Source organism: Ochlerotatus camptorhynchus, unplaced genomic scaffold, assembly GCF_037179485.1.
Source record: "Ochlerotatus camptorhynchus isolate MF236.1 unplaced genomic scaffold, CSIRO-AGI_Acam_v1.1 ptg000200l, whole genome shotgun sequence".
Taxonomy (NCBI): domain Eukaryota; kingdom Metazoa; phylum Arthropoda; class Insecta; order Diptera; family Culicidae; genus Ochlerotatus; species Ochlerotatus camptorhynchus.
In genome coordinates this window covers 1,552,561-1,696,739 of record NW_027040690.1, presented here as the reverse complement: position 1 = coordinate 1,696,739, position 144,179 = coordinate 1,552,561, and the positions used below count along the sequence as shown (strand labels likewise).

At 41.0% G+C, this 144,179-nt stretch overlaps 1 protein-coding gene across 2 annotated transcripts; it reads left to right on the top strand.

Moving 5' to 3' along the window:
* The first annotated feature begins 32,263 nt into the window (after positions 1 to 32,263).
* On the top strand, positions 32,264 to 87,216 carry LOC135702816 (beta-alanine transporter). 2 transcript variants are annotated; one of them, XM_065223859.1, is made up of 8 exons: positions 32,264 to 32,408; positions 55,303 to 55,618; positions 55,679 to 55,794; positions 55,881 to 56,043; positions 56,526 to 56,702; positions 57,038 to 57,187; positions 74,675 to 74,902; positions 86,555 to 87,216. In XM_065223859.1, the coding sequence occupies exons 2-8, from the start codon at positions 55,386 to 55,388 to the stop codon at positions 87,183 to 87,185; spliced, it is 1,698 nt and encodes a 565-aa protein (XP_065079931.1). In that variant the 5' UTR covers positions 32,264 to 32,408; positions 55,303 to 55,385; the 3' UTR covers positions 87,186 to 87,216. The 2 variants fall into 2 exon arrangements, with proteins under 2 accessions (XP_065079931.1, XP_065079930.1); XM_065223858.1 differs by lacking the exon at positions 86,555 to 87,216 and adding an exon at positions 85,780 to 86,464 and having other exon boundaries at positions 32,269 to 32,408.
* The last annotated feature ends 56,963 nt before the right edge of the window (positions 87,217 to 144,179 follow it).

The following is a 144,179-nucleotide window of genomic DNA, read 5'->3' as shown; positions in this document are numbered from 1 at the left end:
AAGCATCAGGAAAAGGGAAGGTGGCTGAAATTTTCAAAACCTTCGAAGTGTGGTCTAACAAGCGGCATTTTCATTACTACCGGAACCGTCAATCAAGAGATCTACGTCCTGGAGTACCTGTAAAAGTGGCTGCTACCATTTCTAAAGCAACTAATAGACCGGACTTGACGAGCTGCCACTATGGGGAAAAGGCAATCGAGTGGTATGATGCGAACAACGTGGTTGTGGTACTCAAAGACCACAGCCACAGCCCAGAACTCCGACCTACGGAACTCTATTCGATCCACTGGGATTAATCGGAGCAGTGATAGTAACGGCAAAAATCTTCATGCAGCGTCTTTGGTGCTTGATGGATGAAGAAGGAAGGAAACTGGACTGGGATCAACAGTTGGCATCCAAGGAATGTGAAGAATGGCTGAGGTTTCACCGACAAATCCCGCTATTGAACGAGATAGCGATTCAGCGATGCATTGTACTACCGAAGGTAACATCCGTTCAACTGCATTTCTTCTCCGACGCTTCCAAATTAGCATATGGAGCGTGTGCGTACGTTAGAAGCATTGACGCTTTGGGAAACTGCTTCGTGGCACTACTCACATCGAAATCTAAGGTCGCTCCATTGAAATTGCAGTCGATCCCTAGGTTAGAGCTATGCGGAGCTCTGCTAGCAGCTCAACTGAAGGAGATGGTGCTGAGTTCATTGAAGATCGAGACAGACACATTCTTCTGGGTAGATTCTACCTGTGTGCTACAATGGTAGAAGGCGATTCCCTCAACGTGGACTACTTTCGTCGCCAATCGAGTAGCCAAAATTCAACACGCAACAGAAAACTGCATGTGGAATCACGTCCAAGGAGTGGAGAATCCAGCGGATCTGATTTCAAGAGGATTGTTACCAGAGGAAATTCGAGACAATCAGTTATGGTGGGAAGGCCCGTCTTGGCTGAAACAAAAGCAGGACTGCTGGCCGAACCAATCGGCAGAAATAAATTCCGATGAAGTTGTAGAAGAGGTCCGTAAATCTACTGTGCACTTTGCTACATCGAAACCAGAGGGATTTGGAAAGACGTATGTTAGAAGGTTCTCGTCATTCACCGATATAGTCTGTCGTACGTCTTATACATGGGTCATTCCATCTCAAGTGACCGAGTCAGTTGCATCGACCCTCTCCGATTTGAACCAAACTTGGTGGAACGACTTATTTTAGGCCAACAATAAAAAATCCAACGTTTTGTACCCATCGACTCACCCCCCGGTTTTGGAGACTGCCGCCACTTTTTTTCGATCTTCAAGAAACACCATTTTTCTTTTGAACATATCTCTGGACCAAATTATGCTACAGACAGGATTGGGCACTCATTTTAAAGGATTTTTAACGTACAATCAAATGGCATATGTACTCAGAATTTTTATGCAGTGTTGTCAACTTGTCGAATTTTGCAATTTAAAACTTAATTTAATGTAATTTAATGTAATTGTTTGCACAGAAAACGTATTATTTCACTACCATTCGCAAACTTACCATATTTTTTTTTTAAATGAGTGCCCAATCTGTCGGTAGCATAATTTGGTCCAGAGATATGTTCAAAAGAAAAATAGTGTTTCTTGAAGATCGGAAAAAAGTGGGGGCAGTCTCCCGAACCGGGGGGTGAGTCGATGGGTACAAAACGTTGGATTTTTTATTGTTGGCCTAAAATAAGTCGTTCCACCAAGTTTGGTTCAAATCGGAGAGGGTCGATGCAATTCTTCAGTTTTTGGCGGTCACTTGAGATGGAATGACCCACATATATTACGTTTCATGGAAATACTGAAGAAACCAAGGGATAGTTTGACATTTCAAGAATTTCCAACAGCAGAGGAACATCGTAAGGTGGAAATAGCTGTCATACGATGTGTACAGTGTGAGGAGTTCGAGAAGGAATGGAAGGCGCTAACCAAGAAGGAACCGGTAGTAAGGAGCTCATCACTTCGTTGGTTCAACCCACAATTGTCAAGGGACAACGTGATACGAGTCGGAGGAATACTAGAGCATTCCCTAGAATCCTCTGACCAGATTGCTTTTCCAACATTACCACCACAAACTCCTGCACGCTGGACCACAGCTGCTTTTAGCAAACGTAAGACTACGGTATTGGCCGTTGGGAGGTCGAAACGTAGCACGTGAAGTTGTACATGATTGCTTACGATGCTTCCGAACTAAACCTAACGCAATTGAGCAGTTTATGGGGGAACTGCCAGCCGCTCGTGTGACGGTAGCTCGACCATTCTCCAGGACAGGAGTCGATTACTTCGGACCCGTCTATCTCTGGCCGGGCCCTCGCAGGACAGCGGTTAAGGCATACGTGGCACTATTTGTTTGTATGTGTACTAAGGCAGTTCATTTGGAGTTAGTAACTGACCTATCGACGGACCGATTTCTGCAGGCATTTAGGAGGTTAATTGCCAGGCGAGGGCGCTGTACGGATGTATATTCCGATAATGGAACCAACTTTGTAGGGGCCCGTAACCAAGTCAAACAACTGTTTGAGCTATTAACAGCACGAATCATCAGAAGGATACGGTGGACGAATGCACGAAGGAAGGCACAAATTGGCACTTCAATCCGCCCAGTGCACCACATTTTGGTGGCCTCTGGGAAGCGGCAGTGCGATCCGCAAAGATTCATCTGCTGAAGGTTCTAGGCGAGATAGTTGTTTCTTCCGAAGACCTTTCTACGCTCTTAACCCAGGTGGAATCATGTCTGAATTCTAGACCTTTGACACCTATGTCAGATGATCCAACCGATGTAGAATCTCTAACACCCGGTCATTTCCTTGTGGGCGAACCTTTGCAACAGTTTCCAGATCCAGATTATACTGATGTACGAATGAACAGGCTGCATAGTTGGCAACTAATTCAACAAAAACTCCAGTTATTTTGGAAACGTTGGAAAGGCGAATATTTGTCGCAATTACAAGGAAGGGTCAAACGATGGAAACCTGCCATTCCAATGTCTATTGGAAAGCTCTTGGTGATAAAGAAGGAAAATAGCGAGTGGGCTTTCTCTGATTATCAACAATTTCCTGTTTAATTTGTTGTCCGAGAAACGAATGAGCTTCTCTCATGGCAACTCGGAAATTGCACGAATCAGCTACATGGCTCTTCCACAAGGCTCATGTTTAAGTCCCCCCCTGTACAATTTCTATGTCAAAGACATTGATGAATGTCTGGCCGAAAATTGCACGCTAAGGCAGCTTGCAGATGACGGCGTGGTTTCCATGGTTGGACCAACAGCACCGGACCTGCAAGGACCATTGCAAGATACCTTGGATAATTTGTCTACTTGGGCAATGAATCTGGGTATCGAATTCTCTCCGGAGAAAACAGAGATGGTTGTTTTTTTCTAGGAAGCTTTATCCAGCACAGTTTCAACTTCAACTTATGGGTAGAACAATCACTCATAGCATGTCGTTTAAGTATTTAGGTGTCTGGTTCGATTCCAAGTGCACTTGGGGAAAACACATAGCGTATCTGAGGCAGAGATGCCAACAGTGAATCAATTTCCTTCGTTCCATTACCGGCACTTCATGGGGAACCCATCCGGAAGATCTGATAAGACTCTACAGGACCACCATTCTCTCGATTTTGGAGTACGGGGGCGCACATATTGAAGCTCCAAAGGATTCAATATCGTTGCATTTGAATCGCGCTAGGTTGTATGCAATCGACGCATACCATGAGTCTTGAAGTTCTTGCGGGCGTCCTCCCCTTAACAAATCGTTTTGCGGATTTATCGTTCCAGTTCCTCATCCGTTGTGAAGTCATGAACTCGCTGGTGATTGAAAACTTTGAGAAGCTGCTAGAGCGGAATCCTCAAACACGATTCATGAGCTTGTACTACGATTACATGACTCTGGACATCGGCCCCTCCTCGATCAACCTCAACCGCGCTGTCACCCATCAGTTCAGTTGTTCTTCCGAGAGATTCGATCTCACAATGAGGCGGGAGATTCAAGGAATTCCAGAGCCTCACCGTTCCCTGATTGTCCCAACTATTTTTGCGAACAAATACCGCCACGTCCCCACCGAGAAGAGGTTTTTCACAGATGGGTCGGTGATAAATGCGTCCACTGGTTTTGGAGTATTCCACGATCTTCATAGCGCCTCAAACAAGCTTCAAAAGCAGCTATATCGTACACGTCTACCATCTCGTCAACTGGATCCTCTCCTTCAGTCGGGTTGCCGTGAGCTTCCATTGTACTGGAGAGAACTGGCAATCCCGGTGATGACGGAATAATACGAGGCTGACTGGGACCTGGTTCAGGACATGGTGGAAGTTACAGTTACAGGCAGACCAAATCTAAAACCATGAAATGAATGTATTGTACATATCCAAACTGATGATTAATACAGAAAGATTAACCCTCCGTTACTCGTGCTGTTGTACTTTGTACAACACACATGAGTTTTCCATTGCCATTTTGTTGCTGAGTTACCAATCGATCTGAAACCAACGAGTATTCCTCAAAATACTTGTTTTGATCGAAACAAGCAAAACTTTGATTACAGTAAACACCTAAAAATGTGGATAATAGGGAAAATGTAAATGGAATCCGTGTAAACTGTGACCATACTACGTAGGATTTGACTTCATTGATTACAACATGGAATAAATCGAGATCCTGACCAGATAGAAAGTTACTGTCTCTGACAAAGTTGTTCAGGAGCTCATAGTCTTGTCGCTGGCAGACAGTAGTTCAGAATTTTCTCACTAAGTAGCGCTAGTATACATGTGAAATGCGCTAAGCCTGGGGGTGTGTAAGTAGTAGTATCCGATGCATCCTTCGACAAACCCAACTAATGAAATGATTCAAATGAGCAAAATATATTGGGCAGTATGGAAGAGCGCTACTTCGTCGTAATCGCCCATTTCCGTTCTATCGAGCAGAAATCAGCAATAATATCAATGATTTCACCATGCACAAAACACTAATACGTTTGATCCGATGCGTTAGCTCATAAGTCAAAAATATATCCATTAGAATTTAAAAATCATTTCTCTGCGTGTAAGCTTCGTGTTTTGGAACCTTTGGAAGACCTTTTATTTGGTTGTTGTTGCGTAAAATTCGGTTCAGCTGTTGCCGAGATACATGATTTAACCCTCTGGCAACCGACGGATGTGCTTCCATCCGATCAACCAGGATGATGATGGTCCCACCTCTTACCCCTACAAAGATTTGAGATGGACGAGTTATCTTTAAGATAATTAAATATAAACATTTGAACCAGGTTTGCAAACAAAATCGAGCTGGTTACAATTACAGATATAAATGTCCTGTTAAATATGCTATAGGCATCAACCAAAAACATTCAAAGGTGTAACCAGGGTTACTTCCACTCACTTTCTATAAAAAATGTTTTTCAGAATTATGAAATTATGAGATGGTAAATTGATAATAAGTACTTGTAAGTTACAAAATGAGAACGTGACGTATGTGTTTGACACATAAAATCCGTCAATATTGCTTTCAGTGCGTCACAATCAGCGATTTTACGACTCATGAGTGCTCACTCTGAGTGAACGCTCACGAATCATAAGATTGCTTATTGTGACGCTCTGAAAGCGAAATTGACAAGTTTTATGAGTCAAACACATACTTTACACCATCTTCTCGTTACTTACAAGTGGAACATATCATTATATCATCTAATTATTGCATAATTCAGAAAAATATGTTTTTATAGCAAGTGAGTGGAAGCAACCCTGGGTGTAACTTGTTATCAAAAGTCCAAGTATAGTCCTCGACAATACTTCCATTTACACGTAACCTGGGATTTACACGTTTAAGCTTCCGCAGTGCCAGGACTATATCCAAGGAAACGACTTCCAGCCAACCCTTTACTAATTCAAGGCTTTTGCCACAATGTCCACGTATTAGTTATTTATACCTGTATTCCACCAGCGTGGCTCAAACCATTGTAGACAACTCAAAGCTATTTTTACTATTACTACTACAAAATCAAAAAACTAAAAATCCATCATCACCATCGAGGCAAACAATGTAGTTTTTTGTATATGCTACACAAATTACTAAAATGTCTTTATGACAGTCTCCAAATAAAATAAACCGTTAGAGATAACTTTGTCAAGATACATGATTTATCCATTCATAAAAATTTAACAGCTCAATAAACAGCGTTTACATGTGAAATGCGGTAAATTCTGTAAATGTAGTTGCACGCTTGTTGTGTCTAGGCATCGAATTGAAAACATTTATACGTTTGAAAAATAATGAATTTTGTGAAGAATTATTCAAAAGATTTGGTGTTCTTACTTCATTCGCGTTTCTAGTGTTATATCTATGAAAATCACTCCCTCTTTCAATCCGATCACACAAATATCGAGGCAAAAAACCGTTAACTACTTTAAAAATGAACACCATAGTCAAAAACACAATTCTTTGCTTCACTGACAGCCATTGCAAAGCGTCCAGCATAAAAGTTGAGGAAGTGAATCTTTTACATCTTAAAATCAAACGCATTACTTTATTCTGCAAACGCTGTAATTTCGATATTTGTGTTGCATTGGCCAAAAATAAAATGGAAGGGCATAAGGGGAGATGATTGATTTGTATAACTGTATTTTACTACCAATAGTTAAATCGTTTTTCAAGCGACATAGAATTCCATACTTCTTGGCAATTTTCTTGATGACATTGTCAATATGAGAATTGAACTTGAGTTTGTCATCAATAATCACGCCAAGATATTCAATTTCCTGAACGCGATCAATTGTTTCATCATCAATAACAACAGATACATCATCATCTACACGATTCCGCGAAATTATCATGAATTTAGTTTTACTTATATTCAATTTCAATTGTTTATACTTCAACCATCTACTTAGAGAACGCAAATTTTCATTCAAGCGTGAAACGGCTTCTTCTAAATCTTTAGCTGCAATGAACTATCGTCAGCAAAAAGATTAATATTACAAAACCGTAAAACTCGTCGCATGTCATTAATATACATAATAAATAAAAGGGGCCCTAATACACTTCCCTGAGGCACTCCAAGGTCATTGTCAACGGGACAAGATACAAAATCATTAAAAACAGTCCTTTGTGTTCTGTCAGATAAATAGCTTTCAAACCATTTGTATGCAGAACCCGAAATTCCGAAGCGCTTGATTGTTCTTAACAATAAGGGCCTAGAAATTGTCTCAAAAGCGCGTTTTAGATCCAAAAACACAGCAACAATCGTATCTTTATGCTCCAAATTTTCTTTCCATTTAGCTAACACTAAGTTTAACGCGGTTTCACAAGAATGGCCTTCCCGGTATCCCGATTGTTCCGGTATCAACAAACAGTTACTATTTAAATATTCTAACAGCTGGCCTTTTACAACAAGTTCTAAAATTTTCTCTAATGTGTGCAACATGTTGATGGGACGAAACTCTTCGGCTTTAATCGTCCCAGCAACTTTTTGTATAGGAACAACTAAAGATTCTTTCCAAATATGCGGCACGTGCCCAGATTGCAATGATTGATTAATAAGGTCCCGCAGAGTGTGTCGAATGACATGAAAGCAATCTTGAATAACTCTAGCATTAACATTATCTACTCCAGCCGGTTTTCCTAATGAAAAGCAAATATTTTTAAGTTCATCTAATGTAATTGGGTGAAAACCATTAAATCTTCTTCTTCTTCTTCTTCGCATTTCAAGCTTATTGCATATCGCATATTAGCTTATTGCGTGCTCTCAACTTAGTGTTCTAGATGCACTTCCACAGTTATTAATTGAGAGCTCTCGATGCCTGTACCATTTTTGCATTGGTATAATTGTGTGGCAAGTCCAATCATACTTCTATGCCCAGGGAAGTTGAGAAATTTTCCAACCCGAAAAATTCCTAGACCGGACCGGGAATCGAACCCAGCCACCTCCAGCATGGTCTTGCTTTGTAGCTGCGCCTTTACCGACTGAGCTAAGGGAGGCCCCACCATTAAATCTACAATTACTATTAATCGGCTGTTTTATTTCGTCCGGTTCATTGATCAGTTCAATAGATTGATTGATCAGTGAAACGCTCTCGACGAAATAGTCATTAAACTTAGAAGCAATTACTGGTTCTGACTGTTTTAATATGCCATTAAAAGTTATGGTCCGCGATTTACAATTACTAGGCTTCATCAAAGATTTCAAAATTTTCCATTACTCTTTGCTGTTGTTTTGATGCTGATCAATTTTCCTCTGAATATATTTACATCGAGTTTTCTTTTGTTCAACTAATTTATTGGTCAAAAAGTTTTCAAAACGTTAGTAAGAACAGCTGCACCTTCATCTAAAGTTCCGGTAAATAATGGAAAATCCAAAATCCACTTTCTCTCAACAAGATTCCAAACAGCTTGCTTCGAATATTTCCTCAATTTCCTCGGAGAGCAAACTGCTTTTAGTTCGTCACACGGACTCTACAATAATATAATTTTATTACCAAAATATTTTCTAAGGCACCGTTTCACTTCCATTTTCACGCTTTTCAAACGTTCTCGATTGCTTCTGACGTATCGACAACACTCGCATGAAAACGTTATTCCGATCCGAGTTTTGTCGATATACATCGACTATGGGAATACACCGAAAGTTCATGGGAGTTCATTCGTATCGACAATTGTCACTCTATTCGAGTACGGGAATTGGGTGACATAAACGACTCGACTCGGTACGCGTCACGCGAGAAGCGGAATAAACACAATTGTCTCACTTCCACCTGACCATTATTTCATTTTTACGGATAGCTTAAGCTCCCTGGAGGCTATGCGTTCAATGAGGCCGATGAAGCACTCGGTGTATTTCCTCCAGGAAATACGATCGTCATTGAGTGCTTTATCAAACAGCTCGCACATCATCACCTTGGTATGGGTCCCTTCTCATTGCTCTATCCCGGGCAATGAGAAAGCGGACTCGCTGGCCAAGGTGGGCGCTATGGAAGGCGATATTTACGAGCGACAAATCGCCTACCACGAATTTTTCACGATTTCTCGTCAGCAAATCCTCGCCAACTGGCAACAAAAGTGGAATGATGGTGATCTGGGAAGATGGCTGCATTCTATTGTCCCACAGGTGTCGATCAAACCCTGGCTCAAAGGGTTGGATATGAGTCGTGATTTTATTCGTGTAATGTCCAGGCTCATGTCCAATCACTGTTCATTAAACGCCCTCCTCTTCCGTATTACGCTTGTCGACAGCAACTTGTGTACCTGTGGAAACGGTTATCACGACATCGAGCATGTTGTTTGGTCTTGCTCCTTGCATCATGAGGCGAGATCTGTTCTGTGTGATTCCCTTAGGGTCCAAGGAAAACAACCTGTTGATGTATGTGTTTAATGTTTTGTGTTTTAGTCGTCCTTTACGTTTAAGTTTTAAATTAGTTCAAAATGCTTTCCCTTGTCCTCCCTCCAAATGATCAATAAATGTAATCCCTAATCTCGAGTAAGCCGCGAATAATCGGCCCCCGTTCTACTAACATTAGTTGTAAGAAATGATATTAATGTACAAAATGTTCGACTCCGCAAAGCTAACGCATTTGAGCCTTGACAAATAAATGGATTATATATAAAAAGGAGGAAAATACACCGCCGCTTCGTTGGAGAATGGGTCGCATACAGAATATTCTCCCAGGAGCAGACGATGTAGTTAGAGTCGTCACATTAAAAACCGCAACTGGATTGCTGAAGAGACCCGTAGAGAAGATGTGTCTGTTACCAACTTCGCGAAAACCACCTGTAGATATTTCTTAATATGTCAAACGATCAGCAGCCACCCATCCTGTGTTCGAAGAGGTTTATTTATTTCTTTTCAAAAATTCCGGAATTTCAGGGTGGGGAGTATTTCTAGGAGTGTACTACGATCGGAAATTATCTGTATCGATCAAGGGGACAGCTGATCCTAGCTATCCTAGTGATAGTTGTGACCTATCACAATCACGATCATCAAACATGACTCTCCATGACCATCCATCAAGTTGACGAATAAAGTAAAAAGGCAACTGGTGAATGTCGTCTTCGGTGGTGATCCATCATAGATCTGGTCATTCCCGACAATCACGACACTCATCTGTGCTTTAAAGCAGTTGCTGCTTTGCTTGCTTATGTGAGATTGTTGGTGAGTGGGCCCAACAGCTTCCGTTTAATATTGCCAGCTTTGTTTGTAACTCACACAGTCACGCGTGCCAAGACAAACTTGGAATGCATAGGCATTGTTTTCATTTTCTCCTGTCGTTTCGCTTTTTCTCATCATCGTACTTCACTGTTTTCGTTTCTGCAGCGAGTGTTACGTTTTGCCTGTGAGTAGCGACCATTACTGGTGATTGTTGTTTGCCATGGCTCTACCTCTCGCTGCGTGACAAAACGTTCTGTCAGCGATAGTCGATTGATGCGTTGACGAGTGTTGAGTGAGTGTCATGATATTTGGCATCACTGATCATAGCTCAATTCAAACGTATTGCTATATACAAAATTTATACAGAATCCTGATTGCCACATCCTTTACACTGACTTATGTAAATTATGGATCGTGGTCTGGTTATAGACTTTAGATATCCACCACCTACTTGTAACTCTACTGTCTGTATCCCGGTACACTCAGTAGCAAGAAACCTCTCGAGCTGTGTCTCAAGGTCGGCTTACTACTGGGTAATCTGGAGGGGCTTCGCGAACCTCATGTGCAGTAATGTCACCTAACTAAAACATATGAAAAGTTTAAGTGACACAGTAATCAAACGGTGTATAATAATTATTTATTAATAAAAGCTATAGCAGGTGTGGATTGGATTTCTAATAGTAGTTCTTTTGAATTTTATGGGTGTACAGTGGGTTTTTACTATGGGGGTTTGACGTACCGATACTGTACTGCCGTTGATTCTGCTCCGTCGAAGACTACTCTGCCGATGTGCGAGCGCTCGCCGATGATCCTACGTCCGACGAGCTTGACGTCGCGTGTCTACCCTCGTTGACAAGAATCACCAGAGTCCAGGCAAGTCCGGAGTGACTCTGCTGAGAGGGGTCCTCTTTTGCGTTTAGAACCGTCTTGGCCCGAGGAATGCGGCGATTTTGACCTTGCAATGTCAAAGCGAAATGATGTCCTTTACTTTTAGGATTAATAGCCACTAAGGACCAATAATCCGACTCGTGTGCTTCCTGACCGACTTAGTCGGTTGGTTCACAAAATGGCGCTGTACCGAATGGTACCACAAAAAGGTCCTGTGAGGGCAACGGGGTTTATTTTTATTAATTGTCGTACTGGTCTATGGTCATTCGATTAATGTTAGCTATCGGTAGTTAATTAGCCAAGCCGTATAACCTGATTGAACAGATAGATATTCCCGCGATTCACCACTCACTTTGTATTACTTTAAGGACACTTGGTTTTAACGATCCGAAGCACACGAACGCCAGATACTGATTGAGGAATGCCGGTTTTCCTTCGCGCTTTTCCCATCCCATTGCTCTTCTCGTGAGACGTAATTTTCCACCCATTTTGAAATCACAATTTCGCCCGAATGTTGTCGTACCCACTGATAGAATACTCATTCCCACTGTACTGTTGTACGGTTTTAAACAATTTTCAAATTTAAAACAATTTATCCTACTAACAAATTAACAATTTTATGCAACGACTACTAACCCTAAAAATCCAACACCAAATAACCTTAAGAGACGTGACGGTACATTTAACAACTATGCACAAATTAAAAATCTAATGTCTTTTGTTACAAACGGTAACATACTCCTGCTGAAGTTGATTAAAATTTAGGTGGACTATATTTTTATAATAAATACAAGTAGTGCAGTAGTAAACAAATAGCAGCATTTCCCATGTATAACACAAGCTGTAAATACAGAAAGGAATTCGAATTCGCACACTCATAATAAAAGCATTCAAATCTTAATAAATCATCCCAAGCAAAACGTATGTTCTATAACAGTTTCTATAACTTTTATATTACTGGTTTCGGTTGTAAAGTAGTTTACTCAACATAATTCTGTGAATTCGTGTTACTTGGAATGCTCATAATGCATGTATTTTGATGAACAGTGTCAAGAATTTGCAAAGCATTTTAAAATAAAATAAGTGTCATTCGTGTAGTTAGATACACTCTCTATCATATTCTCTATATTCAGTTCGATCCCTCGGCCTAGAAGTGCGTGGATTGTGTTTTTTATTTTTTTTTTTTATTTTCTGATTTCTTAACTCGTGAAATGTTCAAACCAAATCGCTGACGATCGATGCTGTAATAATAAAATCGTCATGTCAATATCCCATACTTCATATCTGAAAAAATACCCCCCCACACAGAAAAGCAAACGATTGGCACGGATTTTGTTTATTGAAAAAGCCCATCCTTTCTGCAAATATGCACCGAGGAAAATTCTCCAACCACAACAAACAAACGCACCGATATTCCTTCTTTCCAGTATGGTGTGAGCTACATGGCCAATGAGAGTAGCTCAAAATTGAGTAAAATTTTACTCACAATTGCAAATTAGTGAATGAGTAAAATTTTCCTCGATTTTCCAGAAAAAAAACTTCTTGAATATGATGAATATCGAGAGATAGTTCACTCAGGCTATTAGTATATATTCCTAGACTGAGATAAATGTGGGTCGATTTTCAGGCAATGTGGAAAAATGAAGAAAATTGTACCGCTCACCAAGTAACTGATTTTGCCATTTAGAGTTGATTTCGACTCAGTTACTGAGCTACTCTCATCGGCCGTATATGCATGTATGCCAGCCACCTTCCGAAAATTTCCATACTCACCGGACAGCGCTGTCCACAGTTTCGGGTATGACGACGGGGAGATTCAGTACGTTTATCGGAGGAGCATTTTTTTGTCTACCTTGTTTTGATTTTCCTCGCCATTCCTACTTTACTTTCAAACGGTTTCTGTCAGGCGATCCTGTTTGATCCGAACCGCACGGAAAAGCTGATGAAAAATCGTTCGAGGTTTGTTTGTTGAAAAATATGTTTGTCTAAATTAAAAACACAAATATCGCCTTCAACGGCGCACAGTGGTCCATAACTGTGAAATGACGGTCAAATGACATTATGTCGTCAATCTTGTATATTCTGCGGAAAAGTTTCTAGAAATGAAAAGCCTGTTCTTTTGACCTTGACAGATCAATGAAGTGAGATCCAAAAAATTTTTTTCCCTAAATTTTCATATTCAGGATCGGTGTTTTCGGAAGCAATTGCTATAAAATGGCAAAAATTTACATTTCTCAAATAAAATCAAAAATAACTTGCCTATTTCAGAATCTAGTGAGGTGGAAAATTCAGAAGATTTGTATATACTGATGTTTTGAACAATTTGGGTACTACTTTGAAACAGTAGAGGTTCACAAATTTTAATGTAGGAAAAATCACTTTTAAGGGGTTTTCCATAAAAAAAAATCCCATATATTTCACATCTAATGTATGTTTCTGCGTGATTCTGCAAGAAATATTAAATGTTTTAAGAAAACACGCTTCAAACGTTCTATTCTTATTGGCATTGTCGTGGGATGTGGTGAAAAATGGTGATAAATCGTAATTAAGTGGTAAAACATTATATTTTTTTTTCCGAAGAATCAATAATAACTTACCTACTTTTGCGATCTAGTGTGCTATAATATTCATCACATTTAAGTGTTTTGATGTTTTGAATAACTTTGGACAACATTTAAAACCAATAGAAATTAATAGAAAATAAATATAATGTTTAAACTTGTATTAAGCGGTTTTCCACGAAAAACGATCCATATTTCAATAAGATGAGGGAATAGATACCTAGCATGGGGAAATGGATGTAATGTCAGCCTTAATGCCCCTAATTTGGGCCCATATATAAATTGAGCAATCGGCTAAATTTTCAATAGCGACCAAAATATCCATTAGTACCGTCCCTATGACGCGTTCATCCAGATAAAATTGATAAATAGCAGATTTTTAGCGATGGGCCCAATCTTAGATCCATAGGCCAACATTAGAGTCATTTCCCCTATCTTCAGCAAAGTTTTTTGTTTTGATATTTTCTTAACTTCCTGAATATAAAATTTCAGAAAAATAAATTTTGGATCTCACTTCTAGGGGGATCAATCATTGATCTGTCAATGTCAAAGGAAGGGGCTATTCATATCCAGAAACTTCCCCCAAGACATCACTTATCCAAACTATAAGATCCTCGAGATAATGACCGTTTTTTCACAGCTCTGGTCCACTGTGCGGCGCAGGACTCACATGTACAGCTACCAGGAGGCGGATCCGATGCGTATGTTTATAAATCTACTGCCATGCTAGCCGGTAGAGAGGTAGGATTCATTCCGAATAACGCACCTGGAACGCCAGAAAATCTGTTATTTTTTCTGCCACGATATTCCGGTGGAATTTGCCAGCGATCGACGAGCGAAGCGGAAATTTCACGCATGTTAAAAACAACCCAAGCGGCTTTTCCTCGAAAACGGTTATGAAATATGTGTGTGTGTGTGTGTGTGTGCACGAGGGGAATCTGATGCAGCAGAGCGTTATTCGAATGATATTCGGCGGCCAAGATTCGATTATATCATTCAAGTTTTTAGTTCACTAAGAAGTAACATTCATGATGAGATTGAAAGTGAATTTTTCAATAATATTTATATGAAATTGTTGGTCATATGAAATCAGGTTTCGCAAAAACAAGCATATTAGAGTCCAGGGGTATTTATGTTCAGCCTTATGAAATTCTCTAAATTAAACAAAATGATGCTCCATGGACATACCAACGATGAGACTAACTCAAAATCACAAAATATGGGGTTTACATAAAGCTTCCATCCCAGGATGCCCCGAGTTGGAAAATCCCGGGATTTTAACATTTACCGGGATTCCCGAATCCCGGGTATGTGAATTTATAAATCCCGGGATCCTGTGCATCGCGGGATTTTTAATCTGAGCTGTCGAATGGACCAACAGTAACAACAACAATAATCTTAAAGTTATGAGTTCTGTAAAAGTCGGAAGTAAGGTTGGAGGTTCTTTCGGAAGTTGATTCGGAAGTCGAAAGTCAGACTTCCGAACATTAATATAGTGCTGGTGACACAATATGTATTTCATAAAAAATATACCTTCTTCACTTAATTTTCTCAATTGGAAGGGATTTTTTTTTTAAGACGAGGTCATGAACAAGCGTTTTGTATGCAAGATGGGGAAGTGGCGTCCACCATCCAATCTGTAGTCAAGGGATGGGACGTTTAGATGATGCACATCTAGTCTCGTCGATGGTCAGATGTGGAAAAGGGCTAAGTCTGCCTCGTGAATGTCCAAGTGCTTGGGAAGATTCGGGAAACCCGAAGAGGGGGAGAGAGAAAGCCGATTATCCAGCTTTCCAGTGCTGCAGGGGTGAACACAAACATTAGGGGCGGGATAATAATCACGTGTGAATTACCAGTCAACATGTAACGGGAAATAGGAGGGTGGCAAAAGGAAGGAACAAAACAGCCTCCGCTTCAGCGCCAGACAAGTCGAAACCTGCCGCGAAGAAGCGTGCTAACTCTCAAAATCCCGTACCCGGCCGAGACCTCAGGGCGAGTCCTTGTCTTTGACCTCCAACCCAAAACCGAACTTCTGAACACCGCGGTACTAAGCCACAACTTATAAAAACAAAATCGGAACAACTTCAGGGTGGATTGGTGTCCTTTGTAGGTTTGCCAATCCAGAGCCTATACTACTGCGACCCGAACTGAATGGATCTTGTTAAACTACCTCTTTGAAGACCACGCTTTCAGCTTTCTAGAAAAGAGTCTAAATCTGGTTATGCTACTTCCATTTTATTCTGTCGAGACATTAAGAAAAAAACCCAACTTCCTTTCCTAGCTCTTCTGTCTATTCATTGCTATAGCTTATCGACTTGGGTTAGTAAATTTTAACAATTTTCCATTCGCTCGGAATTACTTGCCAGTTCTCTTCGCGCGCGCGCATCCCCACGTAGTCCCATGACGCATGACGACAAGTGCACTTGCTGGGTAGATCAGCTACGCGCCACTCATTGGCCCTGCGGCGGTAGCGTACATTCGTGACGGTTCGTGTCCTCGACGGCCGTGCGACGTAACGGTAATTATGGTGGTGATCTTGTCGAGAACACCGGGGACGATGGTGGTGAGTTTACGGTGTCCGGGGAAAAAGCTTCCAAACGTTTGCTGTCACGTCAGCTAATACCGTTCCACGTGTCAGTCACGAATTTCACCACGCCGTGTGCCTTATCGGTCCAAAAGAACTGACGTACAGTGAAAGTTTCCACGGGGTGTCACTGTGCACGGTTCCGTTAGACTGGTCCTCGGGGGTACACCTTCGTTTGAAGGGAAATCTGTCACTACAAATTCATAGGGTTAACGTTCAATCGGCCAACCACGCTGCATCTTATGGGACACTCAGTCTCCTTGACCGCGGCTTCTACGACCACTTTTTTCCGTAATTATTTAGCTTTCACTAAAGTTCGTTACAGTTTTTTTCACGAGCTTACTTTCCTAAAAATTTACTCGGGTTTTAAATCTCCGCACAATTTTAATTTTCGGTCTACTTTCCGATGAGCACTATCTAACTTGTCTCTATTGTGGTCAAACTCTAAGAGGCAGCCTTACAAAAGATTGGGATTTATTATCCCCCTTATGTACGAACGTTTCCCGAAGTCGTGGTGTTAGTGAACGTGGCCTACATCCGTTCGGTCATAGTTCAAAAATCGCCCACTTAGACCCATCTGGTGTTTCATTGTGAATAGGGATCAGAGATAGAGAACGCTTTTTTGATAAGTAGCGAAGGCTAGTTTTGATAACTGTTCAAATTCAAAAACTTTTTTAAATAGAATTGGACGGGTGTCAACGGATTGAGAAACCTTTTTTTTATATATTTATATATTTTAGATGGAAGTCTGTAACCTCGTAACAAACAGGGGCGTTCATTTCTGACAGGGTGACGTATATCCCATATCCCGAACGTAATCTCCAAAGTATACTATTTATTTATTTCATCAACCGATGTAGACTAGTACAAATACATATACAATTTTGTTTTTCTTAAGAATATTAAAAAATATATTGTCAGCTATTATATTTTTACTTCCTACGAGTTATGATTCCGTATGGAGTTAAAATATTGTTTTAGTTTATGCCGAGACATTGAAAAGTCAATGGTTTCGCAGTATTGATTGTAAGACGCCATCATGCGATTTAATGGCCCAAATTTTGCATAATTTGTGCGATGATGGGTTACGGCAAATAAATTTCGATTTCTGAGTTGTCGAGTAGGTACATAAAAATTTAATTTTGATAAAAGTTCTGCTGAGTTAATGCGCTGCGAAACGATATCGTTTACAAACGAAACCATTGCATATTCACGACGCTCTTTTAATGTTTGTATGTTTATAAGCATGCAGCGTGCTTCATATGATGGAAGAGGAAATGATGTCCAACCTAATTTACGAAGGGCATATAATAGAAATTGCTTTTGTACTGATTCTGGAGCATTTCATTCTCTTACGGGATGTTGGGCTGGCATTTCTCCAGAAAGATTGGAGTCGTTGCTTACTTCGTCGTTCGTTTGCTTACTTCGAGTCGTTGCTTGGAGCCGTTAGAGTACGGCAGTGTGAAAATTGTATATAGCCAATGGTGGTTGGGGTGAATACCCCTCACTATCCCTCTCCAACGGAGGAGTTTGGTAAAGAAAGATGATCAAACCGATTTTTACCATCGCTTTCTACTCTCTATATACAATTTTCACACTGCCGTACTCTAACGGAACTATCAACTCTATACTTTCATCTCCTCATCTATCGTATAAAAATTACCACTTTAGTCTGTTTGGATCACATGTCGCTTCAGAACCTGTCCTTTATCGTTGCTAAGCACAAGGCTACCATTATTTTCCTCCATCACGGTGTACTTCTGCGAGTCGAACCTGGCTTTCCCTCTATACTCCGGACATATTCTGGGAACCCCCGGGAAAGTGGCCGGTTTCTGACTAGCGCCAAAACCCATCATGTGACACCTCAAATCACATGAGAATCCAAAAACAAGGGCAATGCTGGTTATATCAAGTGACTCTTACTCCGACTACGACTCTTGGACTCCAACACTTTGACTCCGACTCTTCGACTCGGACTCTTCGACTCGGACTCTTCGACTCGGACTCTTCGACTCGGACTCTTCGACTCGGACTCTTCGACTCGGACTCTTCGACTCGGACTCTTCGACTCGGACTCTTCGACTCGGACTCTTCGACTCGAACTCTTCGACTCGAACTCTTCGACTCGGACTCTTCGACTCGGACTCTTCGACTCGAACTCTTCGACTCGGACTATTCGACTCGGACTCTTCGACTCGGACTCTTCCGACTTTTCGAAGCCGAAAGCTCGGAAGCTATATGATAGCCTGCTGTGTGGAAAATTGGCGTGTGTTATCATGGACGATACGTGAAATCAAGCTGAACAGTGCATTAGGTCCTAAGTATCATTGATCGATTCTCTTTGTAGACTTTCTCTTTCGTTAATAACTTGAGCTCATAACCGTTTCTTGTTGTATTTGTCGTACTCTGTCTGTTGAAATGTCTTTACAAGGCCGTGGGGATACAAAGAGAAAGTCGACGAAGAGAATCTGTCAATGTTACTTAGGACATTATGCATTGTTCAGCTTGAAATACGACTACAAGACGTTTCCGGTAGACCAATACTGCACAGTCCGTGATGGTCAGGAAGTTGATGATGCCGATAAGTCAATTTTGCCGAACAATTTGGTAAGAAGGCCATGGTTTGGCAAGCAATATGTGAGTGTGGCAAGTTGTCAAAGCCATTCGTGGCGAAGGAGTCGATGAACTCTGAAATTTACCTTCAGGAGTGTTTGAATCAATGTTGCAAATTTTCGCATCAATGAAAACTCAGTACCAGTATTTGAGAGACACAACTCACAATGTTCATTTTTCAACCAGGCTCTCACTACGAATAGGACAGAGGCAATAACAAAAATATTCCGACTCAACTCAGTGGGAGATTAGACAAATGCTGAGAATGTGTTCATCTAACCAGACTTTCTCTCTCTCAGTCATTGAGCTTGGTCGTTCTGACTCACCATGCATCTAACTCGAGGTCTGAGTCAGAGTGTGTTGATAGAGACAAATTGAGTCAGAGTGAGTCTACCTGTCCGTTGAAGCAGTACGTGCATAAAGGGGCAATGGAAATAAAACAACTTATTAGTAAGCGTGCAAAGGGGCGACTGTAGAACCTGAAAATAGATACAGTGTCACGTCGGGGTCGCCACTTTTTTGAAATAAACGCACAATGCATGGATGAGAATGAGAATGTTGAAATTATTCATTTTTATTGAAATATAAAATAATCTATTGTGATTTGCATTACAAATCATGTAACGTATGTGGGGAAAGGTTGACTTTTCGTTACTTATTATTACATAGGGGCGGGGAATATAGGGTCAGATGGAACAAGAGTGCCACCGGAATGAAAACTATTTTTAAGCAAACTTTCGGAGATTGAAATTCCAAAATTATGCCGGATGCATGATTTTTTTAACTTGTTTATTAATGTAGGAGTGGCATTCTTGCTCTATGTAAGGTTGAATTTCAAGAAGTGAACTTTAAACAAACCAGTTAAATAAAGTATGCAAGTATTGTTTGATCTTGATGTTCGAATTAATGAATTATAACGGTGCCTTAGTACAAAACTTGGAGAAAAACATATTTGGGAATTTCAACATTCATATTTTATGATGTTCAATTATTATAAAAAATTCTATTTTCGGAAAACCAACACAGCAATACATAAAAAACCAGACAGTCTTTTTTTTTCGTAAGAAATGCAAAATCCAGCCGTTTTAATTGACTATTCACCGCAAAATAACCATAACGAAATAAAATATAAATAAATGATACACGAGGTCGTTGATTTCTCAATATTTTTAATACTATGTCATCCTTTTTTTCATAACTCTGATTCATAGACATTTTTTTTAACAAACAATACCGCATTAACTTAAATGGCATCAATTTCTATTGTACTAGGACTACTTGTTTGAGTGATGAAATTTGATGGTTTTTAACATCTTTTCAATAAATCTGAAATTTATGCAGAAAACATGTTTGTTTTGAAAAACTCGTCAAAGCAGTTATTGGAGTCTCACGATGAAATGCTATCAGAATTGTCTTTAGTCATATAAATTTAGTACATTTAATTTTATGCGACACTATTTTTTGGATTAAAACAGAAAGTGTCCATATTTCCCTCACTGCCCTCAAGATGCCTCGTTAGCGCAAAACCGTCCATTTGTTGCAAAATATTTCGCCTCCCCACACCAAAATTTAGGTGAGCATTGCTTAGTGGGTGAAGACAGCAAAATATGCATCAGTAAGAATAAAAACAATAAGCTTCACCCCAGGCGAGTAAGAGAGGTGCCACAGTCGGAAGAAGTGTTAGTTTGTTTACTTAAATGAACCATGCCCATTTTGTTATGGCAAGTTTGCTATAAGAAATGCTCCTCGTGTTTATTAGCGAAATTCACATCAAAGATTGATTAATTGCGTAGGAAATCAGTTTGGCACGGCATTTGTGACCAGCATACACCTACCGGTCGTATGAAACAGGTCAAAAACTGTCCAAATACGCAGATAAAAAATTTTGTTTTGAATTTCCGTATAGCAAAATAGTGAACTTTTCGTGAACATTAACGGCAAAGAACACACCAACACTGGGAGACCGTGAGTTCCTGCCCACCTGTCATCTCCCATCTCGGACTCAGTCAATCAGTGATACAAGCCACCTGAAACTCGGGCGGCACTCACTCAGTTCCCGAGTTTCCTCGGTATCAGCTTGGATTTGTGCATTTCATAGAATGAACGGATAAAGGCGTTAACGTAAAGGGCACTCTTTCGCTCTTCTCTTGAAGCGGTAGGTGACTGATGAACAGAGACCGAGATGGGAGATGACAGGTGGGCAGGAACTCACGGTCTCCCAGTGTTGGTGTGTTCTTTGCCGTTAATGTTCACGAAAAGTTCACTATTTTGCTATACGGAAATTCAAAACAAAATTTTTTATCTGCGGATTTGGACAGTTTTTGACCTGTTTCATACGACCGGTAGGTGTATGCTGGTCACAAATGCCGTGCCAAACTGATTTCCTACGCAATTAATCAATCTTTGATGTGAATTTCGCTAATAAACACGAGGAGCATTTCTTATAGCAAACTTGCCATAACAAAATGGGCATGGTTCATTTAAGTAAACAAACTAACACTTCTTCCGACTGTGGCACCTCTCTTACTCGCCTGGAACAGAGACAGTTTTGGTTTGTAGTTCTCTCCCGTGGAGATTATTGTCGGTTTCAAATCGTGGCTTGGCTCATCAATCAGCAACATTGGTTTGAATCGGCGTCTGCGGCCCATGATCTGCGGCCGTGATCCATGATGGCCCAGTACTATTTTTGTCCGATTTGGTGTCATTACTCGAAAGACATGGTAGCTTGGTACAAAGTAAATAATACGTAAATAGTAAATAATCGCCGACTACGAAGCCTCCGAAAAACGTGTAACGGTAAGTTTGCATTGGCACAACTTAGCCATTTCTTAATGAATTTCAAAAATTGTGGTAACTTTAGAATTCCTATGGTTTGTAGATAATTTTGATTGAAGAAAGATTTAAAAATAGAGTCGTCTACTTTTTTAAAAAGCGAAAAGAGTTATTACACGTTTTTTTAAAGGGGTGTTTGTAGGGTTTTGCAAATTGTGCAAGATCTGTAATTTAGATTAATGGGCACAAATGTTCACAATTAGCCAGAATACAGTCATGCATGGTTGCTATATATGGATCCTGGAGACAACGCAACGGTCATCGAAAAATCCGGAACTTCCATAAAAGTGGTCAATCCATGAACCTGATCCTAGAGCTCTGCGGTTTTTTTTTTGAAAACATTAGGAACTGTGATATAAAAAAATATTCGGGGTCGTGAAATAAACATGTACGTGGATGGCCATGGGACCGTCCTCCAGAAGATCCGGAACATCCGTAAAAGTGGACAATTCATGACATTGATCCTAGAGCTCCGCGTTTTTTTTTAACATTAGGATCTGTGATATAAGAATAAATTTGGGTCATGGACCCAGATGGCCATCGGACCGTCCTCCGGAAGATCCGAAAAATCCATAAAAATGTTCAATGTATAAAACTGATCCTAGGGCTCCACGGTTTTTTTTTTGAAAACACTTGCAACTGTCATTTATAAATTAATTTGCGGTCGTGACATAAACATGTACCTAGAAGGCAATGAGACCGTCCTCCGCAAGATCTAGAACATCTTTAAAAATGGTCAAACTGATCGAAACTGATCCTGCAGTTTTACGGTTTTTTCGAATGCATGTGGAACTGCGATATAAGGAAGAACTTGGGGTCATGACATAAACATGGATCCAAATGGCCATGGGGGCCATGTTAAGTCCAGAGCTTCCGTAAAAGAGGTCAATCAATGAAACTGATTCTAGAGCTCCGCAGTTTTTTTTTTTCAAAAAAACATTAGGAATTCTGATATAAGCATAAATTTGTGGTTGTGATATAAACATGTACCTAACCTAGATAGCCATGGGACCGTCGTCCGGATGATCAAAAACATCCGTAAAATGGTCATTCCATAAAATTGAGAGGTGGAAGCAGTACTATGACGAACATCTCAACGGTGATGCAGCAGAAAACAACAGAACTTGGAGCACGCGCTGAAGACGACAGGCTACCGGCCCCTGATCTTCAAGAAGTTGAGGAGGAGATCGGTTGGCTGAAGAACAACAAAGCAACTGGTGTAGATCAACTACCAAGTGAGCTATTAAAATACGGTGGTGAAGCACTGGCTAGAGCGCTGCACTGGGTAGTTGCCAAAATTTGGGAGGAGGAGATATTACCGGAGGAGTGGATTGAAGGTGTCGTATGTATGCCCAATCTACAAAAAGGGCGACAAGTTGGACTGCTGCAACTACCGCGCGATCACACTGCTGAGCACCGCCTACAAGGTACTCTCCCAAATTCTATGCCACCGCCTGCCACATTTGCAAGAGTGTTTGTGGGACAATACCCGGCGGGATTCATGGGTTCATATTCGCGATTCGACAGGTTCTGCAGAAATGCCACGAATATAACTTGCTTACACATCATTTATTCAACGGTTTCAAATCCGCATAAAGGGTGATACGGTCAAAATTTGGTCAAGGAAAAACGCGTGTAAATCGGTGAAATCGTTTATTTAAAAAATCAAATTAAATTTCTTTTTCAAGTTCAATTAGTATAAAATTCAGGAAAAATATTCAGTTAGGCTTCCGCTTTTCCAAATCCAAATTGCCGGGCCTTACGCTTGACCCCTGCGATCAGATTTTGTACAGCCACCTTGTCCACCTTCTTCGCCGGAGAAAGCCAGTTTGCCTTGAACTGCTGCTCGCCCTTAGCAGTTTTTTTGGTCTTCTTTAGGTTCCGCTTGACAATAGCCCAGTATTTCTCAATTGGGCGGAGCTCTGGCGTGTTGGGAGGGTTCTTGTCCTTGGGAACCACCTGCACGTTGTTGGCGGCGTACCACTCCATGGCCTTTTTACCGTAATGGCAAGATGCCAAATCCGGCCAAAACAGTACGGAACAACCGTGTTTCTTCAGGAAAGGCAGCAGACGTTTATTCAAACACTCTTTCACGTAAATTTCTTGGTTGACAGTCCCGGAAGCTATGAAAATGCTGCTTTTCAAGCCACAGGTACAGATGGCTTGCCAAACCAGATATTTCTTTGCGAACTTTGACAGTTTCATGTGCTTGAAAACATCTGCTACCTTTCCCCTTCCTTTTGCCGTATAAAACTCCTGTCCCGGAAGCTGCTTGTAGTCGGCTTTGACGTAGGTTTCGTCGTCCATTACCACGCAGTCAAACTTCGTCAGCATCGTCGTGTACAGCCTCCGGGATCGCGCTTTGGCCGTCGTATTTTGTTTATCATCGCGATTTGGAGTCACTACCTTCTTGTAAGTCGATAGTCCGGCTCGTTTTTTGGCTCGATGTACGGTTGTAGACGATACACCCAGCTTATTTGCGGCATCTCGGAGAGAGAGGTTAGGGTTTCGCTTGAAACTACCGGCAACTCTCTTTGTCGTCTCAGCGGCTTCCGGTTTTCGATTTCCCCCCGATCCAGACTTCCTGGCTGTCGACAAACGTTCCCCAAACACTTTAATTACATTTGTAACGGTTGATTTGGCAACTTTTAGCGATTTTGCCAACTTTGCGTGCGAGTAGCTCGGATTTTCGCGATGCGCGAGCAAAATTTTGATACGCTGCTCTTCTTGCTTGGACGGCATTTTGACAACTGAAGAGTGAATTCCAAAATCAAAATAGGAGCAACATTCTACACACACACACCTTCAAAATGAGGGGTGTTCAGGTTTTTTAAATGCAAAATTGAAAGAAATACGTCAAGTTGATATTGACCAAATTTTGACCGTATCACCCTTTACGACACAATCGATCGTTATCAGCTATGACAGATTATACACGAGTACGGATTTCCGGATAAACTGACGCGATTGGTCAAGGCGACGATGGATCAAGTTATGTGCGTTGTTCGAGTATCGGGGACACTCTCGAGTCCCTTTGAATCTCGCAGGAAGTTACGGCAAGGCGATGGACTTTTTTGTCGGCTATTTAACATCGCGTTAGAATGCGTGATAAGTAGAGCTGAGATAGACACGAGTGGCACAATCTTCAGGAAGTCCATCCAGCTTCTTGGCTTCGCCGATGACATTTGACATAATGGCGGCCTTGCAAAGTTGAAGTGCTGATTTTTGATCCTTAAAATTTGTCTTTGATCGGCTGTAAAAAATCGAAATTAAATGATAGACGAAATCCGAACGATCGTAGAATGCACAAAATAGTACTGAACAGAAATCAAAACGAATCGGATGAATCGAATGTATACATTTAGAGAAAATTTTGGCACCGGTTTTGAAAATATGATTCCGAGATAATCGCGTTTAAAGTTTCAAGTTGGGTTTAGTCCACTATGAGTGAATATTTTTGTACGTCGCATAACTTTCACAATTTTCATCGGATCAACTTGATCTTTTGAGGAAATATTCTTGACTTTATTTACTTTCGATTAGGACAATGAAAAAATCGATTTTTTGAAAGTTTGCAGGTAGGCGTAACCCTTTAATTTACAAAAACACTTAGCATCTATTTTAATTTTTAATCTCTGACAAACCTCGAGAAGAAACGTTTTTTAAGAGCATTTTTGTTCATTGTCAAATCAATTGTTTCATAATGTTTATTTTAACAAGACATCATTCTATTTAAAGGCGCGTTCCTGGCATAGTTTGTTCTTTGGTTGTAAATATAAAACATATTTCTGTTTGTTAAGAAACGAGTGGGAGCATAAAAATTTAAATTTTCTAATATCTCTGTGGCATTCACTCTTTGTGCTACAACATCGTTTATAAAAGCTATCATTGCAAACTGCCTTCGCTTTTCAAGGGCATCCAAATTGATTAACATTCATCGAGACTCATAAGATGGTAAGGGTAAACTCGTCCAGCCTAACTTTCTTAGAGCCAATAATAGAAACTGTTTTTGAACTGATTCAATGCGGTTTATATGAGTATCTCATATCCCTCCACTATCCCCAGACTATACTACAGTACTCAAGGAGGTGCCTAACATATGCAACATATAATGTTTTGATTGTGTATGGATCATTGAAATGAAAGCTAAACCTTTTAATAAACCCTAGTATGTTGCTTGCCTTGTAGATAATGTTATTATAATGTTCAACAAAACTTAATTTAGAATCTAGTATAACACCTAAATCTCTAACTTGATTGCACTTTTCAACTCTGTTTTGTCCTATTGTTACATGTTCTTGTCTAATAATTTTCTTTCTTGTTAATGAAATGGAATTACATTTCTTCACATTAAGCTTTAATAAACTTTTTGAGCACCAAGTGTAAAAGTTATCAATTTCTTGTTGAAATACTACAAGATCAGACGTTTGACGAATTTCCAGGAAAAGTTTCATGTTGTCTGCATATATGGATACATTCAGAATATTCAATATGTGCTCTTAACAAATAGAATAAACAGTAATGGTCCAAGATGGGAACCTTGTGGCACACCAGATGTTACATTGACTACTGACGACAAATCTCCTTCAAATCTAACTCTTTGTGTCCTACCGGGCAAGTATGACTGAATCCATTTTAATAAATGTTGACTTAAACCTAACTTAGATAATTTGAATAGCAAAAGAGGGATATCAACTCTATCAAACGCTTGACTGAAGTCAGTATATAGTGCCTCAACATAATGTCCCTTATCCATTGCGTTAATAGAAAATGTTACAAAATTTAACAGATTAGTAGTCGTTGAACGTCCTTTAACAAAACCATGCTGTTTGCCTGTAATTAAATGTTTAACTTGTGCAAAAACACTTTGATTTATTATAGATTCAAAGAGTTTAGGAATGCTGGACAATATAGCAACTCCCCGGTAATTTTTTGTGTATGATTTTTTGTCCGCTTTTGAAAATTGGAATCAAATACGATTCCTTCCAAATTGACGGTAGAAAACCGGATTCGAGAGAAGAGTTGAACAGCCAGAACAATGGCTTTACTATCTCTTGCGATACTGATTTCAAGAATACTGGTGGCAATTCATCTGGTCCTGCACCCTTTGATGTATCAAATGTATTTAGAGAATGTAAGATTTCGTTGAGGGTAACATTATTAACTACAATATCTCTCATTGGCTCAGGAAGGTATGAGAAATACTGGTAATCCCGGTCTTGGCCATCATGACTAGTGTAAATATCCTGAAAAATCGCAGCAAATAAGTTACTGATCTCGCTAGTCGTTTTTCCTGTTTTGTTGTCAAGGTAAATTTTCGAAGGATAATTATTTGACTTCTGTTTGTCTCTAACAAAGTTAAAAAATGATTTTGGGTCGGATTTAATGTTGTCTTCAACCTGAGTGTTATACCGTTCGTATGCGTTTTTTATTTCACAGTTCAAATGATCGCATATGTCCAAATAAATTGCGAGGTTACTATTATTTTGTTCTTTTTTATAGGCTCATATGTTTTCTATTTTTGAGATTATTTATTTGCCTATTGTACCATGCTGGAGTTTTAGATTCCTTTGATTTTTTCCTTAGCTTTTTCGGTACTCTCGTTTCTAATATATCGTATACAATTTCATAGAACATATCTACAGCCTGCTCTGGGCTCGAATTTCTAATAAAACTTTGCCAGTCAATAGAATTTAAATTGTTTTTGATAAGCTCATAGTTTGCATGTCTAAAGTCAATATAGGCTTCCAACAAATCGCCATCCAACATTGTGGTGTTATTGTGTATAAATACGGAGAATTCTATTGCAGTATGAGGAAAATTTTATTTTTCCATAGAGGTGCAGGAGCCTCAATCTAGCAGAAATCATCGGTCATATTCGTAAATAATAAATCTAAATAACAATTGTTATGATTTCTGACATCATTGACTTCATAAAGTCCAATCTCTGAACTTTTGTCAAATAAAGAATGGAGCGTTTCGTTGTCTCCTACAATCGGTATCAAAACAGATTTATTTTCGTCATCAACAATAAAATTTTCTGCTCGTTGATTAAAGTCACCGTAAATATGAACATTTGCTTCAGGCTCACATTTAGAAATGATAGTATTAGCAAACTAAAAAACAATTCATATGATTCTTTTTTGCCACTTTCAGGAGGAAAATACACTGTCGCAAAGATGTGAATTTGATTTCCAATAAAACGTTTGACCCAAACAAGATCAAACTGCTTACACTTGATTGATTCAATCTTTTCCGATTCATAGTCGGTACTAATTGCGATTAATCCACCATATTTTTTTGTTGGATCACGTTTTGTCACGATCATCCCTAAACACATTAAAGCGATCTCCGAAAACTTCTTTACTATTTAAGCTGGCATCCCAACTTGTTTCGGAGTCTAAAATGGTAGGATAACTAGAAGCGGCTACCTGTTTATACATTTCATTGACCTTTAACGCGCTCTTCATCCTGATAAAATTTTGGCAATAAATTATAAAATCTTTGCTACCACACTTTCTGTTGTTATTATTGACTTCAGGCATGTCTGTCGTTTTTACTGTAGAAAATCTATCGGTCGACAAATTTAAATTATGAGAAGTCGCGACGAACGCGGAGAAGTCGTCAATTCCTGGCGTTCGTCGGGATCTACGATAATGTTGTCTTCCTCCAAGTAGTGCGTCAATTCCGCAGAAAACCCGAATGCTTGCAAGAACACGCCTCGCACAATGCAGCTGAACGTCCTGGAGTCAACCTGTTGGGCGGGTGCGCTTGAGCTGGGCGCGGGAAAACATCACTCGCCGGGTAGGGGTTTAATATTTCACCTCTTTGAAATTGGATCGTTGGTTGGTAATTATTCGGTGGCCTTGTTATGTTATGATATTTGCCATCAATGCATCAAAAAGTAGTACTGTAGTTGAAAAATCATGAAGGACGTTTTAGAGTAAAAATGCAATAGTTCCCTGCTCCCCCGGGGGCATCCAGGAGGTTTCGAAAGTGGCCAATGTAGTCACTTATGCATTTAAAATTTATTGATTAAAAACCATGAAGAAAGAGCTGTCACACGGCATGATTTGTGTGATTAAAAGATCTGACCCCATTCAGAATCGATTCCAGAGAAATGGCCATATCTCGGTTAATTATAGGCCGAATTTACTTTTTCGAATATCATTCGTTTTGAGAATCGTTTTTATTTTTGTGTATTTACTAAAAATATCGGCTTGTTTTCGGAGGAATTAAAATCGAACTATATTTGACGAAGTTACATCACTTCAAAGTTGACAAAAATGGGCTATCCTGCTTATTTTGAGTATTCCCTGTACCTGCAATATGGCTTGTGAAAATGAAGATTGGAAACAATTATAACCGGACGCTAACTTAAAATGGAAAGGGGCGTGATCTAAGATATTTTCCGATTTTTGACGTAGGACTTCGTTTGTGAAAACCGAAAATGGAACATGTAACACAATTATGAAAGATTTCGAACGCATATTTATCCAAAGCATTATTGTGCAATATGTCATGAAATATGCCATTCGACGGAGGCTTCATTCAGCTGTTTTGTGGCATATAGTACAAATAATGAAAATAGTTAAACAGCTAAGAAATTTAACTAAAAATGTGTCTTTCCTAACAGAGCCATCACATAGTTGGTACCAAACGAAACTAGCCGAAACCGCATTTCCATTCGTATCGTTCAACCCGAAGTAGCTCAACATAGACGATAAGCGGATCGAAAGAAAGACACCCCGCAAGTTGCTTGCTACCAAAGCTGCTTGGAAGAGCGCTCCAGCCAGAGAAGTAGTGAAGAAGCAACACCGTCACTGTTTGGGTACAGTTCATCATGCGATACGCTACTGTTGGGCCATGTTCACCAAGAGCGTCATCATCATTCGAAGAACATCATACTCGCTCATCGTATCCGTGGAGAAAGCGCCTACAGATCTCAGAGCTCCTCAACCACCCGGTACCGTTTACCTAAGAAGAATATGAACCTGCGTGTAATCCACGCTAAGTGAGTCATCCCAAAAGGCCTGCAGCTCGTTCCTCGTATTATCAGAATAGTACACTTTAGGCATGTATAGAGATCGAAGTGTATTTCACTTCGCTTCGAACTGTAAATTCAATTTGGTGAATTCACGCATGCAGCTACTCGTGAAAAGAACCACAGCTTAGCGAAAAGTTGATGTTTAGAGATTTGATGAAATGTCAAGTGAATTGCGAAAAGAGGGAATTGAAAAATGTTCCACAACCATTTTTTCCAACCTTTTTTGCCTGTTTTTTTCCCATTTATTTATTTATTTAATTTGTTTTTTATCATCGGACTTAATGTGTCTAAATGAAACCTGATGGGGAAAAGTCTAGACAAGGCGTAAAAACCCCATATCTTTTCGAAATACATGAATCACAATAATACAATACAATTACAACGAACATTAATCAAGTCTATAGCATACAAAAAGTTATCCTCCAATAGCATAGAGTTGTCCGTGAATCAGGTAGAAGTCCTCGTCATGCAGTTGACCCGGAAACAAAAAATAAATAGGTAGCACAATCCTTCACGTGTACACTAAACGGACAGCTACTCTCCTTCTCAGGAGTCTGCGTTGAATACGGTGACGAAAGGTTTCCGCTGCACAGTTAAAGTCGAAAAACTCGTAAAACTCGTTGAATCGCCCAGACATGAACGGTCCAAGATGCAGGAAACTCCTCGACCGAAGAACTCGTTCGGGTGCGTAGATTTCGAATTCAGCCAAGATTCCTGGAGAGTCGATATCACCAATAAGTACTTTCGCTGCGAACACGGCCCGACTAATCGTCCGCCTATGTTCTAGTGTTTCAAGACCCAGGAGTTGACAACTATCTTCGTACGGCGGATAGTTCACAGGATCATTCCAAAGAAGGTGACGATAGGCATACCGAACAAATTTCCTTTGAACAGATTCAATCCTCGGGCACCATACTACCGAGCTGAATTCCAAAATCGATCGCACTAGAGAGCAGTATAGAGCTTTTAGACAGGCAGGATCGCGAACTCGTCAGCGATCTTGAAAATGAACCCGAGTTGAATGTTAGCTTTCGCAACGATGCCCGAGTTGGTGATTTATCGTAAAGTTGAATGCCACTGGTTTCAGCTTACGATGAAATGAGATAATATTACATTTTTGTACATTCAACGTGAGATAGTTTCTTGAGCACCACTCTTCGAAAGTATCGATTAGGTGCTGAAGCCGCAAGGAATCGGCGAAGCTACGCACAATCACATAGATCTTCACATCATCCGTGTAGAACGATTGGCAACCAGTTGGGAGGATCAGTCCGGCCTCATTCACAAAATAGAGAATAGCAATGGTCCCAAGTTGCTACCTTGAGGAACACCGGAGCTTTTTGTAAAATAGTCCGATATCTCTGATCCGATTCTAACACAGAACAACAGGTCAGATAGGACTGGAACCAACGAGTTAAACCCGAGGATACACCGAGTTTTTCAAGTTTAGTTAGCAGTATGGAGTGGCCAACCCGGTCAAATGCAGCCTTAAAATCTGTATATACAACGTCCACCTGCGCTCCAGCTTCCATACTCCGAAGATATAAAGAAATGAACGGAGCTAGATTTGTTGAAACTGATACCTTGGGATAAAAACTGTGTTGGTCAGGAGGATTGTAATTTCTGCAGCTAGAGAATAATGCGTCGTTGATGATGATTTCAAAAACTTTAGAGCAGGCACTGTGATGTGATCCCTCGGTAATTTTCGACGTTTCTCTTGTCTCCTTTCTTGTAGATCGGGAACATGAATGACGATTTCCAACGCGTAGGGAACTCCCCCTGCTGTAATGAAATATTGAACAGCTTCGAAAGCGTGGAACTCGTTTAATGGTGTGCTTTGTTTTTAGCGTTCTGAATGAAGCCTTACCTTAACAAACCTTGAAATTACAGGCCTTACTGTAGATATCCATTCCATTTTGCAAACTAATGCACCGACCAATGCGCTGTCCTACGTCAAGTTTCCGTTCGTGCCCCTAGGCACAGACTCTTATACTTTTTATTTTTTTTTTAAACTAGTGGCAATGAATGAGGGTAAAAGTTCAGGGCCACAGCTTGAACTTTTACCCTCTATCAAATACCACTTTCCTATTACTTTCAAATTTGGAAGAACGACTTCATTACCATCTACGATAGCCGTATTCGCAAATCGGCTAAATTGAATAACAACCGTTCATGACCGACAGTTTCTGCGGATTGAGAGTGTGCCGAGCTATCATTTATTTGTGTGCGGCGAAAAGACAGCGAACAGCTGGAATGCATTCTTATCACGCGTAAGAGTTAAAGGGTAACATGCTTGAAAATACATACCAGTTCACGAGGAAACGCAAATTTATCTCCCCCAAGTACACCGAACCCATTCCCTCATAGCCGGGAGAGATTAACATTCAGCCACCTAAGACGCATATCAGCTGTGTGGAGATGCTGGCCTCTAATGGACACTGACTGAGCGTGAACTTATTTGCCTCGCGTCCACTGTTGGACACTTTTCGTGCTAGTTATGTTTACTGCCGCTACTTAAAATCATATTTCACATTTATAAGATAATGGCGCCGGGCTTAGCTAGTTCAGGCGGCTTATTTGAGTCGTCTACAGAGCGGAGGAGTACAGCAGATCATTGTCTCGGTAGATTCCGCGTAATATCGGTCGTGAACGGTTATCGTTCCCGGGTGGATCGCGCTCGTTGCCACGTGGGTTGTTCGCGAATTGAGTTCTTTACCGGTGAAAGTATTTTAAAGTGCGAAAGGTAATGTGCACTGTGTACTGGAATTCATCAATAGTCAATGTGTTTTGATATTGGTGGAATCGGGAAGTGAGATTACTTGGAAGCGTGAGAGTGTTGTGTTTGAAATTAGGTTGATAGTTTGTTATCAATTTAGTTTGTTATTGCTATTGATGAGCGGATGTTGACACACTTAGTGTTGAGTGATCGATTGTATTTGCTAAACAGCTAGAAAATAGGTTTGAAGAACGTGTCGTGAAAATTGTGGCCTTTTGGGCAAGTTTTCCTTCAACAGTGACATTCCATTACAACACAAGTGAGAAGCAAAATCTTCAAGAATCTTCATGTATGATCACGAGTAGCTCAATCTTGTAGTTGATGGGTTATAATTCATAAAATAGGAGTTGAACGGAGTACTTCTTTTTCACTGGACTAGGCCGGAGTTAACCGCTTCAAATTGCCATGGACGTTAAGTTGTCTAATGTGTTCCTCAACTGTAAAACTGTTCGGAATCGATGACGTCAGCAGGATTCTCTGCCGACCATTTGGCCATGCGCCCAGCCAATAATTTGTGATGCTTAATCCATTGTCATGTGATGCCGTCAGATGCCATTTCTAGTTTAGCGTTGTAAAATGTTATGCTTTGGAAACTCTGAAGTGTGCTTCTTTTAACGTTTACGATTCGTTGCCGTAGAGGACTGAGTGTTTTATGCAAGATAGGAAATGGTTGTAGATTCTGCTAATTTGCAGATGCATAACGAAGCGTTGAAGTGAGGTTTGCTCCTTGGTAAACTATGAAACTTAACCAGGATCTTCATACAGTTTTGTAGAACCGAATCTTTAAGGAAACCCTACAAGAACAGATTCAACCGTGAATTTGCAAATAGCCGTATCAGTGTTCGGAAATTCTTTCTCAAATGTCATTCATTGAGCCTCCCTGAGAAAATCAACTTGCGTGCGAAGGCAATATGCACGTTATGAACTCACAAAAAGTTAAATAGCTCGTCTTTATTATATTTAAGAGATCGAGCATTCCAATTTAAAATATTCAATAATTTAAAATCCATTACTGAATTTCAATGTCATGACGATATTGTTCGCAAATTTTACTCTAGTTTGAGTAGCATCAAACATGGAGTTGGTTTTTAACATATCAGTAATCATGTCAATTTATGATTTCTGTAAAAATTCCATTTTAGGAGCAGAAATGCTTCCTAAGTCAAAATTTTCAAAATTTCCGTTTGAATTACGTTGGCTAGTATTTTGATTTCTACCCGCTGCAGTAGCAGCATAGGTAGCTCCATTTACTCGCTGAACATTGTTAGCAGTGACGGGAGCAGGTATAGATGAAGAATTTGAGGCAGGGTGATATTTGTAGTCCATGCTTGGCATACACAGTTTTGGTCACGAACTGCTCATTCAGTGTTGGGAAAATATCAAAAAATAAAATCTCATCAACGACGAAGATCACGCTTGATTTTCGTAGACAAAAATCAAAAAGCAAACAACTGTGGTTGATTTTGCAAGCTGTGACATCGCAAATTAGTAAAAATCAGTTTAATGATTTTTGCTTTACACCCGAATGCAACAGAAACTTCCATAACGGCTTGCAGCAGTCCCTTGGCGTCTGCCATCGGTGAAGATTAAAGCTGTATTCAGATCTGGGCGATATTTCACGCGCGGAGAGATTTTACGAAGGTACGAGAGGGAGAAAAGTACTAGTTGTCTCTCTCATTCCAACGCAAGTTTTGCTCCGCTCCGCTAATGTACGCTCAGATCTGAATACACCTTAAAAAGAGAAGAGAAAACGATGTGCAATGGAATCATTTTTGTGTCGAGTCAGCTCTCAGCTTGATTTTTGCACGTTGTGAATAGTCTCGCAATATCAAAGGAGCTTGTAAAATCAATATCAAGCATGATATTTTGTTCCAATGTCACACGTGATATTGCGAGCGCACGAGAGCGGAAAAATATCAATTGATTTCTGATTTTGCCAACACTGTGCTCATTTACTAATAACTTTACACAGAGTAGACGAAACATAGTTCTTTTTGAAGCAGTAGATAGAATAGAGTTTAAGCGAGAAATGCTCGCTGCACATCTCGGACTTTGAGAGTAAAAATTCATTGGTGTTGATTCAAATGTTAAGAATTGTCTACTTTTTACATATCTTTAGTAAGCTTTCATCTTTATCTATAAATTACCTTAAAGAAAAACAAATTTCACTAACTAATTGAAAAGTTATTAACACTCCGAATACGGTGGGTAAAATACTTTACGCCGACAACGAAGCCTCCGAAAAACGTGTAACAGCAAGTTTACAATGACATAACTTAGCCATTTCTTGATGAATTTCAAAAAGTGTGGTACCTCTAGAATTCCTAGGCTCGGTAGATTATTTTAACTGCAGTGAGATTGAAAATAGGGTCGTTTACTTTTTTCAAAAGCGAAAAGAGTCGTTACACGTTTTTTTTTTAAATGGCGTCTATGGGTTTTGCAAGTGACTTAAGATCCATAATTTAGATTAATGGGCACAAATGTTCTTAATTAACCAGAATACAGTCATGGTTCCTATATATGGAACCTGGAGATAACGGAACCGTCCTCGAAAGATCTGGAACATCCGTAAAAGTGGTCTATCCATAAACCTGATCCTAGAACTCCGCGGTTTTTTCTAAAACATTAGGAACTGTGATATAAGAAAGAATTTAGGTTCATAACATAAACATGGAAGATCCGGAACATCCGGAAAAGTGTTCAATCACGGTTTTTTTTCGAAAACACTTGGAACTGTCATATATAAATTAATTAGGGGTCATGATATAAATATGTACCTAGAAGGCCATGGGACTGTCCTCCGGAAGAGCTGGAACATCCTTAAAAATGGTCAACCCATGAAACTGATCCTAGAACTCCGCGGTTTTTTCGAAAGCATTAGGAACTGTGATACACTGAAACCTCCGTTTACGAAGTCTTTTTTTACGCTGTATTCAATTTACGTCCCTCTTTTTACGAAGTAAATCCCAAATAACGAGGTTTCGTTTTACGAAGTAAATTCCAAATAACGAGTTTTTTTTTGCGATTATGGGAATCTGGGAAAAACTATGAAATATCCCACAAGATGGGTATCTTTGGAATCGGAGTGAGATGTAGGAACCGGAAACCCATGTCTGACGCCATTTTGAAATCCAAGATAGCGGCATCCGGTTCATGAAAAACTGGAAGATACTTTCAATACCCCACAATATGGGTATTTTTGGAATCAGGGTGACATGTAGGAACTGGAAATCTATGTTTGACGTCATCTTGAAATCCAAGATGGCGGCTTCCGGTTACAGAAAAACTTGGAAATTCTGCCAAATACCCCACAATATGGGTATTTTTGGGATCAGGTTTGCCATATACAAAACAAAATGGATATTTTTGGAATCGGAGTGACGTCAAGGGACCGAAAATCAATGTCTGACCCCATTTTGAAATCCAAGATGGCGACTTCCAGTTACAGAAAAACTTGGAAATTCTGCCAAATACCCCACAATATGGGTATTTTTGGGATCAGGGTGATGTGCAGGGACCATAAATCGATATCTGACGCCATTTTGAAACCCAAGATGGCGGCTTCCGGTTACAGAAAAACTTGGAAATTCTGCCAAATACCCCACAATATGGGTATTTTTGGGATCAGGTTTGCCATATACAAAACAAAATGGATATTTTTGGAATCGGAGTGACGTATAGGGAACGAAAATCAATATCTGACGCCATTTTTAAATCCAATATGGTGACTTCCGGTTACATAAAACTTGAAAATTCTGCCAAATACCCCACAATATGGGTATTTTTGAAATCGGAGTGACGTTTAGGGACCGGAAATTGATATCTGACGCCATTTTGAAATCCAAGATGGTGGCTTCCGGTTACAGAAAAACTTGGAAAATCTGTCATATACCCCACAATATGTGTATTTTTGGAATTGGAGTGACGGGTAAGAACCGGAAATTTATGTCTGACGTCATTTCGAAATCCAAGATGGCGGCTTCCGGTTATAGAAAAATTGGCAAATACTACCACGTCACCCCGATTCTTAAGATACTCGTATTTAAGCTTATTTAACATTATTTTTATGTAACCGGAAGTCACTATATTGAATTTCAAAATGGAGTCATATATGGGTTTTTAGTCTTAATAAGTCACTCCGATTCCAAAAAACCCATATTGTGGGGTATTTGACAGTATTTCCCAGTGTTTCTGTAACCGGATGTCAACATCTTGGATTTCTAAATGGCGTCAGACATGGATTCTCGGTTCGCACAGGTTACTCCGATTCCAAAAATATCCATATTGTTGTGTATTTAAGGGTATTTTTCGTTTCCCTGTAACCGGAAGCCGCTATCTTGGGTTAAAAAATCGCGTCACACATCGATTTCCGGTCCCTACACGTCACTTCGATTCCAAAAATACCCATATTGTGGGGTATTTGACAGAATTTCCAAGTTTTTTTGTAACCGGAAGTCGCCATCTTGGATTTCAAAATGGCGTCAGACATCGATATCCGGTCCCTACACGTCACTCCGATTCCAAAAATACCCATATTGTGGGGTATTTGGCAGAATTTCCAAGTTTTTCTGTAACCGGAAGCCGCCATCTTGGGTTTCAAAATGGCGTCAGATATCGATTTTTGGTCCCTTCACGTCACTCCGATTCCAAAATACCCATATTTTGGGGTATTTGACAATATTTTCAAAAACCTCTTTTTACGAAGTAAATCCCAAATAACGAGTTTTCTTTTTACGAAGTAAATCCCAAATAACGAGGTTTTTTTTTACGCACTAATTCGATTTACGAACCCCCGTTTTGGTTCGTAAATGGAGGTTCCAGTGTATAAGAAATAATTTGGGATCATGACATAAACCTGAATAGTACCATCCTCCGGAAGATCCGAAACATCCAAAAAAGTGGTCCATCCATGAAACTAATTCTAGAGCTCCGCAGTTTTTTCGAAAACACGTGGAAATGTAATATAAGAAATAATTTAGGGTCGTGACAAACATGGACTCTGATAGCCATGAGACTGTCCTCCGAAAGATCCGGAACATCCGTAAAAGTGGTCAATCCACGAAACTGATCCTAGAGTTCTGCGTTTATTTCAAACATTAGGAACTGTGATATAAGAAAGAATTTGGGTTCATGACATAGCCATGGACCCGGGTGGCCATGGGGCCGTCTTCTTGTAGGTCCAGAACATCCGTAAAAGTGGTCAATCCACGAAACTGATCCTAGAGCTCCACAGTTTTTTCAAAAAATTAGGAACTGTGATGTAAGAAAGAATTTGGGGTCATGACATAAACATGTACCTGCATGGCCATGGGATCGTCGTCAGAAGATCTGGAACATCCGTAAAATGGTCAATCCATAAAACTGATCTATGAGTCCCCGGTTTTTTCGAAAACACATGGAACTGTGGTGTAAGAAATAATTTGGGGTCGTAACAAAACATGGACCCGAATGACCATGAAACCATCTTCCGGAAGATCCGTAAAAGTGGTACATCGATGCGTCTAGAACTTCGCGGTTTTCTCAAAAACACTCGAACTGTGAAGTTTTCGAAAAAAATCACAGTTTTTTTCACAGTGTCAAGTATGAAACACTTTTACGGATGTTCCGGATCTTTCAAATGACTGTCCAATGGCCATCCAGGTTCATGTTTATGCCACGACCCCAAATGCATTTTTATAACACAGTTCCTAATATTTTTTGAAATAAACTGCAGAGCTCTAGGATCAGTTTCATGGATCGTTCGGAGGATGATCCCATGGCCGTCTGGGCTCATTTTTATGTCACGACCCAAAATTCTTTCTTATATCACGCTCCCATGGCCATACGTGTCCGTGTTTATGTCATGAACCCAAATTGTTTCTTAAATCACAGTTCCTAATGTTTTCAAAAAAAAAAACCTCGGAACTCTAGGATCATTCTCGTGGATTGATCAATTTTACGGATGTTCCGAATCTTCCGGAGGACCGTTCCGTTGTCTTCAGGATCCATATATAGGAACCATGACTATATTATGGCTAATTATGAACATTTGAGCCCTTTAATCTAATTTATGGATATTAGGCCACTTGCAAAACCCATAAACACTCCTTAAAAAAAAAACGTGTAACGATTCTTTTCGCTTTTGAATAAAGTAGACAACCCTATTTTTAAACTTTTTACAATCAAAATAATCTACAGAACCTAGGAATTTTAGAATTACCACAATTTTTGAAATTCATCAAGAAATGGCTAAGTAATGCCATTGCAAACTTGCTGTTACACGTTTTTCGGAGGCATCGTATTCGGAGTGTTAACAAATGAGCAGTTGGTGTGAACGTACCTACGGGTACGAATGTAGAATTTGTTCGTCGTTGACCGTTGTTAACATATGAGGAATTTGTAATAGTTGAGGGTCCACGTACCTGTTCGGAAACGTGGAGCGTTTCCTACCTGGCGCTTAGAACGAGATTGTAGGATCGCTTTGCGAATCTTATGTTCCCAAAAATTGGATTTGTGGTTTTCACCACAATTTGAACATTTGAATTTCATAGGATCTTCCTTCATAAGACAGTCGTCCTTTGCGTGAGAGGAATCACCACAATTCATGCATTTAGCTGGTATGTAGCAATTTTCAGTTCCGTGACCCCATCCCTGGCGCTGGCACTTACGGGACTGAGTGAGGTTTTGGAAATTTCCTCCAGTCTTCCTGAAGTGTTCCCACTTCACTCGGACATGGAGCATAAGGCTAGCTTTTTCCAAGCCCTTAAGATTGTTTAGTTCACTAGACTTGAAGTGAACTAAATAAAAATCATTAGATATCCCGTTGCGTGAATCGCCAGGACGGGATTTCATTTTCATTTTGATTACTTGGAGTGGCACAACTCCGAGTAATTTTAACAGTTCATCTTTGATCTGATCCAGGCATTCACCACTGGGCAGTCCTTTCATGACAACCTTGAACACACGTTCAATTTTGGTGTCGTAAATAAAAAAAATTGTGCTGCTTCTCAGTAAGATACTTGAGAAGACATTTAAATCCATCCAAGGTTTCAGCCAATACACGGCATTCACCCCGACGTCCAATATGCAGTGAAAACTTAACTTTCACGAAGTTCATAAGTTCCATGCGAAGAGCATGGAAATCGGAAGTAGTTATCACAATAGGGGGAATCTTTTCCTTCTTGGCATTAATCCGGGAAAGTTTACTAGAATTTTTCTTGGATGATGGATCAATCTCATCATCCGTGAGCAAATCAAATTGATTACTCAAATTAATTTCATCAGAAGGGGGATCAAGAGTTTGCCCCTTTCTTTTGCGTTTAGGCCCCATAGCGGCAGTAAATTTTTATCCAAATCGACTTCCAAGCAGATTACTATAAGAATCTGAAGGATCGAAGAGGAATTTTCCAAATCGATATCCAAGAAGGATTACCTCGGGTAGGGTCCAATCAAGGATCGAAGAGGAATAAGAGTTGAACAAGGTGGAAATTTTACAGGTTGAGCACTGAAAAGTGCTGTTTAAATTTGTTGTAGCAAAAGCAAATAGATCCACACGGCAAGAGAGCACGATGCGGACTGTTTCAATCAAAGTCATTTCGCTATAAAGAAGGGTGACGCTATTACCAACCGGTGGCAACTAACGATTTTAAACTTGACTAGCCTATTATTCCCAAGCAAATTGATTAACGTACCCCATTCTAGTCGACATTCTAGTACTACACTATGTTTGTTTTGATTCGCTACACTGAACCAAAACACCCGCCATCAATTGAATGAAATCCCTTTCAGCATCAAGCAATACTAATAATTCCTGAGATTGAATGACAATCAAGCCGGATGGTTTTATGATCAGCAATAATTTGTTTTTGTTTACATTTCAAAATAATGTTTATTTCTATGTCATCCGATAATCAGTCACATATTAACAGGCACATTAAGCGTATGTTTTCAATCACAAACCAAAATTAATATATTTCTTCATAGCCCCTTTATGAAAATCATTTTATTTCAGGTTTCTCATCATCTTTCGGTTATTCATAAGTTAGCAAATGGTGGTGAACAAACAGAATTGTGACTACATTTGTATTTACATTTTTACTAAGTAATGCTTATAACTGATTGAAATGGTTGTGTAATTATTTATTTCAATAATATTTCTGAAAAGCAAATGCCTCTATTCTGCCAACTACATAGATATGGGCATCATTTAAATACGATCTGATTTTCTTCCATTACAAGACTGATGAGCTGAAAAGTTTATGTATGCAAATCATTCACATCTAGTTCTATTTTGATATGATTGCTGTATGACTGTAAAGCTGATTTTAAATTATATTCATACATTTGACTTGATTCTGTCAAAATATGAATTGAATGATGATCTTCTTAAAATCATCTGATTATAAGCATGGGGCTTGGATGAGGCAAAAATCATTCAGTAGGCGGCGGGTGTTTTGGTTTAGTGTATGAAAGTTTGACAGATTAGAAGAGGGGTTAGTGGATTTTCCTATGTTTCGAGGGGTGCATCGATTAGCTTGGGACCGAAGAGAGTACCAGAGCTGAGCCAAAAAGTTGAGCACGTTTCTTCGGGACCTTCTGGTCTTAGAGTTACCTCTATGCTATTACCCCGTCAAAAATGGTCCGCCTTACCCCTGGTTTACATTTTCACAATATGGTATGTTTTCACATGTTTCATGCTTTTTGACATACCTTTATATTAGACTGTCCCACATTTATATGGGGGAATTTTCTTATCATTTTTTCAACGGGCCAACCCTCAGATTTGTGCCATTAGGTGAGAAAACCACTCTCTGAAAATTTCAGCTCGTTTGGATGTAACGAGCTTTTGATTTAAAATTTATATGGGGATATTGGTTGAAATGTATGGATAAATAACATTTTCTCACTCTTTCGTGCATAGAAGTGGTTCAGCAAGTTCGATTAAGCTCAGAATTTCAGCACACGTAGCTTAAACTATAAGGAACAACTTTGCTGAAGACAGCATCATGCTTCAAGTTAGTATTATGGAGATATTCATTCTTGGTTTTATATTTGCATTTTGATCGTATATTGCAATAAAATACAGGCAGCTTATGCAACGTATCAACTAGATTACAACTAAAAAAATAAAAGTTCATATTTTCCACAGGCCAACATCCTAATTCATGTCAGTAGGTGAGATAACCACCCTCTGAATGTTTCAGCTCTTTTTGACATTACACGGGCTGGCGCTTTTGGTTTAAAGTTCATATAGGATATTTTGTTAAAACTTTCATACACAAAATGCTCATTAGGATGGGTCATCATGATCATTTTTCCAGAACAACGTTTTTTTTTGGTTCCATTGGGGGTCCCAAACAACTGTGCAAAATTTGGGGACGATTGGTTGTAACCCGGCTTTCCGCATTGCGTTTGAAATTAGTATGGGAAAACCTACTTTGTTGCATCTTTATTACTAGGGACCACAATTTTGCACAAACCACGCATCTAAATACGTTAAAATATAGCCCACCAAAAATCCCTTTTTCTGGCAACACTGCCGGTGTACCAATGAAAGTCAGACTCCAAACTGAAATAATTTCGAAGTTAATTAGTTTATCGGTTTGGTTTGTTCAGATGAAATATTCAAAAACAATAGATCTATCTCATATGCGTAGTCGGAGGGGGGATGGGGGGGGGGGGACACACCATATCAATAGAAGTAAAGTTTCAAACTTCGGAGTTCCTTATCTTCTCGAACTGGTGTGTTCAAAAACAATTTTTCAATCTCATACACATATTAAGAGATGAGGGGGGCTAACTATACCCCCGCCCCCCTCACTCATATAAATGGAAGTACAGCTTCAAACTGCAGTAACTTCGGTGTTTCTGATCTTGTCAAGTTGGAATGTTCAGATGTATTCAAAAACATGTGCTCCATTTAATAAGCGTAGTTAGATATGCCCCCCCCCCCACCCCCCCGGCTTACAGTATGCTTTCCAGCCCTCACTTATATTGATGAAAGTAAAGATAAAGACTAAAATAACTTCGAAGTTTCCCATCTCTCGAGTTGTTCGGATGGGTTATTCAAAAACATTTGCTTAATCACATAAGAGCAGTTGTAAAGCGAGTACTACCATTCTCTTCCCTACTCTTATGGTGCAATATATGTACAATGTCAGATATATTCAATACAAATTTCATAGGATTGTAATGATTATATTTCATTTTAATATATTCTACGATTTCTCAGGGTACTCTTTTCGATGCTGTTCTATCCCTTGAAGCAAATATTGCTGTTGAACTAGGTATGAGGTGGATTTCTTGATAAGTCAGAAGCTAGCTTCACTCCTCATTCAGCCATGACAACAATCAAGGAAGCAACTCGTTGTATCGCATTGAAATAATCTGTATCATTACTCCACTCGTTTGCCGGTTTTTGCATGAAGCCGGTCGGGATTTCGAAAAGGAATCAGCACTGCTAGAAGTGACGTTTGGTTTGGGAGCCCAACTGAAACTTAGCCCACTTAAAGTTAGCTCAACAAGCGAAATCCGACTATACCTGTGTCTGAGACGAAACTGGCGAAGACAGTTTTCGTTTTCTTTTGTTTTTGGTTCTTGACGTTCGGCTACTTTTGTGTTTTCTATATGCGGGTAGCCCGAATGGCAGTTTAATATTTCAAATAAAAGCTTTGTAGAGAAATTTAAAATTTTCCAGCTGCTAATAATTCAAACAACACCTCCTCACTAACAAATAAACGGACAAGTGGATATTAAATATTTACACTACGATAATTTTCGTTTTAAAAAGTGCATATAGTAAGCCCCCTCCCCCGCTCTCTGACAACGCTTAGGGGCTGTTCATAAACTACGTAGACAGCTTGGGAGGAGGGGGGGGGTGGGCAATCATCCACTGCCATACAAATTTAATTTTTTTTTGTAAGGACAATTGTCGGGGTGAGGGGAGAGGTCAAGAATCCAAAAAAAAACTGTCTACGTAGTTAATGAACAGCCCCTTATGAGATTGAGCAAATGTTTTTGAATAATTCATCCTGAACATACCAAATCGATAAGATAAGAAGCTCCGAAGTTATTTCAGTTTCAAACTATTGATATGAGTAAGGGGGACCCCCTCCCCCCTCTTCAACTACGCATATGAGATAGAGCAATTGTTTTTGAATAATTCATCTGAACATACCAAATCGGCAAGATACGAAACTCCGAACATATTTCAGTGTGGAATCTGACTCCCATTAGTACGCCGTCAGTGTTGGCAGAAAAAGGGATTTTTGGTGTTTAATTCAAACCATAAATATTTGAATAGTTATAACTTTTTTTAGCTACATTCTAGCACCGTACTTCCTTTGCCAAAGGCACTTTCTGGACTAGATTTGTACATACTTAGTTGCAGTACTCATGCAAAATTGTGGTCTCTAGGGATAAAAATGCAAATAAGTAGGAAAGTCGAGTTGCAACCAACCGTCCCCAAATTTTACACAGTTATTTGGGACTCCAAATAGAACCAAAAAAGGGTTGTTCTCGAATGGTGAGGTAAAGTTTACGTTTTTTTCATATAGTGATGACCCACTCTAATGCTCATATACAATCGAAAGCTAATATTTCAATAAAACTAACTGGATTAATGATTAAATCTTTAGCATGGTTATAACTCGTTGTTTGAAATACAAGTTTTTAAAATCTGAATCAAATTGAGAATAAGCAAACTTTTTTTTATGATCGATAGAGTGTAGGAGAGTCATTTTTTTTATATATGTTAACCAAATTCCCCATACAAAATTCAAATTAAAGCGCCAGCTCATCCTAAAACCAAATCTAATCTAATCTAATCTAACACCAACACAGCCAGTTCTTGAAAGCATCCTGGAAAATAATGGATATACCTCCATAATTTTTCTTGTCTATTTGATATATGATTTACGTCGGAGATGCGTCACACATATCAAAACGGCTAGGCCTACTGTGCAGTATTTAAGGGGCAAGATGATTCAGAAAACATCGGGCCTGCTTAAATCGAAGATTTAAACACGATGCTTCAGAAACCAATAAATGGATGAAACGTGGACATCTCGTACCGTACGTTCCGATTTTGGTAATTATATGATTGGTTGGTCGATGGAAGCATCAAACCTAGAAAGGTTAAGTGATGCTCCATTTTCTTCTGACGGTTGGGACATGAGCGCTAACTCTTGTCCTAGCCTTTTATGGCGCTTATGGCTATAGCGCCAATACTCGCTTTCTGAAAAGATAAAAGGGAAAGGAAAAGGAAAAGGACAAAGGGAAAAGGGTAATGTAAACTCTATGAACATAAGCAATATTTTTGATTTGAAATATACAATACAGAAATGCATAACGGCGGTGGTTATTACCCAAGTCTTGTCACTATTATCAAGTCATAGAAAGTAACAAGCATTAAAATGTAATGCTTTGATTACTGGAAAATCCTGATTCCCTAGTTTGAATTTGTCACGACTAGGGTTCGGTGGTACAGCTTACACGAGTAACGCACCAAAAAAAGGTGATCTCCCAACGTTACTGGTTTGAAAAAATGTGTTGATGTAGAAGTCCAAATTGTAGACGAAGCTTGACGAAGATGAATATGAACAAGTCCAGTTTATGGTAGTTGCGCGGAATGCCTTCCGTCGATTTGAGATAAACAAATATTCGGATGTGTGTAGTCGATTTTTGATGTGTATTGGCAAGCCTTTTCGTGGCCAATAGTCACGTTCAACGCTGCGACTCAACGAATGATGGAACTAATGAGGGGACGAAACGAATGATGGGACGCCTTGTGGAGGTTCTACTTGTCTTGGGAACAGCTTCTCAGCGGCAAATAATAGAGACTGAGGAACTAGAAATTGTCTCCTGTGCCTAGTTTTGGCCAGAGCAACAGATTATAGATAAAAAAAAAAACTCCACCGAAAATACAAACGTCAGGTTCGATCACACGCACAGCCTACTCCCCAGCTCATCTTAAAACCAAATGTGCTGAAACTTTCAGATAATGGTTTCTCACCCAATGCACAGTGGTACAGAATGCAGATTTAGCTGGAATGATATGTTTTGAGCCTGAAATTGAAACTTTAGACTAAAAGTCTCTTCTACAAAGTTGTTCCTTATAGTTAGGCCCTCATTTTTATGACATTGAATTCTAGGGTGGTTCCTATTATCATTAAAATCAAAAATCTAACTTTTTTGTTTGAATAAATTAAGGTATACATTCTTGGGCAAAGTTATAGCTGAGCTAATTTCAAGCAACTGTGGTGCAAATAACTTTTTTGTATCTCTTAAATTGGCCGATTTAGAGCTATTTTCTTGAATTGAGTTAGGGTGACTCTTAAAAAAACAGTTTTTTTGCTCTGTTTTTCTTATTTCGAATTTTTCAGCAAAGGTGTCTTCAGATAACTTTTAGATCGCAAGAAGGCGCAAATTTTTGCTGCACAAAGCTTGTCAATATCTTTCGCCGATCAAGAGTTATTGATTTTTTATACTAAAATTATGCACTTTTCAAATGTTAATATCTCTGGTTGGGGCAAACAAAAAAAAAGTTTTTTTGCAGCATTTGAAAGGGCGTATGTTATTCTCAATAATATGAAAAAATTGGAGGTATGTTATTTTTTAAACTCGTATAAAATCAATTTGAATTTATTCATATTTTTTACTATATTTGGCTATATCTTTTTTATTAGAAGAGATACAGGCAACAAATTCAGCTATAAAACATTCGTCTTAAAGAGTTTTAAAATGCTCTCCAAGATAACTTTCATGAGAATTTTCAAATAAAAAAGTTATTGCTAAAAAACTATTTTTTCCAGGAACACCCTAAGTCAACTCCGAAAAATTACTCTAAAATGAGAACGTTAAGAGATAGAAAAAAATTTTCTCCGACAAAGTTGCTTGCAAGTAACTTAACTACAACTTTTTCAAACAACACATGTTTATATTTTGTAAAACAAAAAAGTTAGTTTTAAAAATTCCTTAATTTGAGGACCACCCTGACGTCTGCAAACACCAAAAGAAGGGAATTTTTAAGAACAAAAACTTCTTCGAAGACACTAAATGTCCAAATATTGAAACAAATGTACTAGCACATTTTATATAAATTTGTCATTAGAGTGGTCCTATGAAATCCATCTTTTGCCAATAACTTTTTTATTTGAAATTTATCATGAAAGTCATCTTCTAGAGACTTTTAAAACTCTTTAAGACGAATGTTTTATAGCTGAATTTGTTGCCTGTATCTCTTCTAATAAAAAAGATATAGTCAAATATAGTAAAAAATATGAATAAATTTAAATTGATTTTATTCGAGTTTAAAAAATAACATACCTCCAATTTTTTCATATTATTGAGAATAACATATGCCCTTTCAAATGCTGCAAAAAAACTTTTTTTTTGTTTGCCCCAACCAGAGATATTAACATTTGAAAAGTGCATAATTTTAGTATAAAAAAATCAATAACTCTTGATCGGCGAAAGATATTGACAAGCTTTGTGCAGCAAAAATTTGCGCCTTCTTGCGATCTAAAAGTTATCTGAAGACACCTTTGCTGAGAAATTCGAAATAAGAAAAATAGAGCAAAAAACCTGTTTTTTTTTAGAGCCACCCTAACTCAATTCAAGAAAATAGCTCTAAATTGGCCAATTTAAGAGATACAAAAAAGTTATTTTCACCACAGTTGCTTGAAATTAGCTCAGCTATAACTTTGCGGAAGAATGTATACCTTAATTTATTCAAACAAAAAAGTTAGATTTTTGATTTTAATGATAATAGGAACCACCCTAGAATTCAATGTCATAAAAATGAGGGCCTAACTATAAGGAACAACTTTGTAGAAGAGACTTTTAGTCTAAAGTTTCAATTTCAGGCTCAAAACATATCATTCCAGCTAAATCTGCATTCTGGACCACTGTGCAATGGCACAACTCTAAAGGTTGGCCCGTGGAAAATTTGAACTTTTATTTTTGTGGGCCAGTCTACTTAGAATATAGAAGCAGTATAGCCTTCTGAAAAAAAACAGGTACCAACATACGTCAGAAAACATCGTTTTTTCATCAAAAAGTATTTTAGGGGCATTTACCTACTTTAGACCCATACATAAAATCAGCAATCGACTAAATTGTAAATAACAACCACAAATATCCATTAGTACCGTCCCAATGACGCGTTTATCTAGATAAAATCAATAAATAGCCGATTCTTACCGATGGACCCAATCTTAGATCCATAGGCCAACATGCTTTCAAAATTAGATCGAGAAAGCCCAACCGAACGAGAAGTTATATTTATTGTTTTGAAGGTTTATAAGTTCGGGGGCAACAAAGTGATAAAAACATGATGTTAATGTACCGTATGCGTGATAATGTTTGCAGTTATTTTTTATTTATTCAAACCAAGGTTGCAAAGACTCATTTCAGCTAAAACAATGTTTTTCTAAATTATGAAATAAATAGATGCCATGATCAAATTTTGAATTGGTAGGATACAAGAAGAGGTTGCAAAGAATGTGTTTGACATACTAAACCTGTTTATTTCACTTCATGAGAGTCACAATCAGCGATTTTTCACAAACTCACTCACTCACTCACTCACTCACTCAGCGATCAGCAAATCGCTGATTGTGACTCAAAGAAAGCAAAATTTACAGGTTTTATGTTTCAAACGCATACGTTGTAACCTCTTCTTGTAAGTTACAAGTAAAACATGCCATCATACCATCTTTTGGTTTTATTATTCCGAAAAACATTATTTTAGCTGAAATGAGTCTTTGCAACCTTGATTCAAACCCTATTTGAATAAATAAAAAAAGCTCGAAACCGAAATTATTGAGAATTTTTTTAATTTTGACATTGCTCAGAGTCTTAAACTATGTTAATCATCGATCGAGTTTCCACTAGCTGCTATTCCGGCCTCTACACGCTTCCGGAATGCACGGCAGGTTCTAATAATGTAGTCTGGATTCATTTCTCAATGTTTGTCTGAGGCTTGCTGTACTCGGGTGGCGTTTAGAACAGGCCTTGGCCTTCATGACGCGCCATATTGAGTAATCCAGCGGATTAAGATCGGGGCTGGATGGTGGCCACATATCCTTCGCCCAGAACGGAAGATGTTCCTGCAACCACTTCTGAGTGCGGTTCGAGGTGTGGCACGGAGCCCCATCTTGTTGAAATACAACATTTGGCTTCGGACCGTACTGTTCTTTGATCCACGGAAGAACATACTTACTTAAAATCCCGATGTAGACCTCCGTGTTGACCTTGTCGCCATCTGGAATCAACACCGGGTCCATTTTTTGCCATCGGAAGCCACCAATCCAAACACCATAACGCTAGCAGGATGCTTGGTCAGATACACGTTTTTGTGCTCGTCGGCCACGTCTTTTACCGGAAGAGAACTAATATACCGGTCGGTTCTGGAATTTGATACAGGATCGACGGTAAACATGCTTAAGGAAGTTCAAGATTTTCTTGCATAGTTCGACTCGTAGCTCCCGGATGCGGTTGGTAATCTTGTGAGTTTTTTTCTGTGCCCTCGACTTCGCCCCGCAATCTTCCTTTACGATCTTCCGTGCCGTAAAGTCACTGATCCCGTGTTCCTTTGTCATTTTCCTTATTGAACGCACTGGATTCACCCGAATCTTCCTTTCGATAGCAGCGATAACCCTCGGAACCCGAGCTGACCTCGGACGACATGCGGCCACCTTCGCGGATAGTTGTCCTTTCTTTTCTCGGTCTAAAACCCTTTTGACGGTCCACCGGGACACTCTCACGGCGATTGAAATGTCTTTTTGCGACATTTGCGCGTGGGACAAATCACGAATACGCTGCCACTTCGTCATGGTGCAACTGTCAAACTAAGTAAATCATTTTCATTTATACACAGCCTACTACCAACAATCAATACGAAACTAACGATTTTAAATTGGCTCACCACTTGACTAGCCTATTGGTCCCAAGCAAACGATTAACGTATCCCATTCTAGTCGAAATTCTAGTACTCCGCAATGTTTGTTTTGATTCGCTATGAAAGTTTGACTGATAAAATGAGGGGTGATTGGTTTTTCCTATGTTTCGAGGGGTGAATCGATTAGCTTGGGACCGAAGATAGTACCAGAGCTGAGCCAAAAAGTTGAGCACGTTATTTCGGGAGCTTCTAGTCTTAGAGTTACCTCTATGCTACTACGGTTTGAGCTATAGGTTACGTGCATGCCAAGAAAACCAAGGTATTGCACAGGTGAAACGGGAACCTTATTTGTACGATGGTGCAAACATTATCACGCATACGGTACTATCATAGAGGTAACTCTAAGACCAGAAAGTCCCGAAGAAACGGGCTCAGCTCTAGTACTATCTTCGGTCATTAACCAATCGATGCACCCCTCGAAATATAGAAAAATCCACGAACCCCTCATTTAATCTGTCAAACTTTCATAGCGAATCAAAACAAATATAGTGTAGTACTAGAACTTTGACTAGCATGGGGCACGTTAATCGATTTGCATGGGACCAATAGGTTTGTCAAGTAGTGAGCCAATTTAAAGTGTCAGTTTCCACCGGTTTTTTTTACCCCGTCAAAAGTGGTCCGTTTTACCCCTGGTTTACATTTTTCACAATATTTGCACATGTTTCATGCATTTTTACATATCTTCACAGAAGCACTACAGCCAACCGGTGGAAACTAACGATTTTAAAATGGCTCACTACTTGACTAGGCTATTAGTCCCAAGCAGGGTTACTTCCACTCATTTCGCTATAAAAAATGTTTTTCGAAATTATCGAATAATTGGATGCTTTAACGATATTTTGTACTTGTCAGATACAAGAAGAGATTGTAAAAGCATGTATTTGACACAAAAAACCTATCAATTTAGCTTTCAGTGCGTCACAATCAGCGAATGTATGACTCGTGAGCGTTCACTCAGAGTGAGCGCTCACGAATCGCAAAATTTGCTGATTGTGGCGCAATTAAAGCAATAATTACAGGTTTTATGTGTCAAACATATAGCTTCCAACTTTTCTTGTAACTTACAAGCACATATTATCATTATAATATGTAATGATTTCATAATTCCGAAAAAAATATTTTTATAGCAAGTGAGTAGAAGCAACCCTGGTCCCAAGTAAATCGATTAACGTGCACCATTCTAGACGAAATTCTAGTACTACACTATGCTTGTTTTGATTCGCTATGAGAGTTTGACAGGGGTTCGTGGATTTTCCTATGTTTCGAGGGGTGCATCGATTAGCTTGGGACCAAATATAGTAAGAGAGCTGAGCCGAAAAGTTGAGCACGTTTCCTTCGGGACCTACCAGTCTTAGAGTTACCTATATGTTATAGTAGACTGATGCAAAATTTGAAATTTTCGCTCCACAGTACTCAAACGGTTTCAAATCAGGTCCTGATTAGCCTCCCAAAATTTAAACTCATTTGGTAAGAAACTGACTTGGCACAAACTATTCGAAGGTTATAATTACTATGGAAAAACCAAACTTTTTGTTCGTTGTCTTCTACCAATTTTCCATATCGCATTTTCGAAAATTTCAATAATTATTTTTACGGAAAATTTTCTAAGCTACAACTTTGCGGAATATCGTTTTTCAGCCAAATGTCAAATTACAATGATATTAATTGTTTAAGGGATTGATAATCTTATGGCATGATCAAACAGCTGTTTTGTGGGCAACACTGCATTCTGCAGTGTGACATAGTAGCCATGATATTTCAAGCTGAAAATTGCATTAGGTCCTAAGTAACATTGACAGATTCTCTTCGTCGACTTTCTCTTTGTATCTCCATGGCCATGTAAAGGCATTCCCATGTATTTTCAGCACACAGATCGATAAAACAAGCTTTTATCTAGCAACTAATAGCACAAAGACAACAAGAAACGGTTATCTGCTCAAATTATTAACGACTTTCTCGACGAAAAGAATCAATCGATGTTACTTAGGACCTAATGCAATGTTCAGCTTGATTTGTGCTCTATTCTTCGCACCAGAAACACCAATGTTGCCTGCTGAACAGTTGAATGAGCATAATCATAAGACATCAGTGACTTGAATCATTAATCACTTTTGTTTCTTACATTTGATTGAAAAGTGGTCTTGAACTAAGTTGAACTAAATCATAGTGATGGGGTGAATTGTTAGATAGATATGAACAAAAACATAAGTTTTCCCATAGTAATTCCCATATAAACTTGAAATGGTTTGTGCCAAGTCAGTTTCTAATTAAAGTAGTTCAAATTTTGGGAGGCTAAACAGGACCCAATTTGGAACCGTTTGAGCACTGTGGAGCGAAAATTTCAAATTTTGCATCAGGTTAATGGTACAGCCTTCTGAAGGAAACATTTTTTCATCGAAAAGCATTATATTTGTTGTTTTCAAAACTAGATCGTGAAAGCTCCACCGAACGAGAAGTTCGACAGTGAGCATGCATAAGGGCGTATACGCGATGATCGATTCTCTTCATCGATTTTCTCTTCGCATTGCTACAGCTAAGCGAAACAATTTTCTAGAATTTTTTTCAATGCAGAGTTGTGACAGGTTGTATTGGCTATCAAAAGCAACAGCAAACGCACCGAGAAACGTTAAATCTAGCGAGTTATTAACAAAAGAGAAAAACGACGAAGAGCATCGATCATCGCGTTCACGCCCTTATGTATCGTACTGTCGAGTTTGCTTTTATTTCGACAGTGAGCATTCATAAGGGCGAATACGCGATGATCGATTCTCTTCATCGATTTTCTCTTTGCATTGCTACAGCTAGGCGAAACAATTTTCTAGAATTTGTAGAATGCAGAGTAGTAACAGGTTGTATTGGCTATAAAAAGCAACAGCAAACGCATCGAGAAACGTTAAATCTAGCGAGTTATTAACAAAAGAGAAAATCGACGAAGAGAATCGATCATCGCGTATAGGCCCTTATGCATGCTCACTGTCGATTTATTGTTTTGAAGCTTCATAAGTTTGGGGGCTACAAGGTGTTTTACTTTAACTATACTTATGTTTGGATTACTTCTGCGTGAATTTGAAGATGTCAAGTTTCAAATAACAGACTTAAAGTGGACATTTATTACGATGGATGAGGGGATTAAAGTATAGAGTTGATAGTTCCGTTAGAGTATGGCAGTGTGAAAATTGTACATAGAGAGTAGAAAGCGAGCAAGCACAACTTTGAAGAAGTTACGAATCGGGATAATCATCTTTCTTTACCAAATTCCCCCGTTGGAGTGGGATAGTGAGGGGTATCCACCCCCCCCCCCCCCCCCCGGTGGATGTTGGGACATCATATTTTTTAAATTTGTTTTCAACATTCTGGGCATGCTTGGCATACACAGTTTTGGTCACGAACTGCTCATTTGCTAATAACTTTGCACACAGTTGATGAAACATACAGCTATCCCCCGAAAAACGCGTAACCCACTGAGTTGCACCCACCGCTTTTTCTCGGTCTGATTTTTTGCATGTGAGTAGGGTCAATGGAGAACTAGTCACTCGCAGAAAATCAGAGCGCTTGGTTGAACACCCACCGAGACAAAGCGGTGAGTGCAACTCAGTGGGTAACGCGTTCTTCAGGGGAAAGCTGTAGTTCTTTTTGAAGCAGTAGATAAAATAGTTATTATTATTATTATTATTATTATTAAAGTCACTTTAATGCTCTTGGGTCATTCGTGACTTGTCCGGGAGTGAGATTTTAACTCGTGACTTTGGCGTGAGAGGTATGGATGCCAACCACTACGCCGCGGTCGCCCCCAGATAGAATAGAGTTTAAGCTTGTAATTGAGCTTTCTGACGTTTATAACACGCACACTTGCGTAATCCCATTTTCAAGTGCGAAGTTTGTTATCCTCATTTTCGCTCCAGCCAATAATGTTGGTTTGTTATTGCTATCCTCACTTTCGGACCATCATTACTCGCGCACATAGAATACTATAGATACGTAAAAAAAAAGTTGATTTTAATTCTAGTAATCAGTGTTGAAAAAATATCAAAAACATCAAATCTCACCAATGCCCAAGATCACGCTTGATTTTTGTAGACAAAAATCAACAAGCAAACATCTGCGGTTGATTTTGAAAGCTGTGATATCGCAGCTCGGAATGTCAAGCTAGCAAAACTCACCAACTGCAAATCTCACCAAGCTGTGGTGAGATTGAGTTTAATGATTTTTGCTTTACACCCGAATGCAACCGAATCTTCCATAACGGCTGGCATCAGTCATGTCGTGTCTGCAGTCGGTGAAGATTAAAAAGAGATAGCAAACTATACTTTCTCTTTCTGAGAAAACGATGTGGAACGGAATCATTTTTGTGTCGAGTCAGCTCTCAGCATGATTTTTGCGCGTTGTGAATAGTCTCGCAATATTAAAGGAGCTTGTAAAATCAAGCATGATATTTTGTTGCAATATCAAGCGTGATATTGAGAGCGTACGAGAGCGGAAAAATATTATTTGATTGATGATTTTGCCAACACTGCTAGTAATAAATTGTAATGCGTTGTAAAAATGAAGTGAGAAATGCTCACTGCACATTTCGGACTTCAGGTTAAAAATTCATTGGTGTCGATTTAAATGTGAAGATTTACCTACTCTTTGCATATCTATAGTAAACTATATAGTAAAAATAATCTACCAATTACTTCAAAGAAAATTTCATTTCAACAACTAAGTGAAAAGTTATTAATAAATGAGCAGTTGGTGTGTACAACTGTGCATGCCAAGCATGATTCTGGGACTGAGATCTCAAACTTGGAAAATTTAATTAATCAATGAGTAACAAAGTATTTGCGTAATTCGTAACATTCACAATCTCCTACATTTTTCAAAGTCTGGCATTTTCGAAAAGATCCAATATTATATCCAATAAAACGAGCTTAAACAAATCAAATGTTAGAGACTTTAAAATTTTAAGGAATCTGAATCTGAAAAATTTCTGTAGTGTAAGAACCCTTAGGATTTACAGAAGTTCATGCTTGTCGTGACCGGACCGAGGTTTCCAGCCTCGATCACGGCTACACGAATCCGTGATGCTCTCGGCTACTCTCCTTGAGTGCTGTGCAGCAGTTCCTGCTGCTACTGCTGCTGTTACTGCTGCTGCTGCTGCTGCTTCTCCACCAAAATTCGTCACAAGAAGAATCTCTTCAACGAGCTTAGGTACCTCATATTTTTACCTGCTACATGTTTATATAATTATTTTTTAAATCAGAATCAGAAAAAGGACAACTCCGGTGAATGAGTGATAAGCGTGACTGCTTTCTCATCACAGTGTGTCTGGGTTCAATCCCAGCCGAGGTTGTCAGATTTTTTCAGATGTGAAGAAATCTCTGGTAACGTCTTAGTTTGAAAGGAAGTAAAGCAGTTGGTCCTGGCCCATGTGCTGATGGTTCTGATGGGTTCCAAGTCTGGGAGTTACCTCGTTGGCGTCGGTGATTGGCACTATACGTGACCGAACAGATTCCGATCGCAAATAACAGCCCAATGACATAATGTCCGCCGATGTACCGCATGAATAGGTTCGTGAGGAGCTCAGCTGACAGTCACCGGCCGGTTACAATTTTACTTATCTTTAGAAGAACATCAGATGCAAATGGAAATTTATCTCTGAAACCTCGCCAAGAATCCTTCAGAAGAAAATCACTTTGCATTTCTTTTGCCATGAATCTGCCGTTTTGCTCAGCTTAACGGAGAGCAAATCCCTTATCTCATCACCTTGCATATTTTTTTCATTTAAAGCAAAACATCCTTCCGATGCATTTCCACATCTTAAGCTCCCACCGCTTCCGAGGGATAGTTGAAAGAAAAGCTTTTAGTACTCTCTGTTTTGAAAGCAATTCAAATGGCATACGATTTTTCTTATATTTTGAAACTTCATTTCCATTCCGCTAGCTTCCAGATCCACAGTATTGGGGATAGTGTAAGCAGCATAAAGATCTCATCACGCGACAACAGCGACGACAAATAGCACCACCATGGAGGCGGATGAAGCCCTTTTCGATGGAATCCTGGAGAAGGTCGGCAACGATGGCCGATTTCAGCATCGATTCAACGTCATCTTCAACATGGGAGCAATCATCTTTGCCTCGATGTCCTACATGAGCATCATACTGGCACTGAATAAACCTCCGCACAATTGCCACGTGCCGGGTATGGAGCAGTACAACATAACGGATGCGGAAATGTGGAAGAACTTGACACTGCCAAGGTGAGGATGTTTTTCGGTGCTTCATCACTACGAGCAGCTTAATAATTTATTGAATTTCAGAGAAGAAGACAACAAGGGTATCCTGAGCTACAGCAAATGCCAGATGTACAACGTGACAGAGGCACACTTACAGCAGCATCACAGCGAGTGGAACTTTCTGGAAACGGATATTATCAGTTAGTGGAAAATAAAATTTGTTTTCCATTATCAATATTCAATGATCAATTTTTGCAATTTTGAATCGTCGCCATATTTCATTCAGATTGCGCCTACGGGTACGACTACGACCGAACGTACTACGACCGTACGCCCATCACCGAGAACGACTGGATCTGCGACAAGGGCTTCCGGGAGACAAACATTTTTGTGTACAACCGTTTCGGTGAACTGATTGGGACGTTCATTTTCGGCCAGCTGGGTGATACGTGAGTACCTACTAGTTACTACGGTTAAATTGTGTCCGATTTGTGTCACGTAGCATCAAGTTTGGAGCTGGGATGATCCGGGGGCAATTTTCGGTAAGTGTTTTGCAATTCGTGCAGTTTTACTTGGATGGAATGATGCTTGAACTGAAATAGTCTCATCTTCAGCATTCAATCAGGCGTTCATGCCGATGCCCTTAGCATCACCGAGTCGCTTGGAAATTGGATGCTCCATGTCCGTTTTGTATCTCTCTCTCTCTCTCTCTCTCTCTGGAAGAGTGCCTTTGGGATACTTTTTTTTCTAAATTAGCAAGATTTTTGTTTTTTTATGAATGAGCTGTTAAAAACTCTATCACATCCGTCTGTTATCTCCACTATCCACATATCCAGCTCGATGCTAATGGATTTCCATAGACAATCCCAATCAATTGTTAGAATTACGACTGCAGCCCTAAACTTGTTTCCTATTTTTCCATTTAAAACAGCCTCGGACGTCGACCGGTGTTCTACTTCAGCGTGATAATCATCACCGCCGGGCGACTCATCTCCATGTTCACGGCGTCGATTTACGTCGTGTTCTGCATGGCGGCCGTGCTGGGTTCCCTCACGTCGAATTCAATTTTCCAGGCACCGCTGATCATCGCAATGGAAATTTCAAAAAGGTATGTAGTTAGACCTTCCTACCTGGCATGTTATACGAAATTGATTCTTCATGCGTGTGTCTGCGAGCAGAGAAAAAAAAAAAGTTCGATAGACGACAATGTTTCAATAAATCATCATTTTTATGGCTTGTTTGTTCCGAACGACGACGGCGACAATCGGAACCGCACTGCGGTTCCAATCAGCTAAGCATGCACCACACATATGTCGTAGATAGCTCGCTGTTTTCACGTGTTGTTGAACAATAGGAAATAATATGGCGCATTGTACGAGTTCTGAAAATTTCATCTCACATTTGTTGTTTACCGGATGTGAACTTTTTTTCTTCTTGTTCCAGCGAACGGCGTGGTTACATTAGCATGATGCAATGTATCGGTTGGACGACGGGACTGTGCATCCTGCCGATGGTGTTCTGGGCCACCAGGGACTGGTTCTGGGCGCTGATGTTTACTACCATTCCGATTTCCCTGTTTCTCCTCATTCCGCAGTAAGTATGGAGGGTTTGGTTGGATTGTTCAACAACCATGGAAGGTATTTTTGCCCACAACAAACGGTTTTTAGAAAACATCTGCATAGGGTACGGCACTATATCGTCATACTTTGCGTTGGCACATCCCCCTTAAATCGGTAAATCGACATCCCCGTAGGATGTATTTAATTGGGTTAAAAGTGGGACATGGCCATTTGCAACGAAACTATTGAGTGTAGCATTTACATGCATGACTTTTAGAATGTTTCTTAAATTTTTAAGTACTTCATTTGTGTGGTGAAAATTTTTGCTTAATATGTACTCATACAGTGGGGGAAATTCGTTTAAACGCAATGTCATTTTTGCGTTTATTTTCAACACAAAAGATCGAGACAAAAAATCAAATATAGTTTGTCATAGCCCATCAGAAGTCTCGTATTTGAGAACACAATTTGATTGGAAGTTCATAATGACTTTTGAAAAAATCCCAAAAAAGGTGATTTTGGGGGGGGAAATTCGTTTAAACGCACTTTTAGTTTTATTAATCAAATCGAGTTCACACTTCAAAAATCAACAATAAACAATAGTTAATACTTCGTTTGCTTTCCGTTTTTCTGAATAGTTTCGAAAATTCTGTTCGGCATTGATTTCACCAGCTTCTGCAGAGTTGTATCAGGTATCAAGCTCCAGGCTTCTCTTACGGCTGACTCAAGTTCACGAACTGTTTTAAACTGCCTTCCGCCTTTGTAAACCTGTCGTGCCAGGATGCCCCACAAGTTCTCGATAGGATTTAGATCCGGACTACGAGCTGGCCAATCCAAAAGACTGATGTCTCGTTCAGAAAACCATTTCAAAGATTGCTTGCTGACATGAATTGCTGCATTATCCTGTTGAAATACGAAATTTTCCGGCATAACGTCTTCAGTAAACGGGATCAAAACATCTTCCAGAAGCTCCAAGTACTTTCCCGAATTCATCCTGGTTGAAATGGTGGCAATAGGGGTCTTTCCATGGATCGAAAAAGTGGCCCAACACATTAGAGTACCACCTCCAAAGTTCCTGCTCAACTTAACCTGCGGAGATTTCCTCAAATCGTGCCAATAATATGCGGTGCAGTCTGGGCCGTCCAAATTGAATTTCTTCTCGTCAGAAAAAATAACATTGTCCCATTCCGTAGTCCAAGACATGTATTTTTTAGCGAAATTCAATCTGGCACTAATGTGGGCCGGTTGAAGATTGGGTTTTTTTGCTTTTTTGGTGTACTTTAAGTGGCCACTTCCATGTAGAATCTGCCGTACACGCCTCTTAGAAATGGAAAGCCCCATTTCTTGCTTGATTTGCGCAGCAGAGAAGTTTCCAGAGTCTCCCATTTGTATGATTTGGTTTCGGACACGGTTGGTGATCTTCGAATTTCCCTTTGTTTTCTTTTTTACGCCATACGTCTTGCCTTTTTTCAGCAGGTTCCTGATTGCTGCTTCCGATCTGTGGATCACACGTGCAATTTTGCGATTGCTCTCACCGCGACTTTTGAGTTCTCGAACCAGTATTTGCTCCGACTGGCTTAAATACTTTCCTTTACCCATTTTGCCGAAAACAAGCAACAACTATTTAAACTCGTGTTAATGGCGAACGAGGGCTATACAGTGTAAATATGACAGATGCGCAAGATAACAGGAGCATAGGTACGCTCAATGCGGCTTTACGTTAGTGTGCGTTTAAACGAATTTCCCCTCTAAAATCACCTTTATTGGATTTTTTCAGAGACCACAATGAACTTCCGTTCAAATTGTGTTCTCAAATACGAGACTTCTGATGGGCTATGACAAACTATATTTGATTTTTTGTCTCGATCTTTTGTGTTGAAAATAAACGCAAAAATGACATTGCGTTTAAACGAATTTCCCCCACTGTATATAAATCGATGATCATCTATGGACATAGATTTTTTTTAACTAGTTCATTTATTTGGAAGGCTCAATCGCGTTAGCTTTACGGAGCCGATAGTTCATTGTTCTTTGTTTGTAATAAAATTCACTTAATTCTATGTCTAGTAGGAGTTGGGCCGAATACTCGCGGCTTACTCGAGGTTAGAGAGGTACATTGTCGAAGGATAGGATCAGGAGAGGAGCTTGGGGTAGGGTTTCGTTGTCTCATCAGAGTTTTGTCACCAGTATGAACGGTAGTGCGGTTCTAGTTTCGTCTGGAGTTCGACCGGCTATGGTGGGTGACCAGTGGGCGACGATGAGACTCATCGAGACGGGGGGACAAGACAAACAAAAACTATTAAAGAGAGACAAAAGACAAAGGAATTAAATTCCTATACTAGACATTTGAAGAAACACATAAACCGACTGCATATAGCAGATATCGCGAGTTCCCAACGCGTCTCTGATAGGAACATAGGGTTGTCTTCCTTGGGCCTCAAGGGTATTCAAAAGTCGCTCTCTGGCGGCGTCATTATCCGTACATTGCCAAACTGCGTGATCGATGTCATCGTAACCGTTTCCACACCGACAGATGTTGCTGTCCACGAGGTTTATTCTATTGAGATGAGCATCTAGCGAGTAGTGGTTGGACATAAGTCTACTCATCACGCGAATGAAGTCACGAGTTAAGTCCAAGCCTTTAAACCACGCTCTCGAAGAAACATTAGGAATAATTGAATGTAAGCACCGTCCAAGATTTCCATTGTCCCAATCGGTTTGCCAACTCGAAAGGGTACTCTGACGCACTAAATGGTAAAATTCATCGTGTGAAATTTGCCTGTCATAAAATTCGCTTTCCTGCGCGCCCACCTTTGCGAAAGAGTCCGCCTTCTCAGTGGGTTCCTACAAGCCGTTATATATTTTGGAGCAGCACCAAAGAAAAGAAGTGAAACTTCGGATCAGAAAGTGGCTCAACTAGTGGCAAACACTAGCGAAAGCCCGTGTGGAACACTACCACAACGCATCGCTTGTGAATCAGAAAAACATACCGTAAAACGGGGTATCTTTGATAATGCGGGTAACTTTGATAGTATCATATAAAGAATAAATTTACTCGCTGTACTTTTTCCAAATAACAAACATTGGTTCCATATTGTAGCTTAGGGTATTTTCGTTGATATGGTATATAGTTTTGAAATAGTAAAGGGTGATACGGTCAAAATTTGGTCAAGGGAAAATGCGTGTAAATCGGTGAAATCGTTTATTTAAAAAATCAAATTAAATTTCTTTTTCAAGTTCAATTAGTATAAAATTCAGGAAAAATATTCAGTTAGGCTTCCGCTTTTCCAAATCCGAATTGCCGGGCCTTACGCTTGACCCCTGCCATCAGATTTTGTACAACCACCTTGTCCACCTTCTTCGCCGCAGAAAGCCAGTTTGCCTTGAACTGCTGCTCGCCCTTAGCAGTTTTTTTGGTCTTCTTTAGGTTCCGCTTGACAATAGCCCAGTATTTCTCAATTGGGCGGAGCTCTGGCGTGTTGGGAGGGTTCTTGTCCTTGGGAACCACCTGCACGTTGTTGGCGGCGTACCACTCCATGGCCTTTTTACCGTAATGGCAAGATGCCAAATCCGGCCAAAACAGTACTGAACAACCGTGTTTCTTCAGGAAAGGCAGCAGACGTTTATTCAAACACTCTTTCACGTAAATTTCTTGGTTGACAGTCCCGAAAGCTATGAAAATGCTGCTTTTCAAGCCACAGGTACAGATGGCTTGCCAAACCAGATATTTCTTTGCGAACTTTGACAGTTTCATGTGCTTGAAAACATCTGCTACCTTTCCTCTTCCTTTTGCCGTATAAAACTCCTGTCCCGGAAGCTGCTTGTAGTCGGCTTTGACGTAGGTTTCGTCGTCCATTACCACGCAGTCAAACTTCGTCAGCATCGTCGTGTACAGCCTCCGGGATCGCGCTTTGGCCGTCGTATTTTGTTTATCATCGCGATTTGGAGTCACTACCTTCTTGTAAGTCGATAGTCCGGCTCGTTTTTTTGGCTCGATGCACGGTTGTAGACGATACACCCAGCTTATTTGCGGCATCTCGGAGAGAGAGGTTAGGGTTTCGCTTGAAACTACCGGCAACTCTCTTTCTCGTCTCAGCGGCTTCCGGTTTTCGATTTCCCCCCGATCCAGACTTCCTGGCTGTCGACAAACGTTCCCCAAACACTTTAATTACATTTGTAACGGTTGATTTGGCAACTTTTAGCGATTTTGCCAACTTTGCGTGCGAGTAGCTCGGATTTTCGCGATGCGCGAGCAAAATTGTGATACGCTGCTCTTCTTGCTTGGACGGCATTTTGACAACTGAAGAGTGAATAGACGAGTGCACGGGTGAACTTTTGTTCATCTACTGAAAAAAATTTGACACAACAGCGGGGCCCTGTTTACTAAAAATGAACACATGAATAATGCTTGCGTAACATTTGAAAAGGGTCTATCAACTTTTGTAAATAATTTACTAGGTCCTTTCCACGAGAACCAAAGTACGTCTACCCGATGGTGTTGTTAGTTTGCGTGGGCGTATTCGGTTCACGCGAAAAAGGCTTAACAAGTTTTGTGTACGAAAGTTGATAGGCCGGTTTCAAATGTTACGTGAGTATTATACATGTGTTCATTTTTAGTAAACAGGGCCCCGCTGTTGTGTCACTTTTTGGCGAGTGAGTGAACTCAAATCCATCCGTGCACTCGTCTATTCCAAAATCAAAATAGGAGCAATATTCTACACACACACACCTTCAAAATGAGGGGTGTTCAGGTTTTTTAAATGCAAAATTGAAAGAAATACGTCAAGTTGATATTGACCAAATTTTGACCGTATAACCCTTTATGTGTTACATTTTTTTTTTAAATATTAGTAAACCATTTTCGTGTTTTTTGCCTCTTTGAAAAAGCAACCACACCATTACTTATGAAATGTATTTCCGATACAGTCATCACAAATTCAATGTTGTTTTCTTATTGCTTTTGAATTTTCCTGATTATATACTCATTCAAAGTTTCATATTTAAAGAACTAAATTGTTTGACTTTCACTCATTTTTTTTTCTACATTCATCGAGCATTATCAAAGTAACCCCAAATCAAAATACTGAAGCTTTTTCACAAAACTAAAAAAAATAGTGTAAACGCTTTTATTTTCGTTCAACATATTACTAACGAACTAACTCTTGGATCCTCAGCACTTGTTTTAAAAATATAAAATTTCAAAAACAGTCATTGCTGTAAAAATATTTAGAATATACTTTAAAAAACTATCAATGTTACTCCGTTTTACGGTACTTCATTTGTGTGGTGAAATTTTTTGCTTAATATATACTCAGGGGGTATACACTCAGACAAAAAAAAACTTTTTTATGTCTTGTTAAAATCGATGATCTTCTATGGACACAGCTTAGATAAAATCCTTTTAAACTTTATTGAAGACGACTATTTTATTGCTCTCAAGTGGACGAAGTTACAGGGTGGAAATGGACTTTAAACGGTGGTATCTCAATCAAACAGTTTTGACGTAGGACTACGTCTTTGATTTCTATATGGGGGTACACTTTGTGAAAACCGAAAATGCTCAGTTGCCCCTGGTCCAATTTCAATCATTTTATCACCAATCGATCAGAATGTTGATTTTCAACAAGAAACTATTGAAAAACTGGTAAATTACCAGCATTGTCCAAAAGCGTCAAATTCCGTCGAATCCACCAATTACCTACATGCATATGCTGCTTCCCCAGCACAGTCGTCAGAGAGTAGTAAGTAGACGAAACAATTCGACGTGGCATTCGCCTCCGATCCTCGGGCGAATAGGGAGGATGGAATTGCGTAATATTTTGCACACTCATCGCCATGTTCAGAACCACACGCTCCCAACGACCGCACAAAATGCTCTCCAGAGTTGTAATCTTGTAACCAAACTTGGAAACAGGGGATTCACTCAAAAGATGTATCACATATGTAATGCATGAAATCCATGTGAATTTCACATAGCTTTCCAAAAAAAGTTTACGACAACCTAAAGAAATCGTTTATGGACTTTGTCGTTCAGTTTTTCCTGGAATTTTTTGTTAAATAAGCTAGAATTAAATAAAAAAAAATCCTATACATTTTTTAACCGCTTTACTACCAATCCCCAGAGAGCCAAAACATTCAAATTAGAAAGAAAAAATTCACTCTCACGATCTCAATTTCGTAGTAGTAGTAGTAAAATTATGTTTATTTCTGTTGATTATGGTAGTACATTGATTTATCATTTTAATTGATTAGCCTACTTGGCTCTTCATCTTTGTTTAATTTGATATTCTAATTTAATATTTGCGTTTTTCAACTAGTTTGCAGTATATCCCTTTAGGGATGTGTTTTATTTGAATTGAAAAAAGTGATAACCTACCTAACTACGAGTATAACTTAATCTAACGTGCTAGATCACGTATGATCTGATGATTTGATCTCAGACAGGTGTCTCTGAACCTTTCCAGGATGAATACTCTCCGTTCTTCTAATGTTTGAATTCCAGCCAGGAAGTGGATCTCAGAATTTCTAGTCCACGGGGGACTGTTTAGGACCAGCCTAAGGATCTTGTTCTGGATCCTTTGGAGTTTAAGGTGATGGCATTTTGCGCAACTCTCCCAGATTGGCATACCGTACTCGATTACAGGAAGGATGATTTGTTTGTAGAAAACAAGCTTATTTTCAGGAACAGGGTTGACTTCCTGTTGATAAGTGGATACAACGATCTTATCAAGATGTTACACTTGGTTTTTGTTTTGTCAACGTGCTCCCTGAAAAGAAGCTTGCTGTCTAGTGTTAGCCCGAGGTACACGAACTCTTTGAACCATTCCACCACTGTGCCGTTCAGGCAGATCTTGTTATTCTCCGACGGAACAAGTCTAGGAGATTTAGAGTGTGGAAAGATAATGACCTGGGTCTTTGCCGCGTTGATACGGATCTTCCAGCTGTTGAAATATTCAGGCAGAACGTCCAGGCATCTCTGAAGTTTGGCAGTCAGAGCTCCGATGACCCTACCCTTGTAGACGATGGATGTGACATCTGCGAACAGAGACAACGATCCACCATCAGGGAGAGCCGGCATATCGGAGGTGAACAGGTTGAATAGGATGGGGCCAAGAATGCTTCCTTGTGGAACCCCGGCACCGATGTTGAAAGCATCCGATGAGATGCCATTCAGAGAGACTCGGAACGTCCTGTCTGATAGATAGTTGTTTATGATCTTCACTAGGAAGATTGGAAGACCGTACTGCTGCAATTTGAACACCAGGCCATCATGCCAGACATTGTCGAATGATTTTTCAACGTCCAACAACGCCAACGGCAGATGTTTTCGAAACAGACTTGTTCCGTCTGAGAATGTTTGTTACTCGAGTCAGCTGGTGGACAGTCGAACGACCTTTCCGAAAACCAAACTATTCCTCGAGTAAGATGTTGTTTTGTTCGGCAGATGTTAGGAGCCGGTGGTAGACTGCTCTTTCGAACAGTTTTGATAATCCTGAGAGAAGGCTGATTGGTCGATAACTTGACGGATCCTTCCCAGGTTTCCGGATGGGTATTACTTTAGCTGACTTCCAACACGAGGGAAAGTAGGCAAGTCTGAGGCACTGATTAAAAATCAGTGCCAGATGGTTGTAGAATCTGGAACTCAAGTGTTTGAGTTCCAGATTCAGGATGTTGTCGAAACCTGGGGCCTTCATGTTTTTAGATGATTTGATATAGGCCAACAGTTCGTCAGCCGTAATCTCGGATTCCTCTGGAAAAATGTTAGGAATCTGAAGAAGATTGGTTGCATTTTCAGCAACCTCAGATTCATGAGGGCTGACGATGTTTTGTCCGAGATTATGGGAGCTGACGAGGTCAACGATAGGTCAACGCGGCAGCCTTCTCTTCAGGAGTTACCAGATGAACCAGTGGGGTCAGTGGGGGAATGGGCCTAGGCTTGTTTTTAAGAATTTTTGTATGTTTCCAGAAGGGCTTACCACAATCTGGGAGAGAGCGGATCTTACTAGCAAAATCGTTATTTCTGAGATCCACCATCCTGGCCTGAATGATCTTTATTAATCGATTACAATTGGTCTTCAAGTTAGGCAGGCCAGTACGCTGGTACTGCCTACGAATGGTGTTACGGAGTCTAATGAGATCTTTGGTAGGGCTGTCAAGGTTCAGAGTGTTACTCACCTGTCTGGATACTGGCACGTGTTGTTCCCTGGCCCGGGAAATCGCCTCCTCGATGGTTTGTAGACACCGGTCAACATCTTCGGACGTCCCCGGTTGGACATCGTAGTCGATGGTTGTGTCGACGCAGTGTTGATATTGCGCCCAGTTGACTCGATGGTAGTTGCGCCGGGAAGCTTCGAATCGGTTTACCGAGGATCCAACTTCGGCCACCACGGGGTAGTGGTCTGAGCTCAGCTCCTGGAATGCCACAGGTTGCGAGACGTTGTGTCCCATGTTGCTTACGAAGATGTCGATGGTATGGTCGCATGGACCCCAGACCGACTCAACCGGGTGGGAGAGTCCGGGGCCAAGATGGTATAGTGGCCCTCTTGCAGGTATTCATTGAGGATGATGCCGTTTCTATTGCTCCGACCGTTGCCCCAAGCTTGATGTTTTGCGTTCAGATCGCCAGCGATGACAAAGTTCCCGCTCCTCCGGGTGAGTTTGATGATGTCTTTGCGGAGGGCCACTGACAACCCGTCCCTGATGTTGGTTTGCTTGGGGCAGTAGGCCGCGATGATGGTGATTGGGCCAAGTGATGTGCTCACCTCCACTCCGATGGCTTCGATAATTTTCAGCTGGAAGCTTGGTAGTAGCCGGCAGCTGATGTTCTGTCTCGCAGTGATGGCCACTCCCACTCCCTTGAGCTGGTGCGGTCAAGCCTTACGAGTCGATAGTCGGGAAGGAATACGTTCAGTTCGGGCTTCAGATGCGTCTCGGTGATGATAGCGATGTCGACCTCCTTGGTGTTGAGAAAATCGAGTAGCTCTCTATGCTTGTTCGTCAGTGAGCAAGCGTTCCAATTTGCAATTTTTATAGCTTCACGGTCCATACTTAGTAACAAGGGACAGGGCAGCATGAAGCTGTTCAGATCGAGTCTTGCAGGTACGCATGATGATGATGACCTCGGCCACGAGCGTCACAAGTTCCTCCGAGGTAGCCGGCAGCTGATGTTCTGTCTCGCAGTGATGGCCACTCCCACTCCCCTGAGCTGGTGCGGTCAAGCCTTACGAGTCGATAGTCGGGAAGGAATACGTTCAGTTCGGGCTTCAGATGCGTCTCGGTGATGATAGCGATGTCGACCTTCTTGGTGTTGAGAAAATCGAGTAGCTCTCTATGCTTGTTCGTCAGTGAGCAAGCGTTCCAATTTGAAATTTTTATAGCTTCACGGTCCATACTTGGTGACGAGTGACAAGGCAGCATGAAGCTGTTCAGATTGAGTCTAGCAGGAACGCATGATGATGATGACCTCGACCACGAGCGTCACAAGTTCCTCCGAGGTGAACGGAGAATCATCAACAGATTCACCTGAGACAGCACCAGCGTATGATAAACCAGGGGCGGTGGATGAACCTGGAATTGGCTGGGCCGCAGCAACAGCGAGACGATGCTGAACTGTCCGACTGTTGGGAACCATTTGGATACTCGCGGGATTGGCTTGTTGGTTGTTGAGCGGAAGCGGGGCTAGGTTCGGTACATGTCGACGGGGCTGGAGAGCTGGGTACTGGACTTCCGTTAGTACAGGAGGCGAACGATGATTACGAAGGCGACCGAGTTGGTTGTTGATTGTGGCCTTCCGATGGATATTAATGAACTCCACTCGCTTGGGACATCCGCGATTGGAGGCTTGGTGGTTTCCACCGCAGTTGACACACGTTGGCTCGATGTCATCGACTTGCTCACAGGACGCAGTTGAGTGAGTTCCAGCACACTTGCCGCAGTTTGTCTTCATGTGGCAGTTTTTGGTGCCATGGCCAAATGAGAGGCAGTTCATACACTGCGTTACATCTCGATGTTGGGGTTTGTAATGCTCCCAACTAATGATGACCTGAAACAGGTCCCGGATTTTGGATCTCAGAGCCACAAGACTGGTGGATCCCTTCGTGAAATGCACCAGGAACAACTGATCACTGATGCTGGTGTTGTGGTTGGGACGCCGGTTCATCTGGAACACGGCCTCAGGTTGGAGCCCAAGCCGCTACAGCTCGGACTTCACCGCAGCAGCCTCAATCGACGGTAAAAAGCGGGGGAATCCGCTCTCTTCTTGCAATGGGAACGGCGTCACCATCACCATTTTCTTCCAAGAGTACTACATACTGGTTGGCTTGCAGTACTCGTTTACCGGCGTCATCCTGCAACGCGCTGGGCTTGATATCCACCTTCTTTGAAGGGCCCGCTGCTGGTTCATTGGCACGTTTACGTACCATTTGTTTCGTGTTTGCAAGTTCAATTAAACTTGCCAGAACGCGAGAAGGTGGCGACACTTCCACGGCGCAACGCGACAGCACAAATCGAAACAAAATTGAATCGAGAACTCGAGCGAAAATACGGACTGAACAGCTCGAGAGTCGAGCAAAGAATCAATAGTGCAAACGCACTGACTTTTTGACTTAAATGATCTATATTTCTTGAATTTGTGTGGTTTACATGTATAACTTATCAAGTGACACAGATGCGTCTTTTCAACTTTAGTTCCTGTGAAATTTCAATTATTATTAATTACAGTTCCTAGTCCTATCAGGCCTGTTTTAGAGAATGACCACCTTGGTGGGATTGGTTTGTTTGAAAATTTGAAAAAGGAGACTACTTATAACTACTATTTACAACTACAACTATCCTACAACTACTATGTACACCTAACCTACTATATACAAATTGCTTATCAAAGCATGTTCTGATAAATTACATTTTTGTGCAAATTTAGTCTTAATTTCGTTAATTAGTGCAAACGCACAGTTAGCTACCTGTTATATAGACAACCAGCTCTGCCGGTACCATATTTTCTCACTTCTCATTGGTTACTGTGTATAGCCAATAGGAAGCGAGAAAATATGGTACCGGCAGAGCTGGTTGTCTTGATCGTCAAGCAGTACAGCTTGGCTTTTGCTCGCTCTGACGAGTTGTTCGTAAGTTTCTAGTTTGTTCCAAACGTTCGCAGTTTAATCGCGTCGTCAGTAGTGTCGGTCGCTTCGTGTGATGGAAAGACAGCGCTCCCGGAGCAAGCTCCGTGAGAAAGCGGAGAAGAAGAACAGCGGTGAGGGTAGCTTGAGTGTACCTATTTCGAATAGGTACGCTACTCTTCCCACCGATGTAGGAAATCCCACCTCAGCCACGGTGAAGCGGTCTAAGAAGAGGAAGAAAAATCAGGGCCGGACTGGCCATCGGACTGATGGTGCGAGTGGACGGGACGATGCCACCGCGACGAACGTCAGCATCATTGGTGATTTTGGCGAGCCGTCGACAATGAAACTGCTGCCAGCCCAAGTGCAGCATAAATGAAGCTTCCTCCACTGGTGGTGAAGCAAGTGCCACTCAGCACGCTGATTGGCGATCTCTCATCGTTGGGCGTTGCAGCTGAGTTTAAGCTCAACAGGATCGGCACCAAGGTGATGGCCGTGAAATATCTGAAGGATTCCAAGGCGGAATTCTTCACAAACGACATCCCCGGTGAAAAGCCCTACAAGGTTGTCATCAGGGGTCTACCAAACTTCGACCCCAAGATGGTCGAAGCCGAAATCAACCGGTACAAGCTAGCCCCAATCGCTGTCTTCCACATGACAAGGAGAGTCGAAAACGTGAAGACGTACCCGGATTGTCTTTTCCTAGTGCACTTCCAGAAAGGGACGGTGACGCTCAATGCACTGCAAGCCATCCGATCGATTAACTCCATCATCGTACGGTGGGAGCCATACCGTGGCGGCCATCGTGACGTAACGCAGTGCCAGCGGTGCCTCAATTTTGGACACGGTACCCGCAACTGCAACATCAAGCCACGCTGCAGCAACTGCGCTCACGAACACGTTACTTCTGATTGCCCTGCGGATGGAGCCGTGGCGTTAAAATGCGCCAACTGTGGTGGTGCACATCAAGGTTCCGGCAGACAGTGCTCCAAACGCGAGGACTTCAAAGGCATCCGAAAGCAGGCGTCAAGCAACAATCAAGCAGGACGCAAGAAGGACAAAACCCCAGCATTCAGGACGGAAGATTTCCCGCCTCTTCGTGCTCCCCAGCAAAGACAAGCAAATGCGCGGGTGCAACCCGCTCCCCCTCAAGAAGCTTCCGGTGATTCTGCTGACCAAAGCTCTCCATCCCCCCTGGATTCTGGAGGCAGCGCAAAACAACAACCCCGATCTGTTCTCAGCAGACGAACTGATGGAAATTTTCTTCAACATGTCCGGTGCTCTTCGTAAGGGCCGCAATAAGCCCGAACAGATCCAAGATCCAGTATGGCGTCTAAACCGCTAAGTATCGTCACCTGGAATGCTTGCTCTGTAAGAGCAAAAGAGATTGAGCTTGCCGACTTCCTCCGCAAGCACAGCATCGACGTGGGCCTTCTTACCAAAACCCATCTAAAGTCTGGGGACAGCTTCTGGTTGCCTCACCACAACATTATCCGGCTTGATCGCACCAGCTCCAGGGGGGGGGGGGGGGTGTTGGTGTTGCGGTCGTCGTCAAGAAAGGAATAAAATACCACACTTTGTCCCATATCCGCACCTCTATCATCGAGGCCCTTGGTGTGCAGGAGGAGTCGTCGACTGTTCATCGCCGTCTACTGCTCTCGACACTGTGCCGCCAGCAGTGGACTAGCGGCTAAATTCAAGAAGGACCTGTCCACAATCACCCGTAACGGTTCCCGCTTCGTAGTAGGAGGAGATCTAAACGCTCGCCATGAGGCCTGGTGGAACAACCAGCAGAACCAGAACGGTCGTCTGCTGTTCGACCACTCACAGCATGGGCTGTACTCCGTTTAGTTTTCGGATAAGTCAACATTTATCTCACCGGCGGGCAGCCCATCGACGCTAGACCTGTTCCTGACAAATATCGGCTTGTCCAAGCCGGTAGCCTAGAACGAACTCAGCTCCGACCACCAACCGGTGGTGGCTGAACTGGGCTGCAACGTGGCCCCTGCTTCAAGCCTGCGCAAGGACTATCATCGCGTAAACTGGGCCCAGTTTGGATGCGTGGTAGACAGGCACATCATCGACAAGCCACCGCTTGACACCGTGGAGGACATCGACCGAGCGTTGGAGGGACTCTACCAAGCCATAACCGTGGCTGACGAGGCGTGCGTCGGACGAGTTCCTGTGAGGGGTAAATTGATTGCCATTGATTCCCACACCCAACTCTTGATTCGCCTGAGAAATGTTCGTAGACGCCAGTTTCAGAGAACTGGAGATCTAGCGAGGAAACGTGAAGTGGCCGATCTGAACAAAGAGATTGCTTCCAGAATGGTCTCACTCTGGAACGAAAGTTTTGGGCGGCTTGTCCAGAATCTGGACGACCACTCTAGACCATTCTGGAAAGTTGCCAAGGTCTTAAAGACGCACCCTAAACCCATTCCACCACTCAAATATAAAAATGATGACGATCGGCTCATTATCACCCCTCAGAAGAAAGCAAATGCGATTGGTGAGCATATTGTCAAATCGCTCCTGCTTGGCTCCAACATCCAAAGTCCGCTCGAAGTTCAGGTTGAGCAATGCGTACTCAACCTTGATTCCTCCCCTTGTGCCATCCCTCCGGAGGATAGAATCATAGTGGAACAGATTTGCTCAGCGCTGAAATGCACCAAAAGCATGAAGGCCCCCGGGCTCGACGGAATATTCAACCTAGTGTTGAAAAATCTCAGCATGAAGGTTCACTCTCTGCTGGCTGCTGTCTTCAACAGATGCTTGGAACTGCACTAATTTCCAAGTATCTGGAAGACAGCGAAAATCATACCTATCCGCAAACCCGGGAAGGACCCAACGCTAGCTTCAAGCTACAGACCAATCAGCCTCCTTTCAGCGCTGAGCAAATTGTTCGAGAAACTTATTCTAAATCGTTTGCTCAAGTTTGTCGAGGAGCAAAACATTCTCCTACCGAAACAGTTCGGGTTCAGGAAGGGGCACTTCACAAATCATCAGCTAGTACGGGTGATGAATAACATCCGAAGTAACAAGGCTGTATCCAAGTCCACAGCCATGGCATTGTTAGACGTTGAGAAAGCGTTTGACAATGTCTGGCACAATGGGCTTCTATACAAGCTTTGTAACGTCAACTTTCCTTTGCATCTTGTTAAAATCACCCGTAACTACCTCCAGCAAAGGTCGTTTAAGGTATCGTTGAATGGCTGCCTTTCAAACGCGTTCTCCATCCCAGCAGGAGTTCCGCAAGGAAGTCTGTTGGGCCCTTTGCTTTGCAGCATCTACACATTCCCCCCCCCCCCCCTCGGAGACGGGTGCGAATTCTTCCTGTTCGCAGATGATACCGCTATAACCGTCAAGGGAAGGATGTCTCGCGAAATAACGACCAAACTTCAACGATGCCTTAACGCCTTTGCTGATTATGCCACCCCGTGGAAAATCAACATCAATGCCTCCAAAACACAAACAATCATGTTCCTCCATCGGCAATCACCCAAACTAAAACCGGCTCCCTCTTGTACTGTAATTATGGATGGCACAAGGGTTGAGTGGTCCGCCGAAGTAACCTATCTCGGGATGTTGTTTGACAAAAATCTCCTATTCCGCTCGCATGTGGAGAAAACCGTAATCAAGTGTTCCGCCTTGGTTAGGTGTCTGTATCCGCTGATTTGCCGTAGATCCCGCCTCTCAAGGGTGAACAAACTGGCTGTCTACAAACAAATAATAGCACCTGCGATCCTCTACGCAGCTCCGGTGTGGGAATCATGTGCACAGACTCACCATCCCCACGTCCAGTCACGATGTAAAACTTTGGACCGGGAAGCTGCTTAAAATCGAGTTTGACGTATGTTTCGTCATCGATCAAAATGCAACCTTTATGTTTCGTCAAAACACGGTCGTACAAGAGACTTGTACGCTTTTTTTACCACGAAATTCTGCTTCATGTGCCGGTTCGGATGTTTACTGGCTTGGCAGGGACTTGTGTCCTTCCCTGGCAAAGATGTTCCGCACCGTTTGAAAGTTGGCGTTGTACCTTCTCGCCACATTTCGGATCGAAAGACTGGGGTTGGTTTTAACGCACCTCAACACCTGCTGCGCAGCTGATGATCCCTGGTTTCAGTTTTTTCGCTGGTCCGCTGATTCCTTTTCACACTCAGGGTTTCCTCGTAGGTTTTGAGTACTCGATAAACTGTTGTTTTTGGAATCTTCAGCACTTTAGCCAGCTTGGAACCGGACCACTCCGGATTTTCCAGGTGTTTGTAAACAATAATTTTTCTTCTTTCGAGTTTCATTTGACGTTATTTATGAACGCGATCGACTACTTTGATCAAACTTGCACCAGTTGTTATCTATAGAAGTGTAAACATACCACTGTGAAAGATTTTCGATCCCCAACACTAGAGGCGAGTTAGCGGCGCGCGAGGGGTATACCAATTTACTTTTAGTCAGCCTTTAGACTATACCAAACAACTTTGTCGAAGCTGCAACCCACCCTAATGTACATCCTTGGAAAATGGTCATGAAAACAGAAAAACGTAGCAAAACACTGAGATACTTTATTAGAAAATTCATTAGGCATCCCCTTGGATGAAGTGTATATGTAACAGTAGGGTATAAGTTTCTGAACAAAACTGCCCACCCCCTTAAAGATAGTGTTTGAAAAAATATAAATACGGATCCCAAGTTATAATTCAACAGCCTTTTTGGTTATTGTGGTTTTTTTTAACGGCAATAAGCAATATTTTGAGTTTAAACACCGAAACTGACATGAATGACCATAGCAAAAACAATAAAATTACTGACCAAAGCACACTACTGACAAATGGCTCCGTGTTTGCGGGAAATATTTAGGTAAGCCGTGAACCCGCATGCAAAAGTTATGAATTGGTTCGTGTCTGATCTTTTCTGGACAAATTATTTTTATCTAGATCAAAAAATCCTATGGGTTCGACAGTTCGGATCACTGCACATTTAAATCGGCCGTTTACGATTTTCGGGCTTAAGTCAAAATTAAGTGTCCTATCGGTTTGTCGGTGGTTTAAATACAGCATTTACAAGTGTAAAACATTCTTGATTAGTAGTTCAGTTTTATGCTGTTTTGAAAACCTTTTAAAGTCAGACGAGAAAATCAGAAAGTATCTAGTTTTCAAAATGAATTTAATGCAGCACTCTACCCCTTTATAAAACTGTTCAGTAAATCATTCGGCGTTTGTCTTATTGATGTCACGACAAAATACTCCATAAAGGTTATCATAAAAGTTATTATAAAACCGTTCGGTTTCAAACGGGATCAAAAAGCATATATTGATGCGTTTTGGTGTCAATGAAGTGTATCACAAAACCTCCCACTGTTAACAAATAAAACTAAAAAAATGGATTCGCCTAGAGACAGAGAAAAACATAATCGAGTGGGGCTTTCAAAACAACTTTTTAACAAATGGCTTATGGAAAATTAATGTTCATGCTATCGCCATTATATTATTATTCCATTTGCTGTTTACAATCTTAAACCACAATATGAGTTTCGATAATTTAAGTAATTTTTTCCACTTTAATGATGAGGAAATTCATGAGGATTTTTTACAGATTCATTTTTGAACAATGAATTTGGCAAGATCAGACGATATTTATGTGTCCCTTTTTATTTTGATTGATGCTATCCTTTTAGTGCGCAGAACAAGCGTCAAAGGCAAATGGCACAAGTATTGATGCCAAAAGGCTTTTATTGTACTCTTAATAAGGATTTAAAACGGTTCTCAATGCATTCGTCATATAACCTTTTTACAGTAAGTCATTCTTGAAATGTTTCGATAATACACTCTTTAGAACCTTCTTCAAGGAGGGCCAACTAGACAGATTCTAGTCTTAGTGAGGTTTTGGTGGATGTAATAAAGGCAAAGCTATCTTGACCAGGGTTTTATGAATGATGTTTTATAGAAGCCTTGTAGTACTTCATAAAACGTTAAATGTTACTTGGGATGTAAATCATTTAAACGAAGATATAGCGATTTTCTTTCTGCAGCAAAAATTCGCATTTTTAGAGGACTGTTTAACATTAAAAAAGTTGGAAAATTCAAACAAAAAATTTATGGTGAAAAAACGGTTTGTTCTCAATTTTCTCCCTTTAACTTCGTCCACTTGAGAGATAGCAAATTGTCGTGTTGCAAAAAGTTTGTTAAAATGACTTCATATTCAATGTTTCCATACATGTTCATCAATTTTAACAATACATAAGAAAGATAATTTTTTTTAACTGAGTGTATACTCCCCTTACTCAAACATTATAATAAAGGACTCAAAAAATGAAGTTATGTGTTTGGATTCGCTGGTCTCAATGCTTCTATGAGCTGTTATTCATCTCTTATCTCTAATCATTCTCCCTCTCTCATTCGTCCGTTTAGATACTTGATTGAGTCCCCCCGGTGGCTGGCCACCCGAGGACACTATAAACGATCGATGGTGGAGCTGCGGAAGATTGCCGCCGTCAATGGGATCCGCGAGCTGCCGTTCGACGAACATTCGCTCGAGAAACTTCTGTCGCACCGCAAAGTGGAAACCGTTTACGGGATGGCGTCCCTCTTCAGTGGCTGGCGGATGGCGAAAAATACCATGCTCTGCGTCGTTTGCTGGTGAGTAGAAGAACCGTCCACAGTTGGCTTTTGTGGGTATCTCGTCGTTGAGTAATTTCGTGTGCATAGTGGTGTTTATTTTGTGTCAATTTTGTTTATCAAAGTTTCCTGTTGCTGTTGTGTTTGTTCGTACAATATTGTATGTAAAATTGAAAGCCGACGAATTTTTCGCCGACTCGACCAGTCGGGATTTTCCTTTTTTGTCAATCGTAAATGCAGTAAGAATAATGTTTTTTGATACGTCATCTTTCGGTATAAAATACGCCTTGAAAGCGAATATTGGTCAGTGAATTAAAAATAGATTTATGACTTATTACTTACAATTAATTTTTGAATGCGTAATGCGGTTTTGTTTTTTATATATTATATTTCGGTAAAAAAAACTAAAACTAAATCTTATCTCAATATAAAAGGAATTAATCGTTGCAATTGAGGTTTGCAATGATTTTTTCCTGAAATTATTAACTATTTTATTGGACATTTGTTTCAAAAACTTTGGTTTCAAATAAAGAACGAATATGAACAATAATTGCAACGCTACCACCACCGGCTCCATCAAAACGGTCATTTTGATAAATGAAATAATTTGCGTCCCTTTCAACCTTACGGTCAGGTTTAAGAAACGTTTCAGTTATAACGGCAATATGCACGTTATGAACTCTCAAAAAGTTAAATAGCTCGTAAATTATCTCTAAGAAATCGAGCATTCCAATTCAAAATATTTAATGATTTAAAATCCATTACTGAATTTCAAAGTCATGACGATATTGTTCACAAATTTACTTCCAGTTTGAATAGCATCAAACATGAAGTTAGTTTTTAGCATATCAGTAATCATGTTCTACTAGGAGATTACAATCAATCTGGTTTAGTTTGGGACTCTTCAAGAAACGGTCAACCAACAGTAGATGTTTTGCAATCCAACATCTCTGTCGCTTGTGCTGCATTATCGACGGATTTAGTCTTCATGGCCTAACACAAATCAATACAATCGACAACCGTAATGGTCGCCTCTTGGATCTAGCTCGGGTGAATGATACGACACTTGAAAGATACTCGATATCAGCGCCTACAGCGGCCTTTATCTATTCTCGATGCTGATCACCCTCCGTTAACAGTCGAAGTCAACGTTTCTAGAGGTTTCGATTTTGAGGACTTTCCCGAAGATCTAGGTAATGATTTTTGCAGGGCAGATTTCGAAGGAATGGTGGATCCACTTTACCATACAGACGGGCACATTTGGACACTTCCGGAAATGTGAACGATGATGTTGATTGCTTCACTCGGATTATGCATAACATCATTGCTGATCATGTTGCTTTGCGTAGGCCTAGCCCGAAGCCAGCTTGGGGAAATGCACATCTGCGACATTTGAAGCAGCTGAGATCGAGAGCACTTCGGAAATACTGCAGATCTCGTTATCCATTCGCTAAGCAGGTATTCAATCGAGCTAGTATTAGACACGGACATACAATTGCTTCTTGTACAAACGCTACACTCTACGTATGCAAGACAATCTTAGGAGAAAACCAAAGATTTTTTTTGGAAATTCGTCAACTCCATCAAGCGGAAGGCAATCATTTCACCAGTACCTTATCTGGTAAGCGCGAGCAATTCACTAATCACTTCAAGGGTGACTTCAATGGTTCTATGTCATCTCCAGCTCAAGTCGAAACGTCTGTTCATTGGGAAATTTTCAGATTTCTCTCCAACAGGTTAAATCTGCCATCGATAAATTAAAATACTCCACATCACCTAGCCATAATGGTATTCCGTCATGTATCTTGAAGAGATGTTGTGATGCTATGATTAACCCTCTGACTCAACTGTTCAACATTTTCATGCGTGAGCGTAAATTTCACTCCAGCTGGCACTTATGGCACTGGGTGAGGTTTTGGTAATTTCCTCCAGTATTTCTGAGATGTTCCCACTTCACTCGGACATGGAGCATAAAGCTAGCTTTTCCTAAGTCCATAAGTTTGTTTAGTTCACGAGACTTGAAGTGAACTAAATAAAAATCATTAGACATCCCGTTGTGCGAGACGCCAGGACGGGATTTCATTTTCATGTTGATTACTTGGATTGGCACAACTCCAAGTAATTTCGTCAGTTCATATTTGATTTGATCCAGGGATTCACGAGTGGGCAGACCGTTCAAGACAACCTTGAACACACGTTCAGCTTTGGTATCGTTAATAAATAATGTGTGCTACTCCTCAGTAAGATACTTGAGAAGACGTTTGAATCCGTCTAAGGTTTTAGCCAATACACGGCATTCACCCCGACGGCCAATTTTAAGTGAAAACTTAAATTTAACGAAGTTCAAAAGTTCCGTGCGAAAAGCCATTGCCATTGATTCGGGAAAATTTATTAGAACTTTTCCTGGATGATGGATCATTCTCATCATCCGTGTGCATATCAAATTGATTGCTCAAATTAATTTCACCAGAAGGGAGATCCAGAGATCGTCATTTTCTTTTGCTATTAGGCACCATAGCGCCAGTAAAACGTTTATCCAAATCGTCTTCCAAGCAGATTACTATAAGAATCTGAAGGATCGAAGAGGAATTTTCCAAATCGATATCCAAGCAGGATAACCTCGAGTAGGGTTCAAAGAAGGATCGAAGAGGAATAAGATTCGAACAAGGTAAAAAATTTACAGGTTGAGCACTGAAAAGTGCTGTTTGTTGTAGTCTTAGGTAGCAGTAACACTTCCTTCAGCAAAAAACAAATAGCAAGAAAGCACGATGCTGACTGCTTATATATTTCTTTATTTATTTGTTTGTTCGTCATTGGATAAATCGTACACGGAAACAAATCCGATTCCATTTTCATGAATAAAAAATAATGAAATGATAAAAACTTGCCATCCCGTGAAATAGTAACAATGATGCATGATTTCGGGATGGAAATTCATGATTTCATAATGCAGAGGAATCCAGACCACTAAAAGCGTTACACGTACTTGGCAAACCGTGTTCATAAACCGCACTACATAGGTATCTCTTATACGCCTTTTGTCTTCCGTCTTACACGAGTACTGATAGTCCAGTGGTAGAGGTTCTTGGTTTGAATCCAGCCTGATACTTTATTTTATTCTTTTTACATTTTTGTTAAAAGTTAAACCCATGAGTTTAGCTCATGATTGCAACTCGGATGATTCATAATTTTGGGAATGTTTGCTGCATTACGCAAAAGTTGTTCATGATATCATGAATATTATTCATGGTGTATTTTCATAATAAAAAAGTAGAAGGGTCTGTACCTAGGGGCACGAACGGAAGCTTGACGTAGGACCGCTAGTGGACGGAATAAATGTGAAGAGCATTAAGTTCTTTTAATTGATCAATTATCTATTATCTCAACTCTTTCCGTTTTTGAATTGTAGGCGTACCAAATTTGTAGTAATCTTTTTCAAAGAGAAAGTTGATTATGAAAATTAATCAAAATCACTTGCACCCCTGCTTCCAAGTTTGTGTGGTCGTTGGGGGCTTGTGATTCTGAATATGGGGAAACAAGCACAGATAAATTCTATTCCAACTCTTTACTGATGTAAGCTTAATAGGCCCTGAAAAGGGCCGTTTTATTGAAGAGGACATCCATGGCCACTTACGCTTGGCGTGTTTAGTGTAGGTGACAGCATCTTGGACCTCATTTTCCAGGAACACCTTCAGCACACCTCGTAGATCAGACCGGAGATACGTTTGACACCGCCACGGCGAGCCAGACGACGGATGGAGGTTATCTCGAAGAATTTGCGATGACGATTGGCATCTACTTTGCCACGACGAGTCAAAGCCAGAAAAAGAGGAAATTGACGAAAATTTTATTTAGTCTCGGAGTAGTACCAATAGTGAATCCAATCTTTACTTTTCTCAAATTCGGGAATTTTTCCCTGGAAAATCCTGGAAAAACATGAGGCAAATTTACTCATCGCTGAGTTCCTGCACTTTATTTCTTATTTCTGAGATAACTTGGGTCGTTCTCATTCGCCGTGATAGATATCGTCGCCGGTGGTTAGCGTGATTACCTCTCACCCCAGCAGGCCTGGGTCCAATCTCAGTCGGTGCCACCGGCATGTTCTAAGGCATAACAGATCTGGGAGCTGCCTCCCTGGCGTCGGTAGCATTGGAGCTCAGTATGGAAAACAAATCTCGCGTCACTTTTCAATAGGTCCTATCTACATTGATCTCTCTTCATCGACACTCTCTTTCGTAAATAACTCGGCTTCACAAATGTTTCCTGCCGTCTTCGTCGAATTAGATGCTAGATTGTTGCTTCCATCGAAAATATCCGGCCGTGGCGATTCAAAATTGATCAAGATAATTTGTATCCCTGCTTCCAGTTTGATTACATGAGCATTTTGTGTCGTCGTTGGTTCTGAATATGGACAAACAGGCAGATGAATTCTATTCCTACTCTTTACTGTAATAAGCTTGGTGGCCCTGAAAAGAGCCGTTTTGTTGCCAAAGTTGGTGATGATTTAACCTCCGAAACCAAACAGAGTACGTCTCTGTCACTTCAAAACGTAGATGACATCCATGGCCGCTTACGCTTGGCGTGTTTAGTGTAGGTGACAGCATCACGGATCTCATTTTTCAGGAACACCTTCAGCACACCTCGTAAATCAAACCGGAGATACGTCAGACACCTCCACGGCGAGCCAGACAACGGATGGTGGTTATCTTGAAGAATTTGCGTTTGGTTCTGAATGATGAGTGTGCAAAATATTACGCAATTCCATCCTCCCTAGTCGCACGCGCCCGAGGATCGGAGGCGAATGCCACTTCGACTTGTTTCGTCTACTTACTACTCTCTGACGACTGTGCTTTGGAAGCAGCATATGCATGTAGGTAATTGGTGGATTTGTTAGTTAATTCGACGCTTTTGGACAATGCTAGACATTTACCAGTTTTTCAATAGTTTCTTGTTGAAAATCAACATTCGGAAGCATTGTTATCGGTGCTAGCCATATTTTTGATCGATTGGCGATAAAATTATTGAAATTGGACCAGGGGCAGCTGAGTTATTAACGTTCAAAATCTTTTTTAATTTGTTACATGTTCCATTTTCGGTTTTCACAAAGTGTACCCCCATATAGAAATCAAAGACGTAGTCCTACGTCAAAAATACGCTGTGTTCATGAAATCATGAGTCATTTTTCTCATTTTGGAGATCGGATTTTTTCCCGTGTACAGACTACTAGGTTCTTAATCCTATTAATCATATTATAGATACAGATGTAAACCTATTGTCATACAACTGATAAAGCTGAGAATTTTTAACAAAAGGTACAAAGGCATCCCGACTTTTCTTTAGTTTTCGATATATCGATCTTCAAAGACATTCATATGAAAAATCGATAGCGATCGTCACCATTTAATGAATAAATGTAAGGATACTAAAAGCCTGATCGTGAATCATTTATAAACATCTTTATCAAAATGTTGCCACTAATCGTTACCTATGTAAAAATATCGTGTTGCCAGATCAAAATATCGATTTCTCTTGTCAGATCAAAATAACAATACACGGTACTGATATTTTTGGGATTTTTTTTTTTATCTGCATAATTGCTAGGTTTCTGTGCCATCTAGGGTGTACTGATTTCTTTGTTGGTAGCTAATCCTCGGGTCTACAGTTGCTGTTGATGAGCTTCTTAACGACAAGGCAACACACACTCTAGTATATTACTTACTTAAGGGTCCTGTGCACCACCAGCGGTGCAAAGGGCCAACGTGAAAGACTTCCATCCTGGGCGGCTGCTCGCTTTTGCCTTGACCTGGGCCCAGGTCACATTCCTATCGACTTGCTTAATTTCCTTATTGAGGCTCCGCCGCCATGAGCCCCTGGGTCTGCCTCTGCTGCGATGTCCTGCTGGATTCCAATCCAGCGCTTGCTTGCAGATTTCGTTTCCGCCCCGTCAAAGTGTGTGGCTGACCCCCCTCCACTTTTGCTCTCGAATTTCTGTTGCTATCGGCTTCTGATGACATCGACGATGGAGCTCGGCATTCGAGATGCAGTTGTGAAATCACCAGGCACGAATTATATACCGCAGGCATCGGTTGATGAAGACCTGCAGCTTTTGAGTGTTCTCCGCTGATAACCACCACGTCTCGCTGGCGTATAACAACACAGATTTCACGTTCGAGTTGAAAATTTGGATTTTGGTGCGTTGACTTATCTGGTTGGATCTCCATACGTTTCGTAAACTCGCAAAGGCAGCCCTAGCCTTCTTGATTCGTGCACCTATGTCGCTCTTGGTCCCGCCGTCTGACGCTATTTGGCTGCCAAGATATTGGAAACTTTCGACCTTCTCCACTGCTTGCCCCGCTACCGTAAAGTTGGAAGGGTTGCCCGTGTTGATATCCAACGATTTGGTCTTGTTGACGTTCATGGTGAGACCCGCCGCAGAGGAGCGTTCGGCTAGGTCATTGAGCTTACTCTGCATATCAGAGCGCCGTTGTGCTAGTAGAGCAACATCATCAGCCAAATCGAAGTCGTTAAGATGCTCCATGGTGATAGGCTGCCAAAGCAGCCCACGGTTTGGTACACGGTCAATTTCACCTACCATGATCTCGTCGATTACGATGAGAAACAGTAGCGGTGATAGTATTCATCCTTGTCTCACACCAGCGACTACCCGGATAGTGTCGGACAAGGCTCCGTTATGCAGAACTCTGCACGTGAAAGCCTCATACTGCGCTTCGATGAGGTTGACGATTTTATGGCGCCCCACAGATTCTCGTGATTGAGACGGTCGAAAGCTTTTTCGTAGTCAATGAATACCAAATAAAGGGACTCTTGGAATTCATTGAGCTGCTCCAGGATGATGCGGAGCGTGACAATATGGTCCACACAAGATCTTCCGGCACGGAATCCTGCCTGCTGCCTTTTGGGAGTCACGTCGATCTTCTCCTGTATCCGATTCAGGATAACTTTGCACAGAACTTTGAGAACAATACACAGTAACATGATGCCTCGCCAATTGTCGCACACAGTCAGATCCCCATTCTTTGGGACCTTCACTAAGATGCCCTGCATCCAGTCGGCCGAAAATGTCGCGGTGTCCCAGATATTACAGAATAGTTGATGCAACATCTGTGCGGATAGCATGGGGTCAGCTTTGAGCATCTCCGCTGATATGCGATCGACCCCTGGAGCCTTGTTTGATTTCATGCTTCGGATAGCTGCTTCAATCTCCTGCAGTGATGGGGCCTCGGAATTGACGCGAGTGATGCGCCGCACCCTAGGCGGATCATGCCGAGAAGTTGATGGCTGTTTGGCCGTCGAAACTTGAAGAAGTTGTTCGAAGTACTCAAACCAGCGTTTCAGCTGGTCAGTGGGGTCGGTAAGCAATTGTCCAGTCGTGTCCTTCACTGGCATCCTCGGGTTCATGCTTGCTCCACTCAGGCGTCGTGAGATATCGTAGAGGAGGCGTATATCGCCAGTGTTTGCGGCTTTCTCCCCTTCGTCAGCCAGGGAGTTCACCCACGCTCGCTTGTCCCGTCTGCAAGAGCGCTTGACTTCCTTCTCTAGAGCCGAGTACCGTTGACGGGCTTCGTTCTTGGCTCCTCTGGTTCTCGCCCGCTCTATCGCGGGTTTTGCTTCTCTACGCTCCTCAATCTTCCGCCAGGTTTCATCTGTGATCCACTCTTTCCTCTGGGTGCGCAGCTCACCCAAGTTGTTCTCGCTTGTTTCTATAAAGGCATTCTTGATGGCCGTCCATTGTTCTTCTACGCTGCCACCTTCTGGAACGTCCGCAGCTCGAGTCTCAAGTTCTTGAACAAAAGACCTTTTTACGCGCTCGATCTTCAAGTCGGCGTGTGTTGAACCGCCGCCCGAGTCTCTCCTCCCGTCGCTGGATCCGCACCATGCGTAGGAGGCTTTCGCCGATTATTAGGTGATGGTCAGACGCGATGTCGGCGCTGCGTTTATTCCGGACATCAAGAAGGCTCCGTCTCCATTTTCGGCTGATGCAGATGTGGTCGATCTGATTTTAAGTATGTCCATCACGGGAAACCCACGTGACTTTGTGCACTGGCCGATGGGGGAAGAGCGAGCCCCCGATCACCATGTCGTTATTGCAACAAAATTCTGCAGCTGACCGTTCTCGCTCATTTCGCCGAGACCATGGCGTCCCATGACACGCTTATAGTCCGTGTTGTCGGAGCCGATCTTCGCATTGAAGTCGCCAGTGTAGATCTTGATGTCACCCTTTGGAACCTTATCCACGACGGCATTCAGTTGACTGTAAAAATTCTCCTTTTCCTGTAGCTCGGCAGCATCGGTTGGCGCATAACATTGGATTATGGTAAGGTTACGAACCCGTGTTATAAATCTGGCAACGATTATCCTCTCATTAACAGGCTCCCACTTGATCAGCGCAGCACTTGCCTGGACGCTAAGTAGGAGACCAACTCCACGATGGCGGGGAGCGTTTTCACCTCGAATATCACAGTATAGTAGTACCTGTCCCGACGACAGTTTGTGTTCTCCAAAGTTTGGCCAACGATCTTCACTCAGTCCCAGGATTTCTAGCTTCATGCGTCGCGCCTCGTTGGCGAGTTGTGCCAGTTTATCCTGCTGGGCTAACGTCAATACATTCCATGATCCAATTCGTGTCCGTTGTTTTCCGCTAAAAGTCGTTGCCGTTATATCAGTTCGATGTCTTTCTCTGTTGTGATGGGGCTGCCATCTTAGGTGTAGCTTCCGGGGAAGAAAATTTCTTATTCAGCCGCTGGATGCCAGTCAGACGCTGTTTGGGCCGCACCTACATGGTGAACAGACGCTCGGGTTGGCTCTAGTATATGGTGTTTTGAAATTTATGTACATCTTTTCAAGCATGAATTTAAAATTTATTTGTCATATCCATAACCAAAGTATCAAGTTCCCTCATTCGGTTCAAAATGCCGAGAATTCTACCACGCTTGCTATCGCTGATTCTTAAGAAATGGCTGACAGCGTATCGACGTAAACTTAAAGAACTATAATGGCAAACATTTGTATCATCGTGGCCATCGATCAGTCTTCCCATTAATTTTCCGGCAGATTATGCTTCTTTCGATAAAGAAACACATTTGTCGATAACTACTATAATCATTGCCATCTGTCATCTAGTGTGTATCAAACTCTCTTTACCCAGCGATGCAAATCGATAACAAGGAGATTATAAATGTGCATCGATGGTAATCTTTATTGTTCTTTGCCAAAGTTCAACGTTACGATGGTATCAGTATTCAAATATTTTTAGATGAATATTTATAAAGAAAACTATAGTCCTTGTGACACATCTAAATTAGAAGAAATTGAGTATGGTAACTTTTTAGATTACTATCATGCGACCGATAAAGAAATTATCTTAAATGTAAGTAGCGATCAATAAAGGTTTTTAAATATATTCATCGAAATCAAAGAAACTTGAAAGTAAAGAATTACCGATATTAACCTTTATTTTTGTATAAAGTACTTTGAAGAAGTTTCACGAATGGTTGGTCGGGATTAATCATTTCACGCAAATTTTTTCCCCTTTGAAGTGGTTTTCTTATACCTAATTTGCCACTTATGGCAAGTCCGTCCCATAGAAACTAGTAAGCCGAGAAAAAACGCATTTGAAATTTGCCGCATACCATTGCTACTTATGTAATGGGACAAGCCGTACCGCTGATTTTCCAAACTTTTCCAGAACAATGTTGCAAGCGTATTTTGATGTAAGAGACACAATATAATCTATTGTTACAATGCAATAAAATCTCTATTGTAGCAACTGTTCAGAGGCACATTTCCAAGTCTATTAGACTGATTCAAAATTTGACCTTTTCGCTCCACAGTGCTTAAATGGTTTCAAATCGGGTCCTGATTAGCCTCCCAAAGTCACAACTCATTTGGTTAGAAACAGATTTCGCACAAGCCATTTGAAGTTTACATGTAAATTACTATGGGAAATATCAACTTTTTGTTCATTGCCTTCTAGTCTTTTTCCATATTAAGCTGCGAAACAGTTCGATAATCATTCTTATAGAAAATTTTCTCAGCTACAACTTTTCTGAAGATCTCTATGTAAAACCAGACAGGAAAAAGTTATTAATTATTTAAGAGATTGGTAAACTTATGACATGATCAAGCAGCTGCTCTGTATTTTGCAGTGTGACATAGTAGCCATGATTTGTGTGTCCTATTCAACGCCCCAGAAACACCAATGTTGCCTGCTGAGCAGTTAATTGAGCATGATCATAAGACATCAGCGCATTGAACCATTGATAACTTTCGATCCTTGCAAAAAGTGGTCTTGAGCAAAGTTGTAGCTGGGAAAATTTCCTACAAGTACAGTTGAAAGTTTTTGAAGCAGACCGATATGGTGAATTATTAGATAGACATGAATAAAAATCTTGGTTTTACCATAGTAATTCCCATACAAACTTCAAATGGTTTGTGCCACCTCAGTTTCTCACCAAATGGGTTCAAATTTTGAGAGGTTAGTCAGGATCCGATTTGGAATCGTTTAAGTATTGTGGAGCGAAAATTTCAAATTTTGCATCACTCTAATGTTTATCCATCGATAGATTCTGTCAGCATCTTCCGGTAGTTACTTTTAACGTTCGCCGGAAACTTTTGTCTGACTTTATTGAAAGTTCTATGAAACCTTTCTGAAAAGTTCCCATAGTCATCTACTGAAATTTTTTTATTAATTTAATATCGTTACAGTTTATCAATGTCAATGTGAAGTGTTCTATGTATCGTCGAGTGTTCTCATAAATAAACATTAGTGTTCGTCTTTCAATGCAACAACATCTTCATTGTGCTTTTTCCGTGCTGTAGTGGTAATTTTATGTTGAAATAAACCACTCGTTTCAATAATAAAAACATTCACATTTTAGGATCGTAGCCAGCATCACCTACTTCACGCTGGTTTTGCTCAGCTCTCGCTTGGACGGCAATCCGTTCGTCAATTTCCTGTTCCAGAGTGCCATCGAACTTCCGGCGTACAAAGTAGGTCAAATACTTTCCGACAACCTCGGAAGACGTGCTTCCAACTCGATGGCCTTCCTCTGTGCCTCCTTCATTTGCATTCCAATCGTACTGATGATACGTAGTGCGGAGTACGAAACCACCTCCATTGCCTTGTCCATAGCCATCAAGTTTTGCGTCAGCATTAGTTTCTTCGCTGTGAATCTGCAATCGATCGAAATCTACCCGACTTGCCTGCGGCAGACGGGACTGGCGTTCGCAGCCATCATGGCTAACCTGTTCGGTATTTTCGGGCCCTACGTCGTCTATCTGGGAACGGAGTACGACGTACGGTATCCGTTTATAGTGATAGGTCTTATGTCAGTTGTTGGCGCTATCTGTGCATCGTTACTACCGGAAACTCTTCATCAATCGCTGCCAGAATCGATCGAACAAGCGCAGAAGTTCGGCAAGAATCAAGGCTTTTGGACACTACCGAAGAAACCCAGGACGAACAAGAGTGTCGAAATTGGTCAGGAAATGGAAGAAGGCATGCGGCTTAAGGATCACGATGAGCATGTCCGGTAGAAATAAATAAAGAATCAGCGTCCAGCATTTTGCGTAGTATTTACTGAAAAGATGACATTTCACTAAGATCTCTTCAAATCGACAAAATGGATTTTTAACAACGCTCTTCTTTTACAGGATGGTCGTCAGTCTGACCTACTTCACCATCATATTGCTCAGCTCCCGGATGGATGGCAATCCGTTCCTGAATTTCCTGTGGCAAAGTGCCGTTGAGCTACCTGCCTACAAGATCGGCCAATGTCTCTCCGACAGCCTAGGTCGACGGCTATCCAACTCGCTGGCATTTCTCCTTTCCACCGTAATCTGCATTCCGCTCTACATGATCGCTCGCAGCTCCGAGTACGAAGCCATCACTATCACGCTGACGATTGCCATCAAGTTATGCATCAGTATCAACTTTTTCGCCGTGAATTTGCAGTCCATCGAGATCTACCCGACCTGCCTCAGAAATACGGGACTTGCTTTCGCTGCCATCATGTCAAATTTGTTCGGCATTTTGGGGCCCTATGTGGTCTACCTGGGAACGGAGTATGACGTGCGGTATCCATTTTTGGTGATTGGGACAATGTCAGCTGTAGGAGCAGTTTGCGCTTTGCTTCTTCCCGAGACGTTACACAAAGCTCTACCGGAATCAATCGAGCAGGCTCAGAAGTTCGGTAAGAATCATAGTTTTTGGTCCTTGCCAAAGAAGGTCAAAGTATGCTCGGTAGAAGAACTGGGATGTGAACTTCGAGAACGTAAACATTAGAATTGCAATAGTGATTAGGACGTTGATCGTTAATAAACACGTTTAATTTAAAAGTCACACTGTAAGTTCAATTACCAAGAAAATAATCTGGCTATTAAACTTTTCCATTCGTGAAACAACATCAGACACTTTCTGCCCACGAAAATAATCGGTGAGTAAATATCTACCTAGGATCGTTTTTTTTTTCGTTTGCTACCTTTGTTGACGCATCGTTTATCCGACTGCTAATGTAGGTCGATGATGATACTGACAGCAGTCGGTGGTGGCCTTCGAAGAGGGGCCTCAGCTGTTGTGCTGTTATTCTCCATTTAATTTGCATAAACATTGCTACCCAGACCTTCCCCTTCCCAGAAACATCAACAACAGCAACAGCAGAAAAGGCGTCTTAGTTTTGCATCAGCCGGAAAAGCCGATGGGGAAAAAAATCGCAACCACAGCGAGATGCTTGAGAATGTGATGCGATTCTAGGGATTGGGAAAAGGATTTCAGTTTCAGTCGTTATTTTGCTTGGCATTTCTCATAGGAGAAGCCCCATCACGGAATGGATGTAAAATTAATGCCTGAGTTACATGTTAAAATCCGGGGAAAAGGAAGTGAGGGCTGCACATCTTGAGATTGTAGATAGAGCATTTCAAAGACTTTTCGCTCGATTACGGAATGTTTGCTGTGCTGTAGGTTTTTATTTTTTATTTGTGCTTTTTCCCGACAACCAACGATGGTACGTTAGTGTGATTGGGAAAAGGATAATCCCGGGGAAACTATAACATGACGACCCTTTTTTTTTGTTGCTATCATCATCCGTCGTTGTGCTGTAGTGCTTGCTTATGGCTATTGCCGTTGTTCGTTTTTACGACGATGTTTACAGCAACACTTAGGCAAATTGATTCCCCTCTGTTTGTCATGGTTTTACCGATGTTTGTGTAAGTCAAGTTGGGTATCGTACTGCTGCAGGTTTGCGTTATATTTTTTCAGATTTTTAAATGCAGAAACCCATTACCATCCGCAAGATGACACACCGCATCACCAGGACACGGTTGCACGAATACCTGTATACTTGATGTACGTTCCCAAAAGGCCGTTAAGTTTCGGTCATTGGTTGAACATTTGCCCCATTATACCCCTTTCACATTACAGCGTATATCACGTGATATACGCTGTCTTGCAATGAGCACTCATACATCTAGTCTTCACCGGAAATTCTATGTATGAGTACTCATTGCAAGACAGCCTATATAAGGCTGTAATGTGAACGGGGTATTAACAACAATCAATACGAAACTAACGATTTTAAATTGGCTCACCACTTTAGTAGCCTATTGGTCCCAAGCAAACGATTAACGTACCCTATTCTAGTCGAAATTCTAGTACTACGCAATGTTTGTTTTGATTCGCTATGAAAGTTTGACAGATAAAATGAGGGGTTATTGGTTTTTCCTATGTTTCGAGGGGTGATTCGATTAGCTTGGGACCGAAGAGAGTGCCAGAGCTGAGCCAAAAAGTTGAGCACGTTATTTCGGGACCTTCTAGTCTTAGAGTTACCTCTATGGTATTAACCTTACTAATAAAGTGACATGGCCAAAAAGACGTTCGAACAAGTGAAACTAAAACGAGAAAACTGTTTTTAACGTTTAGCGAAATAGAAAGACTGCATTTATTTATCGTCACTTACAAAGTTGTCAAGTTGGTTGTAAAAACAAAACGAAATTCACATACACATACACGCAGCAGTTTGACAGTAACACAGGGTGGTCCAAACCCGCCTGGGGTGTGATGGAAGTGCGATGATTACAGAGATTGTAATTCTCAACACGCCCGCTCAAACGCTGCAATCTTGTATTCCAATACTCGACCGCAACTTCTGGAACGCTGGAGCAGGTAGACCTTTCGTGAACTGTTCTGTTCACCTTAATGCTTCCGGCCTCGACAAGCTCTCGCACGTAGAAGTACTTAACGTCGATATGTTTTAGTCTTCCAGTATCCTTGGGATTTGAATCGATCCTCATTGTGGATTGGTTATCCTCGTGAAGTGGTACTAGACTATACAATCTCCAACCTAAATCCTTCATCACACGTATCAACCATTGGCTATGACACGCTGCTGCACAGAGAGCAATAAGTTTAGCTTCCGTAGACGAAAGTGATACTGTGGATTGCTTCGTCGCGAACCAACTAACTGTCGCACCAAAAACCTTGAATACAGCTCCCGAAACAGACCGACGATCCGTTATATCATAGACCTCCGAAGTAACATTTTAAGTTTTATGTAATACTACATTCATAAAACTCTGGTCAAGGTTATTTTGTCATTAATGCATCCACCAAAACCTCATTAAGACTAGAATATGTCTAGTTGGCACACATTTTCGCATTTAAATATTTATTGCTAAATTTACCAAAATATAGTTAAATTCAAGGAAATATTGATTGAAAAAATCGATGATTGTAAAAAACAAGCAAACTAATTGTAACATGGCCTTGGCATAAAAGTTGATTTTCATGGGTCATTTGTGAAAAAGTTGTTTTGCTTTCAAGAATTCCTTAAATAAATAAGGTTTTAAAATGGCTTTTATGAAGAAAACTTGTATTTCTCGAAAGCCATTTTGCTTGATCCTAACCCGTTCAGATTTATGGCAGCATTTATGGAGGCAAAGTTGCCTGCAAAAAGTTAAACGTCAAAGTTTGTTTATTTTTCGATATTTAGTTGCGCTGTGGGATCCAGGGTTCCTCCAGGCGGTTTTCTTCCGATGGATTGGGAGCAGTTACTCAGATAGTTTGCTATACTGTTTTGCAACATTTCGGATTTCGAACAGCTGGAAGCGCAGTCGTTCCCGAAAAAGAACCCCTTCTTCCGGATGGTTTACGAAGAGTTGATTCTTTCGCCGAATAAAATCGCTAATATGGATCGGAAACCAGCTAACCTCTGCTAACAAACAATTTCAGAGTTTTGCTGTCGTTTGTTATTTCGTTTGTTTTCTATTCGCAAGATCTGGAGAAGGCTGGTATTTTTTTCAACTTTCGACAATGTTATATGAATTCGAGGGGCCCGCTCCCTTCACTCTTCTCCGCCAGATGGTCAGTCGTTGATGGTGTGCGGGTTCTTCTAAAGAAGAAAATTTTGCTGAAATCAACATGAATTTTTCATCCTACTTCGTCCATGCTTCGAGATTACCTTGTCATAAATTTGGAAACTATGATGAACCATTTTTTTAAGCTGTAATTGGGGAGTTAATGATCCACTTAAAAAACCTAAAAAGCAACAATAAATGCTTTTTGCTCTAATGCAAAACCTAATGGTTTTATGGTTGCTTTTGCCAGAATATAAAAGGTTTTTAAAACATTAATGAGCTGAATTACTAAGCAGGAATGTTTTACACTTGGAAATGCTGTATTTAAACTAAATGGATTGTTCATTACCGTAATAAAACCATCATAAATCAGAGTGGATGCCAAATGGTTACTGAATTGTTACTTGAGCCAATCCGTATCTGAATACGCTTCCAACAAAGGTCCATCGTATCTCAGCATTCTCCGCAGGTGAGTCCAGTGTTCTTCGTTGAAGCAGGTTTGAAACTGGCTTAAATAGTTTGCCGCTGCAGCCAGATCCGGCCTCGTTGTCATGAAGACGTACATGATACAGCCCACGAGCATAATTTTCTTGAACTCATCTCCTTTTGCAAGTCGAAGCCATTGGCATGATAATAGGACGACAATTGTCCATACCGAAACGAATCTCGAAATAAATTTTCTGGCTTATGCGCATGATCTTCTTATCAGCATCACGATCAATTTTCATTCCCAGAAAATTCTTGACTGGTCCTGCAACGGTCATCTCGAACTTTTTCGATAATGCTTGCTTGACTTCCAGTACGATCTTCTCCGAAAGGCTGACCACGAGTACATCATCTACATATAGCACCAGTATCACTTCCCTGATCCACGAGCGTACAGATCACTTGCACTGCGCTTGAAATCACGTTCGGCTCACTTGCTTCAGTCCATAGAGCGATTTATTCAAGCGACACGCCATGCCATTCTTGTGACCGATATTTCCGCCGACAATGTCCCGTTAAGGAATGCCGTCTCGACATCCATCTGATGTACGGCCATTCCTTCTTGATTTGCCAGCGCTAAAACAGTACGCAAGGTATCCAAACGGGCCACCGGAGAATATGTTTCTTCGTAGTCGAATCCACGTTTTTGGCAGAATCTCCTTGCTACGAGTCGCGCCTTGTACGGTGGTGGCTGATTGTCCTCCGTTCTCTTGATATTGAAAACCCATTTGCAAGTAATCGCACACCGACCCTTCAGAAGCTTTGCCAAGGTCTTGTTCTTCACCAGTGAATCGATTTCTTCCTGCATAGCTTACTGCCACTTCGGCCAATCACTTCTTTTCTGCATTTCTGACACTGACTCAGGTAAGTCTTCAACGTACACTAAAGCGTTCAATGCGAAACTGGCATAGTCTACCTCATAGTCTTGATGCCAAGTAGGCGCACTGTGATTCCGAACCGGTCTACCCCCAGGAACGGCTTCTTCCGTCTACTCGCGACCGACCTCTTCTTCAACCTCATACTCTTCTTCGGATTAATCACTTTCTGAGTCACCGTCCACATCTCCGTTATCTTCTTCAAAATCCTTGTCAATTCGACGTATTCGGATCACAGACACTTCAGCCTTCTTCTTCTTCTTCTTCTTTTTCATCTTCGAATATTGTACGTTCTCCGGAGATTCCACAAAATCGACGTCTCGAGCAGCCACGATCGAGATGTTTTTATGACAGGTGGACAGGAACTGACGGTCTCCCAGTGTTGGTGAGTTCTTTGCCGTTAATGTTCACGAAAAGTTTACTATTTTGCCATACAGAAATTCAAAAAAAAAAATATTTTTAACAAAGGTTGGATTTGGACAGTTTTTGACCTGATTCATACGGCCGGAAGGTGTATGCTGGTCACAAATGCCGTGCCAAACTGATGTCCTACGCAATTAATCAACCTTCGATGTGAATTTTGCTAATCTACACGAGGAGCATTCATTATAGCAAAACTTGCCATAACAAAATGGGCATAAGGCTTGTACTCGAAAAAAATGCACCCTTTTTATCCGTGTGTAACTTTTTTGTCCGTGGTAATACTAGTTTGGAGTGAATTGTTTACATGTGCAAAATTTCATAACAATCGGTTCAGTGGTTATTGAGTTGTCATCGAAACAAGAAGAAAATCGCCTGAGAATTTTTGCGCGCCGTCATGGAAAATCCGACTGCGACCATGAGATGGATCGGAAGACAACTGGGAATCACCCATACAACTGTGTCTCGGGTGGTAAAATCGTTTAAGGAGTCCCAGACGACCAAGCGGCGGGCTGGAAGTAGAAGAAAATAGAAGACAGCTGACCCTGTGAAGGCCCGGAAGGTGTTGGATTATTTCAAGCGTAATCCGAACCTTTCGATTCGCGACGTGGCTCTGAAGGCAAAGTGTTCCGCCTGGTTCGTTCAGCAAACCATGAAACGAACTGGGCTTCGTATATTCAAGGTCCGGAAGACCCATGTGTGCATGTGTGTGGTTATGGATGACGAAACCTACATCAAGGCAGACGCAAAGCAGATACCGGGGCTGGAGTTCTACGTTGCCAAATCACGGTTCGATGTCCCGGAAGACATAAGGAAGAAGAAAGTGGACAAATTCGCCAAAAAAATACTTGGTCTGGCAGGCCATATGCCAATGCGGTTAACTGAGTAAACCGTACATCACAATGGGTACCATCAACAGCGAAATTTACCGCACCGAGTGCCTCCAGAAGCGTCTGTTGCCCTTCCTGCGGTCCCACGGAGGCGAGACATTATTTTGGCCATTACGCGCGATCGACGTTGGATTGGTACAGAGACAATAACGTTGTTTTTGTACCAAAAACCGCCAACCCTCCAAATTCACCAGAGATTCGTCCGGTGGAAAGATTTTGGGCCATAATGAAGGCCAAAGTTCGAAAATCGTCCAAGGTGTTTAAGAACGAGCTGGAGTTGAAGAAAGAATGGATGAAATTGACCAAAAAGGTCGGCTCCACCTTTGCACAACTTATAATGAGGGGTCCTAAGTGAAAGGTGCGGTCTTTCAGCGATGGAAAGGAAATTGAATAAAGTAATTATGCCGAAATATAATCCATATGTTTCAAGAAAATCCGACTTCAAATAAATTTTTGGCGAACACTTTTGTCTGGTGCATTTTTTCGAGTACAGGCCTTAGCTCATTTTAGTAAACAAACTAATACTTCTTCCTTGTGTGTCACCTTTCATTTAGCTCCTAGACACGCGACGACCGCTTATTTTCGCGCTCGGAAAAGGCTTTCGAGTTTGTTTACCAAACAATTTCACTTCGATTTAAGCTCTTTCCAGGCATCAACTCGTCGACCATGCCCTTACCGATCAGCTGTTCGAGCTGGTTCATGTTCAGATGCCCGAATCTACGGTGCTACAGTTCCAAACCTTTTGTAATTCGTCCGCATGCCAACATCAATCCACTCGCGTAATCACCGATCGCGTTGGGATTTCATATAGCTTTCTGCGACGCACGCCGGTTGCAACCACTTCGGAATCATTGTAAATGTTCACCTTCCCATCACCGAAAACAACCTTCATCCATTTCGTCTCCACGTTCAACACAAAAATCAAATTGAATTGCAGAGAGGGTACCAAACAAAACATTGTTAATAATTCATGGAACGGACTTACGATTTCACCATCTACGACAGGCAACAGTCGTACGGTTCCAGAATGACGTGCCACGATCGACTCGCGTTCATTGTGTTCATTCTTGGTATTCCGATTCTTGTGTGTCCGGATTTCATCGCGAACAGCCTTTAATAGAATAATAAGAATGGAAATAGTTAGAAATTTGACAGCTAATATTTAGCACTGAAGAGAATTACTTAAATTGGTTAATAATTTAGGTAGCAGTAACACTTCATTAAGCAAAACGCAAATAGATCTGCACGGCAGAGCACGATGTAGGCTTCCGAGCCGATTTCTTGTATTCAATTTCTTTCTACGATGTCGAAACCAAACTGTCGAGGTAGAATCGATTGGAAATGTTTTAAACAGGTTATGTGGCTGGCTATTGGTCACAGACGCAAACACGTGTTGTATCAAATTTTAAAACCTTTGGTAACACAACTACGAATTATGTCCAGGAAGTTTACATGCACACTAGCGCCGTGTAGTGGGAAAATTCTGAACTACCAACCAAAGTGCTTCGGTCACCTGAACAACTTTACCGAATACGTCAACTTCCTAAATGGTCAAGGTATTGATATATAGTGAATTCAGGATGTTTACAGGGAAACTGGCACCACGTAGTGTGACAATTTAAAAATTATCTGTTTAATATCCGGTGTTCGGATCCGAATACGAGGTTTTCCGCTGTGACAGAAATCCGAAAAACAGTCGGAAATCTACTGGAGGTGGTGTTCTCGTGGCAGTTCATTCCGGGTTAAAGGCGAGAGCTATTGAAAACGTCTTGTGGAACTGTGTGGAACAAGTTTGGGTGGCCGTAGAACTGAGCGATCGCACACTGTACCTATGTGCGGTGTATATTGCACCTGACCGGGTTCGTGACAACGAACTTATCGATACCCATTGCCGGTCCGTTTTCACCATAATGGAGAGTGCGACACCAACTGATGAGATAATCGTTCTGGGTGACTTCAATCTACCCGGTGTTTCCTGGAAACCATCTTACAGCGGCTTTCTCTACCCAGACCCTGTACACTCTGTATTTCATACAGGATCAGTTAGCCTTCTCGACTGCTATAGTACAGCAACACTATCTCAAATAAACCACGTAGTCAACGAAAACAACCGTAGCCTGGACCTCTGCTTCGTTAGCGTTCAGGACACCGCTCCTTTCATCTCCACGGCACCTTCTCCACTAGTAAAGCAAGTACATCATCACCCTCCCTTGGTTGTCACTGTTGCTGACAATCACGATCGGGTCTTTGACGACATTTCCACGACCGTGTCATACGATTTCCGGAAAGCCGATCACCGTAGTATCGTCAACGTGCTATCTAGTATAGATTGGGAGAGCATCCTCGATCCTGATAATGTTGAAACCGCTGCGCAAACATTTTCACATGTCTTGGCTTATGTCATTGACAGGCACGTTCCGAAAAGATTTCACCGTAAAATTTCTCATCCTCCCTGGCAGACGAGTGAACTGCGTAGGTTGAAGTCGACCAAGAGAGCCGCATTAAGAAAATTCACTAAGTATCGTACGCTTTCGCTGAAACGTCACTACGTTAGGCTCAATTATGAGTTCAAGCGAGTTAGCCGTCGATGCTATTCGCGATATCAACGAGGGATTCAGAGGAAACTCAAGTCGCACCCGAAGTCATTCTGGAATTACGTAAATGAGCAGCGCAAGGAATCTGGCCTACCTTCTTCAATGGTGTTGAATGGAGCAGTTGCTTCCACTCCTCAGCAGATCTGTCGCTTGTTTTCTGAGAAGTTCGCCAGTGTTTTCACGAATGAGAGATTAACTAACGAACACGTTACCCTAGCAGCTAGTAATGTTCCACTGTACGGTCAAACACTGGGTGCGATGGATGTCAACGTCGAGATGATTTCCACTGCCGCATCAAAACTCAAGTCGTCCTTCAATCCAGAACCCGATGGCGTTCCATCCGTATTCCTGAAAAAGCATATCGCCAGCTTGCTGATGTCCACACCTATTTCGATTGTCCATCTCGAGTGGTACATTTCCATCTTGTTGGAAATTCGCACATATGTTTCCTATCCACAAAAAGGGCAGCAAACGGGATGTGGACAATTATCGTGGAATTACGTCGTTGAGCGCAGTTTCGAAGTTATTCGAGTTAGTCATCATGGAGCCTCTACTCTCTCATTGTAAGCAGTATCTAAGTGGTGATCAACACGGCTTCACTTCCGGTCGTTCTACTTCCACAAATCTGCTGTATTTGACATCGTATCTTACGGAAAGCATGGCAGAGAGGACTCAAACAGACGTCATGTACACCGACTTGTCAGCTGCCTTCGATAAGCTAAACCATGCCATCGCGATTGCCAAGTTTCATAGACTTGGGATCAGCGGCAACCTCTTGCGATGGTTTCGTTCATATCTCACTGATCGGCACCTTTAATTTTTCTACTCTACTTCAATGACGTGAACTTGGTCATCGAAGGCCCACGACTATCGTATGCAGACGATCTTAAAATCTACCTACGAATCCGCTCGATTGATGGCTGTCACTTCCCTCAACGTCAGTTCGAAGCCTTTGCCAGCTGGTGTAATTTGAACCGAATGGTGGTTAACGCCACTAAGTGTTCAGTGATCACTTTTACTCGGAAGAAAGAACCAATCACATTTGAATACAAACTTATCGGCACTGTAATCGACCGTGTGAACCATGTGAAAGATCTGGGTGTTATTCTGGATTCTCAACTTACGTACAAGCAGCACATTTCGTACGTTGTCGACAAGGCGTCTAGGACATTGGGATTTATCTTCAGGATAGCTTCTCCGATATCTACTGTTTGAAGTCACTGTACTGTTCCTTGGTGCAATCCATTTTGGAATATTGTTCTGTGATCTGGAGTCCAAACTACAACAATGGTGCTGAGAGAGTTGAGTCCGTTCAACGCCGTTTTCTTCGATTCGCTCTGCGGAAGCTGCCTTGGAGAGACCCATTTCATCTGCCCAGCTATGAAAGTCGTTGCCAGCTGATTGATCTGGAGCCTCTCCGAACTAGAAGAGACACCTCTAGGGCCCTGTTCATTGCGGAAACTTTACAAGGTAGAATTGATTGCAGTGCAATCTTGGGGCAAGTCAACATTAACGTCCAACCCCGTGCGCTACGTAACAACGTTATGCTGAGATTGCCACTTCAGCGCACAAACTATGGCATGAACGGTGCAATAGGTGGGCTGCAACGAGTGTTCAATCGAGTCTCGGGCATCTTCGATTTCCATATGTCTCGACAGCTGCTATGAAGATACTTCTCATCGTTCTTTTCGGGCACAGTTAACCGTGAAGGATTGTGTGTTTTTTATTTATGTATTTTATTCTTAGTTTTTATTTTTTGATTTACCTATATAAGTTACTTAAATCATCATTGGGGCTATACACAGCCTGTTGATGCAGACAAATAAATAAATAAATAAATAAATCCGAAAAGCCAGAGTCTTTCTTTCCTAAAGACAGCAACTTCCTAGGTTTTAAAGGAAGTTCACTCGTATACTAGCGTCGCGCAGTGGCAGAATCCTGAACTAATATGAGTTCTAACAAATATCGCATTTGTTGGTTGAATCTTCATATTTTCAATATTCACTACCGGTGATAGTTTCCCACTTTCAGATCTTTTTCGTGTAAAACATTATTTATTTAGGCTGCTCATCTATCCGTTCGAGCATATGTACCATCCCCTATCTCACGTTTCTTCTAGTGCATCTGATATGAAATTTCACTATAAAAAAAATCCAACACCCAATAAATAATCCCATTCACAACAAAATTGAAACCGCAGTGCTATCGGAGGCACACAAATAGAATAGAAGCTTAGTAAGTGTAAACTGCCCAACGCTTTTTTTTTTTATCCGTAGGATGCTGTTCCTTTATCAGTCGAGTTCGTTTCGCAAACCCATACCCACATAGTTACTGGTTTCAGGTTAGTATTCTCGATGGAAAGTAATTTCGCAGCTGCCTGCACGGCTCAGAAAGGGGAACTTGATGTTGCAATGGTTGCTTGCTAGTCGTTTTTTGTCTCCATTTCCCTATTGGCAGCTCACCTGGAAAATAGCACAATAAGACCCCAACACTTGCATATCCAGTTTCACTCCCACCCACCATCATTGCTCGTCTCGCTTTCTCGATTATGCGACGGTTCGGTCTGGTTTGCATTTTGGTACCAACACCTAACCTCAATTTTTATTCAAGCTGTTTTTTTTTTCTTCTCCAATGCTGCTATCTACTCCGTTCGTTTAGATCAGTGGTTTCTCAGCTGAAGGCACATGGCGGGCCCCACTCAGCGCCTTAGTGAGGGGGCGGCAATATCGACCAATCCCCGGGTCATGAATTGAAGGATACCATACCGATTTCCAAGTAAAGTTCCCAAAAATATCCAAAACTTTACAAAATCAAGTGAATTCTGACAAAAGTTTCAAAGTAATACGAACAATAACTTTTAAAGGAATACTGACACAAATTAAAAAAAAATATGATTAGCATTCTGGAACAATCAACATCATCAAGAAAAGATTAAATAGCCGTAGTTTTGAGTTGAATTTCATGGAAGTTCAAATTCGCAACATTAGAGAATAGCTTCATGGTAATTCAACAGAATTTAGAAATATTTATTGTGGAATTTTGGGACAAATAACGAAGTTTTAAGCTTAGGGAATTCTGAAAATTATTCTGAGGATGGAAAAGAAAAATTTCCAGATGCGAATTACATGGAAATCCAGCCAAAAACTCCAAAGGCATCTTGAAAAGAAATCCAAAGGAATTTTGCTAAGAAATCTCAATCTGATAATAGATTCAATGGTGTTGAACTTTTGAAGCGAGACGCATTGAAATCATTAAACAAAATTCTAATGAACGTTTTAAAGAGGATTTCATCCGAATTTAGGAATCGTGAGGTGAATTCCTAGGCAATCGACAATAATATTCCTTGGACAATTCATAGTTTATTGAGAACATAGTGACATGTTGTGAAATTACAAAACACATCTTTAAAATGTTTGGTCAGATTCCACAAACTAAACGCATTCCGCGAGACGCACTATCACACTCGGCGGGCCGTTGTTTGAGCACCACTGGTTTAGGTATTTGATTGAGCTCCCTCGCTGGTACGACGGGGGTGACATCCTGAGGACAGTACAAACGATCGATGAGGTAACTGCAGAAGATTACCACCGTCAATGGGATCCGGCAGCTGCCGTTCGACGGGCGCTCGCTGGAGCAACTCCTGGCGCACCGCAAAGTGGAAACCGTTTATGGGATGACGTCCCTCTTTGGGCGAAAAATACCATCCTCTGCGTGACGTGCTGGTGAGTAGGTATATACAAGGGGCTGCCATTGGTTTCTGTGGGTATATCACGGTGTGATTTTGTGTGGAACAGAGCGTGGTGTATATTTTGTGTCATATTTGTGTTTCAAAGTTGTCAACAGCGTTTATTTTGTACAATGTTTCACTGGAAATCAATAGCTAACGAATGTTGTGTGGGTCCCAGTGAGGATTCACCAGCCACTGCACAAATTAATATCAGACTGAAGAACATAAAACCAGTGCACAATGGTCCCAAAGCCGTATTTAGGAAGACAAAAATGTTTGCGCTAAAACCGTTGATTTTAGGCATATGGTGTCTTCGGGAAAGTTTCTTCATATTTTTTGGCCAATCTTTTCATGTTAGTGAAATTAGGGTGGTCCATAAAATTGGTGAATTGAAAATTCAAACTTTTTTATTGTTTGAGATAGACCAATGTAATTTTCTACAAAGTTGCCAAACAATCAATTTGCAGCAACTTTGCAGAAGACACCAAATTTCCATCTCTTATGGTTCATGAGTTATGATTTTTTCAAACAAGCAGGTTAGGGTGGTCCCTGAAAAATAGGTTATCTGTGAATATCTTTTCATACGTTCGTTTCTCGTAAAAATAATGTTGTAGACACTTTTAGAACTTTTAATGGCAAATATTTTTGCTGAACCAACCAATTTGCTATCTTTTTTTATTGGAAAGTTAAAGGCGATTTTCTTCAAAAAATGACACTTTTCAATGGTCAATATCTCTAAAAGGAGCAAACCGATTTTCAAACTTTTAATTCCATTCGAAAGATTGTTTTTTTATTCATTTGTGGTGGGAAAACTGCGAGAGCGATTTTTGTTTAAAACATTTAATTTAATTTTTAAAAATTCATATTTTTATGCAAAAAACTACCCTGACTCTTCAAATGAAGGAGATAGTATTTTGATTACTTCGGCAAAAATGTGCGCCATCAAAAGTTCTAAAAATGTCCAGAAAAAAGTTTTTGCGAAAAATCAATGCATGAAAAGATAATTGTGAAAAAGTGATTTTTAGGTGAGGTTTTGACAGATTATTCCAAAGCATACCACAGTATATTTGAAACTTACCGTCCATATAAAGCAGTGATAATAGCAAGCTATGGAATCTTTGAAACCGTCAAGCTAAATTGATTCATTACACGTGCGCTACGCAGCGGCAAAGCCTTCTTTGATTAGCCACGTGCTCAAAACGAGTACTAGAAAGAGAACAGAATACGCAGTCACTTTAGTCCGTCCTGCTGTCTTAAAAGGAAAACATCGCACGTGTTCGTTACTTGAAAGAACGGGAACAAAAAGTTTTTTTTCCAAATTTTCTAAGTGATACTTGAAAGCACTATATGTGAATGAATCCTAGAAAGAAAATCGCGATGGCTGGCGGTAAGTTACTGGAATTCTGTTCTGTTATTAACTGTTATATTAAAAGAAAACCAAAAAACAACAGGTGTGAAAATCGCTAACCGTGATCTGGCAGAACAGCTTATAAAGAATGGTTCCTCAGCAGCTCTATTCCAGTTTGTGGTTAACAGGTTCCAAGACAGGAAAATCAATACATCAGAATTGAAAAAGAAAATTCGCATGTTCGCACTTAAATTTGCAAGATTGTGGACAAAGAGCTGTCAAAACAGAAAACGGTTCTTTGAGCATAACAAGGTTTGGTTGAGTAGGTGTGAAACTGTAAGCGAATTAGCAGAACCGAAAGCTGAAAAAGGACGACCACGCAAATCTTTCGAGACCTCAAGTACGAGATCAAAGCTTAGAAAAGTGCACGATATCAGCGTAGAAGTTCCTTATGCGTAGTTAATGTTTGCAGCGGCAACCAGTGCAACAAATTCTGGCCTTCGAGACGCAGGAAAGATCATCAAAAATCTATCGGAGTTTCCGGAAAACGCAGGTAGTGTAAAGCAGTCCATGAATGTGGTCAGTGATGTGGAAGAATATTCACCAACTGAAGCTTTGGCGTTTATTTGTAAGAACGGATTTTCTAAAAGTCAATACAAAGACATCCGTGCATCGAGCCTGCAGAAAGGATGTAATTTATATCCTTCCTACCAAAGGGTTTTGGAGGAAAAAATACTTACGTATCCTACAGGTGCTTTGAGTTTGAGTTATGTTTAGTACAATAATTAATGTATTGTGTTTGAATTACAGGTTTAACGATAAAGCCATCGGCAGCTGAAGTTTCGCTGCAAGCTTTAGTAGATCACACTAATGTGCGTCTGTTCGAAAGCCAAAAGAGCATTCTAACTGGTTTATCGTTGGATGAATACGAGATCAAGTATAAATGGGGATGTGACGGCAGCAGTAACCATTCTCGTTATAAACAGAATTTCGTTGATGAAAATGAGGACGGTGAATTAGTTGACTACAATGATTCACACATATTTTCTATTGCTCTGGTTCCTCTTCAGATTTCCGCAAAGATCTCAGAACATGAACATAAGGTTTTCTGGAACAATTATTTGCCATCGTCTGTCTCCCTATGCAGGCCAATCAAGCTTATTTTTTCTAAAGAAACTTCTCAGCTTACGCAAACAGAAGTTAAGAAAGTACGGCAGCAGATACAAAATCTGAAACCGACAGAAATGTCTCACGATGGTCGAAAAATCACCATATTTTCAACCTTGATATTAAGTATGATGGATACCAAGGTAGTAAATGACCTAACAGGGACAAATTCGCAATCTTGCTCTTTTTGTGGTAAGAGTGGAAGGAAACTTAATGACGCTGCAGACAATCATGTTCCAGATGATCCCAAAATGTTTTGCCGTGGATTTGCTCCTCTCCATTGCTCCATAAGGACGATGGAGGTGTTCTTAAAGATTTCCTATCGATCGAAGATGGACAAGCCAAAGCGGCGAGTGGCAAAATCGAATGAAAGTGTTCGTCAGCGAGAAATCACAATACGGAGTGAGTTAAAACGGAAACTTGGGCTCAGGATAAGTGAACCATTACCAAGCGGAGGGAACAGCAATGACGGGAACACTGCACGTAAATTTTTCAGAGAGTGGCGTACAGTATGTGAAATAACTGGACTGAACAAGGAGTTGCTTGAAAGAATCTACCCTATTCTTGTCGTAATCAACAGTAAGCGCGAAATAAACGGTGAAGCATTTCGTCCCTATCTAGAATCAACTAGACTACTCTACGTCAGCGAGTATGGGTGGTATCCCCTCTCTCCAACACTGCACAAAATTCTGGTCCACGGTAGTGCGATTGTCAAACACTCTATTGTTCCAGTTGGGATGTTGAGTGAAGAAGCCTTGGAGACACGCAACAAATTCATCAGGAAATTCCGTGAGTTCCATTCTCGCAAATTCAGCCGAAGTGCCAACATCGAAGATGTATTTAATCGATTGTTACTTACATCTGATCCGGTTATATCGCTGATGAACAGAAACAGGAATAACCAAACTGAGGAATCTCTACCCGAAGAAGCTCTTAAACTTTTAATTGTCAACTATTGATACTTGTCAAACTTACTGGGTATTTAAACAATAAATATTATTAAATTTATCCTTGCACTCTGTTTTAAATATTTATGAATCACGAACTTCAGGGAAAATAAACCATTGTAATATTTAATAAGGTTTGTAACATAGTCCCAGTAGGCCATGTTTGATGTTTTATAATATAAGCTAGGGTAAACCGTATAATAAAGGATATCTTTAATTATCTCTTCATACATTGATTTCTCGCAAAAATTTTGTTCTAGACGCTTTTAGAACTTTTGATGGTGCATATTTTTGCCGAAGTAATTAAAATACTATCTCCTTCATTTGAAGAGTTATGGCAGTTTTTTGCATAAAAATATGAATTTTTAAAAATTAAATTAAATGTTTTAAACAAAAATCGCTCTCGCAGTTTTCCCACCACAAATGAATAAAAAAACGATCTTTCGAATAGAATTAAAAGTTTGAAAATCGGTTTGCTCCTTTTAGAGATATTGACCATTGAAAAGTGTCATTTTTTGAAGAAAATCGCCTTTAACTTTCCAATAAAAAAAGATAGCAAATTGGTTGGTTTAGCAAAAATATTTGCCATTAAAAGTTCTAAAAGTGTCTACAACATTATTTTAACGAAAAACGAACGTATGAAAAGATATTCATAGATAACCAATTTTTCAGGGGCCACCCTAACCTGCTTGTTTGAAAAAATCATAACTCATGAACCATAAGAGATGGAAATTTGGTGTCTTGTGCAAAGTTGCTGCAAATTGATTGTTTGGCAACTTTGTAGAAAATTACATTGGTCTATCTCAAACAATTAAAAAGTTTGCATTTTCAATTCACCAATTTTATGGACCACCCTAATTTCACTAACATGAAAAGATCGATCAAAAAATATGAAGAAACTTTCCCGAAGACACCATATGCCTAAAATCAACGGTTTTAGCGCAAACATTTTTGTCTTCCTAAATACGGCTTTGGGACCATTGTGCAGTGCGACTACAGATTTCCGTGGCAAAATATAGTCTGGACCATTTAGAAATAAAAAAAAAAACAAATGCGTGTATAGTCGGGTTTTAACGACGCAAATTCCAAATAACGATTTTAATTTTGTAATTATGGGAATCTGAATAGTTGGCAAATACTCCATATCAGGGTGCATTTTGGCTGAAAAAATGTTATGTGAAATCATGGAATAATCAGATATTATGATAATGTTTTTTTTTCTTGCGTAAGCAACGAGAAAATATTGTGAAGTTTGTGTTTGAGCCATAATACCTGCCAATTTTGCTACATGAGAGCGATTTTGTTATTTATCTCACCCACTCTTTGCTCTTCACTCCTCGCGAAGAGGCGATCAGAAAATCGCTCATTGTAACTCTGTCAAAGCTAAATTTGCAGGTTTTATGTGTCAATCACAAACTTTACAATCTTTTCTTGTTACACATACAAAACATCATCATAGTATCTTATTAATCCATTATTTCATAAAACATGTTTTTAGCCCAAATGAATGGAAGGCACCATAATATGGAAAATTTGCCATAATATGGATATTTTTGGAATCGAGGTGACGTGTAGAGTCAGGAAATCAATGTGTGACGGCATGTTAAAATCCAAAATGACGGCTTCCGGTTCAAGAAAAAACTGGGCTCCATAATATGGGTATTTTTGACATCAGGGTGATGTATAGGCAGCGTTGCCAGTATTCCAGATTTATCTGGATTTTCCAGATTTTTAGTCGTCCTTCCAGATACATAGACAGACCACGTATATTTCCAAATTTTTTTTAAATATATTCCAGATTTTCCCAGATTTTTTAAACATGTTGCTTTAAATATATCACTGCAATTAATTTACCCTCCAATAACAAAGTAGAAGTGTCTGTGCCTAGGGGCACGAATGGAAGCTTGAGGTAGGACCGCTAGTGGACGGAATAAATGTGAAGAGCATTTAGTTCTTTTAATTGATCAATTATCTTTTATCTCAACTCTTTCCGTTTTTGAATTGTAGGCGTACCAAATTTGTAATAATTTTTTTCAAAGAGAAAGTTGATTAAGAGAATTAATCAAAATCACTTGCACCCCTGCTTCCAAGTTTGGTTACCAGATTACAACTCTGGAGAGCATTTTGTGTGGTCGTTGGGGGCTTGTGGTTCTGAATATGGACAAACAAGTACAGATAAATTCTATTCCAACTCTTTACTGGTGTAAGCTTCCCAAGTAACAATTCAGTAACCATTTGGCATCCACTCTGATTTATGATGGTTTTATAACGCCAATGAACAATCCATTTAGTTTAAATATAGCATTTCAAAGTGTAAAACATTCCTGCTTAGTAATTCAGCTTTTTGATGTATAGTCTGGCAAGAAAGTCAAAAACTGTCTTGTTTTAAAAATAAATTTCAAACAGTTATCAATCTCTCCTTAAAACCAAGGTTGCAAAGACTCATTTCAGCTAAAATAATGTTTTTCGGAATAATAAAACCAAAAGATGGTATGATGGCATGTTTTACTTGTAACTTACAAGAAGAGGTTACAAAGTATGCGTTGGAAACATAAAACCTGTAAATTTTGCTTTCTATGAGTCACAATCAGCGATTTGCTGATCGCTGAGTGAGTGAGTGAGTGAGTGAGTGAGTTTGTGAAAAATCGCTGATGGTGACTCTCATGAAGTGAAATAAACAGGTTTAATATGTCAAACACATTCTTTGCAACCTCTTCTTGTATCCTACCAATTCAAAATTTGATCATGGCATCTAATTATTTCATAATTTAGAAAAACATTGTTTTAGCTGAAATGAGTCTTTGCAACCTTGCTTAAAACTGTTCTGTCATTCAAGCATAAACGTCATTAGCAATTGTTTATTAATGTCTTGATAAAATACTTTATAAACGTGTTCTATCCTTATAAAAGCAACCACAAAACCATTAGGTTTTGCATTAGAGCAAAAAGCATTTATTGTTGCTTTTTAGGCTTTTTTAAGTGCATCATTAACTCCCCAATTACTCTGTTTACAAATTGAGCTTAAAATATGGTTCCTCATAGTTACTAAATGCCAAATTTATCACGAAAAATTCTCGAAGGATAGACGAAGTAGGATGAAAAAATCAAGTCAATTTCAGATAAATTCTATAGAAGAACCAGCATACCACCAACGACTGACCATATATCGGAGAAGAGTAAAGAGCGGAGCCCTTGAACTCATAAAACATTGTCAAAAGTTAAAAAACATACCAGCATTCTCCAGATCTTGCGATGACAATCGATATAACAACCGACAGCAAACCACTGAAACTGTTAGTTAGCGGAGATTAGCTGGTTTCTTATCCTAAGCAGCGATTTTATTCGGCGAAAGAATCAACTCTTTGAAAATTTCATTCAAGCGTACATCCCTGCATCATTGGATAGTGCACTTCTGTAACCATCCGGAAGAAGGGGATGTTTTTCGGGAACGATTGCACTTCCAGCTGTTTGAAATGCGAAATGTTGCAAAACAGTATCGCAAACTATCTGAGTAACTGCTCCCAATCCATCGGGAGAAAACTTCCTGGAAGGACCCTGGATCGCACGTCTAAATATCGAAAGATAAACAAACTTTGACGTTTAACTTTTTGCAGGCAACTTTGCCTCCATAAATGCTGCCATAAATCTGAACGGGTTAGGATCAAGCAAAATGGCTTTAGATAAATACAATTCAGCCTGCAAGCTGTCCTCATAAAAGCCATTTTGAAACCTTATGAATTTGTTAAGGAATTCTTGAAAGCAAAACAACTTTTTCACAAATGACCCATGAAAATCAACTTTTATGCCACCGCCATGTTACAATTAGTTTGCTTGTTTTTTACAATCTTCGATTTTCAATCAAAAGAGCCGTTTTATTGAAGAGGACATCCATGGCCACTTACGCTTGGCGTGTTTAGTGTAGGTGACAGCATCACGGACCTCATTTTCCAGGAACACCTTCAGCACACCTCGTAGATCAGACCGGAGATACGTTTGACACCACCACGGCGAGCCAGACGACCGATAGCGGTTATCTCGAAGAACTTTGCGATGACGCTTGGCGCCTCCTTTAAACCGCTCCTTTCGCTGAATTCCTGCACTTTATTTCTTATTTCTGAGATAACTAAACTCAAATTAGGGTCGATCTCATTTGCCGTGATATCACCTTGAAAGATATCTGCGCCGGTGGTTAGCGTGATTACCTCACACCCCAGCAGGCCTGGGTCCAATCTCAGCCGGCGCCACCGACATGTTCTAAGACATAAAATCCCTGATAGGGTCCAGGTGTGGGAGCTGCCTCCCTGGCGTCAGTAGCAGTCAGTACGGAAAACGAATCTCGCATCACTTTTCAATAGGTCCTATCTAAATTGATCGATTCTCTTCATCGACACTCTCTTTCGTAAATAACTTGACCTCACAAATGTTTCCTGCCGTCTTAGTCGAATTAGATGCTAGATTGTTGCTTCTTCCATCGAAAATATCCGACCGTGGCAATTCAAAGTTGATCAGGGTTGATCAAAATAATTTGTACCCCTGCTTCCAGTTTGATTACATAAGCATTTTGTGTGGTCGTTGGTTTTGAATATGGACAAACAGGCAGATGAATTCTATTCCTAATCTTTACTGTAATAAGCTTTGTGGCCCTGAAAAGAGCCGTTTTGTTGCCAAAGTTGGTGATGATTTAAACTCCGAAACCAAACAGAGTGCGTCTCTGTCACTTCAAAACGTAGATGACATCCATGGCCGCTTACGCTTGGCTTGTTTAGTGTAGGTGACAGCATCACGGATCTCATTTTTCAGGAACACCTTCAGCACACCTCGGAAATAAGACCGGAGATACGTCAGACACCGCCACGGCGAGCCAGACGACAGATGGTGGTTATCTTGAAGAATTTGCGTTTGGTTCTGAATATGGCGATTAGTGTGCAAAATATTACGCAATTCCATCCTCCCTATTTGCACGCGCCCGAGGATCGGAGGCGAATGCCACTTCGACTTGTTTCGTCTACTTACTACTCTCTGACGACTGTGCTGGGGAAGCAGCATATGCATGTAGGTAATTGGTGGATTTGTTAGTTAATTCGACGCTTTTGGACAATGCTGGACATTTACCAGTTTTTCGATAGTTTCTTGTTGAAAATCAACATTCGGAAGCATTTTTATCGATGCGTAGACTTATATCTGATCGATTGGTGATAAAATTATTGATATTGGACCAGGGGCAGCTGAGTTATTAACGTTCAAAATCTTTCTTAATTTGTTAAATGTTCCATTTTCAGTTTTCACAAAGTGTACCCACATATAAGTCCTACGTCAAAAAAAAGCCAAACTTGCTTCTTTAATTATTAAAGGCCATCAACGTTGGACATTATTGGAATTATTCTGAAAATAGTTCACAGTTAAGTGTGGGTTGAATTCATTGTGAAATCAAAGCTACTTCTGAGTAGAATTGCATCCATTTTTTTGGGCTTCGGGGTCGCGTGGCCTCACCCATAATTTAGGCGTATTGTGAGTGCCACGAAGTGAAGGTTTGATTCCCGCTCCAGCCGGTGCAAATTTTAGCAACCTGAAAATTTCCCTACTTGTCTCCCCGTGTGATGTGTTGTCCATTGTCTAGTGTTAAATATTCAGTCTGTGCAACCTCTGGTTGAAGACGGTGTCAATTGTCTTGTCAACTCAGATGACAATTGCATGGAGATTTTGTCAATAAATGAAATACACGGATAGAAATCTCCTTATACCTTTTTAAAAATTTCTATTGCTGATTATTCATAAAATGTATAAGTCAACTAATAAGCAGACGCCTTGCAAAAAGTTAATGAAGATCATGTGTCAATTGAAATGTATAAGCAGTCACATATACCTTTTATGCATTCTTATAGGACCTATGTGGTTTACCTAATGGAATGTATAAGGCTGATGTTTTGGCAAAAATGTATAAGTGAAACACATGAACAAAATAATTGATTTTCGTTTCGTGTACAATCCGGAAGAGAAATCATAGAATATTCTTATGATGAAACTTGAGGAGTATGCTGATACGAATCGTGAGAATAATTTCATTGGAATTCTGTCCAATGTTTCTATGGAGATTAATTTTAATAAGCCCAATTTCTGGGAGACTTTCAAACCCATTTTGGCAAAGTACTTGAGTACTTAGGTAATACTGAAAAGAATTTCAAAACAATTCTGACCTTACCTACAAAGCAGTTTAAAGGGAATTATCGGATGAGTCTGAGAAGAGTGTGACGGTCATTCTGAAGTGTGTACCAAGGAAATTGTTAACAATGTTTTAAGAATTTCATAGAGAAAAATGGACACAAAATTGAGACTATTCTTGGGAATTATTACCAATTTGAGGGAGTTGTGGGATTGGAGAGTGATTTATAAGAGATTACAAGAGGTAATGCTAAGAACTCTTAGAATGTTACTGGAAAAGTTTAGATTTTTTCAAGATTATTTTAGGGGAATATAGAAAAGAAATATGATGAAATTCTATGATGATTCGAATTGAACTAAAAAAAGGCGAAGATATCCTGTGAAGAGTTTCAAGTTAATTCAGACTAGCAAAAAAAATTATGATCTGGGGCGCAGAAAACATATGAATTCCGGAATTTAGAACCATTGCATGATCCTGAGACTTCAAAAATGAAACTACCAGACTTTCATTTAAGTAATCTAATAAAATTATTCATTGGCATAATGGTCATGCGAATAGTGGATTTACCCGTAGTTTAGGTAAACTGTGTGTGAGTTCCACGATGTTAGGCTTTGATTCCCACTTCAGCCCGATGAATTTTGCTTCAATATAAAATTTGCCTACTGGTTTGCTGGGTGTTGTGTGTTGTATGATGTCAAGAACTAAACTTTAAATCTGATCAACTTCAGAGTAATATTAGAATTATTTAGAACTAATAAAATCTTTAAATTCTGGTACTGGACACATCTAAATCTCAAGTTAAGATGCTCAACAAATCTCACACTAGCGAATCAATCTTCGAAAAATCTTCTTTCATTTGTCGCATCTACTTGCATCGCTCATCATCTTTTTGCAGGAAATCTTCAGAAACGTCATCAATCTTCATTCTATCAACTCAGCGTGCGCGCAGCTAGCCACAGCAAAACACAATCTTTTTTGCATTTTATAGAGCCGTCCCCCTCGGGTACTGCATCAAATAGTGAAGGCCGGCGCACAATAGATACGTTTTCAGGTTTTTTGACAGTTAGCCCATGCATTATCTGTCAAAAAACCCGAAAACGTATCTATTGTGCGCCGGCCTTAAGAACTACATCGACTATTAGTTAAAAAAATCCATCCCATCAAATTTACTTGATTCTTTGCTTCTCATTCTTTTTAAAAAAGTTACAGTTTCAAAAACAATCCTAACCATATTTCTGCTGTTTTTTACCCACATTTAACTCAATTTTTGAAATGCTGCGTAATGGATATATTTAACTTTTTGGGCACACCGTGTCATCACTTTCAACTTTTGGATGATTTTAGCAATGCTAACAAGCTATTCGCTTTATTTAATTTATTTAAACATGTTATTTATAACCATTCTAGTACTATAAATAAATTCCAGATGATCATACTGACCTATTTTTACGGCAGATTGGCACATCACTTTGATTTCAATAGCATTATGTTAAAAAGAGGATTTTTTGGAGCATTGCAGATTTTTCCAGATTTTATATATTATTAGATTTTTCTGAAAGTAACGGCGCCGGTGGTGTAGTGGTAAGCGTGAATACCTCTCACTCCAGCAGGCCTGGGTTCAATCCCAGTCGGCGCCGCCGGGATGTTCTGAGGCATAACATCTCTGATCACGCCTTCCTTCGGATGGGAAGTAAAGCCGTTGGTCCCCGGTTCATGAAGTTGATGGGTCGATAGGTAGGGTCCAGGTGTGGGAGCTGCCTTCTTGGCACGTTGGTAGCATTGGTGCTCAGCACGAAAAACAAGATCGACGGAAAAAACAAACCAAAAGAAAAAAAAAATTCTGAAAATGACCTGGCAACGCTGTGTTTAGCTGAAAGCCATGCCTGACGCCATTTTGAAATCCAAGATGGTGGCTTCCGGTTTCAGATAAACTGGAAAACACTGTTAAATAACCTACAATATGGGTAATTTTGCAATCGCGTTGACGTCTAGAGACCGGACATCGATGTCTGATGATGCCATCTAGAAATTAAATATGGTTGCTTCCGATTATCGAAGAACACCATTAACGCAGCTTCCACCACCTTCATCATCATCATAAGCAACAAGCACTGATCACCTCCTTACCGATGCTAGCTGCATCGGTGCTAGTTCACCTTCCCTCCAATGCTATTTATGCGGACCCTAGCGGAAAACATATCCACCGCCTCTGGGGCCATCTTCAAAGTTTTCTCCACAACTAGTACCGCTTTCACACTTTGGAACAGAACGTTCACTGGTTCACACTTTTGTCCAAGGATTACGCTAGATAAACTCCACCACCATTCTGACGATACGGCTCAGCTGCATGCACTAACAATCATCACACAATTCTCGACGAATCCAGGCAGTCAGTAGGGATAAGTTTGACAACAACCTGAAAATTTCAGCTGCAGCTTTGCATGTGATCCAAGCTCACGATTGCAGGATGGAAAATCACGATTATGGATTCTTTGTATCACGAAATCATGATTTTATGTTGTATTAGCTGAGTGTGGCCGGTCTTGCTCGGGATTCAATATTAGCTTGAGTTTAAGCGCTGATTAAAAAAAAGCATGCTATATTTTTCTGTTTCATTTGTATGGGAGCCCCCTCCCCCCTTACAGAGGGAGAGGCGTCTTGAACCATCATAATAACCTTTCCCGATCCCTAAAACCCCTGCATACCAATTTTCACGCCGATCGGTAGTTTCCGAGTCCATAAGGGTCAGACAGAGAGACTGAAATTCTTTTTTATGTATGGGTCATTCCAGCTCAAGCGGATGTCACCTATTTGAGCCAAACATGGCCAAAACAAACGCTTATTTTGGCATTCTGAACACACGCCTTTTTTTATTTTTTTTTTTTCTGAAGTGCCTAGCTCGCTCTTGGCTACAACCCTGGATTTTCGAGATTTTTAACAATTCCATCTTTCAGAAGAGATTATCCCTCATTAAAATAAGCTATTCGTGATCTTAGAACGTATTTTTTTTTTTTTTAAGGAGATTCTTTAGGTGTAACCACATTTTGTTTTTGTTATAGTAACTACAGTAAACAAAAAGATTATAATTATCAAATCCCAGGTATCCATGCAGTGATCAGTGATATGAGTTGAAAGTAGTTTCAAATCCTTCCTGTTCCGTGGTATGAGGTGCCGTTTGTTCTAAATAACGCTTTGGAACGCTCAGCTAAGTTTATTTATCATTCATATAATTATTTCTGTTAATCCATATGCAACTACAATTTTATTACTAAATACGTGCCAGCATCATAGAAGTATTTTTTGATTCTGGAAGTGTGAATACACATCAAATATCCATTTGATTTGTGAAAGTGTTCATGTGTTGTACATGAAGATGACCTCAGATTGTATGTGTGTGAACAGACATTCTTGAAATGGAACATTGGATTTATAGTATCACCTTTCATCTCCAGGGCTAAAAATGTTTGCATCTATCTATAAAAACAATTTTACCATAAATAGGTGCAAGCAAGTTTCTTCCATAAAAGCACTGCCGGTCAGTGGGAGTTGGATTGTATCCACACACAAAGGCCTATCAATTTTATTTATAACAATTGATTTTTCCCTTACGTTTGAAATCTTATGCACAGCAAAAAAATAATTTTGATATCACGTCAAAGTGGATGCACTACAATCATGTCGAAAATATGGTGTAATATTACTTGCTAAAAAGGACAAAATTATCATTAATACAATGCATGAACTGACATTACGCTGCTTTTACTGCATTTGTTTATTTATGTGGTCATAAAAATTACATGAAATTTTCGACATGATTGTAGTGCATCCACTTTGATGTGATATCAAAATTATTTTTTTGCTGTGTGGATTGGCCTGCGAAGTTTTATGGACGGACTCTAAAATTAATTTGAAAATATTCCTGAATATGTCGGAATTTCATGAAAGTTTACCAGATTTGTCCTTGAAGATGTCCATATTGAGTAGTACCACACCGTATGAAAAAGTCATGTAAATTTCTGCAATATAAGGTGCTTACGATATTAACTCTTAATTGGGCGTAATTTTACACGATATTTCATGTAAATTTAAGCGTAAAATTGTGTACATGCTTGTAAGCAATTTCGATGCTTATGCCAACTATAGCTTAAAATTAAAAGAGAGGAGATTTTCCGTGACAGTTAAAATTTAGAACTTTTCCCAAGTCCTTTTCCTCTCCTTCCCTTCCCTTCTTTTCTTTTCAGAAAGCGAGTAATGGCGCTATAACCATATGCCATATAGGGCTAGGACAAGAGTTAGTGCTCAGGTCCCAACCGCTAGAAGAAAATGGTAGCGAGCAAGGGCGCTATAACCTAGGCGAATACAGCATTCCCTCCGTATAGGTTACGTTCGCACACCGCTCTCTGTTGTCCTTCGACTGAGGTCGGCTGGATCGATTGAGGGATGGCAGTGGGTTGGCGGTGCCGTCCACGCTTGTACGGAGGGAGGACTGTACGCTCGAACACAAGGGGTAAATACCTGTGTTCCATCCCAGGAGATCGGACAACCAAGGAGTGTACATTAACTTTCTTAGCTCTGTCACTCCCAACGATTTATATAGCCTATTTTCAAATCCTGCATACGGAGCGGTTGGTACGGTATGTCCCCGCTCTTTGATTACCTGTGGATTAAATGTTAACCACTGTCTATACTTATTAAGTAGACATGGTAAACATTCACTTCCACAAAAATTAACTAAACGCTACACAGTAGGCCTGGCCGCTTTATTGTTTGTTTCACATCCTTGATGTGCAGCAGGCATTAATAATGACAAGAAAAATGATAGATGTATCATTTTCCAGGATTCTTTCAAGTACTGGCTGTGTATGTGTAGACTAGACTAGACTAGACTAGTAACTACAGTAAACAAAAAGATCAACGGCAGGTATCCAAATTGTCAAAAAATTTACTTTTTTCACCATGGGCAGGATTTTTTATTTCTTAATATTTTGGGATCAAATTTTCACCACACTTTGGAAACTCTTCTACTTTATGTGTTTCCAAGGGCAACTGATTTGGAAAAATAGTTTTTGAGATATGACAATATGAGTGAGTGGTAGTTTTGAGTTTTTCTTGTGGAAAATAAATGATTTTTAATTTTTATTTTCTTGAATTCCTTCACGCCGATGGCACAATAATATTTTTATGTTATTTTTCATATGTTCTGGGCAGGATTATTATTATTAGAAATCATAACAACCTCATTTATTTACTTCTATCCATAATTTAATTGGGATCCTAAAAGTGAAAAATACGTTTCTATGGGATTCAGCCAAAAACCTGGGTACTGCGGACTCACTCAATGTGCTTGTCAGTTGGGAGCCAGTGTGAACTGTCAAACGGGAGCCAAACATTCAGAAGCAACAAATACAGTTACTGTTCTTATCCATCGTCATGCATTGTAATCTTATAAAAATGGTACATACTTTTTCCTAAAACATTCGTAATTTTAATCTTGTTTACCTTTATCTATTACTAGCTGAGTGTGCCCGGTCTTGCTCGGTATTCAATATTAGCTTGAGTTTATGCGCCGATTTAAAAAAAAAAGCATGCTATATTGTACGTAGCCCCCCCCCCCCTATTATCTAAGGGGCTACCCCCTATGATTATCTCCTTATAGCCCCACATGCCTAATTTGGTTCCATTTGCTTGATTAGTTCTCGAGTTATGCAGAAATTTCTGTTTCATTCGTATGGGAGCCCCCCCCCCCCCCTTACAGAAGGGGGAGGGGTCTCGAACCATCATAAGAACCTTCCACGGCCCCAAAAACCCCTGTATACAAATTTTCACGCCAATCAGTTCAGTAGTTTCCGAGTCTATAAGGGTCAGACAGACAGACAGAAATTCATTTTTATATATATAAATAGATTAAAAAAAAAATATCTGTGACAAAAACCAGCAGACTCAGTGATGACAGTTAACAACTACACGAAACGAAAATCAATTATTTAATTCATGTGTTTCACTTATACATTTTTGCCAAAGCATCAGCCTTATACATTCCATAAGACAAACCACATAGGTCCTATTAGAATGCATAAAAGGTATGTGTGACCGCTTATACATTTCATTTGACACATGATCTTTATTAACTTTTTGCAAGGCGTCTGCTTATTAGTTGACTTATACATTTTATGAATAATCAGCAATGGAAATTTGCCAAAAGGTATAAGGAGATTTCTATCCGTGTAGCATTTTTTTGTGACTCAGCTGAGTTTTCAATTGCAGTAAAACATACTTTGGCGAGTCATGTATGTACACAAACTTTGATAGAGACATAGGAGCTCAAGCACTCTTGGCTCCGAATTTTTGATTTGTGGATAAATAAATTAGAGTGTGTCGTTCTTCCTGTACACTCAAAAAAATTCTACACGTTTAATTCATGTGCTTCAACTCTTGATTTTTCAAATACACATTCAAATGAATTTGATGTGTTTTCAACATCCATTTGCAAAATTTATTAAATCCCGCTACTGTTCAAAACATAAGGATTTTAAGTGATTTGCATTTCAGCACGATATGAATGGCTTGTTCTGCAAATGTAAACAACAGAACTTTGTTTGCCACCTGTCAAATGCATAAGTTGATTCGAGTTATTTATACTGAAGGAGACAGGTGCAGTTCAATTGTTCTCTTGATTTTAATAATGTGTACGAGCATCGTATATTTAACCGACGATTTCACGGTCGTTGTCGAACGGAATTTGGAAGAACTATCATCCATTTGGAGATACCAGTCGTAGTCACTGCGGCTGGAGGAATATGTGTCCCTTTCGTGTGATTTCTCGATCGGAATGGGAGTAAGAATGAAGCATGTCTGGACCAATCAAAAACTTCGAAACACAGCGGTTGCCTTGATCAAGCGCATATTTCATGTCAAAATTCAAATTCTGGAATTCTGCTAGTCGTACATAGTTTAAAATTGAATCATTTTTGTCTTTCGCGAGATTTACAACTAGCATAGTTTATTTGTAGACGACATCCATGGCTAGGAACACCTTCAGCACACCTCGTAGATCAGACCGAAGATACGTTTGACACCACCACGGCGAGCCAGACAACGGATGGCGGTTATCTCGAAGAACTTGCGAAGAACAGCGATGACGCTGGGCATCTCCTTTACCAGACCTTTTCCTCCTTTGACACGATCAGTCAATTGTTGCTTGTTGGGTGTGGAAGAGTGGACTAGCCACCACCTTCCTACTACTGCTATTGCTGTTCACCACGCCATCCGATCGAAAATGAGCTAGTGCCATACAGCAGCGCTCTTTTACATCTTTTCAGGTTAAAGCAGACTGATGTGCAACCAAGTGGTATAAAAGCTACAAAGACTCCTCCCATTATGAGTAGTTTGCTATCAAGTAGCGACACTGGCACTTTTCCTTTTGCGTACACGGCGAATGAAAACGACCCAAATTTGAGTTTAATGCACTCAAAATCGCCAAAAGTGCAGGAACTCAGCGTTGAGTAAATTTGTCTCATGGTTTCCTGTGGAAAATCTAAAAAATCTGCCAGAAAATGAGGAAATTGACGAAAATTTTATTCAGTCTCGAAGTAGTACCAATTGACTGAGTGAATTCAATCTTTATTTCTCAAATTCGGGAATTTTTCCCTGGAAAATCCTGAAAAAACATGGAAAAACATTAGGCAAATTTACTCATCGCTGAGTTCCTGCACTTTATTTCTTATTTCTGAGATAACTTAACTCAAATTTGGGTCGTTCTCATTCGCCGTGATATCACCTTGAAAGATATCGGCGCTGGTGGTAAGCGTGATTACTTCTCACCCCAGCAGGCCTGGGTCCAATCTCAGTCGGCGCCACCGGCATGTTCTAAGGCATAACATCTCTGATCACGCCTCACTCGTGTCACTTTTCAATAGGTCCTATCTACATTGATCGATTCTCTTCATCGACACTCTCTTTCGTAAATAACTCGGCTTCACAAATGTTTCCTGCTGTCTTCGTCGAATTAGATGCTAGATTGTTGCTTCTTCCATCGAAAATATCCGACCGTGGCAATTCAAAGTTGATCAAGGTTGATCAAAATAATTTGTACCCCTGCTTCCAGTTTGATTACATAAGCATTTTGTGTGGTCGTTGGTTCTGAATATGAACAAACAGGCAGATGAATTCTATTCCTAATCTTTACTGTAATAAGCTTGGTGGCCCTGAAAAGAGCCGTTTTGTTGCCAAAGTTGGTGTTGATTTAACCTCCGAAACCAAACAGAGTGCGTCTCTGTCACTTCAAAACGTAGATGACATCCATGGCCGCTTACGCTTGGCGTGTTTAGTGTAGGTGACAGCATCATGGATCTCATTTTTCAGGGACACCTTCAGCACACCTCGTAAATCAGACCGGAGATACGTCAGACACCGCCACGGCGAGCCAGACGACATATGGTGGTTATCTCGAAGAATTTGCGTTTGGTTCTGAATATGGCGATTAGTGTGCAAAATATTACGCAATTCCATCCTCCCTATTCGCACGCGCCCGAGGATCGGAGGCGAATGCCACTTCGACTTGTTTCGTCTACTTACTACTCTCTGACGACTGTGCTGGGGAAGCAGCATATGCATGTAGGTAATTGGTGGATTTGTTAGTTAATTCGACGCTTTTGGACAATGCTGGACATTTACCAGTTTTTCGATAGTTTCTTGTTGAAAATCAACATTCGGAAGCATTGTTATCGATGCGTTGCCCTATTTCTGATCGATTGGTGATAAAATTATTGAAATTGTGCCAGGGGCAGCTGAGTTATTAACGTTCAAAATCTTTCTTAATTTGTTACATGTTCTATTTTCGGTTTTCACAAAGTGTACCCCCATGTAGAAATCAAAGATGTAGTCCTACGTCAAAATATGTTTAGAATATATTACGTTATAGAAGAGAAAAAAAAACAATAATAAATAAAATAAGTATGTGACTCGAGCTAAGGGCTTTTAAACAGCTAAGAGGAAGGGGAGACAACTACTACTAGGGCTGAAGAACGTATGCTGCTACTTGGATGATGTATTAATTTCGGGATAAAACTTTGAGGATTGTAGACAAATGCTTTATTTAGTCTTAGACCGATTAGCTAAGGGTAATATCAAAGTAAATTTAAAAAAAATGCAAGTTTTTTGTTGATAAACTGCCTTATTTAGGGCATATTATAACCCAAGATGGATTACTTCCTTGTCCTCATAAAGTTCAAACTATTCGAGAAGCGAAAGCTCCTCAAAATGTTACAGAGCTTAAGGCTTTTTTGGGGTTACTCACTTGTTACTCCAAATTCATTCCCAATCTTTCTTCCCATATATATTGTCTTTATAGACTTTTGAAAAAGGATGTCAAGTACATTTGGACAAATGAGTGTAACAAAGCTTTTGATGATTGTAAACACATTTTATTGAAACCAAAACTTTTAGAGTATTTCGATCCAGACAAACCAATTTTGGTGGTTACAGATGCGTGTAGTTATGGAGTTGGTGGTGTTATTTCACACGTAGTAAATGGGATTGAACAGCCCATTAGTTTTACATCATGTTCCCTTAATAATGCACAAAAGAACTATCCCATATTGCATCTAGAGGCTTTGGCGGTGGTGAGCACCGTTAAGAAATATCACAGATTTTTGTATGGGCAAAGATTCACCATTTTCACGGATCACAAACCGCTCATTGTCATTTTTGGAAAAGAAGGCAAAAATACTATGTATGTTACTAGATTACAACGTTATGTTATGGAAATGTCTATATATGACTATGACATTATCTACAGACCCGCTTCTAAGATGGGGAATGCAGATTTCTGTTCAAGATTTCCACTTGAACAAGAAGTATAAGAGGAGTTAACAAGAGAATATGTAAAAAATTTAAATTTTTCGGATGCATTCCCTATTGAATTTAAGAAAATAGCCTAAGAGACGAAAAAAGATGATTTTATTTAAAAAAATAATTGATTATCTTCACAATGGTTGGCCAGATTGTTTAGACAAACATTTTAGGGATGTATATTCCTTTTATCAAGACCTTGAGGAAGTAGACGGTTGTGTTTTGTTTCAAGATCGAGTGATAGTCCCAGTAAGCATGAAAGAAAAGTGCTTAAAATGTTGAATTCAAATCACTCGGGAATTAGTAAAATTAAACAACTTGCAAGGCGGACCGTTTATTGGTTGGGGTTAAATGGAGACATAGAGAGGTATGTCAAGTCTTGTCGAATTTGTAACGAAATGAATGCAGTTACAAAACCAGCTCCTTGTTCTAAATGGATACCTACCAAAAAGCCATGAAAAAAAGATGTATTAAAAAAGTTCCTTTTGGATGCAGAGATAAAGAAACTGGATACAGATGAACAAATTTCATATTTTCTTTTCAATTACAGAAATATTTGTCTGGAGAATAAGGGAGAATTTCCCTCCGAACGGTTGCTCTCAGACAAACCAAAAACGCTATTGGATTTGATTAATCCAAAATCAAATTTTAAAAATAATCTAACAAATCCTAATGATGATGACCACACCGCATGTTATAAAAAAGAGGACAAGAAACCTGATCCTTTTACTAATCTTAAGGGTGGAGACCTGATATATTATGAAAATCCTAACAAAACTGATACACGAAAGTGGATTCCTGCTAAATATCTAAAACCAATTTCTAACCATATTTTCCAGATTTCTCTTGGGGGTCGGATTTTATGGGCGCATAAGCGTCAGTTAAAAATCCAACCTAACTCACGTCGTAATTTGAATTTTAATATAGTTTCTCGAAGAGAAGTTCAAACACCACAGGTAGACCAACAAGCTTTAGAAACGCAGCAAAACAATGTACCTCAACAAATAGAAGAACAGTGTAATTTTGAAATAAGAAATAATCACAGAAAAAGAAGAAGAGAAAATGAAGAATCTTCAGACTCGGATTCTTCGTTCTATGGCTTTCCAGCCGATTCGTTTATTTTTAGTGATGCAATACCCATACCTGTTGAAGAAGAAAATGAAGTTCCGGATATGGTGATGCCAAATCCAATCAGAAAGAGCGAAAGAAGATCAAAGAAGAAGCAAAAAAGGATTTTGTTTATTATTAAATAAACTTTCCATTCTAATATCATTGAAGAATTCTGTAAATAAGTTTTTTTTTATGTGCTGTATAAAGCTATCGATTTTGTATTGGAATGTTTTCTTAAGGTGTTTCCTTGTAGAGTCAATTTTTCCATCACACCTCACAATTTCAAGAGCACACAACTCAAGATCTACGAGGTTTACACATTTGAAAATTTTCTGACATTGCTTGCTTCTCCGTAGCAAACAGCAAGTAGTAGTTTCAGATAAGTGCATTAACAGAAACCTTATTATTTTTACATATGAAATTGCGATGTGTAACACGGAAAAGGACGCTACAGGGAATCACCTTAAAAGAATGAGGAGTTGTTGTATACAAGCTGTAGGTAAAATATGAAGTATCCGATTTCGATGTTATTCGGTAAGACGGTAAAATGTGAGAACGAGAGAGTTCTGTCAGATAAAGATAGAGGGTGTTAGCTAGTTCGTTTAGGTCAAATTCTTAATTCTAAATTTGTATAAATACCATTGCTTAAAAGTAAACTTACCACTAGATACATAGCCTTAAAAGTATTTATATTAAAATCCTTTTCGCACCGCCCTATTACCTGTAAAACTTGTAGCCTCACATACTCTCACTGACCCGGGATATCACAATAGCCTATCGGTGATAGTAGACCAACACCAGCTTCTCTGGTGCTCTGGATAGTAGGCAATAATCGAGAGAGTAGCAGACGATAGTAGCCGAGATCGGGATACATAGAGAAGACAGTTGATCTCCACCCGGTCACCGGTCTGGACGTACACACGTTGCTATCGGTCGTACAATATAGGTCGTACAATATCGTTACGAAGTATAGAAGACTTTTATTCGGTGGAAGAAAGACTCGGTCCGTTTGCCTTCTCTTGGTGCCCACAAGATTGCCGTGTCGGCGGAGTCGCGAGTTTCCCGCGAGTGTCCGCGAGTTTCTTCATTTCTCGTATCGAACATGGTCCTTCGAGCCGGATACTGGGCCAAAGTGCTAGTGCCAAAGTGACGCTGAGAAAAGCCATTTTGCGGCTGGCCTGTGACCAGTAAATGGAACAATAGTTCGCCGGCAATAGTGAAGCACAAAGAAGCCAAACGGGCTTTGTGGTCCAGAAAATTGAGCGCTGTAAAACGGTTGTGAAAGCGCCAAGAACGCACCAGTGAATTTGTTCGCCTTGGGCGATTGTGTGCTGATTGTGAACAATCGCGGAAAATTGAAAGTTTCGATTGTGGCATTGTGAAAATTCTCCGAACTATCTGGAGAGCGATTTTTTCTTGCTATGTGCAATAAGTGCCGTGATTAATTACCACCGCGTGGCGAAGAATATTTAATCCTGGTGATTGATCACGTGGCCAACTATTGGCGAAGACCTAACTGCGGTGAAAAGGGCTAACGAGCCGAAGATAACAGCTGTTGATCGAGCCAGCGATAGCAGAGTCATCAGTTGGTGTAAACGGGCGAAAACTCTGCACATCGTCGCAAGGAAGCCCCGAGTAGTGCCGTCGGCATTTCGATAGTATTTTCAACGCTCTCAAATACCAGGTGGGTTCGTTCCTTTTGTTTTCCGTTGATATTTTGTGGCATGTCGGTGTCGATTGGTGGTCACTTGAGGTATGTCCATGTCGAAAGAATCAATGGAGGCCAAGAGGTTGGAGTACGATGTCCGAGGAAACTACCTCATCTCTTCGGTGGCTGCGATCGAAACTTTTCTCGAATCGTACGATGCTTATTTGCATGCGGGTCAGGTACAGGTCAGGTTGGAAAAATTGGAGTGCTTCTACAATCAGTACGTTGAGGTGATCATTCAGCTCCAGCTACTGCCGTCCTCGGAACCAGCAGTCGAGTACGAGACGCAGCTGTTCAGGTTTGAAGCTCAGTACTACGAGCTGAAGTCGCAGTTGGCTCGTTTGTTGGAACGGAAGCCGCTTAATGTTCCGTCGACGTCTCGGAGAAATACTCCCATCACCAACCATATCAAGTACCCCGAATTGAAGCTTCCAGAATTTTCAGGACATCCTCTCGGATGGCGTTCATTTCACGATTTGTACAACGCTGCTGTTCATTCGTCTGGCGAATTGAGTTCTTCGGAGAAATTCCAGTATCTGAAGAGTATACTACGAGGTGAAGCAGCGGGTCTAATTGCGGAAATTCCCATCAGTGACGAAAATTACGCTGAAGCCTGGAAGCGTTTAGTCAACCGGTACGACAACAAGCGGATACCGGTAAAATGCCATCTCGTGGAGCTCTTCGACACTCCTCCGATGAAGCAAGAATCGGCAGAGGGACTGCTGAACCTTGTCGACCGCTTCGATCGGAACATCGCCATCCTCAAAAAGCTTGGGGAACCAACGGACACCTGGAGTACGATTCTCGTCTATCAGCTCAGCCTCCGCTTAGACCAAAACACACTCCGTGAATGGGAAAACCATATTGTTCGCAATGTGATTGCGAAGGAAGAGTCGCAGAACAACCAGATGCCAAAATATTCGGATATGGTCATGTTTCTGCAAGGTCATGCTCGCGTTCTTCAAGCTCTCGCCCCCAATCTTGGTCGTTCCCGTGAAGTCAAAGGTAAAGTCTTTACCGAAGCATTCAACGTTGCATGTTGCTCAATCGTCGTCTGGGGAAACAACAGGCGGTCGCAAGTGTTTGCAGTGCGGAAGCGATCATTTTCTGTACCAGTGCTTCAAGTTTCGCAAACTATCTCCAAGACAACGATTCGATTTTGTGAAACAGCATCACCTGTGCTTGAATTGCATAAAAACCACTTCGCATGGTTGCAAATACTGCTCTTCGGATGGCTGCAGAAAATGCAAGAAACGTCATCATACGCTCATCCATCTGCAACCGTTGGAGTCGAATTGTTCAGCATTGTCGTCCAACACCAACAGCGGTCAACAATCTTCGCCTGCCTCCACCTGTCCACCTGATTCCGCTTTGAACCATCCTACACCTGGCCCTAGTGGATCAAACTCTACCTCAACTCTTGTGTCCGTCCATCAGTCAGCATTAGTACCAGTCGCACCCCTGTCCACTTCGTCTCAGCCACAATCGAACCCACCTGCGGCGCCACCACACTCGGCGAAGCTTCCCAACGAAACAGTTCTACTGTGCACGGCGCTGGTCAACTTCGAGGACAACTGTGGAGCTCGGGTCGTTGCTAGGGTTCTCTTGGATAGCTGTTCGCAATTCAATTTGATGACAGAGTCCCTTCATCAACGTCTAAATTTACAAGTTTCTCCAGAACACGTCAACCTTGGTGGCGTGGGGCAGCTTGTGACTCCGATTACGAAGGCAGTTGAAACTATGATCTCATCTCGGATTTCAGCGTTCGAAAAGAAGCTGAAATTTCTCGTATTGAAGACTATTTCTTGTGACCAGCCGGTACACACGATTACGACGGTAGATTGGGAGATTCCCAATTGGAGGACCGGTGGATGCGCTCCTGGGCGCCGGAACTTTCTTTGAGCTATTGCGTTACGGTAGGATAACTCTCGGTGAACGCTTACCCCTCCTTCAAAGCACTATCCTCGGCTGGATTGTCTCCGGTGAATGCTCGAATCAATCTGCTTCGCCAATCCAAAGCTGTTTTCTCACCCAAAACCAAAAACCTGAACAGTTGGTGGCACGCTTTTGGGACTTGGAACAGTGTTCGTCGAATAATTGCTGGTCTCCAACAGAGAAGGAATGTGAGCGTCACTTCGTAACCAACGTATTTCGCAACGAAGAGGGTCGATATCAAGTTCGTCTTCCAGTGAAAGAAGAACTCCTGCTTCGTCTTCAGAACAACAAACACAACGCAATGCGTCGGTTTCTCGCTCTCGAGCGGAAACTGAACGCGAACCCCACACTACGTGCTCAATACGAAGAGTTCATCAACGAATATTTGCGTTTGGGCCATATGCGGGAGATACCACAGGAAGAGTTGGCAGCAGAAAACGACGATGTTCCGCAGTTCTACCTACCGCATCACGCCATTCTTCGCCCTGACAGCACGACCACGAAGCTCCGCATTGTTTTTGATGCTTCCTGCAAGAGCTGCTCTGGATTATCGTTGAATGACGTCCTTCTGACTGGTCCAACTATCCAGGACACGATCAACGCAATCGTTCTCCGTTTTCGGATGCCAGCTTTTGTCATCATGGGTGATCTCTGCAAAATGTATCGCCAGATCCTCAAGCATCCTCTCGACCAACGACTTTTACGGATTTACTGGCGAAAGAACAGCGCGGGGCCGGTGCAGGTGTTTCAACTCCTGACCGTTACATACGGTACCAGTTCTGCTCCATTCCTCGCTATACGTGTCCTACAGCAGCTCGCGGAGGATGAACAGCATCGATTTCCTTTGGCGGCGGTGGTTATCCGCAAGGATGATCTACTCACGGGATGCGACGATCTAGAGAAGCTCAAGCAACTCTGCTCCCAACTTCTCGGAATATTCGAGAGTGCTGGGATGCAACTCCGCAAAATATCCTCGAATCACCAGGAAATTCTTAACTAAATTCCAAAAGAGTGTCGAGAGACAAAATCGCTCATTGAGTTTGACTCCGAAGCTCCTGTCAAGGCCCTTGGGCTTCTGTGGGAGCCGGCAACTGATTCGCTCCTATACAAGATGCCGAAGTTCTCCAAGTGTGAGCAATACACGAAGCGAATCATTCTGTCACAGACATCCAGTTGCTTCGATCCTTTAGGACTGCTTGGTCCAGCCGTCGTGAAAAAATCATCCTCCAAACGCTATGGAAGCTGGACTACAACTGGGATCATCCGCTGCCTAAGGCATTCGCAACCGAATGGGAAGAGTATCAGAATCACTTCAGCCGATTGCAAGCTTTTCGATTTCCTCGGCATGTTCAGTCGCTGCGTCGTCCTTCCGTTTTTGAAATTCACGGGTTCAGAGATGCATCGGAGCATGCCTGTATCTACGAACGATCGCAGTGGATGGATACGTCACCATTCGGCTTTTGGCAGCTAAATCACGAGTCGCTCCACTAAACAACAAATCCATAGCACGATTGGAACTATGTGCAGCGCTGCTCTTATCCCGGTTGCTTCTTTCCGTCTACACCAGCATTGGAATCAAAGAAAGCATATTTCTGTGGACCGATTCCACAATTGTGCTTCACTGGTTGTCGGGTAGTCCATCCACCTGGCAAACGTTCGTGGCGAACCGTGTCGCTGAAATTCAGGAGTTGATAATCAACTGCACCTGGAATCATGTGCCCGGCGAAGAAAATCCCGCTGATATCATCTCAAGGGGCATGGATGTGAGTCAACTTTTGGACGATTCACTTTGGTGGAATGGACCACTGTGGCTCGGTGCTCCTAACCTCCCTTGGCCGCAACCACCAGAAGATCTCGGCCGACTGAAGGAAAAGGACCTTGAAGCAAAAAGAGGAATAGCGCTTCCTATCACGGAATCGCAAGTAAGCGATATCATAACTCGTTTTTCGTCATTTCCCGTTTTCCTACGGATTGGTGCACTATGCATGCGCTTTGCTAATAACTGTCGCAGCCTTGTAGACCGGCGCAATCAGCCAACCATTCCTCCTGCGAAAACCTATCAGTACGGTCCGATCACCGTAGAAGAGCAAAATCAAACTCTGCTCCAACAGGAACACTTCCCTTCCGAAATTGCCGCTCTTCAGGTCGAAAGAACCGTCTCGCACTCGTCAAAGCTACGCTACCTCAATCCGGAGATCCGTGCTGGTCTTATTCGAGTTGGTGGCCGACTCGAACACGCCGGAGTCGCTAGTGATGGAAAAAACCCTTTCGTACTACCGTACAAGCATTCGCTTACCTGGTTGATTGCTGATTCTTTCCACCGGCAGCAGCTACATTGTGGCCCACAACTCTTGCTGGCAGTCATTCGTCAAACATTCTGGCCGTTGAGCGGCAGGAACCTCGTTCGAGATGTAGTACATGCGTGTGTCACATGCGTGAAGGCACGGCCCCGCAATCTCGTGCAGCTGATGGGATCGCTGCCAGCGGTTCGTGTCACCCAGTCAACGACCAAGCCCTCGATCTGCACCGACTAAAAGCTACGTGGCTGTTTTCGTCTGCATGGCCACAAAAGCATCGCATCTGAAGCTGGTGAGCGAGCTAACGACAGCAGCATTCATCGGCAGCCTTCGTCGTTTCATAGCCAGGAGGGGTCGGCCACAGCACATATATTGCGACAATGCGACTAATTTTGTGGGCGCTGGACGGGAACTTCGCGATCTGTTTCGCTCTCAAGGGCATCGACATGCCGTTTCCAACGATACCACCTCCCAATCGATCCAGTTCCATTACATCCCAGCCAAATCACCCAATTTTGGCGGGTTATGGGAAGCCTGTGTCAGGTCGATGAAACATCATCTACGACGAGTCATTGGAAACGCTTTCTTGCCACGCGAAATCTTTAGCACCATCCTAGCGCAAGTCGAAAGCTGCCTCAACTCCAGACCCATCACACCGCTTTCCAGTGACCCAAATGATCTGCAAGCCCTAACACCAGGGCATTTCTTAATTGGTCGGCCTCTGGATGCCTTGCCGGACCCCGACTACACCAGCCTTCCTGAGAATCGTCTACGCTTGTGGGAACGAGCTCAACGCCACACGCAGCACTTCTGGCAAAGGTGGCACCGAAGAGTCCCTCCCAGTCCTGAAATGGTCCCTGGGGCGAGTGGTAGACATTCATCCGGGCGCAGATGGAATGGTGCGCGTAGCCTCTGTCAGGTTGCCATCCGGAACCGTGACGAAACGCGCCATTTCCAAGCTGTGTATCCTTCCAATCGAGGTTGATCCAGCGCTCCTTCCAGGTCCATGCGCAGGTCCCTCAGTCACACCGGCAAACTCCACAGGACCAACAGGCGATCCTGGTCACCACAGTGCCTCTGCAGGTGCAGCTTGTACAACCATTGACGCAGTCTAAAGTGAAGACGAAGAACAAATGTTGAAATGTAATTCAAGGTGGCCAGTGTGTTAGTTAGTTCGTTTAGGTCAAATTCTTAATTCTAAATTTGTATAAATACCATTGCTTAAAAGTAAACTTACCACTAGATACATAGCCTTAAAAGTATTTATATTAAAATCCTTTTCGCACCGCCCTATTACCTGTAAAACTTGTAGCCTCATATACTCTCACTGACCCGGGATATCACAATAGCCTATCGGTGATAGCAGACCAACACCAGCTTCTCTGGTGCTCTGGATAGTAGGCAGTAATCGAGAGAGTAGCAGACGATAGTAGCCGAGATCGGGATACATAGAGAAGACAGTTGATCTCCACCCGGCACCGGTCTGGACGTACACACGTTGCTATCAGTCGTACAATATAGGTCGTACAATATCGTTACGAAGTATAGAAGACTTTTATTCGGTGGAAGAAAGACTCGGTCCGTTTGCCTTCTCTTGGTGCCCACAAGATTGCCGTGTCGGCGGAGTCACGAGTTTCCCGCGAGTGTCCGCGAGTTTCTTCATTTCTCGTATCGAACAGAGGGTATGAAAATATTCTCTTTTTTAGAAGTGTAAAGTTTACGAATTGGAATAAACAGATCAGAAAACTTTTGGTGATAAACCAGAGCACAAGTGTTTTTAATTAACTACCGGATATCTACCCCGAAACCATACCTACCAAAGTCTCATGTATAAAATTGGTCTATTTTAAAGAAAACCGATGTGCGATTTGTGTTTCGTTCACTTTTTGCCAACGCTTTGCGCCGCCATCTTCTCTCGCTATTCTGTGCATGGCGAATGAGAAAGACCCAAATTTGAATTTAGTTTACTCATAATCACCAAAAGTGCAGGAATGCTGTGATGAGTAAATTTGCCTCATATTTTTCTGTGGAAATTCAGCAATTTATTCCTGGAAAAACCTGGAAAAACTGGAGGCAAAATTACTCCTGCAATCTATGTGATTTATGAATAAGTTAAACTCAAATTTGGGCTGTTCTCATTTACGCCGTGTGCACGCTGTTGAAACAACAACAGGTTCAGATAATACTTCAACTAGCATTTCGTCACAAACGATCCCTGAATTAAGCGTTGAATAGCTATGAAAAACCAAATCGAGCGTTTTGCCCTGCGTGCATTTCACCCCTGTTCTACCCTATCCTATGTGAATCCTTTCTAATTACGTAATGTGAATGAGGTTTTTGTGGGTTGACTCGTTGACATGCTGTCGCTCTGAAAAGTTTATTTTTTTGGTCTCGTCATGTATGCCACCGTTTTTCTTTTTTTTTTCAATTCGAGTCAGGGTGAATCCCGCGTGTTCACGCACATGTTTGCTACCAACGCAGTCCACCCTCAGCTGGGTAGGCTAGTTGGGTGGTGAACCGATGATGGTAGCTGGTAGCATCTGTCGCGTATCTCCATTTGGCTGCTCGGATGTCGTTTTCAATTATTTATGTTAATATATTACGCCTGGATTGCGTTGATTAGAGCCGAGTGGATTTGACGAGCAGGGTCGGGATAAAAATGTGATGCGATATGTCGGGAAATGAAAAAAAAAATCCCATGCTTAATTTATATCCGAGTGCAATGAAATTTGTCAACGTGGTGCCAGTGAGGCGAAACATAAACGGCAATCGGGGGTAAGGCAGTGGAAAAAACAACAATCCTGATGCAAATATGAGTGGCTTTTCCAACTAATGATTTATTGCCATATAAGAGACATCTGTTTGAGTGAATTAAATATTTAACTGGACTCGGTGAATTCCCCAAAGCTCTGCGGATGGCCTTTTGGTCTCGAGTTGATATTGTCACTCGTTTGATGCGTTTAAAGGATACAAAAGCTTCAAGTCAAAGAGTAAACATCATCAGACAGAGTTCACCAGCATATCTCCTCCTTTGCTCAGATGGAGGATAATCGTTCTTAATTCACGAGTCGAGTGACGGATTATCCTGATCGTCAATGTTCATACCGCAGAACCACTCTGCAAACGGTGAACTTTCGAGACCTGTAGCAGTGCTCTCTTCGTTCCCCGAACTGATTGCTATCAAGCTTGTCTGCTGTGTTGTCGTCAGACAATGTCCCAGTAAACACCAGATCATGTCCGTGTGCTTGTGTGCTTGGTATGTGTATGTGCAAGTTTCGAGAGCCACTTTGACAAACGAGATAAAGTGCATCCAGCTCTCATCACACCGATCACAGGCACGTTCATGGATAAAGGTAGCTAACATATATTCGTCGTATATTTATCCTTCAAGTCGGTCGGTCGGGAGGTGGAAAGTTCATCAATTGTGTAAGCATGTTTGGTACCTACATACATATCTGGTCTGAAGTGAACCTGACATCATTCCAGTCAGTGCTCGGTATGTTTTGAGACTCGTTGATGCAATTAAGCTACCCACCGAACGGGAAAGTGCTGGGAATGTTTGAGGAAGAAATTTGTTGACCCCAAAGCAGCCGGTAAAATTCCAACCCTACCGTCGTTTGGGATCCCGTGGTGGAATAAGGTTTTCTGATGAATGATATTTTAAATGAACCAGCACCAGAAGTTTTGCTGAAATTTAATTAAAATAAATCATGCCGACAAAACCTTTCAGCACAAGTGTTGATATTCTTGGCTGGCTTCTTCCGGTAGGAAAGGAAAACTGAATTCCTGAGTATGGTATGGTCGTCACTTGTCGGTTGAGCGTATTCAAAGGTGTGTTAGCAGCAGTAGAAGGAAAACCTTCAACGGCAAATGGATTTTCTCTGTTGGAAAATAGAAAAGGAGGTAAATTGTTGGATAAATCGTGTGTCATTTTTCAGCCTCCGACCGACGTGTAGTAGTAGGTATATCACGGACGCTTTTGGAGAACGTGCTTCGGTTTGAATTGTATGTGCGTGAAAGGTTTTCTGCCGAATTTTTCGAAAGAGATGGCAAAGGTTTGATTTCGAAAATATAATACATTATTTCTAGGAAATGAATAACATGAAAAGGTGTTTCCAAGCAGTTTAATTTCAATCAAATTTATTTTGAATACAATTCTGCGCATAAGTTTGTATTTATTTCACATCGTCACTATGTTTAACCCTTCCGGGTTGGCAGGGAGACCCCTCTCTATATTGACTGAATAAAATTATAGATGATTGATGGCTGCATTCTTTCATCGGCAAAGTTTCACTGTTTGGTGTGAAAGGAACAAATCTCGATTACTTTTTCAAAGGGACGTATCAGCCCTTGTAAACAACGCATTTGATCGTCAATTTGGCGTAACTGGTAGCTCGCACACGCATACTAACACCACTAGCAGGTAGGGAAATTGTCGACTATCTAATGGTAGTGTTAGCATGCGTGGGCGAGCTACCAGTTACACCAAATAGACGATCAAATGCATTGTTTACAAAAGCTGATACGTCCCTTTGAAAAAGTTATCGAGAAATATTATAAAGTAAAAGCAATGGTCCACTTCTGTATTTCACACGATTTTCCCCGACACTAGTGACACGAAAGTGACTAGTACATTTTCTGTCTTTAAAAAAATGACATTTATTGCTGAAATCGACCATGCTCTATTCAGTCCGCACCGTTCTCTATTAAGTCTGCCGTGTGGATCTATTTACTTTTTGCTGAAGGAAGTGTCACTGCTAACTTAAGCTACAACAAACTTAAACAGCTCTTTTCAGTGCTCAATATACCTGATTATTTTCTACCTTGTTCGACTCTTATTCCTCTTCGATCCTTGTTTGGACCCTACCTGAGGTAATCCTGCTTGGATATCGATTTGGAAAATTCCTCTTCGATCCTTCGAGATTCATATTGTAATCTGCTTGGAAGTCGATTTGGATAAACATTTTACTGCCACTATGGTACCTAAGCGTAAAAGAAAAGGGCAATCTCTTAATCCCCCTTATGATGAAATCAATTTAAGCAATCAATTTGGTTTGCTCACGGATGATGAGAATGATCCATCATCCAGGAAACATTCTAGTAAACTTTCCCGGCTTAATGTCGGAATAGATTCCCCCTATTGTGATAACCACTTCAAATTTCCATGTTCTTCGCACGGAACTTTTGAACTTCGTGAAATTTAAGTTTTAACTGAAAATTGGCCGCCAGGGTGAATGCCGTGTATAGGCTGAAACAAGTATTGATAGGATATTTTTTTCTTATTATTTCCGCAGGCATAGTAACATAGAGATTGGACGGTAAGAATTGTGAACATAACAATTTACAAAATGTGATCATTCAGTTTTTAGACAATAAATCCTTATAGAGTTATTGAATTGGTATTAGAAAACCTTCAAAATAACAAACTATGGTATTCTGGCATCTTAAAAAGCGTGTGTTATCCGTTGTTTATTGTAATAACTAAATTATTTATTATTACGTTATTCGTAGAACATTTTTGAGGTATTTTTTTTTTTTTTTTTTTTTTTTTTTAACTCTTTATTTGTTCCAAATTCAAAAAAAATTACATTTCATTTTAACCTAGGTGCTCCAGTTACTGCAGTAACGTACCAGCCTTAATTGTTATGATATATATCTAAGTGTTTTTACATTGTTCATGTCTTGGCAATTCAGTATTTTAAACAGGTTTTTTAACCTGCATGTCAGTATAACAATTGATATCTTAAAACTAAAAACTAAAACTAAATCTTATCTAAGTATAAAGGGAATTAATCGTTGCAATTGAGGATTGCAACGATTTTTGCCTGAAATTATTAATTATTTTGTTGGACATTTGTGCTAAAGTCTCAACATTCGAAATTCTATGTACTTCGGTTGTACTGTACCAGGGAGGCAACTTCAAAATCATTTTCAGAATTTTGTTCTGAATCCTTTGAAGTGTTTTTTTCCTGGTAGTGCAGCAACTAGACCATATTGGCACAGCGTAAAGCATGGCCGGTCTAAAAACTTGTTTAAATATTAGAAGTTTATTCGTCAGGCAAAGTTTGGATTTCCTGTTTATAAGAGGATACAAACATTTAATATATTTGTTACATTTGGCTTGAATGCCCTCAATGTGATCTTTAAAAGTTAATTTTTGGTCAAGTATTAATCCAAGATATTTCACTTGGTTTGACCAGGAAATTGGAACTCCGTTCATAGTGACTATGTAACTACTACTAGGTTTCAAAAACGAAGCTCTAGGCTTATGTGGAAATATTATAAGTTGAGTTTTGGAAGCGTTGGGAGAAATCTTCCAGTTTTGTAAATAAGAAGAGAAAATATCTAAACTTTTCTGCAGTCTGCTGCAAATAACACGAAGACTTCTTCCTTTAGCGGAAATGCCTGTGTCATCAGCGAACAAAGATTTGTGGCAACCCTGAGGCAAATCAGGGAGGTCCGAAGTGAAAATGTTATACAATATAGGCCCAAGAATGCTACCCTGAGGAACTCCTGCCCTAACAGGTAGTCGATTAGATTTGGAATTTTGATAATTTACTTGAAGAGTTCTGTCAGTTAAATAATTTTGAACTAATTTCATAATATAAAGTGGAAAATTAAACTTTTTCAATTTAGCAATCAAACCTTCATGCCAAACACTGTCGAATGCTTTTTCTATGTCTAGAAGAGCAACTCCAGTTGAGTGGCCTTCCGATTTGTTTGAACGAATTAAATTGGTAACTCTTAAGAGTTGATGAGTAGTTGAATGCCCATGGCGAAATCCAAACTGCTCATCTGCAAAAATTGAGTTCGTATTGATGTGAAGCATCATTCTATTCAAAATTATCTTTTCAAAAAGTTTACTTATTGAAGAAAGCAAACTTATTGGACGGTAGCTAGAAGCTTCAGCTGGATTTTTATCCGGCTTCAAAATTGGAACAACTTTTGCATTTTTCCATTTATCAGGAAAGTATGCCAAATGGAAACATCTGTTAAATAATTTTACCAAGAAAGACAAGGTACTCTCTGGGAGTTTTTTGATGAGGATATAGAAAATTCCATCATCACCTGGAGCTTTCATATTTTGAAATTTTTTAGTTATAGACCTTACTTCGTCCAAATCAGTCCCCCAGGAATCATCAAAAATATTTTCCCGAGAGAAAATATTCCGAAAATCCCGAGCAACCTGATTCTCAATAGGACTAGTAAGACCCAAACTGAAATTATGGGAACTCTCGAATTGCTTAGCAAGTTTCTGAGCTTTTTCCAAATTTGTGATCAAAATTTTACCACCTTCTTTAAGCGCTGGAATAGGCTTTTGAGGTTTTTTCAAAATTTTTGTGAGTTTCCAAAAGGGTTTGGAACTCGGGTCTAATTTAGAAATATTATTTTCAAAAGTTTTGTTCCTCAGGGCAGAGAATCGCTTTTTAATTTGTTTTTGCTAATCCCGCCAGATAACCTTCATGGCAGGATCGCGTGTTCTTTGATATTGTCTCCTACGGACATTTTTAAGACGGATCAAGAGCTGAAGATCATCGTCTATTATAATTGAATCGAATTTAACCTCGCATTTTGGTACTGTGGCAGCTCTTGCTTCAACTATAGAAGTAGTCAGAGATTCAAGAGCATAATTAATTTCATCTTTGGTTTGCAAAGGAATGTTTGGATCGAAGTTATATTCCATAAATGTTCGATACTGCTCCCAATCAGCTCTATGGTAATTGAAAGTAGAGCTGTTGGGATTAGAAATTATTTCTTGGGATATTTCAAAAGTTACTGGAAGGTGATCAGAACCGAAGTCAGCATGGGTAACCAATTGGCTACAAAGTTGACATGAATCAGTTAAGACCAAATCAATAGTGGAGGGATTTCTTGCAGAAGAAAAGCATGTTGGGCTGTTTGGATATTGAATAGTGTAATAACCTGCAGAACAATCATCAAACAGAATATTACCATTGGAATTGCTTTGAGCATTATTCCATGAGCGGTGTTTTGCATTAAAATCACCAATAATGAAGAATTTAGACCTATGACGGGTAAGTTTCTGGAGGTCACCCTTGAGAAAATTCTTTTGCTGGCCTACGCATTGAAATGGCAAATAGGCAGCTATAAACGTTAGTTGTCCAAATTTTGTTTCAACAGAAACTCCCAAAGTTTCAAAAACTTTGGTTTCAAATGAAGAAAGAATTTTATGTTTGATTCGTCTATGAATAATGATGGCAACGCCACCACAGGGTCCATCAAGACGATCATTTCTATAAATCAAGTAATCTGCGTCCTTCTTAACCTTATGGTCAGGTTTAAGGAACGTTTCAGTTATAACGGCAATATGCACGTTATGAACTCTTAAAAAATTAAATAGCTCGTCTTCATTATCTTTAAGAGATCGAGCATTCCAATTTACAATATTTAATGCTTTAAAATCCATTACTGAATTTTAAAGTCATGACAATATTATTTGCAAATTTTACTCCAGTTTGAATAGCATCAAACATGGAGTTAGATTTAAGCATATCAGAAATCATGTCAATTAATGAATTCTGTAAAAATTCCATTTTGGGGGCAGTAATGCTTCCTAAGTCAAAATTGTCAAAATTTCCGTTAGAACGTTGGTTAGTATTTTGATTTCTACCCGCTGCAATAGCAGCATAGGTAGCTCCATTAACTCGCTGAACATTGTTAGCAGCGAGAGGAGTAGGTACAGATGAAACATTTGAAGCAGGGGAGATATTTGTACCTACGGGTACGAATGTAGAATTTGTTCCTCGCTGACCATTGTTAACAGCATAGGAATTTGTACCTGGTCGGAAACGTGGAGCGTTTCCTACCTGACGGTTTGAACGAGATTGTAGGATCGCTTTGCGAGTCTTACATTCCCAAAAATTGGATTTGTGATTTTCACCACAATTTGAACATTTAAATTTCTTAGGATCTTCCTTCACAGGACAGTCGTCCTTTGCGTGAGAGGAATCACCACAATTCATGCATTTAGCTGGCATGTAGCAATTTTTAGTTCCGTGACCCCATCCCTGGCACTTACGGCACTGGGTGAGGTTTTGGAAATTTCCTCCAGTCTTCCTGAAGTGTTCCCACTTCACTCGGACATGGAGCATAAGGCTAGCTTTTTCTAAGGCCTATTTTTGAGGTATTATTTTTGGTATTTCACCTCTTATGTCAGCCTCACTAATACCATACTTAGTTATGCTATTTTCATACTTGAATTTGGTATGAATAAGTAATTTTTTCCTGCTCGGGAACATTCGCTTCGAACTTCTCAACGAAAAGAGAACTCCGTCGCTGATTCCCTTTTCAGCGAATGAAACTCAAAGAGCGAGTCTACGTACGATTGTTTCAGTCTTGCAGAGTTCTGATAATGTCCTGTAATAGAACTTTTGTATATTGGAGAGTTTGTGCGACGAGTGGACGAGTGAGACAAAAAGGTCGTGGAAGTTCAACCAGCTATCGTGTTGACCAGAGAAAACAGATAGTTTCACGTCGGGTAGTCGAACGCAAGACGATTGTAGAGGTGGTTGCGCATTTGAACGAGGGCTAGGGATTTATTGATCGAAAGTTAGAACCCCTTCGCACAGCAGTAGGTTGACTCAAAATCTGTACGGACTTTCAGGTACTGGTCTACAGTGGCCTCATCCACCGTTTTCAGGTCCACTTGCACCGCGTTAACCTTCTTCCAGAGTTTTACCAGGTGCTCTAAACGCACGAACGTTTTGATCTGGTTGAATGACGTCAGCAGACTCTTCAGGCGCGTCTTGAGGCCTTTAATGCGTCGTTCCGTAGACATCGTAAACGTAACGATGACGAAGATGAAGAAGAGAACGGATCTGTAAAGCGGAAGACTGCGTAGCTTAAAAGGGGAGGGGTATTGGATTTGGAAAGGTTATTACCTTGTAAAGGCAATTCGAATGCCTTTTATAAATGTTCTAGAACAGCTAACCTCCTTGGCACGTGACGGGCGTCAATATAGTGGGTCCAATGAAGATTCCGGGCTGGCGGACAACCGGATTTCACGCTAATCCGACCCGAAGGACCAATGTCGATAACTACAGCGGATGGAGATAAATCTTCCGGAGGATCTTCACTGGTTTAACCCACAGGTACACCACAGGTAAGTTCTTTACAAGTGAGTATCACGCACTAATCAGATTCTAACGTCACTAACTTTATAACTAATTAACTTTACTTAACTTAACTTGAAATTCACTTTGTACTTAATCAAATTATCACTGTTCAATTTTGATCGTCTTAACCACTCGGCACTGATGATAAGGGCTCCGCCTGTAGGTTGGTAGAACAATCAAAGAGATTTATTTATGCTGCAGCGGTTCCTTTTATAGTTGTCAGTTAACGGAAGAACGAGAAGGAACAGTCGGAACTGCACAAACGCACAGTTTGGTGCACGGTCGATCCCATAATCGATGAACGGGGAGTGATAACTATAGTTTGATGGCGAGATTGATGATCGATGATGCCCACTGACGTATAGGTGTCTCTACTCGCATATGCGAACAACTTAGACTATTTTTGCATTGCAACGCTTGGAGAAACGATCTACAAAATCCCAGTATCACTTTAATCTCATACTGGGTTCCCTTGTAGTAGGACATAATAAAGGCTACAGGTTTTAATATTTGCACTAACTTGCCTATGAAGTCTGTCGGACACCTGACCTGAAATATTACAATATTACTGTTCGCAAAGCCCAAAGTATTCGCCTGTGAAGTTCCATCGATATATTCAAAGTTCACCGAGCCTGACAGATATAAACTTCACTTGACTCAAAGTCTTCAGACTCGTCCCTAAAATTCTTTAGGTCCACCTTCAAAATAGTAAATATTTTAAATAAATAGTATAGATTTCGTTATAAAATCACATGGATTGCATCAAAGGCCTCTGGACCTATCAATATCATCCTATGAAATCGTTCTGAATGTTTCCTAGGTTAAGACTGGACGTATGCTCAAATAATGTATTATTGTGTTGCCAAAAACGGAATGAGTATAAATTGGAACGCTACTGATGTAGTAAAAAATTCCGTTTGATTCCGTGGAATTTTGCCACCAAAATTACGAATCGATTTTGTGCTGCAGAACTACGTCTTTGTCGACTATACTGGGGTATGAATCAAAAAATATGAGTGGTGAAATAGTGTTAGGTTTTGAACGCTTGTAACTTTGTCATTTATAGATGAAATTAAAATCCAAATACGCCAATGGATAGGATATTACTAAACAAATCTGCTGAAATAAGTATTTTTTTCAATTTTTAATCAAAACTGTTTTGAAAAATGCGTAAATGATAATTTTATCACTGTTTTTATGAGCTAAACGTTTTCCCCAAACCCAGTCATCATAAACGAATACCACTTGGTTGCACATCATTCTGCTTGAACCTGATAGATATAAAACAGCGCTGCTTTCTTGCCTCTGCTGGTGGTTCTTTACTCGACTGTTGAGCTGTTCAGTTCGTATTTTCGCTCGAGTTCTCGATTCAATTTTGTTTCGATTTGTGCTGTCGCGTTGCGCCGTGGAAGTGTCGCCACCTTCTCGCGTTCTGGTAAGTTGACTTGAACTTGCAAACACGAAACAAATGGTGCGTAAACTTACCAATGAGACAGCACCGGGCCCTTCAAAGAAGGTGCTAATCAAGCCCAGCGCGTCGCAGGATGACGCCGGAAAACGAGTACTGCAAGCCAACCAGTATGCAGTACTCCCGGAAGAAAATGGCGATGGTGACGCCATTCCCATTGCAAGAAGAGAGCGGATTCCCCCGATTTTCACCCCGATGAAGGATGTTGCCAAGCTAGGTGCCAAACTGGCAAAACACAAGCTGCTGCCTCGCTTCAAGCTTTGCAGCATCGGTACCAAAATCAAGTGCTCCAGCCCAGAGGAGTACAAACAAATAGGATGTTTCCTGAAGGACAACAACGTGGACTTCTTCACGCATGATCTGCCATCGGGCAAGCCACTGAAGGTGGTTTTGCGTGGATTACCGTCGTTCGAGGCGACTGCGGTGAAATCCGAGCTGGAGCGGCTTCGGCTCAAGCCTGAGGCAGTGTATTCGATGAACCGGCGATCCAACCACAACACCAGCATCAGTGATCAGTTGTTCCTGGTGCATTTCACGAAGGGATCCCCCAGTCTTGTTTCAGGTCATCATCAGTTGGGAGCATTACAAACCTCAACATCGTGATGCAACGCAGTGTATGACTGCCTCTCATATGGCCATGGCACCAAAAACTGCCACATGAAGACAAACTGCGGCAAGGGTGCTGGAACTCACTCAACTGCGTCCTGTGAGCAAGATGATGACATCGAGCCAACGTGTGTCAACTGTGGTGGAAACCACTAAGCGGATGTCTCAAGCGAGAGGAGTTCATCAATATCCGTCGGAAGACTACAATCAACAATCAGCCCGGTCGCCTCCGTAATCATCGTTCGCCTCCTGTACTCACGGAAGTCCAGTACTCAGCTCTCCAGCTCCGTCGACTTCCGCTCAACAACCAACAAGCCAATCCTATGAGTATCCAAATGGTTCCCAACAGTCGGACAGTTCAGCATCGTCTCGCTGCTGTTGCGGCCCAGCCAATTTCAGGTTCATCCACCGCCCCTGGTTTAGCATACGCTGCACTATGGGCAAAAATGGGTCCAAAATTACCCAAAATTCAATATCTCAACAGCACGCTGAATTCCGGCCATGAAAAACAACTTTTCCGAAGGGAAATCGTCCGGGGAATCGATTGCACGTAGTCCCATAGACCGGAGAGCCTTTCAGGTATGTGTTTTGGACAATTTTACCCCATTTTCCCCTACTTTTTGGAGGAAATGTTTTTTCACAGCTCTATTTTTCGTAAAACATGAGCACTTTATGCATGGTTTTAGAATACTATGTCTTTAAACAACAGTTCATGAGATATTAGGGGAATACGGGGTACACTTTATAGGGGAGTAAGGGGTAAAAGTAAAAAAAACAATCAATGTTTTTTTAACACAAAATCCTTTTTTTTTATATCTTAATATTTTTTTCTTAAATTTTTTTTTTAATTAACTTTCATTTGGTATTTTGAGTTCCGTCATCGGCCAAACAGTTCAAAAGTTATAATTTTTTGAAAAAAATCAAAATTTTTTTTTTTTTGACCGCCTTAATATATAAATAGTCACCCTAATGACAAAATAAAAAATAAGGGTCTAATATGTTGCGATTAGGAACAAAACTACCAATTTTTACAAAATTCTGAGAACCACTATATCGTTTTGCTGTATACAGACAAAAAAAGTAAAAAAATCTTTTAAAACAGATAGCAGTAAATTAAAACTTATTTAACCCCAATTAACCTTAAAATTTAAAAAAAAAATCTTATTATTGCAGGCAACCTTTGGGTTCATTCAAACAATCGCATCGTTCAACATTTTTATGAATTAAAATAAATTTAGCGAGGGTTCACTTTTACGCCTTACTCCCCTAAAAAGTGTACCCCGTATTCCTCTAATATCTCATGAACTGTTGTTTAAAGACATAGTATTCTAAAACCATGCATAAAGTGCTTTTGTTTTACGAAAAATAGAGCTGTGAAAAAACATTACCTCCAAAAAGTAGGGGAAAATGGGGTCCAAAACACATACCTAAAAGGCTCTCCGGTCTATGGGACCACGTGCAATCGATCTCCCGAACGATTTCCCTTCGGAAAAGTCGTTTTTCATTCCCGGAATTCAGCGTGCTGTTGAGATATTGAATTTTGGGTAATTTTGGACCCATTTTTGCCCATAGTGCGCTGGTGCTGTCTCAGGTGAATCTGTCGAAGATTCTCCGTTCACCTCGGAGGAACTTGTGACGCTTGTGGCCGAGGTCATCATCATCATGCGCACCTGCAAGACTCGATCTGAACAGCTACATGCTGCCCTGTCCCTTGTCACTAAGTATGGACCGTGAAGCCATCAAGATCGTAAATTAGAATGCTTGTTCCTTGAAAAGCAAAAACATCGAGTTTGTTGACTTCCTCAACGAACGGCACATCGACATAGCCGTCATCACCGAGACTCACTTGAAGCCCGAGCTGAACGTCTTCCTTCCCAACTATCGGTTCGTAAGGCTTGACCGAACCAGCTCCGGGGGAGGGGGAGTGGCCATCGCTGCGAGACGGAACATCAGCTGCCGGCTACTGCCAAGCTTCCAGCTGAAAACTATCGAAGCCATGGGAGTTGAGGTGAGCACATCGCTTGGTCCAATCACCATCATCGCGGTCTACTGCCCCAAGCAAACCAACATTACGGACGGCTCGGCCGCAGACCTCCGAAAAGACATCATCAAGCTAACACGACGGCGACAAAATTTCATCATCGCTGGCGACCTGAACGCCAAGCATCAAGCCTCGGCAATATTCGAAACTAAAACGGTACAATCTTGTACAACGATCTACAGGAAGCGCATTACAACATCCTGTGTCCGCACACTTCCACCCGGTTGATCCGGAGCTTATGCCACCATCGACATCTTCATCAGCAACATTGGCGATAACATCTCTCAACCTATCGCCTATCAGGAACTGAGCTCGGACCACTATCCGATGGTGGCCGAAGTAGGTTCCTCAGCCAATAGGTTTCAAGTTTCCCGGCGAAATTACCATCGTGTCAACTGGCAGCAGTATCTGCGCTGTGTGGACACAGCAATCGATTACGACGTCCTACCGGAGTCGTTCGAAGAAGTAGATCAGTGTCTTGACCGCCCAACCATACCGCCCAACAATACGTACCAGCATCCAGACAGGTGAGTCATACTCTGAACCTTGACAGCCCAAACAAAGATCTTATCAGGCTCCGTAACACCATTCGTAGGCAGTTCCAGCGTTCTGGGCTGTACCACTTGAACACCAATGTCAATAGGCTAACCAAAATTATCCAGGCCAGGATGGTGGAACATAGAAATAACGATTTTGCCAACAAGATTCGCTCTCTCCCAGATTGTGCAACGCCATTTTGGAAGATGATCAAAATTTTGAAAAATAAATCGAGATCGATCCCTCCACTTTCCTCTGTTGACCACAACTCGGACCCATCCATACTCATAACCCCAGTTGAAAAGGCCAATGCTCTTCGCCAGCATTTTGTGATTTCACATAATCTTGGCCAAACCATGGTGAGCCCCCATGAGCCTGCCGTACTGGTGGCAATGTCTAGAGTCGCTGACACCCCCGTAGTAGTGCATGATGATAGTAGAATATCGGCTGATGAAGTGATAGCAGCTGTTAGAAGCACTAAAAACATGAAGGCCGCGGGTATGGATGATGTGGTCAACCCCGAGCTGTAAAACTTGAGTATTGACTTCTTCAACCATCTTACCGTTATCTTCAACAACTGTTTGGAGCTTGGCTACTTCCCTGCATGCTGGAAGTTAGCCAAAGTGATTCCAATACGCAAGCCTGGTAAAGATCCGACCAGTGCCAAAAGCTCAGCCTCTTGTCCTCCATTTCCAAGCTATTCGACAAGTTAATACTCAGCCGTCTGCTGGTTTTTTCTAATAACATCTTTCTTAAAGAGCAATTTGGGTTTAGGAAAGGCCACTCTACCATAACTCGCACGGGTTACTACAATCATCAAACGGAAGCAGTCCGTTTTCAGTACATCTGCCATGGCATTGTTGGACGTCGAGAAGGCGTTCGACAATGTCTGACATGATGGCCTAGTGTACAAGCTGCATCGATACAACTTTCCGATCTACCTCGTGAAGATCATCAAAAACTACTTGTCGGGCAGATCATTCCAGGTCTACTTGAACAATGTCCCCTCTGATACGTTCAACGTTGATGCAGGGGTCCCTCAGGGTAGCTTGCTTGGGCCTATCCTATTCAACATTTTCACGTCAGACGTTCCTCCCCTGCCTGATGGTGGTATCCTGTCAATGTTCGCAGATGACACCTCCATCATCTACAAGGGTCGAGTGATCGGTACTCTGGCGCGTAAATTATAATCAGGCCTGGATGTTCTGTCTGACTATTTCAAGAGCTGGAAGATTTGTATCAATGCAGCTAAAACACAAACCATTCGAATTCACCTCGGCTTGTTCCACCTGCTAACGTCAAGGTCCATCTTGACAGCACTCCCATTGAATGGTCGAGTGAAGTAGTTTGCCTTGGTCTCACCCTCGATAGCAAATTGCTATTCCGATCCCGTGTGGACAACTTATCCAAGTGTAACATCTTGATCAGGTCGCTCTACCCTCTGATAAACAGGAAGTCCACCCTGTCCCTCAAAAACAAGCTTGCTGTCCACAAGCAGATCATTCTGCCGGCTATTGAGTATGGTATGCCAATCTGGGAAATTTGTGCTAAGTGCCACCACTTAAAGCTTCAGAGGATCCAAAACAAGATCCTTAGAATGATCCTTAACAGTCCTCCGCGAACTCGTAATTCTGAGATTCACCACCTGGCCGGTCTTCAAACACTCGAGGTGCGAACGTCCACGCTGGAAAGGTTCAGAGTCGCCTATCTGCGATCAAACCACCAGATCATTCGGGATTTGGCAACTTAGTTTAAGTAGTTGGGTAGGTTTCTGTGCTCAATTAGGTAGGCTATCAAATTTTTTAAATTCAAACGAAAAAAATCCCATTAAAGGGTATCCTGTAAATTAGCGCTAAACCCCATTCTCTGCTTGAACATCAAGCAGTACAGTTCGGTCTTTGCTCGCTCTGTCGAGTTGTTCGAAAGTTCCTAGTTTGTTACAAACATTCGCAGTTTAATCGCGTAGTGTCGGTCGCTTCGTGTGATGGGAAGACAGCGCTCCCGGAGCAGGCTCCGTGAGAAAGCGGAAAAGAAGAACAGTGATGAGGGTAGCTTGAGTGTACCTATTTCGAATAGGTACGCTACTCTTCCCACCGATGTTGGGAATACCAACCCAGTCCCGGTGAAGCGGACGAAAAAGAGAAAGAAGAATCAAGGACAGTCCGATGGTACGAGCGGACGCGACGATGTGACCGCGACGAACGCCAGCGACATTGGTGATTTCGGCGACGCCGTCGAAACCGAGAATTCTGTCGGCCCGAGTGCGGCGAAAGTCAAGCTTCCTCCACTGGTGGTGAAGGTAGTGCCTCTCAAGACGCTCATTGGCGATTTCGCATCGCTGGGCATCGCAGCTGAGTACAAGATCAGCAGGATCGGCACTAAGGTGATGCTCCGGACGAAAGCGGAATACGAAATTGCTGTCAAATTTCTGAAGGATTCAAATGCGAAGCCCTTCAAGGTAGTCATCAGGGGTCTACCGAATGTTGATCCCAAGGCGATCGAAGAAGAACTCAAGGACCGGTACAAGCTGGCCCCAGCCGCTGTCTTTCGGATGACGAGGAGAGACGAAAACGTGAAGACGTACCCGGATTGTCTTTTCCTGGTGCAGTTCCAGAAGGGATCGGTGACGCTGAATGCGCTGCAGGCTATTCGCTCAATGTACTCCATCATCGTACGATGGGAGCCGTACCGTGGAGGCCATTGCGATGTGACCCAGTGCCAACGATGTCTGAACTTTGGACACGGTACTCGCAACTGCAACATCAAGTCACGCTGCAGCAACTGCGCTCACGAACATGCCACTTCTGACTGCCCTGCAGATGGAGCCGTGGCGTTAAAATGCACCAACTGTGGTGGTGCACATCAAGGTTCTGACAGACAGTGCTCCAAACGCGAGGAATTCAAACGCAACCGAAAACAGGTGGCAACTAATAACCAAGCAGGACGCAAGAAGGACAAAGTCCCGGCATTTCGGACGGAGGATTTCCCGCCTCTTTGTGCTCCTCAGCAAAGGCAAGCAAACTCGCGGGTGCATTCCGCTCAAGCAACTTCTGGTGATTCTGCTGGCCAAAGCTCTCCATCCCCCTGGATTCTGGAGACAACCAACAGCGCAAAACAACAACCCCGATCTGTTCTCAGCGGATGAACTGATGGAAATTTTCGTCAACATGTCCGGTGCTCTTCGTAAGTACCGCAATAAGCCCGAACAGATACAAGTGCTCGGTAAGTTCATCATCCAGTATTGAGCTTGCCGACTTCCTCCGCAATCACAGCATCGACGTGGGCCTTCTATCCGAGACCCATATAAAGTCCGGCGTCAGCTTCTGGTTGCCTGACCACCACATTATTCGGCTTGATCGCACCAGCTCCAGGGGAGGGGGGGGGGGGGTGTTGCGGTCGTCGTCAAGAAAGGAATAAAATACCACACTCTATCCCATATCCGCACCTCTATCATCGAGGCCTTTGGTGTGGAGGTGGAGTCGTCGACTGGATACGTCCAGCTCATCGCCGTCTACAGCCAGCCAGCAGTAAAATAGCGGCTAAATTCAAGAAGGACCTGTCCACAAACACCCGTAACCGTTCCCGCTTCGTAGTAGGAGGAGATCTAAACGCTCGCCATGAGGCCTGG

Bases quoted from the DNA above. Each gene is read 5' to 3' on its own strand.
- LOC135702816 (XM_065223858.1), top strand. From the start codon at position 55,386: ATGGAGGCGGATGAAGCCCTTTTCGATGGAATCCTGGAGAAGGTCGGC. The intron at 55,795-55,880 runs GTTAGTGGAAAA...TATTTCATTCAG, and splicing joins TCTGGAAACGGATATTATCA to ATTGCGCCTACGGGTACGAC. The intron at 57,188-74,674 runs GTAAGTATGGAG...TCGTCCGTTTAG, and splicing joins CTGTTTCTCCTCATTCCGCA to ATACTTGATTGAGTCCCCCC.